The sequence below is a fragment of the Notolepis coatsorum genome (genome assembly GCF_963971535.1).
Source record: "Notolepis coatsorum genome assembly, chromosome: 10".
Classification (NCBI taxonomy): domain Eukaryota; kingdom Metazoa; phylum Chordata; class Actinopteri; order Aulopiformes; family Paralepididae; genus Notolepis; species Notolepis coatsorum.
The window spans coordinates 73,317,430-73,461,608 of NC_140174.1; the positions used below are offsets into that span (position 1 = coordinate 73,317,430).

Genomic DNA, 144,179 nt, shown 5'->3' on the forward strand with positions numbered 1-144,179 from the left:
GACACTGAGAATACATTCATTGAGGTCCATAGATGTTCCTAGATACCAAGAATATGCAAATAGCCCTTGTAGAAGTGGAGCAATATTCCATTTACCTAGGTATACATTTTATGCAGATTTCACCTGGGGTGGAACAGGTTAACATCAGTCCTTTGTTTTTGACATATTGAAACAGTGCCCCGCCCGGCCGACGCCAAGGGTGGGTCGGCCTGGCGAGTGGCTGGTGGGCTGCTAAAGCCTGTACCGCCACGGTATGGAATTGGCAGCGATTAGAACTGTGTTCGAATTGCTGTTTTTTTCTATTAAAAAAATTGTGTCTGGTGGCGGGGCCTTGAGGGCCAGCCGACGTCGACACATCGCGCAAGGTTGTTTAACGTTATTAGCTTTGACCCAGCCGCAAGCTATAACCGCTCAGGGTTCCCCTCTCCGCAGGGGATTTTGGTCTTCTGCTGGAGCGCGGGCGGTATTGTCCTAGGCCTCACACCGCCTCACACCGCGCAGCCAGAAGAAGAGAGAGCACGGCCTCGTCAGCGGCGATGACGAGGCCCTCGACAGGCAGCCATGTTTTCCCCCGCCGGAGGTATCCTGGGCGTTGATTCGACAGGTGTCCACAAGGCCGACAGCCTTGGCGGCCAAGGGATCGGCCATGTTGGATGGGTTCGGCTTGAACAAACAAGCCGTCACCGTCCTGCCGCGAGCAGCCCGCTCTCCGATCACTCCCTTCCCCAACACCAGCGGAAAAAGTGGGCTCTGATTGTTTCCTTTGGCTGCGGGCCGCGTGCCTTCGTTGACACGCGGGCGGCCCCAATTTTCGCTTCTCATGGGGACAGGGGCTGACACCCAGTTGATGGCTGAGCCGGGTCTGTCCGTGAGAATGTTGTGCTGTCAAGCGGCTCCCACACCATAAGCTGTGTTGGTTGAGCCTGGTGTTACGTCTGTCAACTTAAGTGTTGTCAGCAGGGGGGCTCGAAACCTTTTGAGGCACACAGTGCGGGCTTCCCCGGCCTCGCCTTCGCCAGGCCAGGTATCATGTTGGTGCCTCCCACTCCTGAAAAATTGGCAGTGGTCTCGCAGGCACGCGTGATTTGGGGTGGTAGTAATATCACTGCAGGGCTACGGTGTGTAGGAACCCATGGGGTCCTTACACCTTGCATGTCCGGCTGCAGAACATGTCCTCAGCATGTTCTGGAGGGGTGTTCAGTGGGGGGGCTTTTTTCACCTAGGAAGCCCCCCGTATCAAACCGGCCCTTTCTGTCAGGGTCCCCCCTTGGGTGCGATTGCCTCGTGGGTGGTGTCGGGGTCAGATGTCCTGACACGGAACGCTCTGCTCTAACGGTTCCAGGGTTGGCTACGCACAGCGGGGGGACCGGGCCAACTATCTGCAGTTCCTGGCGGACCTGTGCCACATGGCGGCGGGTGCGTTGGGAGTGTCATCACATATGACTACGGCAGTACCATATGTCGAGGTGGATGGAGAGAACGCTGAGGCGGGGACTTGTGTTTACACAACCCCACCCGTTTTCAGGTTTGGTACAGACCCTATTGTCAGGGTCTCCAGCAGTGACAGCTCTGGTCAACAAGATCCAATCTCTGTGGACGAAGCAAGCCATCGTCGTGGCGTTCTCCTCCCGGTGTTCTCTGCCTGAGAAATCGGGAGGGGGGGGTGTCAGACCCAGGCTGGACCTGTCCCATGGGAAGGTTCAGCATTTTTTTGGATCGTCTCCTACCTGTTGAACACTGTCAGGTAGGGATGGGTACCGAATTCGGTACTTTTGAGGTACCGAACCGAAACACGTCGGTACTACCGAGTATCGAATCAAGTGAGAATTTTTTTTTTTTTTTTTTTTTTTTAACTTTTTTCTTTTCATGTCAACGTTCACACGCACAATATATGCTTACCTAGGATTTGACTTGATTCAACAACAAAGCAGTCGGAGCAATGACAAGCCGAAAACTGTCGAAATTGTAGTTATTTGAAGTTTGGATTATTTTTTTTACGACTGGGGTAGGTAAATTAAATTTCTTGAGACTAAAGTACCGAAAAAAGGTACCGTTGGGTACCGGTATCGATTCACAGGTACCGGTAGCGGTACCGGTATCGGTTCAAATGTGAAAGGTACCCATCCCTACTGTCAGGTGGGGGTCTGGTTCTCCTCCATAGACCTGTAGGATGCGTATGCGCATCTCCGATCTTCCATCCTAGGGCTCGCTTCCTTTGCAGGGTTAGCGTATGAGTACCAGAGGCTGCCGTTCGGTTTTCTCTGGCTCCCCGCATCTTCACCAAGTGCGTGGAGGCCGCACTGGGGCCTCTGCGTCGTCAGGGGTTACGGAGTGTTCTGCCCTGACGACGTTCTGGTCCTTCGCGGTCAAGGTGGATCGTCAGGTCTCGTACCAGGCAGGTCTCTACCAGCCTGGGGTTGCTGTAGACTGGATGTAGAGTACTCCTCTTCCCAGTCAACGGTTGGAGGGCTATGGGCATCCCTCTCAGAGCGTGTTGTCAACACGCTCGGGAGGTTCCGTCCTAGGACGGTTACGGCGCTGTCTCACGTCGCGTTTTCACCGACGCCTCCCTCGCTGGTGACGCGTCGGGCCAACGCAGTAGGGGGCAGCTGGCAAACCATGCTGCCCGGTCTGCGCTACGTTCAATGTGTTGGTGTTGAAAGCAGTCCTTCTGGTCCACAAATGGTGTTGATCAGGACGGACGATACGACGTCAGTGTCGTGTATCGACAGACAGGGAGGGCTACGCTCCCCCCGTCTGCACCAGGCGGCGGGCGGCTGGCTATGGGCGTCCTCCATCTGCGCGGCCTGAGGGCTCCCCACATCCCCGGCAGGGAGAATGTAGGTACAGGTGTACTGTCGCGGGGCGGTCCTCATCCTGACGGGTGGGGATTACGTCCGGACATAGCCAGGCAGGTCTGGGACCGATGCCGTGCCGCCTGGGATTCTTCCCCATACATCTGTTAGGTCAGTTGTTGGGACGGGTACGTTGAGGGGTGCAGGTTCTTGATCCTGATGGTGTTACCATCCGGAATGTGCGGGCAGATGACGTATGTTCCAAGTGTGGTGTAAGGCGGGGGGCCGGGACTCAGTCTCCTGCCCCCTGGATGCTGTCCTTAGTTACCTCCAGTCTCTCCTTGATAGACTGTCGGCTTCGACGGTGAGGGGATATGCAGCAGCTATATCCTCCTATCATGAGGGGTTTGAGGGGATGTCTTGTTCAGCCACCCTCTTGTGAAGCGTTTCCTGCTTGGCGCTCGACGCGTTAAGCCGGTGCAACGTTCCTGGGCTCCGACTTGGGATCTTCAACTGGTCCTCGGTCGGTTGTCCTTGGCCCCGTTTGAGCCGCTCGAGCAGGCGCCGTTGGAACAGCTGTCGTTCAAGACCGCGTTCTTGCTGGCCGTCACCTCCGCTGACGCGTGGGTGTGCTTTGTGCTCTCTCGGTACGACCAGAGTGCCTGTCTTTCGTTCCGATTGCGGTGCCACTCTGCGGCCTAATCCTGCCTTCGTGCCTGTAAATATCCGGAGTTCTTCCGCTCCAGGGATATTGTGGTTCAGGCGTTTCATCTGCCTCCTCACGGTGGTGAGTTAGATGCGGGCCTTCACCTGTCATGTCCGGTCCGTGCTTTGGGAATTGCCTCAGCCGTACTCAGGACCTCGGGGTCACCGTTCGGCTTTTTGTCTGTCACAGTGGTTCTCATGCCGGTAAGGCACTATCGAACAACGCCTGTCCCATTGGTTGTGCGAGGGCATTGCCCTCTGCTACACGTTGGCTGGGCAGGATCCCCCTGGGGGCGTCAGGGCGCACTCCACTCGTGGGGTGGCTGCCTCTGCCGCTCTCCTGGGTGGGGCCTCGGTGGAGGACATCTGTGCTGCAGCTTCATGGTCCTCCCCGGGCCCCTTTGTAAGGTTTTACCTCATGGACATGACCGGGGCTTCTGTCTCCCAGGTGGTTCTGGGGTCTGTGGCCTTTCCTGCTTCCCGTCCTTTGGTAGGGTAGCAGGAGTGTGTGGGTATGGGCCACAGTGTGTTGAGTCACAAGTGGTTCCGCCTGTGCGGTGTGTTCAAGGGGTTCTAGTTCCCTCTTGTTCGCATTCAGGTGGAGTTGACAGGGCTCCCCGCACCCCTTGATGTGGGCTTACGGGTCCTCAGGGGGTACATCTGTCGGGTCTCGCGTCCGCTCTAACCCATATCTCATTAGGCTAGAGCGGGACGCGATAGCCATACGATATATAACGATAGGTTATGTATATAACCTAGTTATATTAGTATTGGCTGAGCGTCCCGCTCTACGCGGCCCTGAGTTCCCTTTTGAGGGATCTTTTACTGGAACGAGATTTGGCGAGGAAGAGTGTTTGGTGACCATGACCATGGTCTTATAGGCTACGCCTCCATAGGGGCGGGGCCCGGTCAGGTATGGGTGCATTAAGTTGTTCGTGGTGGTGTACAGTAGGTACTAGGAGATAAGGGGTATCTCATTAGGCTAGAGTGGGACACTCAGCCAATACTAATATAACTAGGTTATATACATAACCTATCGTTATTAGCCAACAGCTGCAAAAACGAATAATGTCAATTATGTTATAAGACATTGATATCAGGAGCTATCTGTGACAAAATGGCATCCAATGTAATCAAAAAGTCAACCAACGAACTAGATTCTTGTACCGGATCTCCTCTCTGGTAAACAAGAATACCATGAAGACTCTGGCAGGAGCACTCATTCAAGGGTACTACGACTATGCTTGCACCGCATGGTACCAAAGCACCTCAAAGGCGCTAAAAACAAGATTACAAACATCACAAAACAAACTGGTCAGACTACTACTTGACCTTACTCTTAGAACCCACCTCACCCCTGCCCACTTTGACTACCTAGGATGGCTTAGAGTAGACGACAGAGTACAGCAACTTGCAATGAGCCTGGTCTACAAGATACACTACACGACTAAGGTACCCATGTACATGTCAAAATACTTCCCAAAGGTCACAAGCTCCACAAATCATGTTAAACCCAGATTCGTCTCAAACAAGGGACTAAACACGTTTCGCAATTACGCCACATCAATGTGGAACGCCCTACCCGAAGCTGTAAAGGAATGTGAATCACTACCCACTTTCAAAACCACTCTCAAAGAGCACCTACGGGAGACTGCAATTCGAAACTGGCTCCTGTAAATGTCCTAACCCAACCCCCTCCAATGTACAGTAAATGTCCTAACCCAATAACACACAAGACCCTCTTCTTGGGACCAAGTAAGGTTTTGTCCCGCTTCATGTCTCGGGGGGACTCTCTCATATTTTGAGCCTTGTCATTTAGCCTTCATCCTATTTTCATACTAGCGCTCGTTTCCCTATGCTTTTTCTTTTGTTGTTCTTAGCTCTATTCTATTTAAAAATGTCTTATGTACCCCAGTTGCTATTGCATCTACATATGTGTTTTATTACACGTACATACATGCCAACTATCCACCTGTTTTATTCTCCACTCATTGATAATCCATAGCAACACTGACTATATTATCACCGACATCCAAGTTGGGGGATCCCCCTTTGAACGGCCCTTCTAAGGTTTCTCTCCTCCACATCGCCTGTGGTGCTTTTTTCCTATTGCTAGGTTTTTAGTGAGTTTTTCCTTATTTTCGCTGGGGTATGTCTGCAAGTGTTGAATTTATTTTGGATTTTATGGTGGTTTTTGTTCTTAATTTATTGTGATGTTTCTTCTTGACTTGTTTAAAGAACACTTGTCCAGCCCATGGGGACATTACCTTGTGATTTCGGGCTTTACAAATACATTTGATTTGATTTGATTTGTACCCCCACGGACCAGTGCTCAGCATGCTGGCTCCCCGACCTAATGCAGCTAGACGGCTGCTCCACCATGGCTGTGAACCGATGGCTTGGTTCCTGAAAGATTGTACCTTGAGAACAGAGGTATCAAATCCTGATGTCATCAGAACCATTCAGAGCACTCGCACTCCATCCACTACCTCTATTTACCCTGAGAAGTGGTTATCATTCCAATCTTAGTGTGAGGCCAGGTCTCTGGACCTTTCACCTTTCTCCAGTTCTATATCATACTAGCTTCCGCTCAGCGTCATCTGCACTAATCTCACTTCGTGCATATGCACTGAATAAAAACTCACAATGTACCTTTACATACCAACATTCGTCTGGCCACACCCCTATCCGCTACCTTCATAAGCAGGTGTGTGGCCCCACACTCGCCTCCTTCTTCACTTTCACCACAAGAAAGTGCCTGTATACCAATCACTTGACAAGGGTATTAAGCTGAAGAAAGTTGAGTTACGTGTTTACATTTTTTCTTGCTTTTTTCTTTCTCTCATACTTTTACAAAGAATAAAGCTAAGTCATAATGTTTACCTCGGAGGGTCGCGCTAGCAACGTTACCCTTCACCAGCGGTTCTTCATTTCCTCCTCTGCCGTACGTCTTGGAGTGGGGTTGACGCCACTGTCGTGGACGGCATCCGCGCCCGGTAGGCGTCCGGTGGGTAGTTTGCCTCTCCAAGGAGCTGGTGCACCAGCGCCGTCTCCTGTGAGATGGCCTGGTTCCTGCTCTGGTTCCTTTGCCGCCGGAGAGTCGTCCGCTGTTGGGCGGCCGGCTCCTCTGGTGGCGGAGGATTTGAGACGCAAACTTTTTGCGTCTGCTCGCTCCCGTCGTAAGATGGTGGCTTGTAGACGCGAACGGCCTGGTTTTGGGGAGTTGCTGGAGCTGGATGAGGATGCGTCTGCTTCTCTGTGGCCGATGGAAACTGAGGACTACATGGTAGAGGCAGACGGGTTCTTGTTTGATGCCCCGGTGGAGACATGTCCGCCTCCCGTCCAGGTTACACTGGCGGGGGGTGATAGGTCTCCTTGGGGTCCCTCGTACGCTGATGTTGGGTTAGAACCTCCGACTCAGCGGCGGGATGCCCTGCTATCAGCCACATCGGAATGTGGCTCTGCGATGTCCAGTAGTCTGCCGCATGTGAGGGACGCGAGCTCGGTGGGGGAAAGTGTGCAGGGGGAACTGCGTGCTTTGTTCCCCGAGCTCATGGCGGCGGCAGCAGTCGCAAACGGCGTGCCGCTGCCGCAGCCACTGCCTGTTCCTGTCCCTGATGATCTCATAGGTCATCTATGGCAACGTCGTCCTGTGAGAGAGACGGGCGTTGTCTGCCCATTTTTCCCCTCGATGGAGGCCTACGTCCGTCAGGGACAGGTGGTCTCCCACATCACGGGCCTCACCCCCGCCTACGTGCGAGTCACGAGGGTGGTGGGTTTGGTAGAAGGTATGAGGGAGGGGGTGCCTCGGCTTGATAGGCCGATGGCAGCTCTCCTTTGTCCTGAGGTGGTGTGGGAGCCTTTACGGAAGCTGGTTCCCCACGGGAAATCGGCGAGGCAGTTGGCTTACTGGAGTGACCAGTCATTCATCTCCGCGACTCAATCTCTGGCTGCCACGTCTAACATCGCGCAGCTGGCGAGATTCATGTCCGGGATAATGACGGGCGGTACGGAGCTGACCGAAGTGCAACGTGATCAGCTCGCCCAGGCGGCAGGAGCCATCCTGCATCTGATCCAGCTGCAGGCCGTCGCCGCTGGGAAAGTACGCGCCCTGGCCACTCTAGCCCAGCGCCACCTTTGGCTGGAGCAGGGGCGTGTGCCGGAGAGGAAGAGGACTTCACTTCTGACGGCACCCCTCTCCGATGTTTGGCTCTTCGGGTCGGCGTTGCAGCTGATGACCTCAACCTGCAGGGAAATGCAGGAGGAGCGTTCCGTGCTCCAGCCTCATTTCCCCCACCCGATGTCGCCGGTGGAGTCAGACGGAAGGCTTGTCGTCGAGGTTCCGCCGCCGAAGCCGCCGCTGCTACCACCGCCACTGCTGGTCCTTCAGCGAAGAAGGCCAGGAGGAGAGAGGGTGCCTCGGCCACTGCAGCCGGCCCATCCACGCTCGGAGGTGACGGTAGGGATCGTCGAGACCAGCCTCCAGTCCATTGCCGTCCCTCCGGGGCTCCCCGGGGTGGCAAACCCTGAGCGGCTCGTGGCAGGCGTCGCTAGTGACTTTTTCCCTCTATTGGTTCCCCCTGTTCCCTTCCCGGTCCAACATATGATTTTTGTCTAAAATAAAAGGTCCCTCCTAGGAGGGACTGTATTTTGTTACAAACTGTGTGTTTATTCACTACATATGATGGGGATACGATGTGTGAACCTTCGCTAGTGTGGGTTTGATAGAAGGGCTAGACTTATAGTCTTGTTGGTCGCTACATTTCATGTTATAGAGCTTAAGCAAGGCCTGCAGCTTACACTCGGTTGAAAAAGGTTTTTTCTGCCTCGACCTGAAGATTAGGTTCTTCACATAAAGGTAGAGGTTAGTTGTGTGCTCTGTTGCTTAAACAGTGATATTGAGCCGCAACACTATTGTGTTGGTCTGCAGTAATGCTTGTGTGTGTAAAGGTACCGCGGTCTTTCAGGCCGCTCTCTCTCTCTATCAAATATTCTGTGTTTTGCAACATAAACACGGGTGTCGGGTTCACACATATAAAACTTTGGCCTTGTTATAACCCCTGTTCACAGACTTGTCTGTGGCTAGCGTGCATTGAGTTAGCTTTGCACTGTTCATTAGCATACTGGCTACTTAAGGTATCATATGGCTATTTGTTGTTGTCGTATTCGAGGGTTGGGCTTGCGAGGGGGTACAGGATAAACCCCTCCTTCCCTCTTCTGATTGGTCAGGTTTTTTTTTTACCCTCTTTTTCATTCGGTCCGGCGAAGCTGTTAGGCAGCTTGGCACGGGGGGGGGGTTTCCCTGACTCCGCACCTATCACGGGCAGTTGAGTCATGGGATTTCCCCCGTCATAGAATACGTCACTGGGCACGTTTCTATTGGACGACGGCTTCCGCAAGTTTTTTTTTTCAGACCCATGTATGGTTCTGTTATTGTCAAGTTGTCGGGGCAGAGCGTAGGAACTTGGTGTTCTGCTACGCTCGATATATGTGTAACTTGAGTCTGTTGGTCACATGGCTCAATGTTACCGTGACTTTTCAATTCATGGCTCACGTGGGAAGTCTCTCTGAGGATTCCCGTCTCCTCCCTGTGGTGAGGGTGGCGGGATGTAAAAATTAAAAATAAATTTACCCTCAGCCGCGTCACGTGGGATTCATGTCAGTCTGTGTTTTCTTTCTTTTTTAAAAAAAAAGAGGAAAGAACATGAAGCACGACGGCTCCTTGTCGTTCTCCCAGGCGACTTGGAGGAACAATGGCTGGTGTCTTGTTAGACTATCCATTGATGTGTTTGGGTCTCGACGCGTACATAGTGCTGGCTCGGGGTGTTTCTGATAAGAATCACGCATGAGGCTGGTACGCCTTGGTTGCTCGTTATTAAAACGGCGTTTTTATAGGGCAACTGGGATGGAGGTTTTCTCTTCCGAGCGCCTGTTACTAGGTCTCGACGAATTCTCGTTCATATCTGGGGGATGTTAACAGAATAGATCAAAACATAGGTAGAGGGGTCTCACGCCCTTGGGGTGGGCCACTGAGCACGGTATGAATGGGACCGTCTGGGTGGCGCCCTCTTTAATGTTTTAGATCGACACGCGTACCTACCCCCTCTCTTGGAGTGGGGATGTCGGCGTGATTAGGGCACGGGACTGGTTCTGGTCACGCTGGTCCAGGTCAGTTAACCCGTTGTCCGCCGGGGACGCAGATCTTCTGTTCTGGTACCCTGAGGGACTTGTGCTTTTTTCAGGGGGAAAAATGCTGGGTCGGCCCGGGTGTCACAGGGTTGGGCATTATGGAGACCCTTTGTTGGGTACATGTTGTACCCTGTGCTATCATAAAGGGGCTGGTTCTCCATTATTTTCGCCCCTCTCTTACGCATGGCGAAGAGGGGGCTGTTGGGGTGGTCTTATGGACCTCCTCTGGCATCCCTGTGTGCTTCCCGGTCCGAAGTTGTGTTTCGTCGACCCGTAGGCCTGGGATAACCCCTTTTTGAAAACTGAAACACTTGTACTGCGGTGTAGCCAGTGTATACCCGCAGGTGTGTTTGAGTTTTTTCTTGAGGGGTTATAGGAACAACCACTGCATATGGTACCTAGAGGGTGGTTGATTCCCTGGTGTGTTGGAGCGGAGTCAACTCCCGGGTTACCCGGTTGAGTGTGCCCCTGCACGTTCATGACGTCTGCCAATCGTGTCAGCCTTCTCTGCCTCGACCCCTCTGGGTTTGGGTTTTTTTGGTGGAGGCTTTGTCATGGTGCGCAACAATGCCAGCATACGCCCCTTCCGCCGGGGTGCTGTTTTCAGTTGACCCCTTTGGCGCCTGTCTCGTCCGCAGTGCTCCAGGCTCGGATCAAGTGCCTGCTGCCTGGATTGAGGGATCGACCTCTTCTGGAGGTCGTCTCCCCGGTGCGCTGCCTGCTCCCGCTGTATGCCAGGGTCAGTGTGCCAGGCGGCGTGCTAGTGGGGGGAAGGGCCCGCTCTTGGATGGGCCCTGTCCGAATACGCTGGCGATGTGGGGGGCGGTGTCACTAGTGACCGCCTGGTGAGGTCTTGATGCTGTGGCGTCGTTGACCTCTCCGGGCCCCCTTTTTCCGGGGGATCCAGTCCCTTCAGTGGGTCTGGGTCTTCCTTCGCGCTCCGCTGCTACGGTCTTGCCAAGGGATTGAGTTTGCTCTTGACCCCATGATTTTGGGGGCTGTAACGAGGTTTGTTCCTTCCGTTCGTTCCCTGGTGGCATGCGGGTTGTGCGTGTGCGTAGTCGTGGGGTCAAGCCACGGTCTGCTCACCCTGTGCGTTGAGTTGCTCGAGTTCCTCTTCGCACGATCGGATCCGTCTCCCTCCCGTCCTCCAATAGGGAGGGTATCCTCCATTAGGGAGGGTCGGGGGCTCGGTCCTCCCCGGTTCTGATGGTTGTGGGGGGCCTCAGTGGGGTACATTTGTCGAGCTTCAAGCTCCCGCTCAGCTCCCGTTGTGCAGATGACGCTGAGCGGAAGCTAGTATGATATAGAACGATAGGTTATGAATATAACCGTAGTTCTATGAATACTAGTGACGCTCAGTGTCTAGACGCCACTGTGGCCTTTGATCTTGCCTTGTGGTGAAAGATTGGGAAGGAGGCGAGTGTGGGGCCACACACCTGCTTATGAAGGTAGCGGATAGGGGTGTGGCCAGACGAATGTTGGTATGTAAAGGTACATTGTGAGTTTTTATTCAGTGCATATGCACGAAGTGAGATTAGTGCAGATGACGCTGAGCGTCACTAGTATTCATAGAATTACGGTTATATTCATAACCTATCGTTTCTGGTAGACAATCTGTCTTTCTCGACTGTGAAAGCCTATAGGGAGGTGTAGTGGTGGTTACGTCATTGTTGTTTCCTGCACGGTTCCACCTCACTTGAAATTGCAATGTATTTCCAATGGACCCATTTCTAAATCGTCTCGTTTAAAACAAATAAAGCATGAACATTGGCATGGTGTACCTTTCTGTGTGTATTCATCCACAATCTATACTGCCCTGTCAAGGCAGACCGCAGTAACTCAAAAAAAGTCAGAATTGAGTTATGAGTGAAATTGAACTTGTCAATAAATGTTTTATCTTGTGACCAAGTTTCAGATGTTAATGTCGCTCAGTTTTGGAGATATGGGGTTTTAAAAACTGCAGTAACTACAAAATCACACTCAAAAACCAGGCAGACCGCAGTAACTTCCAAACAGTGAAAAATGGCTTTAAAGTGTTTTGTCTTGCCATCCAAAATGTGTTATAGCTAGATAGATGATAGTACCCAGATTTAACATGTATTAATGAAGTAATCTTTAGGCATACAAAAATATGACATAATTATTTTAATTAACCCCCAAAAAGCAGATACTGCACTCTGCTGCACAGTTCCCTTAAATAATTATACAGGTAATGTACAGGCAAAGTGCAGTAACTTCAAATACAATGTTGTTTTCCCTCCAGCTTTCATAACTTAACCTAGCCATTTTGAAAATGAAATTTAACACCTGAATATATTGGAATGATGATGATCCAAATAAAATGGCTAGGTTAACCCTTCCCCAGCACTTCTCCATTGCCGCGTCCTCCGTGCGTCGTGGGGCGTCTCTGACTCCGCGGTCGTGGCAGTCGGATACGCCCGGGCAGCGCCCGGTGGTGAGTTTGCCTCTCCGAGGGGCCGCTGAGCCTCCATCTCCCGTGAGATGGCCTGGTTCTGGCCCTGGTTCCCCCACCAGTGGACAGTTGGCCGACAGGCCGACAGCTCCTCTGGTGGCTGGGGATTTGCGACGCAGACTCTTTGCCTCTGCTCACTCTCGTCGTAGGGCGGCGAGCTGCAGGGGCGAACGGCCAGGCTTTGAGGTTGTGCTGGAGCCGGATGAGAGTTCTCTTGCCTCGTCTCCATTTCCGATGGAGACTGAGGATCATATGGAGGGGGCGAGCTGACCCTCTCTTTAAATGTCTGTGTTTTCTCTTTACTTGGTGAAGTACATAAACACGGGTGACGTGTTCGCACATGAGCCTAAAGCCTTGTATATAAAAACCTGTTCGCAAACGAGTTTATCGTCTGTGCTGGCGTGCAGATGGTTGAGCTTATCCTAGTGGATATATGCTTTTTCATGTAGCATGCTAGGTAAACTGGTATCATCGCTGCTTGTTTGTTTTCATCGTATCCGGGGTATGGGGTCACAAGGGGGTGAACTGATAAACCCTGCCCCCCTTTTTTCTGATTGGCCAGTGGGTTGGACCTCCTGTTCTTCGGTCTTCCTGTCACGCTGTTGGGTCAGCGAGTCACAGGGTAGGGAGAGGGGGTGAGTTATTTTCAGGCTCCATGTTGTGGACCGCTGTTATCGTCAAGATTGAGTTATGCGGTGCGTGGAAACTTTGTTTTCTGCTCTGCGCTCTGTTGCATATGTATTGAGCTTTTGGTCACGTAGCTCAATGTTACATATATCTTTTCAATTATTACTCACATGGGAGTTCTCTCTGGGGGTTCCCTGTCTCCTCTCTTTTATACAGAGCAGGGTTGACAGGGGTGTTTTCCCTCAGACGCGTCATATGGGACCCATATCTGTGTCTTTTGGCCAGCTTCCTGCCGCTCGTCCCAGGCGGCTTGGAGGGAACGTTATCTGGGTTCTTGTTAGAATTACCATTGATGTGTTTTGGGTCTCGACGTGTACATAGTGCTGGCCCTGGGTGCTTCTGTGTGGAACCACGCATGGGCTGGTGCGCCTTGGTTGCTCATCATGGAAACGGCGTTTTTTATGGAGCAACTAGGATGGAGATTTGATCTCTTCCGAGCGCCAGTGTACTAGGTTAGTCTCGACGAATTCTCGTTCATCTCTGGGGGGAGATGACGGAATAGATCAGAGCATTGGCGGAGGGGTCTCACGCCCATGGGGTGGGCCACCGGGTGCGGTGCATTCATGTTCTGACCGTCTTGGTGGTGCCCTCTGTGATGTTTTGGATCGACACGCGTACCTACCCCCCTCTTAGGACTGGGGATGGTGGCGTGATTAGGACACGGGACTGGTTCTGGTCGGGCCGGACCAGGTCAGTTAACCCGTTGTCCGCCGGGGCGCAGATCTGCTGTTCTGACTGGTACCCTGAAGGACTTTGTGCTTTTTTGGGGGGAAAATGCCGGGTTGGCCCGGGCGTCGCAGGGTTTAATGTTATGGAGGTGTGTTCGTGGTTATGTCACTGCGTGTTATCCTTCACTGTTGCTTGGTCCATATTGTGTTGTACCTTGCGCTGTGCTAAGGAGCCTGGTCCTTCTCCATTCTTTTTCGCCCCTCTCTTCCCCTGCTTGGCGGGGCTGGGAGGGGGCTGTCGAGGTGGTTCTATTGTACCCTTCTGGCATCCCTGTGTAGGTCACGGTCCACCGGGCCCAGGTCCGGACTTGTTCTCGTCTACCTGTTGGCCTGGGTTAACCCCTTCTTGAAAACTGAAACGCTTGTACTGCTGTATAGCCGGTGTATACGTGCAGTTGTGTTTCGGAGTTTTTTCTTGGGGGGGTTAAGGGAACAACCGCCTCCTAAACTAAACATAGGGAGGTGGTTGGTTCCCTGGTGTGTTGATAGCGGAGTCAACTCTCGGGTTAGGCCGGGCTTGACCCCGTCTGCCTGCGAGTGTGCCCCTGCACTTTTCATGACGTCTGCCAATCATGTCAGCCTTCTCTGCCTCGGCCTCTCTAGGGTGTCGGGTTTTTGTGGAGGCTGCGACATGGTGCACAGCATACCGAACGCCCCTTCCGCCGGGGTGCTGTTCTCAGTAGACCCCTTAGGCGCCTGTCTAGTCCGCAGTGCTCCGGGCACAGGTCGAGTTATGCTTTTGACCTGTTGCCAGGATTGAGGGATCAACCTCTTTGGGGGTTGTCTCCCCGGTGCGCTCCCTGGCCCCACTGTGTTGTGGGGGAGTAGCCTCTGTGGAGTGCTTCAGGGTGGCATGCTGTAGGGGGGAAGGGCCTGCTCTTGGATTGGGCCCTGTCCGATACGCTGGCGATGTGGCGGGTGGTGTCACAAGTGACCGTCTGGTGGGGTCTCGATGCTGCGGCACCGTTGGCCTCGCCAGGCCCCCTTTCCGGGGGGTCCTGACCCTCAGGCTGTTCCTGGGGCTGGGTCCTCCTTCGTGCTCCGCTGCTACGGCCTTGCCACAGGGTTGGGTTCTTGACCTTGACCCTGTGATGTTAGGGACTGTAACAGTTTTTTTTTTCTTCCCGTTCATTCCCTAGTGGCATGTGGGATGCGCGCCTGTGTAGTCGCGGGTTCTTCTGTGTGAGGGTAAGTCCCACGATCTGCTCACCCTGTGCATTTGAGTTGCTAAACCCTCTTCGCACAGTCGGATCTGATTCCCTCCCGTCCCCCTCTAGGGGGGTCCGGGGGCTCGGGTCCTCCCCGGTTCTGATGGTTGTGGCGGGCCTCAGCGGGTACATTTGTCGAGCTTCCGCTCTGCTCAGCTCCTGTGTTCCACTACGAGCAGAGCGTAAGCTATACGAAAATATAACATACGGTTATCCTATAACCATAGTTATATGAGTATAGCGAGCGCTCTGCTCGGACTCACTGAGGATCCCGTTGAAGGAAACTGGTGTTTTTGGGTGTTTTTCAATGTATGTGATGTATAGATTGAGGGGAGATGAGAGCATCAAGGGTCGAAATGTGCAGGCTGACGGTAGTGGAAGCAGGAGAGGTGGTTCAGAGCGAGCAGGGTGATTGTGAGCACCACACTGAGCAGGGCCGAATGTTGACATTCCGATCTGGAACACATCAACAAGCTGATAGCAGCACAGAGCGAGGGAGAGGGGTTCATCCTTAATGCAACAGTAATGAAACGTTTTGAAATGTGTGAAAGGTTATTAGCAGTTGTCATGACAGTGCGTCGCATGACAACCAGAGAAGGGGGGCGGGCCGTCGTTGCTATGATGAAGATCTATAAATCGAACAGTGGTTCCGGGTAGGGGCAGACTAAAATCTGACTGAGACTAAGAGGGAAGAAACCAGAAGAGACTCTCTCCTCTCATAACGGAGAGGGGGGGGGGGGGGGGGGGAATTACACATCATCATTAGCTTCGGCTAACACGAGGATGGTTCAGGCTAACGACCAGGCCTGACCACCATTGGACTGAATAACAGCAGAGACGATAGCAATGAAAATACAATCTGATAACATCTGGGCTGAGGCTTCTGTTTATATCAATAAACAACGCTCTTTCAAGAAAGGTATGCTGTCGAGTATCGAATTCTTATGAAGGTGGAGAATTATTATGGTGGGGGATCGCACTAACAGGGAGAGATAAGGATTGTATCAGCCAGTGTATGAGACGTCAGGATCATTAAAAGTACACAACGCAGATGGGGAGATGATTACACAAGCCAAACAGATGAAGACGTGATACTGGCCGATTGATCAGAATCTAACAGTTGGTGCACGTTTGGACCCGGATATTGCTTGTTTTGAAGTTGCTTGAAAGTAAGAGACTATGTGCAGTGCCGAGGCGTGAAGGGGTAGCCATGGACGCAAGCCAAGCCAGCGAGCGAGCCAAGCAAGGCCAGCGCCATGGACCCAGCGAGCGAGCCGAGCAAGGCCGGAGAGATAAACAGCGCCATGGACCAGAACAACTGACGGTGAAAAGATAAAGGTCTGGAGATGACCGACCGCAGTGGAGACGACCAGGAGACAGACTGGAGGAGGAGGAAGCAGCAGGGGCCAGGCACCGCAGCCTGGTACACAGATCATCCACGACGAGAGAGAGGAGACGCGGCGGTGGAAGAGCAGATGTGGAGAGGACAGCCAGAGACACTGAGCAGTAGCAGACCAGGGGAGACATTTTTGCCTAGGGGACCGCGCCCTGGAACGGGGACCAGCTCAGGAAAGGAGCCGTCGCTGAAGGGGCCCTTGCCCTAGAAGACGGGACTGGCCCAAGATGGGCGGTGTACTGTAAGAGGGAAGGGAGCGCTCTGATTTGACGTGGGGTGTACCTAAGTAGGGGGGCCAAAGGGTTTAGGTGTGTTGTCTGAAAAGTTGCAAATCTGTGTCTTTCTCTGTCTCTCTCTCTCTCTCCTCCCTGACCGTTGTTTATCCTTTCTGGTTTAGGTGTGATGCGTGTAATGGAAAACAATAAGGCAAACAGCAGACGGAGGGGCCCTAATTGTTATGAGTCTATTTTTTTGGTATAATTAATTGAAAAACCAAGTAGTCTGTTGATTCTGAAGGTTGATTAAGAATCAAAGGGGGGAATGAAGGAAACTGGTGTTTTTGGGTGTTTTTCAATGTATGTGATGTATAGATTGGGGGGATATGAGAGCATCTAAAGGGTCGAAGCAGGAGAGGTGGTTCAGAGCGAGCAGGGTGATTGTGAGCACCACACTGAGCAGGGCCGAATGTTGACATTCCGATCTGGAACACATCAACAAGCTGATAGCAGCACAGAGCGAGGGAGAGGGGTTCATCCTTAATGCAACAGTAATGAAATGTTTTGAAATGTGTGAAAGGTTATTAGCAGTTGTCATGACAGCGCGTCGCATGACAACCAGAGAAGGGGGGCGGGCCGTCGTTGCTATGATGAAGATCTATAAATCGAACAGTGGTTCCGGGTAGGGGTAGACTAAAATCTGACTGAGACTAAGAGGGAAGAAACCAGAAGAGACTCTCTCCTCTCATAACGGAGAGGGGGGGGGGGGGGGGAATTACACATCATCATTAGCTTCGGCTAACACGAGGATGGTTCAGGCTAACGACCAGGCCTGACCACCATTGGACTGAATAACAGCAGAGACGATAGCAATGAAAATACAATCTGATAACATCTGGGCTGAGGCTTCTGTTTATATCAATAAACAACGCTCTTTCAAGAAAGGTATGCTGTCAAGTATCGAATTCTTATGAAGGTGGAGAATTATTATGGTGGGGGATCGCACTAACAGGGAGAGATAAGGATTGTATCAGCCAGTGTATGAGACGTCAGGATCATTAAAAGTACACAACGCAGATGGGGAGATGATTACACAAGCCAAACAGATGAAGACGTGATACTGGCCGATTGATCAGAATCTAACAGTTGGTGCGCGTTTCGACCCGGATATTGCTTGTTTTGAAGTTGCTTGAAAGTAAGAGACTATGTGCAGTGCCGAGGCGTGAAGGGGTAGCCATGGACGCAAGCCAAGCCAGCGAGCGAGCCAAGCAAGGCCAGCGCCATGGACCCAGCGAGCGAGCCGAGCAAGGCCGGAGAGATAAACAGCGCCATGGACCAGAACAACTGACGGTGAAAAGATAAAGGTCTGGAGATGACCGACCGCAGTGGAGACGACCAGGAGACAGACTGGAGGAGGAGGAAGCAGCAGGGGCCAGGCACCGCAGCCTGGTACACAGATCATCCACGACGAGAGAGAGGAGACGTGGCGGTGGGAGAGCAGATGTGGAGAGGACAGCCAGAGACACTGAGCAGTAGCAGACCAGGGGAGACATTTTTGCCTAGGGGACCGCGCCCTGGAACGGGGACCAGCTCAGGAAAGGAGCCGTCGCTGAAGGGGCCCTTGCCCTAGAAGACGGGACTGGCCCAAGATGGGCGGTGTACTGTAAGAGGGAAGGGAGCGCTCTGATTTGACGTGGGGTGTACCTAAGTAGGGGGGCCAAAGGGTTTAGGTGTGTTGTCTGAAAAGTTGCAAATCTGTGTCTTTCTCTGTCTCTCTCTCTCTCTCTCTCTCCTCCCTGACCGTTGTTTATCCTTTCTGGTTTAGGTGTGATGCGTGTAATGGAAAACAATAAGGCAAACAGCAGACGGAGGGGCCCTAATTGTTATGAGTCTATTTTTTTGGTATAATTAATTGAAAAACCAAGTAGTCTGTTGATTCTGAAGGTTGATTAAGAATCAAAGGGGGGAATGAAGGAAACTGGTGTTTTTGGGTGTTTTTCAATGTATGTGATGTATATATTGGGGGGATATGAGAGCATCTAAAGGGTCGAAGCAGGAGAGGTGGTTCAGAGCGAGCAGGGTGATTGTGAGCACCACACTGAGCAGGGCCGAATGTTGACATTCCGATCTGGAACACATCAACAAGCTGATAGCAGCACAGAGCGAGGGAGAGGGGTTCATCCTTAATGCAACAGTAATGAAATGTTTTGAAATGTGTGAAAGGTTATTAGCAGTTGTCATGACAGCACGTCGCATGACAACCAGAGAAGGGGGGCGGGCCGTCGTTGCTATGACGAAGATCTATAAATCGAACAGTGGTTCCGGGTAGGGGCAGACTAAAATCTGACTGAGACTAAGAGGGAAGAAACCAGAAGAGACTCTCTCCTCTCATCACGGAGAGGGGGGGGGGGGGGATGACACATCATCATTAGCTTTGGCTAACACGAGGATGGTTCAGGCTAACGACCAGGCCTGACCACCATTGGACTGAATAACAGCAGAGACGATAGCAATGAAAATACAATCTGATAACATCTGGGCTGAGGCTTCTGTTTATATCAATAAACAACGCTCTTTCAAGAAAGGTATGCTGTCGAGTGTCGAATTCTTACGAAGGTGGAGAATTATTATGGTGGCGGATCGCACTAACGGGGAGAGATAAGGATTGTATCAGCCAGTGTATGAGACGTCAGGATCATTAAAAGTACACAACGCAGATGGGGAGATGATTACACAAGCCAAACAGATGAAGACGTGATACTGGCCGATTGATCAGAATCTAACAGTTGGTGCGTGTTTGGACCCGGATATTGCTTGTTTTGAAGTTGCTTGAAAGTAAGAGACTATGTGCAGTGCCGAGGCGTGAAGGGGTAGCCATGGACGCAAGCCAAGCCAGCGAGCGAGCCAAGCAAGGCCAGCGCCATGGACCCAGCGAGCGAGCCGAGCAAGGCCGGAGAGATAAACAGCGCCATGGACCAGAACAACTGACGGTGAAAAGATAAAGGTCTGGAGATGACCGACCGCAGTGGAGACGACCAGGAGACAGACTGGAGGAGGAGGAAGCAGCAGGGGCCAGGCACCGCAGCCTGGTACACAGATCATCCACGACGAGAGAGAGGAGACGCGGCGGTGGGAGAGCAGATGTGGAGAGGACAGCCAGAGACACTGAGCAGTAGCAGACCAGGGGAGACATTTTTGCCTAGGGGACCACGCCCTGGAACGGGGACCAGCTCAGGAAAGGAGCCGTCGCTGAAGGGGCCCTTGCCCTAGAAGACGGGACTGGCCCAAGATGGGCGGTGTACTGTAAGAGGGAAGGGAGCGCTCTGATTTGACGTGGGGTGTACCTAAGTAGGGGGGCCAAAGGGTTTAGGTGTGTTGTCTGAAAAGTTGCAAATCTGTGTCTTTCTCTGTCTCTCTCTCTCTCTCTCCTCCCTGACCGTTGTTTATCCTTTCTGGTTTAGGTGTGATGCGTGTAATGGAAAACAATAAGGCAAACAGCAGACGGAGGGGCCCTAATTGTTATGAGTCTATTTTTTTGGTATAATTAATTGAAAAACCAAGTAGTCTGTTGATTCTGAAGGTTGATTAAGAATCAAAGGGGGGAATGAAGGAAACTGGTGTTTTTGGGTGTTTTTCAATGTATGTGATGTATATATTGGGGGGATATGAGAGCATCTAAAGGGTCGAAGCAGGAGAGGTGGTTCAGAGCGAGCAGGGTGATTGTGAGCACCACACTGAGCAGGGCCGAATGTTGACATTCCGATCTGGAACACATCAACAAGCTGATAGCAGCACAGAGCGAGGGAGAGGGGTTCATCCTTAATGCAACAGTAATGAAATGTTTTGAAATGTGTGAAAGGTTATTAGCAGTTGTCATGACAGCACGTCGCATGACAACCAGAGAAGGGGGGCGGGCCATCGTTGCTATGACGAAGATCTATAAATCGAACAGTGGTTCCGGGTAGGGGCAGACTAAAATCTGACTGAGACTAAGAGGGAAGAAACCAGAAGAGACTCTCTCCTCTCATCACGGAGAGGGGGGGGGGGGGGGATGACACATCATCATTAGCTTTGGCTAACACGAGGATGGTTCAGGCTAACGACCAGGCCTGACCACCATTGGACTGAATAACAGCAGAGACGATAGCAATGAAAATACAATCTGATAACATCTGGGCTGAGGCTTCTGTTTATATCAATAAAAAACGCTCTTTCAAGAAAGGTATGCTGTCGAGTGTCGAATTCTTACGAAGGTGGAGAATTATTATGGTGGCGGATCGCACTAACGGGGAGAGATAAGGATTGTATCAGCCAGTGTATGAGACGTCAGGATCATTAAAAGTACACAACGCAGATGGGGAGATGATTACACAAGCCAAACAGATGAAGACGTGATACTGGCCGATTGATCAGAATCTAACACCGTGGTCTTCGCCTTCTGTGGTGAAAGACTTGGGAAGGAGCTGTTAGTATGGCCACGTCCCCAATTATGTAGAGGAGCGGATGTGGGTGTGGCCAGGTGGATGGGTGTGTACATGTGGAGAAATTGTATTCAGAATTAGATTGAAAGGGATAGGGTTCCACTACAAGCAGAGCGCTCACTATACTCATATAACTATGGTTATAGGATAACCGCATGTTAAATAAATACTGGCAAAGCGTCTTGCTTTTACTCCCTGTTGTCCCTAGTTTCTTTTTTACGTGAAAAAAATCTTTGGGAGAGTGATTAGCAGCAACCACACCTGCTTATATGCAAATGAATAAAATGATTTCAGAGAGCGCCAATAGATGAAGCAAGGCACTTTGGACTGCATTTATATATTGCTTTTATCCACCCACCCCCTCATAATGTACAGTCTCCTCCCCACCGTATGTATATATTCTCTCCCCACTGTATGTATATTTCTCTCCCACCCACCCACCCCCTCCTAATGTACAGTAATAAATAATAATAATTCATTTTATTTGTATAGCGGTTCTCAATGACCCTGAAGACGCTGACAGTAGTTAGGAACATAGTAAAAACAAATAAACAAAAACAAAGAAACAAAACAGAAGGAACATGAGACCATGGGGGGAACAGGGGAAACCAGCATGAGATAACACAAAAAGACAGAGCGACAGGAGACAGACATCAATCGGTTGGAGGGGGGGGGGGTTATGGGTGGGGGGGGTTGAAGGCAAGGGAGAACAGGTGGGTTTGAGGCGAGCTTTGAAGGTGGAGAGTGTAGGGGAGTCTCTGATGGATTGAGGGAGGGAGTTCCAGAGTCGGGGTGCAGTGCGAGAAAAGGCCCGATCACCAACGTTTTTGAGTTTGGATGTCGGGACAGTGAGGGAGGCAGTGGAGGACGACCGGAGGGAACGGGTGGGGCGGTAGGGAAGAAGGAGATCAGTCAGGTAGGGGGGGGGGCCAGGCTGTGGAGGGCTTTGAAGGTGAGGAGTAGTGTTTTGAAGTTTATGCAGTGTTTTATCGGGAGCCAGTGGAGAGAGTGGAGGACAGGAGTCAGGGTTCGAAATTAACGGGGGCTTGGGGCATAATGCCCTTGAAAATGGACAAAATGCCCTCGAAAATCAGTTAAGGGGGGCACAAAATGCCCCCGACAGTTTACTAATTATATATATATATTTATCCGGTAATGGCGCGTCTGTGTATCGTACGGTTCAGATGACGCGCAAATAAAAAAAAATCATTTGGCGGAGGTGAGCACTGGCTGCTGCAGCAGCAGCAGCACTGCAGCTGAGCCAGGTGCTAGTCAGTTTGTGTACAAATGGCAAGCACAATCTAAATCAATCTTCATTACGACTTTAAAAACATAGCCATTAACATTACATAGGCATACACAGCTACTAGCTAGCAGAGGAGGAAATGGGAGTCTGAGAGGCGGGGTGTTTAAAGACAATGATAGGCGTTTATTCCACATCCAAGAAGGCTAACATACAACTGTGTTTTACTAACTCCAACCGGGACTATTGCCGCTTTCCCACTGCATGCCATCACCTCCTAACGTTACCGGAGCCATAGATATATATCTATGACCGGAGCTACCGGAGCTGATAATAACATTGCCTGAGCTGAAGGTGCGTGACACTAAAATGTCCGTGGGGACCCGGCGCCAACCCATAGATAGTTCCAACTCACCGAATTACGTAATCCACCACAGTTGCACTCAATATTTAAATAATGTTAGTCTAAATAAATGTAGACAGATACATAATAATTTCAAGCAGAACACGAATCTTTCCATTAAGAACTGACAATCAGGGAATTTAAACATGGTTGATATTGTTTTTTTGTGTTTATATTAAAGAAAGGAAATTCTAGTGCTGGCTGAGCATATTGTTTGTTTGCACTAAGTTAATACTACAAATGTAGCCTATATTTTTCAGTCAGTTCGGTCTTTGTGTGCCAAACATTATTTAAGGCTGTAAACACTGTAACACTGTAAACTTTTTTATTTTTTTTTAATAAATGAGAAGCATGTTTAGATTTGAGTGTTACATTTTTTTTTATAAAAATTTACGTATATCGAACCGAACTGAAAACTGTGACCCCAAAACCGTGATACGAACCGAACCATCCATTTTGTGAACCGTCCCACCCCTACCGTTTATCATAAAAATTCAGTGCCCCCGAAATACAAAAAAAAGCCCCCGAAAATCAATTAAGGGGGGCAAAAAAAGCCCTTGAATTTTTTTTTTAATTTCTAACCCTGACAGGAGTGATGTGTTCACGGGACTGAGGAACAAATTACCTGCCGTCATCAGGGGCGCCTGCTCTGTCGAAGCTTTTAAATCCCTGCTTAAGACTCATCTTTTCTCTCTCTCCTTCAACCTACCCTGATCTCACCTGGTCGGGGACTGACCTTTAGATTAATGTCTAGTTTAGTTAGGGTACAGGGTACTACATGGTACTACAGGGTACTACATGGTACTACATGGCACTACAGGGTACTACATGGTACTACATGGCACTACATGGTACTACATGGCACTACAGGGTACTACATGGTACTACAGGGCACTACAGGGTACTACAGGGTACTACAGGGTACTACATGGCACTACATGGCACTACAGGGTATTACATGGCACTACAGGGTACTACATGGTACTACATGGCACTACAGGGTACTACAGGGTACTACATGGCACTACAGGGTACTACATGGTACTACATGGCACTACAGGGTACTACATGTCTGCTCTTTTGCAGCACCACAAACATGGGAACTCTCTAACTCCTCCCCCCCCTTCCCCCCTTATTGTTATGTTTTCTTCTTGACTTGTTTAAAGAAGACCTGTACGGCCCATGGGGACATTAACGTGTGTTGTCGGGCCTTATAAATACATTTGATTTGATTTGATTTGATTTGCGGAGGTGAAAGTATGATTTTTTTCTTTTTGGGGACAGGGGTGACAGCGGCGAGTTAGGGGGAGGGGACGTGGCCTAGGGATAGTGACTGGATGAAGAGGGCGGTGAGGTGGGGGATGAGAGCAGGGAGGCAGGCCTTGGTGAGAGTAGTGGGGAGGGGGTCAAGGGAGCAGGTAGTGGTTTTGGAGGTGGTCATGAGGTCCAAGTTAAGTTCAAGTTTCAAGTTTCTTTAATAGTTGTCATACAGAAGTACAGAATACTTTCATACAAAATGCTTCTTACTGTTACGCTCCAGAGACTGTGCTAGACAAGATAGTATCAAATAACATAGTATAGCATGTAATTTTAGAAGAAGAAAATGAGGTCACAGTGTTCGGTATAGACATATGTACAATGTTCTGAGTTACCATATAATATACAATACTATGCAGTGTACTAATGTACAGTACTATATAGTGCAAAGCAGAAATGGGATGAGGTACAATTTAGGTACAATTTACAGTAAGGTGTACGAGTTGTAGTGCAATCCTTCATCAATAAATATAAAGTGTGGGGAGTGGGTGCTACAGTGTGTTTGTTTAAAGTGGGTGTGTGCTATAAAGTGTGTGGAGTGGGTGCTACAGTGTGTTTGTTTAAAGTGAGTGTGTGCGTGTGGATGTGTGTGCTATGTGCGTTTGGTGGTTGTTGTTGTGTAGTGTTCATTCATTGTTCGTTTAGCAGCCTGATGGCCTGGGGATAGAAGCTTCTTCTGAGTCTTTCTGTGCTCGCCTTGAGACGCCGGTATCGCTTGCCTGACCGCAGCAGTTCAAAGAGGCAGTTGTTCGGGTGACTGGAGTCTTTAATGATTCTCTTCGCCTTGCCCTTGCAACGCTTGTTGTAAATGTTCTGGAGGGTGGGAGTCTGCTTCGGTCTTGTGCAGTGCTATTCCCAAACCAGGAGGTGATGTTGCCGGTCAAGATGCTCTCTATTGTACATGAGTAGAAGTTCTTAAGGATCTTCTGACTGACTTGGAACTTCCTTAGGCGCCTGAGGAAGTAGAGGCGTTGTCGTGCCTTCTTCACAACACTGTCAATGTGTGTGGTCCATGTCAAATCCTCGGATATGTAGGCTCCGAGGTACTTAAAGCTGTTGACTCTCTCAACCGGTGCCCCGTCGATGCTGAGGGGGCTGTAGTCCTTGACCCCCGACCTCCTGAAGTCCACAATCATCTCCTTTGTTTTGCTGACGTTCAGGGAGAGGCTGTTTTCCTGGCACCATCCCGCCAGGACCTTGACCTCTTCCAGGTAGGCCCTCTCGTCGTTGGCAGAGATCAGGCCCACCACCACTGTGTCGTCAGCAAATTTGATGATTGTATTGCTACTCCGCTGAGCCACACAGTCGTGTGTGTACAGGGAGTAGAGGAGGGGACTCAGAACACAGCCCTGGGGGGCCCCTATGTTGAGGGTGATGGATGAGGAGGTGCAGTTGCCTGCTCTCACCACCTGGGGTCTGCCAGTCAGGAAGTCCAAGACCCACTGGCAGAGGTCATAGTTCAAGCCCAGGTCCCTGAGCTTGGCTATGAGTATGGAGGGGACTATGGTATTGAATGCCGAGCTGTAGTCGATGAATAGCATTCTCACATAGTTCCCCTGCCTCTTGTCCAGGTGTGATGCTGCTGTGTGCAGCACATGGGCTATGGCGTCCTCCGTGGACCTGTTGGGGCGGTATGCAAATTGCAGGGGGTCCATGTTGATGGGGAGGGAGGAGCAGATGTAGCCCTTTACTAGCTTCTCAAAGCACTTCATGGCTATGGAGGTGAGAGCTACAGGGCGGTAGTCGTTGAGGCAAGCAGGCTTGGATTTTTTGGGTACAGGGATAATAGTGGACTTCTTCAGGCAGGTGGGGATGACAGCCTGTTCTAAGGACAGGTTAAATATGTCAGTGAATACTGGGGCCAGTTGGTCGGCACAGACTTTTAGGACGCGGCCGGGGATGCCGTCCGGACCTGCTGCCTTCCTGATATTCACTTTTTTAAAGGTCCGCCTCACCTCATGCTCTGTTACCCTGAACACTGCGCCTCCATCAGCAGCCGACCCCCCCCCCCCCCCCCATTGCCGTGGCTTGTGAGCTGGTGTTGTTATTACCAGCATCAAACCTCGCATAGAAGGTATTGAGGTCATTTGCTAAGGAGATGTCACTGTTCAGTTTGAGGGAGGCGCCTTTGTAGTCTGTCATCGTTTTGAGCCCCTGCCACATAGCTCTAGAGTCAGCTTGTTCAAACTGGAGTTCAATTTTATCCCTGTAGCGCCGTTTGGCCTCTGACACTGTCCTCCTTACGTTGTATCGCGCCACCTTGTGGTCATTCATGTTGCCTGCCACTAGGCCGTCGTTGTATGCTTTGGTGCGCTCTCTCAGAGCTTCACGGACGGATTTGTCTACCCAGGGTTTTTGATTTGGGTAAACTCTCATTTTGGTAGTGGGGATTGTTTCTTCCACCATAGTACAAACATAGTCCAGCACTGTTTCCATGTAGACATTAATGTTATCTGTGTCGCGGAACACATTCCAGTCTGTGCAGTCAAACGCAGACCGGAGCGTCTCCTCTGACGTCAAATCCCATTTCTGCACCTCTCGCGAGACTACAGGAGTACTTTTGATTCTCTGTTTGTACATTGGTGAAAGAAAGATTGACGCGTGATCTGATTTACCAAAGCCACTATCAGAATGAGCCTTGTAGCCACCTTTAAATTGCGTGTAACAGTGATCTAGGATGTCCATGATGTCCATGATGTCCATGATGAAGGAGGAGTCGACTGGGGTGAAAGCAGTAAAAGGGGTGGGAGGGATGGAGTCAGGTGGGGGGAAAATGATAGTGGGGGGGGCGAGGGTGGGGGAGTTGGCGATGCGGGCAGTCAGTGAGCTGTTGATTTGAGATATTTTGTTGTTGAAGGAGAGGAGAAATGAGTTGCAGAGGTCAGGGGAGGAGAGTGAGTTATTGTCCGGGGGTTGTAGGAGTTTCTTGACAGTGGAGAAGAGGGTCCGGGGGTTGCGGTTGCTGCTGTTGATGATGGTGGAGTAGTGGGCAGATTTGGCAGCTTGAAGTGCATCATGGTAGGAGGAGACGTGCTGTTTGTGGAGGTCAGCGTGGATGGTGAGATGTTTTTTTTTATAGAGGCGTTCAAGTTGACGGCCGGTCTGCTTCATAGAGCGGAGTTCCGGAGTGTACCAGGGGGAGGAGGTGGTGAATGAGACAGTGATGGTTTTCACGGGTGCCAGTGAGTCAAGGGAGTCAGAGAGAGTGGAGTTGAGCAGGAGGGCATAGTCGTTGGGGTTAGAGGGGGCAGAGTCAGGGTGAAAGGCAGAGGATATGGACGGACAGTGTGAGAGGGTCAATGGATTTTATCTTACGGAAAGAGATGGTGCATTTATTGGAGTGGTGGGGTGGGGGAAGGGGAGCAGAGAAAAGGATGCAGTAGTGGTCAGAGAGTGGGAATGGGATAGGGTGAGGATTGGATATGGGTAGGGAGACAGAGCAAACAAGGTCGAGTGTGTGGCCTTTGTTGTGGGTGGGAAAGTTGATGTGCTGTACAGTCTCCTCCCCATCATATGTATATACTCTCTGTCAGGATCTATGGGTAACAGTACTGTATATTTGCATATCGTATATGTCACAAATGTAACAATACTATATACCTGTATGTCATGTATGTCCCTATGCCATAAACGTCATGATGTCATATATGTTGTGTATGTCATAAATGTCACTATGAATTGAAAATGGGGGACCCTGATGTAAACAAGACAAACATCTTTCTCTGGTCTGCATCGCCTTAACAATTGTATGTATTGACCCGTACTGTAGTGTACCCATTCTGCAATCTGTTAAATAAAGTTTTCATTCATTCATTCAGAGAGAGCGAGAGAGCCCCCTCCCCCTCATCCGCATGCGCAGTAGTGCAGCGCACAGTACAGGCCCCTCCTATGTATGGGGTGCGTGATTACCAAAGGTAGCCGCATTTCTGGCAGACACTCTCTGATTGGCCGACGTCAGTTTCTACACTGGTTAAGCTTAGGCACTCTTCGAAGTTGGTTAAGGTTAGAGTTTGTCTTAGAGCGTGACGGCAAGTTCTTTCGACGGTTAAGCTTAGGCACTCTTTCGAAGTTGGTTAAGGTTAGAGTTTGTCTTAGAGCTGTGGTGTTCCACAAGGAAGCATACTAGGTCCGCTACAAGGAAAGAAGATATTACCTACCTGGGTTCCATCCTAGAGGCAAATCTTTCCTGTGACAAAATGGCATCCAATGTAATAAAAAAAGTCAACCAACGAACACGATTCTTGTACCGGATCTCCTCACTGGTAAACAAGAATACCCTGAAGACTCTGGCAGGAGCACTCATTCAAGGGTACTACGACTATGCATGCACCTCATGGTACCAAAGCACCTCAAAGGCGCTAAAAACAAAATTACAAACATCTCAAAACAAACTGGTCAGACTACTGCTTGACCTTACTCCTAGAACCCACCTCACCCCTGCCCACTTTGACAACCTAGGATGGCTTAGAGTAGACGACAGAGTACAGCAACTTGCAATGGGCCTGGTCTACAAGATACACTACACGACCAAGGTACCCATGTACATGTCAAAATACTTCCCAAAGGTCAGTGAATACCACGATCACAACACCAGAGGGAGCTCCACAAATCATGTTAAACAACCCAGATTCGGCTAAAACAAGGGACTAAACACGTTTCGCAATTATGCCACATCAATGTGGAACGCCCTACCCAAAGCTGTAAAGGAATGTGAATCACTACCCACTTTCAAAAACACTCTCAAAAAACACCTACGGGAGACTGCAATTCTAAACTGGCCCCTGTAAATGTCCTAACACAACCCCCCCCCCCCCCCCCCAATGTACAGTAAATGACCAAGTATGGTCTTGTCAATATTCCAATGTACAGTTTTGCTTGTTCAGTTGTACAGTGTCCCCCACCCACTCCTCCTACCCAACCCCCCCCCCCCAAACCTCCTCCAATGTACAGTTTCTATGTCAAATGTATATACTCTCTTTTCTGGACTCTTTTCGTATCACAAACAGTACTGTATTTGCAAATATGGTATGTCATAAATGTATAGATGTAGCAGTACTGTCTATCTGTATGTCATGTATGTCGTTATGATGAATTGAAAATGGGGGACCCTGATGTAAACAAGACGAAAGTCTTTCTCTGGTCTGCATCCCCTTAACAATTGTATGTATTGAGCTGTACTGTACTGTACCCATTCTGCAATCTGTTAATACAATTTTCAATCAATCAATCAATCAATCAAGAGCATGGCGATAGAACGCCAGGTAGTTTGCAGGCTGTTTGACGTGGAAATGGGCAAAGACACAGCTCGTCACGCTATTGGGCACACATGTCACATGACCAGAAACGTCTGCCAGAAATGCGGCTACCTTTGGTAATCACGCGTATAGATATATATCTATGGTATAGACCACTACACTTCGCCTCTACTGATGACGTACCTGTTGGTGACCTGTAGGGAGGGTGTCGGATGTGTCGAGAGCGAACTGAAGTGAAACGCGGCTTGATGCCAGGGAAAGTATGGCTTGTTCATGTGAGAGGATTGATTTCGAGAGGTGCGCCAAGTGGCGGCGTCTGCCTCCGTCGGAACTGTGCAGCGAAGACGTGTGTGAGGGTAGTAGTCAGTGGTGGGAGGCGACCAGTGTAGTTGTGAAGGATCGGGAACAGCAAAAACCTCGCAATTGGTGGCCCCGGCCTGCGGACGGCTGCCCAGGGTATTGGGAGGATCGTGATGGTAGTAAATGGAGTGAGTTGGGCGAGGTCGACAGCGATAGGGATGAGAAGGGTCATGACGAAGGGGAGGGGACGGGTGGTGGCAGTATGGAGTGTAGTGGGGAGGAGTGTGGGGGAGAAGGGTGGACGAAGGTGGAGAAGAAGAGTAGGGTAAGTGAGGGGAAGGGGGGTAAGAGGAAGAAAGAGAGGGGAGATAGCTTGAGTGGGTCAGAGGATGAGGGTGGAGGAAAGGGTTTTGGAGGGTTGAATGTAGTGGTGCGTTTTGAGGGAGGAAATGGAGTTGGGGATATAGAGCCGAACCAGCTGTCGAAGCTCATTAAAGCGCAGTTAGGTGAGGTAAGGTACGGGAAGGTGTTGGGGGATGGGAACTTGTTTATAGCGTGTGTAAGTGTAGTGCAGGTAGAGAGGGCAAGGGAAATGAAGAGCGTTGGGAAAGTGGAGGTCTGTGAAGTAGGGATAGTAGGGGAGAAAAGGGATAGTGGGTGCAAGGGGGTGATTGGGGGAATTCCAATTAAGGTTAGTATGGATCAGCTGTTAGGGGATTTGAGGAGTGACGAACGCAATGGGAAAGTTAAGAGTGTAGAGAGGATGAAGAGAGGGGCAGAGAAGGAGGAGACAGGGACCATAGTTATTCAGTTTGAGGGTGAGGTTAGTCCGAGAGTGGTGTTTTTAGGGTATTTGGCATATAGGGTTAGGGAGTTTGTGCCAAATCCGTTGAGGTGTTATAGGTGCCAGGAGTTTGGACATGTAGCTAAGTGGTGTAGGAAGGGACAGAGATGTGGTAGGTGTAGTGGGGAGCATAAGTATGGGAAGTGTGAGCTGGGAGTGGAGCCAAAGTGTTGTAGTTGTGGTGGGAAGCATAGTGTAGCGTATTGGGGTTGTGAGGCGATGAAGGTAGAGGTAATGGTCCAGCAGGTGCGAAGGGAAGGTAGAATTTCATATGCGGAGGCAGCTAGGAAGGTAGGACAGGGACAGCAAGACAAGGGACAGGGGATTAGGGAAGGGCAGTTGGCAGTAAGGATAGTGCAGGAGGATCAGGGAAAGCAAGGTAGGGGGCAGGGTTTTGGGATAGGGCATCTGTCGGTAGAGGGAGTTCAGGCGGAGAAAGAGAGGGTGTTTAGGGAGAAGTTAGGTATGGTGGCCTTTGTGGCGGGAGTAGTGAATACGACGGCGGCGGTTGGTAGTAGGACAGAGAGGACTAGGTTGATAGTTTTAGCAGCAGTGGGACACTTGGGTATGGAGGGGTTGACAGTGGAGGATGTTTTGACGGAGTTAAACAGGGTGGCTGATCAGGTAGCGTTAGGGAAGGGGGGTGTGAGTGAGCGAGTAGGACAGAGTCAGGCCACGGGGGGCGAAGCATGTGTCACAGAGGGGGAGTCAGTCAGGAGGAAGCAGTGTTAGCTGCACGTCATTGGACAATGTGGGGGAGGAAGGATTCCAGTAGGTGGCGGTAGAGTAGAAGGAGAAGAGAACTTGTGAGCTGATAAATCTGTTAGGCAGCAATACGCCGAAAGGTGTCCAGTCTGCCGGAAAGTACACGAAGAAGAAGAAGAACCACTACACTTCCGCGTTACATTGAAATCGGGGAGGAGATTGCGGGGGGAGCATATGAATGAATGTGGATCAGAGCCGTGATGTAAGTGGTTGCCGATACGGCTGTGGGGGTGCTAGAGACATGATCGAATAGTCGTTTATGCGCCTCAGTCTCCTGAACACGGCGTGACCCATTCCTAATAGATCAGAACTAAATCAAATCGGCAGAGAAAAAGCCCATTTTAAAGCTATTCTCCATGCACATGCGCAGATTGCCCATGGAGTCTGGACGACGCGAGATGACGCACGAATGAATGTGGACTGTTCCATCAGAGGGCGGAGCTTCGGTGGCCAGTGTGAGTGGCTACAGACCGCTGCACTTAAATATAAACATTAGTCTACCTGGAGACTCAATGAGGTAATTGTAGATGTCGCCATAAGACGCGTCTGGCCATTTAGTGGGATCATTTTTTCATTATCCTGTTCGGCTGAATGGACACTGGCCACCGAAGCTCCCCCCTCTCATAGAACAGTCCACATTCATTCGTGCGTCATCTCGCGACTCGCGTCGTGCCTTAAGAGAAAGAGTCTGGTGGTCAATGTCAGATTGCTAAAATGTTGTGTCTTACTAATAATAACTAATTCCTTGGTCAATAGAAGTCTCTGTGATACTTTCTGAATATGATTTGGGAACATCAAATGGGCAGGGTTATAATAGAAGAAAGACAGTGTAAACAATATAATTAACTCTGAATATAATAATGAGGAAAAAGAAACAGGATACACAACAAGGTGCATGAGATGAGGTTATATGTAGAACATGGTACAGTTACAGTAAGTGGGGAGTGCGTCATGGTACAGTTACAGTAAGTGGGGAGTGTAAACACTAAACAGTGATTCAAACCCCCTCAATGTACAGTTTCTGACAGCTGGGCTGTGTTGAACTTGTCACGTGAAATAACGTTATGTGAATAAACCGCGAAATAACATGAATGTGTGGGAAGTTGAAGGAAGAGGCGATACAATAATGCGCGTGACAGGTCCTTCAGTGACTTCCTACTTTATTCATTCACAGAATCAACCCTGTACACACATACCACTCCCCTATATCTCCTCCCCTGTGATGCTTCAACTCTGGCGTGAGAGACTCCCTTAATGTGACACCACACAGGCCCCCCCCGAACACCCAGAGTAGACATACCCTGCAACCCCAACCCATACAAAAAAAAAACCCAAACCCCAAACCCCTCGTAGGAGGCCTGACTACCCGACCATAACGACTGCGCTTAACAGTCAGGGGGGAAGGGCACGAGCCGGCGGCCGTCCGCGCCGGCGGCGAGGCTGGACTGGGGGAGAGTCCGGGGCTGCTGCCGGGATAGAGGCAGACACAGGCCACAAACTTGCGGCAGGAGTGGGGTTGGGAGGACGGCCACGCCGTCGGGGCTAAGCCAGCTCCACCGGCCCGTCCGGGGCCACGTGAGCAGGCTTCAAACGGTCCACCGATATCCGCTCCTGAAGCCTCCCTCTGTCCACCATAAAGCTCTTGGGTCCCGCTTTCAGGACCCGGAAGGGCCCATCGTACGGAGCCTGGAGTGGAGATCGGTGGGCATCGCGGCGGATGAACACATACAGGGCTGACATCAAGTCCTTGGGGATGTAGGACAGGGGAAAACAGTGATGTGCGGGCACGGGAGCGAAAGTGCTGGCGGCGTCTCGGATGGCCAAGCGATGAGTTGCAGCTGACCAGGGGGCTGTGGCACCTGGGAGGAACTCCCCAGGGACTCTCAGCGGCTGACCCAACATGAGCTCAGCCGAAGATGACTGCAGATCCTCCTTTGGGGCCGAGCGCAGGCCTAGCATGACCCACGGCAAATGGTCGATCCAATTACTGTCCGTAAGAGCCGCCCGGAGAGCAGCCTTCATAGTGCGGTGGAAACGCTCACAGAGACCATTTGCCTGCGGGTTGTATGCCACGGTGCGGTGGAGTTTCACCCCCAAACTCTCCGCCACGGCGCTCCACAACTCTGAAGTGAACTGGGGCCCTCTGTCCGAAGTTAGATCCGCAGGGGTACCGAAACGGGCCACCCAGGTGGAGATGAACGCCCGAGCGATGTCCGCCGATGTAGTGGATGACAGGGGCACAGCCTCCGGCCACCTGGTGATCCTGTCCACCATGGTCAGTAGGTGAGTGAACCCCTGGGAGGGGGGCAGCGGGTCCACCAGGTCCACGTTAACGTGATCAAAACGTCTCTCCGGGATGAGAAATGGCCCCAGCGGAGTCTTAGTGTGCCGATGCACCTTGGCGCGCTGGCACGCTACACAAGAGGCAGCCCACCCCTTGACGTCCTTCCTGAGGCCCGGCCAAACGAACCTAGCCCCCACCAGCTTAACTGATGCCTTCACCCCCGGGTGCGACAAAGCATGTATAGCATCGTAAATGCGGCGGCGCCAGCCCGCGGGGACCATCGGGCAAGGTCGGCCTGTGGAGACATCGCAGAGGAGCGTGGCCTTACTGTCCTGGAACACCACATCCTCCAGTCTCAGACCTGTCGTGGCCGTCCTGAATGCCTGGATGTCCATGTCCGTGCACTGGTCAACTGCCATGGCTGCGTAGTCCACACCCAGGTGCACAGTGTTGACCCGCACTCTGGAGAGGCAGTCAGCCACCAGTTGTCCTTGCCCGCCACATGTTGCAGGTCCGTGGTGAATTCCGAAATGGCGGACAGTTGGCGCTGCTGCCGTGCCGACCATGGTTCCGTGGTCATAGCCATGGCAAAGGTCAGAGGCTTGTGGTCCACGAAGGCGGTGAACTCCCGGCCCTCCAACAGGAACCTAAAATGACGCGTGGCGAGGAAAAGGGCCAGCAGCTCCCTGTCAAACGTGCTGTATTTCCTCTCGTTGTCCCGCAGTGTCCTGCTGAAAAAGGCCAGAGGCTGCCAGGCGCCAGCCACCCACTGATCACACACCGCCCCCACAGCATAGTCCGAGGCATCGGTTGTGAGGGCTATTGGAGCGGCCGGGTATGGGTCTGCCAGCATAGTAGCGTTAGCAAGAGCAGCCTTAGCACTATCAAATGCCTGGACCCTCTCAGGGGACCAGTCCACCTCCTGATTGTCCTTCTTGCCCCTTAGTGCCTCGTACAGGGGGTGCATCAAGAGAGCCGCTCCTGGCATGAATCGGTTATAAAAATGTACCATACCGAGGAACTCCTGTAGGGGCTTGATGGTGCGAGGACGTGGGAAGGCAGTGATCGCCTCCACCTTGGTGGGCAGAGGCAAGGCTCCCTGTGAAGAGATGTGATGGCCCAGGAAGTCTATGTCTGGCCGGCCGAACTGACACTTGGCTGGGTTCACAATCAGCCCATGTTCATTCAGCCGCTGAAACAGCTGTCGGAGGTGCAAACAATGCTCTTCAGCAGATGTGCTGGCCATCAGGATGTCGTCTAAATACACAAACAAAAATGACAACCCTTGCAGCACAGAGTCCATTAACCGCTGGAAGGTCTGCGCTGCCCCCTTGAGTCCGAAAGGCATCCTTAAAAACTCGAAAAGTCCAAACGGGGTAATAACGGCGGTCTTGGGCACGTCTCTGGGATGGACTGGCACCTGGTGGTAGCCCCGCACCAAATCCACCTTGGAGAAAATCGTGGTCCCGGCCAGGTGAACAGAAAAGTCCTGGCTGTGCGGAACAGGGTAGCGGTCATGATCCGTGGCACTATTGAGGCGCCGGAAATCTCCACACGGGCGCCACTTCCCATCAGCTTTCGGAACCATATGCAAAGGCGAGGCCCACGGGCTGTCGGAGCGCCGCACAATGTCAAACTCCCCTTTAGCGATGGCCAGTTCAGCGGCGTCAAGGCGGCGTGCGCACGCGATAACTGGCGGACCGGCCGTGGGGATATAATGCTCCACCCCATGTTTTGCGACCATAGCAGAAAACGTGGGCACAGTCAGAGCGGGGAAATCAGCGAGAAGCCGCTGGTACACGTCCCCTGTGGCGAGGATGTTGGCGAGGGCGAGCCCCCCCCCCAGAGTGCACGTTTCGCAATTATGCCACAACAATGTGGAATGCCCTACCCAAAGCTGTAAAGGAATGTAAATCACTACCCACCTTCAAAAACACTCTCAAAGAACACCTACGGGAGACTGCAATTCAAAACTGGCCCCTACAAATGTCCTAACCCAGTTGTACAATAAAGACCAAGCATGGCTTTGTCAGTATTCCAATGTACAGCCCCACCCAACCCCACCCCACCCCACCTACCCAACCTCCTCCAATGTACAGTTTCTATGTCAAATGTATGTCAGTATTCCAATGTACAGTGTCCCCCCCCCCCTACCCAACCCCCCCCACCTCCAATGTACAGCCCCACCCCACCCCACCTACCCAACCTCCCCAATGCACAGTTTCTATGTCAAATGAATACACTCTTCTTCTGGATTTTTTTAGTATCACAAACAGTACTGTATTTGAAAATCTGGTATGTCATAAATGTATAGATGTAGCAGTACTGTCTATCTGTATGTCATGTGTGTCATATGATGAATTGAAAATGGGGGACCCTGATGGAAACAAGACGAAAGTCTTTCTCAGGTCTGCATCCTCTTAACAATTGTATGTATTGAGCTGTACTGTACTGTACCCATTCTGCAATCTGTTAATAAACTTTTCAATCAATCAATCAATCAATCAGTCACGTGGTACGGCGCGCGAATCTTTCAACGTCAGCATATACGTCATCAACACGAGACTCGATACACTCCACATAATTTTCCTGATTACTCGACACACGCTTTGTGTTTACTGAGCTCTCTTTGTGGCAGAACTCGACTGGACCAAGACTTTCTACTAAAACATCTGGATCAAAACGTCGTTCTTGTGGAAACAGAGATCAGACTGTGGACACCACAACATCTGTAAGTACAAATATGTTTACATTGTTTTCCTCTATTGCTCCTTCCTCGCAGCAGCGCCACTCAAAAGGAGTCTTGACGTTGTACAATCCCAGCTTCATTGTAAAAAATGCTAAATGTTTTGTTTTAATTTGTAGTACTTTACAATCTCCATGGTCAACTAACTGCTAGCATCTTCAGCGACGTAAGTTAATTCTCTTCACCATAGAATATTACATTTCTCCTGTAAATGTCCTAACCCAACCCCCCCTGCAGTGTAGCAAAACCCCGTTTGTGTGGGCGAACAGTGCAACTGCGCACATACAATCACGGTTACATAAAACCCAGCGTACGTGTGGACACTGGACAGGGCATTAGAAGAAGAAGAAGAAGAAGAAGTTGTTGTAGCCAATTTAATGATTTTTTGCCGTTACGTTATTGTATGAAGGCACCGTGTCACCATGAAAGTGTTGACCAATTAGCTGGCAGTGGGCACAGGAGGCAGGGCTCAGATGTGCTCAGGCGCGCTCAGGCGCAGCCTATATGTATGTGTTGACAGGTGTGCAGCGGGAGGGAATTGGGTAATTATTACAGGGAAGCCACACTGTCTTTTTACCGTGAGCGTTTGTTTTGTTTTCAGTTATATTGAGTAACTTTTTGGGTTTATTTTGTAGCAATTATCCTGTGTTTAAATTCCAGTTTAAACAGAGTTTACAGTATGCTTATATTTGTCCACACTGCAAGTACAAATAAAAACTCAACTTACTCAAGGAGAAGACATCATATTATTATCAACAAGCACCACGCGTTGGAAAGAGCTTCACCCAGTATTCCCTCACTGGCATCTCATCTTGTTAGGTTGCCCTTACATAAGTCTTTATTTGTCATGCAGATTAACACACATGCGAGATGGGCGACACACAGGTACACACACATGCATTGGGTCGCAGATGAAATGTCTCTGCACTTGACCCATCCCGTCGGCCTCTTCTTTAAAGGCAGCGCAACAGTCCTTCCGCGTTTCTCTGATTGGCCGCGACGCCCCACGTGACAACGCCGCCGCGCGTCTGCCGCGGCATTATGCAGCCGTAATCCCCCCTCTTTTAACATCGATGGTTAGCTCAACTCGCTCGCCGCCTTGCTGTGGAACCTGCGGTGCGTTGGTGACAAGTTCGAATCCCTTCAATTTTTTATTTTATTTATTTTTTAACATGCATTCTTTCGCCGGTTAAGTTTAGGCATTGTTTCGGAGTTGGTTAAGGTTAGGGTTAAGTTTAGGCATTGTTTCGGAGTTGGTTAAGTTTAGGCATTGTTTCGGAGTTGGTTAAGGTTAGGGTTAAGTTTAGGCATTGTTTCGGAGTTGGTTAGGGTTAAGTTTAGGCATTGTTTCGGAGTTGGTTAAGGTTAGTTTGTCGCAGAGCATGGCAATAGAATGCAGCCTATTTACGCACTGCCGCTCTCTCGCGCGGCGGCGTTGTCACGTGGGGCGTCGCGGCCAATCAGAGAAACGCGGAAGGACTCTTGCGCTGCCTTTTAAAGTAGAGGCATCCCGTCGTCCTTCCCCCCCAAGGGCAGCCGGGAGTCGTGAACACTTAAGGTAACCTACTTGGGGGAGCTCCAGTAGCTCACCACGTACCGCGAGTGCTATTTCAGCGCCGTGGACAACCGTGCTCGTCACGGATCTGGGGCTGAGCGCGTTCGAATCCCGGACGGCAGCCGTGCCTTTCCCAGAGTGTCTTCCCCCCCATCTGAACCCTTTCAGCCTGCTTCTGTCGGTCGAACTTGACCAAGTATGAATGCGATGAAAAAGCGATAAACACTAAAAGAACCAGCTGACTGGTCAAAGTTAAAAAAAAAAAAAAGGGTAACCTACTTGCGTTCAGCGTCCCACGTGACCACGCCTAGCACGCCCCCGCGGCAGAGCGCTCTCCTTCGCGAATACGCTCGTTCAGAACGCAAGCCGCCTCTTTAATGTGTCACATCCCAAAAATCAAATGTCGTTTCTTTACTTTGGTTTTGTCGTCTATAGTTGTTATTGCCATAAGAAACACCATTCAGAGAAGGGGAGAATAAATTGATTTAGTCAAAAGGCTCCCAGGTGGAAAGATTTCACAAGAATAATTATGATTAAAAATAAATAAATATATATATATATTAAAAAAAAGTGTTTAACAAGGTGCTAGTATAGGGATATTTGGTCACAGTGCTGTTATAGTCAACCAATTGGAGCCATGTTGATTATTCCTTCCATAGGAAAATATATTTTAATGTATTTGTATTTTATTTCGTTTTAGTTTTTTTTGTTATTACAAATGTGTGTGTTTATGGTTGAAAATGTTAGAGATAAATAAAGATCAAATCAAATCTAACTGAATAAGTTATCCCTCTTCTAACTAGAAAGAAAAACGTAGTTTAGCTTTAAACTATATAATGTCATTGCGTCCAGAGATTCCACCTTTGATAACTAAAGTAATGACACTTGACTAGTAATTAAACATGTCCCTTAGATCGCGCTGTCCTCCTGGTCGATATTGATAACTGCTGCTAAAATAAAATAAGGTCCGGTCACAGGCCCGCTCAACAGCGCCCCCCACCCAACGGCTGAATTGCCAATGGCTGAATTGGAGTATTGCACTGTGCAGGCACAGCGGCCCCGCTCTGCGGCTCTGCAGCTGCATGCTATTCGCAAATCCAGCATCCAGCTCCCGCTGCCCAGCCGTCGTTATCAGAACACTACACACGTATCATAATGTTTACAGCAAACTGTAGTTGATCACCAGGTATGTTTTATTAACGTAGAATAATTCATATACCGTAATTCCTCTAATAGTAACCGGTATTCAATTAAAAACCGGGTCTCTATTAATGACCGGGTGCGCTGTTGAGCTAAGTAATTATAAGCCGGCCTCCTAATACAAGCCGGGTATATTTAGTTATTGTTGTTATATGCTGGCCTGGCTGTGCAGTAAATACCATATAATGGTATGGTGTTAATGTTTACCAAGAGAGTAAGCCTACCTCAGAATTGTATAAAACAAAGTTATTATTATTATACCAGTATTGTGATTGCACTATTTTACTTTATTTTACTTTTTTTGACCACCTGTAATTGCACTGTTTACTACCGTATTTCATACAGTACTTGGTTTCAATAAATGAACCCAGTACATTTTACTGGGTTCAAACTGACACAAAATGTTGATTTATTCATTATGATCCGTTTGAAAATTTGAAATATAGGCCTCTCTCTTATACATGCCTCCTCCTAATACAAGCCTGGTATCCGCTACAGTTGAAACAAATACAAGCCGGGGTTACTATTAGAGGAATTACGGTATATATATATATATATATATATATATGCGCGCACTGACAGTCGGCTAATTGACATTTCCTGTGAAAAAAATTAAATCCTCTCCTTCCCGTTTGCGTCCCAAAAAAGATTTCTGTTCGTCCCAAATCAATATTTGATCGTCCCCGGGACGACGGGACATCGTTAGTCTCGAGCCCTGCATGGGGGCACACCTGTCCGTTGGCTCGGTTACCACCTCTATGATGCCGTTCTCCTCCATGCGGCGAAGCTCCTCCCTGACCTTGGGCATGAGTGGTATTGGGACTCTGCGTGCTGTGTGCACCGCGTATGGAATGGCGTCGTCCTTGACCGTTGACTTCCGGTTAAGCTGCAATATGTAGCGCACGCAATTGGTTATAGCTCCGCTCCCGTTATCGTTAATTTCGTTTAAAAACCTTATTTGGACAATACCAAAAGAGACTAGACCACATCGTATGTATTGATAAGACCTTCTACTAACTATATCAAAAGACAACATGGTTAGGGGTGGGGAAAAGACGGGAAAGAAACAAGATACGGCAAAGCCAACGGCGCAGATTGAAACTCGGTCAAAGACAATGACAGGCGACGCTGTGGCAGATCCGTTGGTGAGCCCCGGCGCGGGGAATATAGAGGAGAATACACAGGGACCAAGGACAACTGGCCCCGAGATGGAGACAACAGATGACAACATAGCAGGAACATCAGAAAAAAGTACCGTGAAGGAAAAAGCAGGCGATTTTGAGAAGATAATAGCACAATCATCCATCGGATCCCTCACTGCTCCAACAACATCAACTGACACAAGCAGTTCAGTTGCACAGCCCGACTTCAACTCTCTGACTACCCTGATAAAAGAACAGATGATCGCTTTCAAAGCACACGTAGAAGAACAGTTGGTCGCACACGCTGAACACATCGATACTAAATTCGAAGAGGTTATGAGAGCAGTCACTTTGCTGTCCGTGCGAATCACGACAGTGGAGATTTCGGTGACAGAAAACACAAAAGCAGTCAAGGCGAACGAAGGTATCATGACAGCGATGGGAGAAGAGATGGAAAAAGTTAAAGATGAATACCGGAGGGAAATAAAATTGCTTAAAAACGAAGTGATGGAGAGGCAACTAGAAACCCATCGTTACCACAGGCGGAATAACATCCGCATTGTGGGGCTTGATGAATCAGTGAACTGCGATGACATCAACTTTCCAAACGTGTTATCAACGATTTTGAATAACTCCGATCCAAACAAAGTGCCAGAAGTGGAACAAGTTTACAGAATTGGTTCCCAGGGGCAAAATATCAACGGGCCGAGAGTCATCGTTGTCACTCTACGGAAAACTACAACAAGGGATGAAATCATCAAATATGCTCGCAACCAACGTGGGATGCTGAAGTATGGTGATAAACCAATATTTATCTACGAAGATTTGAGCAGAGAGGCCATCATCCGACGTCAACCATACAAAGTTGTGATGCAAAAGCTGTACACAGCCGGCCACAAGCCAAGGCTAGCATATCCGGCGCTGTTATCATTCTTGGACAATAACGGCCGCAGGTTAGGTCCATTTACACCCTTTTATGCTGAGGATTTCCTGATTCAAAAGGCAGCAAATAACCCAAAGCATGACGGAAATGTCGGAACCAGTTAAGCCTCTCCCTAAATATATACCAGTGTAGGAATGACTTTATTGTGTTCATCAATGAGGTCATTCCACCAGTGTTGGAATAACATTGCTGTGTTCATCAAGTAGCAAACGATATGCAAGTCGTCTATAACAATGTTTACTGTGTATAATACGATTCATAATACATTATAATTTCAGTCTCTGGTCTCTGAGGGGTCAAATAAATATCAATACAAAAAGATCTATCTGGAATATTCTGGGTTTATCGCTCAAATGCCCTGGGTCTCTTAGATCATTCTGGAATGTAAAATAGTCTAGGCACTAGTATGTTCTACAACCTTCTAGAATATAAGGCACCATGACAACGAAGTAAAGTAGTCTAGGCACTAGTATGTTCTACAACCTTCTAGAATATAAGGCACCATGACAACGAAGCATACAACTCTAACAATAACATTCGGTGTGCATACACATAGCATATATAAATTAAATGAAGTGCAATCAGCCCTTAATAATACTTTAAAATTATCCACACATAAACGTATGGGCACAGCAAGGTTATTCTAACAATTTAAGTAATCACTCCATTAAAGGCACATTGAAGCGCTAAAAGGCGCTGCTTTTCTATCTTATCTAATCAGTTAAATCGGTTCTAGTGGCTTCTCCACGTTGATAATTATTTATCTCTTATTCCTTATCTATATCTTTCCATTGATTTTTATTTTATTAAATGTTTTCTTCTCATCACCCTATATTTTTTAAACATAATTTAACTTACATTGTTCTTTTCCAATGTTCTTCACATTAAGGTGTCAATATTACTATATATTTTTTAAATATATTGTAACTTACATTATTCTTTTCCAATGTTCTTCACATTAAGTGTCAATACTGATCTACAATCTTTTCCTTTTTTTTCCCCTCACACGTTGGTGGAGGGTTCAAAGGAATATGTCGATAAAGGTTTATTCTCTTTTTATTTTATTTTTTATTTTTATCTTTAGGTTAATTATCACAATACTTCATTACAGTAAGGGAAGGTGCAAGACCAAAAGCGACATTCTATTGCAATAGAATGGAAATGTTAGATCCTATGGCAATGAGCATAGGAAAATTAGGATTACAATGCTCAGGTTGGGCAATCCGGTGGACCATGGGAGAAAGTCAATCGCGGAGGATGTGTTCTTGGAACACAGGCATGTTCGACTTTCTGGGAGAGGGGAAAATAGGGGATTTTTATTTGTATATATATATGTTTTTAAGCTCAGCTCTCAACGGGACCTCATTAATTGGATGTGCATCTATTGTAGCTTCATACTCCAGAAACATTACCAAAAACTACACGAAAACATGCATAGACTATGGCTAGTTTGAATATAATGGTATGGAACACCGGTGGGATAAACAAACAACACAAGCGCAAAAGCGTGCTTACACTGATGAAAAAAGAACATGTGGACGTGGCACTATTAAGCGAAACGCACATTTTAGAGGGAGACATAAATACGTTAGCGGATAACATATACCATAATATTGGTCACTCTTCTTTTGCTACGAGAACTAGAGGGGTAGCCATAGTCGTCAGACGCAAATTAAATATCGAATTGAAAGGGGTATGGTCGGATGCTGAGGGGCGCATAACTATAGCTAGGATTATACACAATAACAGGAAAATTGCATTGGCAGCGGTATATGCCCCGAATTTGTACGAAGTGGGTTTCTTCACTTCACTAACAGGAGAAATGTTAAACCATCCCGAGTACTCATACATAATAGGTGCGGATTTTAATGCCATTTGGAACCCAAGGATGGACAAAACTTACCTTTCCTTCTCCAGCGAACAAAAGAATTCATCTAAAGCATTAAAAGATTGGTCGAAATCAACAGGAGTAACTGATTTATGGCGTTCACTTAACCCCATGACCCGCAAGTACTCCTGTCGTTCGGCGAGACACAACACACTATCCAGAATTGATTACGTCTTTGCATCCCCGAGAATATTTGATAAATACGAAGTGGAAATGACACCCAATGCGCTATCAGATCACTGCTACTTAATCCTGAAAGCAACATTTGGTACATTATCTACCCGGGCCCCAAGATGGCGTTTTAATTCGATGCTGCTTAACAACAAGGAATTCATTACACAAATTAAAGAAGCTCTCACAGTATTCCTACAAGTTAATACTAACTCGGTGCAAGATCCCAGAATATTATGGATGTCGGTAAAGAGTATGATCAAAGATTTCTCGGATAGATTTACCTCCATATTGCGCAAAAATCAAAACACAAAACTGTCTGAAAAGGAAACGCTTTACTCAACGCTTTTTAATTCTTTAAAATACAACAACTCTACTAGACTAGATAACCAAGTTAACATTCTAAAGACCGAGATCAAAGCAATGTACAGACAAAAATCGGAATTGCAAATACGCAGCACTAGACAACAGCAGTACTTCCAAGGTTCTAAACCTAGTCACCTATTAGCCATGCGACTAAGAATTAATGCAAAATTTGCAGATATAACTGCCATTAGGAAACAACAAGCTCTAGTAACAGAACCCAAAATAATAAACGATACATTCAAAGAATTCTACTCCGATTTATATAACTCAGAAACGACCTTTGATCAGGACAAATTAGACACATATCTTAATCAAATTACTCTCCCTAAACTTACAGATGAAGACGCTAAACAGTTAGAAGTACCGATCACATTAGAAGAACTCAAGAAGGCCATATCCGGAATGAAAAACGGCAAAGCTCCGGGAATTGACGGTATCCCATCAGAAATGTACATTTCTTGCTGGGACATATTTGGACCCTTATTACTAAATATGCTCTTATACTCAGTCAAAGAGGGAAGCTTCATCGAACACCAAAATACCGCACTCATTTCAGTTCTTCACAAAAAAGACAAAGACCCCACTGAATGCGGTAGTTACCGTCCTTTAAGCCTCCTCGGAACCGATGTCAAACTGTACTCTAAGATATTAGCCATCAGATTGCAAAAGCATATGACGTCTTTAGTTCATACGGACCAAACAGGCTTCATAAAAGGTCGCCTGATCAATGATAACATAAGGCGAATACTGCACGTACTAGATACAGACAAAGAGGACATCACACCTAAGGCGATACTATCCCTGGATGCTATGAAAGCATTTGACAGGTTGGAATGGTCGTTTCTATGGGCAGTATTGGAAAGGATGGGGTTAGGAAAAGGTTTCATTGATATGATTAAAGTACTATACAAGGACCCATCGGCCATGATTACAACAGGCACAATCATCTCCAAAATCTTTCCGGTATCACGCTCTGCCAGACAGGGTTGCCCTCTTAGTCCCGGACTATTCAATTTATCATTAGAGCCTTTAGCACAATATATAAGACAATCCCAATCCATAGAACCAATCGTAATCAAGGGCACACAACAAAAAATTAGTTTATATGCGGACGACGTAATATTGTTCATGCAAAACCCCAACACCACATTGCCTCATCTGCTCAAGTTGATTGAGAACTTTGGTGATCTATCGGGATTTAAGATAAATTGGCCGAAGTCGGCTTTCCTTCCACTTAACACCCCTGCAAAAAAAGGTATAACCCTCCCAGGTGCGATACCGATGGTAAAACATTTCAGATGCTTGGGAGTGGAAATATTCCCCACCATAAGACAAACGGTGAAGCACAATTACACAAAAATACAGAACAAAATCAAGGACGACCTGGACAGGTGGGCAAAACTTAAAAACTCAGTACAGGCAAGGGTATCAATAGTTAAGATGGATGTATTACCAAGAATCAATTTCTTCAGCTCAATGCTTCCGTTACCTCCTCCAGAGGGCTACTGGAAAAGATTACAAACCTCCACATACAAATTTATTTGGAATAACAAACCGCCTCGCATAAAAAGATCCACCGCACAGAGAAGTAAAGCAGACGGTGGCATGGCAGTCCCAGATTTTTTACAATATTTTAATGCCTTCACATTAAGACCATTGAAGAAGATATGGTTTGACCCCGAGGCTTTGGTATCTTGGAGAGAATTAGAAGAAAACATAGTAGCCCCACAGAGATTGAAAGACATAGCATACACTAAACTTTCAATCAAGCATTGTGAGCGAGAATTTGGCCCAATAATAACCCATGCAATCAGGACATGGCGGGAAACTCAAAGGAAATTTCCTAACAATCAAGTATGGCATAATCACACTCCCATATTCAATAACAATGCTCTCTTAATGGGAAAACGACCTATAAGATTCCCTGTATGGGAAGAAAGAGGCATACACTCATTAGGGGATATTTTTAATAACAAGGGCCTCTGTAGTTATGTCGAAATATGCATAAAGTTTAACCTCACCGAGTCCACATGGCTTTTTTACATACAGTTAAAACTTTGTATGAGATCTCACGGTGTTCCATTACACATACCAATTGAACACCACAGATACCACAAATTTTTCTATGACAGAAATACATTGGGAGGTTTTGTATCAGGTTTTTATTCACAATTACTAACGTCCTCGTACGAAACCCTTCAACTAGACAATGTCTGGAGGAGGGATATACCAGACCTGGAAAATGACTTTGATTGGCAAGGAGCCTGGGCAAATGTCCGACTTACATCAAGGAACCCGGATCATCAACAAATCAATCTGAACTATATTCACAGGACATACTTGACTCCTATAAGGCTGTGCAAAATGGGGCTTATACAAAACTCCAAATGCTCCCAATGTACAAATGGGGACGAAGGAACATTTATGCACATGTATTGGGACTGCCCACCAGTTAAGGCATTCTGGGAAGATGTGTCCCAACAATTATCAATACTCGTATTTTGGAATATACCTGTACACCCCGCGGTATTGCTATTGAATGATGTTTTTGAGTTTGCAGTGAACCCACAACTAAAAAGATTGGTTTTATCGGGTATCACAGTAGCTAAAAAACTGATTGCATCACGTTGGTTTCAACCGGAAAAAATGTGCCGGAAAGTGTGGTTTCTTACATATCTTGATGTGATATATCAAGAAATATCAACAGCAAGAATTCTAGGGCTCAATGAATCCAAAATGTTAATGTGGTTAGAAGTGGTGGAGAGAATAAAAGCTAGCCTATAATGGTGATGTCTGGTTAGGAGTGAGGGATAATAGAGGTACTATCCAAGAGGGGGTCCGGGAGGGGGGGATTTGAGCTGGAGCATATGTGTGTAGGGTTTTAGAAAATAGGTATTCGGGGTATATTATATACTAACATTTATATAATTGTAACTTTGCTGGATATACACGGTATACGGTTAAAATGTTATTATTGACTATTTTTGTTTTATCCTGTTTCTGTACTTGCATATATTTTAACCACCTTTACTGAAAGTTTCATTATACATTGTGTGTTGAGTACTGACTTTTAATAAGTTTTGTTTTGCAATAATAAAAAAAATTAAAAAAAAAAAAAGGAATGGCGTCGTCCTTGAGCCTAATCCTTACCGGCTCTGTCTTTAGTGTGCCATGGTCTCCAAAGGCACCGTGGACCTCCTCGATCCGTTTCACGAGGCCCATCTCTGCTGCTGTGGACCGGCTGAGTAAGTTATTGACAGACTTCCCTCTGATGACAAACACTGGGAATGAGTATGATTTGTCCTTGTATGCAGTGCTGACTTGAAATTGTCCTTGACAATCTAATTTACCCCCTGGGCTGCTCAGTGATACGCTGGTCTGGCTTAGTTCCCTCTCTGGGATAAGCACATTAAAAGTCTCCTCGCACATAACACTAGCATCTGCCCCAGTATCGATCTTGAACTGCACTGGTGTTGCACCAATGAGGAGCTGCACTGTCCACTGCTCATTACCAGTGTTTGCATTCACTGATCCCAAGAAGTATTCACTCTGTTCATCTGTCTCTGTTACTTCACTCACCGCTTTGGATTTGCACTGACCATGCCAGTGCCCAGTCCTGTTGCATTTATTGCAAGTTGAATTTCGTGCGGGGCACCACTCTGGATCCCTGTGCGCCATTTTCCCACAACGGCCGCCAGGGGAGGAAACTAACTTTTTGGCTTACCAGCCAACTGGCGAGTATCTGATTTTTTTTTACCAGCCAAACAGATTTTTTACCAGACAAAAAAAATCGCTAATTGTGATAATTACTTCTTTGTATGTCAAGCCGCGTCAATGTTGTGTATGCATCTGGGTAGGCACACTGTGCCTTTAAGACAGCACGGTGGTCTTACGACAGTGCTGTGACGTACCGTCAAGTGTTGTGGTAACGTCAGTTGGGTTGGTGTGCTGTTGTCTGGTTGAGCTTAGCTAGCCCCTTTCGTGACTGCGATGTGCAAGCCAGGGGCTTTTGAGCATGAAATAAAATGTCTAACCTTACGTCGTAGTCCGGTGCTTTTTCGGAAACATTATAGTCATAACAGATACACCTAGCTGGCTGCTTTGAGCACACGGGGCTAACGTTAGCTAGCAAGCAGCTATATAACGCTAACTAGAAGCTAACCACTGTATACAGTTCCAGTAGACAACATTACACCTCTGATTTAAATGTGTCCTTAGTAACTTATACTCAATGGTTGTACTAGGGTTGGATGCAGTTCCCCGTTGGTCAGTCTGTCTGTTTTCCATATTCTGCTGTGTTTAACGTTATCTGTTTGCGAGTGCTCCTGATGGCTAGCCTAGTAGTACCGCGGGACTTTTATTATTATATGTCCGCGGGTTGGCCAGTACTGCGCAAACGTTTATTAAACATTATATGTCCGCGGGTGGTCTTGTGCAGTGCTCTCGTGGCACTGTCAACTAAAGCGAACACTCAGAAGACGCGCACCGTTTGCCAGTGCAGTGATTGCAGAATGTTTTATTTTTTTGTACACTCGCCAAACGTAAAAAATACTCTCATTTGGCGAGTAAATTGGCCTAATTTCCTCCCCTGACGGCCGCACTTCCCTCCGTGTTCCGCGCCTTTTCCTCCTCCCTTGGCATAGCTCCTCCCTTGCCATCTGGGGTTTTCTCTCCGCGCTCCCCGTACCTCTTGTATGGCCGCGGCGGCTCCCGTAGTCTCCCCCTGTGCACTGACTTGCATGTTAACCGTCTCTGACTGGCGTACAGACTGTATAGTTTGCGCTAAGGTGAGGTCTGACATCATTTGCAATTTACGAGACTGTTCTTTATCCTGAATCCCCACTACGATCCGGTCTCGGATGTTTTCATCCCTACACTGACCAAACTCAGTGTTCTGATAGATCGTAGAGAGCTCTGATAAATGTCTCTGCCAGCTCTCCCGCCCGCTGCACTCTCTGATGAAACACAGCACGCTCATGAATCACGTTTAGGGAAAAAATAGCCATCAAAATTCTCCAACACTATCTTGTAGTTGTTCGCGTGTGCCTCCTCAGTAAACGTGAACGATTTGAAAATATTTTCAGCTTCACTCCCCATTGCGTATATCAACGCAGAAACCTGTACATCACCAGGCTTCTTGGTGAGCTCCATAGCCGTTCGATATCTCTCAAACCGCCTCCTCCAGTCTGTCCACTCCGTTGGTTTATCGAAAGAAAAACTTTCTGGTGGGTTAAACTTCGCCATGATTCACTCTCTTAGTAGACGAAAATACCCCACTTCTGACACCATGTAATAAACACGGAATGTCCAGTCGGGTATCTTTGTTGAGGTAATACTTCATATAACGTTGTTGAGCATATACACAAGCGAGCCACATGCAGTCAGTACGTAAGTCGGTCTAGTGTCGTAAAACCCCGTGTTACCATGGTGACGTACGGCAGGTTACCGTAATGACTAATACTCTGACAATCGCCTTTTACTGGAATATTCCAGAACGTTGATATTTGTCTGCCTATTATCGTTTTCAAATAAACGCTAGATGATCAATAGTATACGTGCACGCACGCACGTTCGAGGCGCGCGCTGATAATAGCTGCTTTCATTTCCTTGTGGATTTTACAGTGAAACCGCTGGAGCACATATCACAAAACAGCTTATATCTTCATGAAAACGAGTCTGATTATCCTAACACTGATAACATAGATTCCTTACCTGACATCAGATGGTATCCAACTGGTATATTCCAATTCCTGATCACCATTCGAAAAAATCGATAAGTGTATAGATCTAACAGTAGAACTCATGATCCGCGGGGCTCAGAGCCCCCTGAATGAACTCTGGTGCATGGGTGAGAAGTGAAATGTGGACTGGAATATTTTTTTTCCCCATCCATTTTCATTGAGTCCATTCCACAGCAGAAATATTCCTATTATGGGATGTAGAAATATGCGATCCATCTCCAGGTTGTATAATAGTATATACGTCCAAATCATGTTGTTTATCGAGTTATTGGTAACGGATTGCTATCCATTGTGTCGCGCTCGAGTCCTGGGACTATTAGCGAGTGATCGGACCGAATTGGAATGAGCACCACCTTCCATTTCCTGTTTCCGGTCTGGGCGATCCGCCGATCGGCCACCAGATGGCGCTCTTGAACCGTTGGAGAGTTGAGAGGGGATCAACAGTAGATCTCAAGTCTCCGGGGGAGAAATATGATTGCGATCACAGATTTTTGAAATATTGATATCAAAGACGTGGTACGGCGTCTTTGGCAGAATGAGCATGGCAGGGAATGACGTGGTAAGGCGTTTTTGGCGACCATAGTGTTATGTGTGTACTGTACATGCAGAGTTAAGTGTACTGTACTGTACAATACAGAGTTAAGTGGGTACTGTACATACAGAGTGTAGTGTACAATACAGAGTTAACTCTGTATGTACAGTACACACTTAACGCTGTATGTACAGTACACTCTGTATGTACAGTACACTTAACTCTGTATGTACAGTACACACTTAACTCTGTATTGTACAGTACAGTACACTTAACTCTGTATGTACAGTACACACTTAACTCTGTATGTACAGTACACTCTGTATGTACAGTACACTCTTACTGATTAACTAGAAACTGTACATTGTAACGCAACGTTATATAATGTTATTTAGGCTCCTCATTCGCTTCCATTCATTTTGGGGACCATGTTTAAATATCGGAGATGAACGTTATTTCGATTGATATGAATAGCTAGTTTCGTTTATATAGAGATGATAAATTAATTAAACGTTGTAAAAAAAAAAAAAATTGAAGTGATTCGAACTTGTCACCGACTGGCCAGCCGCTCCACAGCAAGCTGACTAACGAGTTGAGCTATCCGTCGATATTAAAACTGAGTGACGAATGTATAATTTACACTTGTGCCAATTGCCTACTTATTATTAAGATAGGTATTGCGCGAGCGTTGCTTGATTAACCTGCGTGGTTATTATGTAGGGGGGATTACGAATGCATAATGCCGCGGCAACCTATTAATATTACCTATGCGACCTACAGTATGTGACCGCTTAAAGATGGCGGCTTGCGTTCTGAACGAGCGTATTCGCGAAGGAGAGCGCTCTGCCGCGGGGCGTGTGCTAGGCGTGGTCACGTGGGCGTTGTGGCCAATCAGAGAAACGCGGAACAAAACGCTGAACGCAAGTAGGTTACCTTAAGTGTTCACGCAGCCGGGAGCAGACATGGGCTGCGCCCGGGGACCAATCCAACTGCTCCTGTCTGTCTTCATCAGGGACGTGACAGTGTTAGCGATCTCCTCTTCATTTTTTTCCATTGGGTTCATCTTATTGGGAGGGGAAACCCTTGCAAGCACAGGGGGAGAACATGCAAACTCCACACAGAAAGGCCCGGGAGATACCCAACCTGGATACCTGGCAAAGCGGGAATCGAACCCAGGCCCTTCTAGCTTCAATAGTGTTAACCACCGTGCTTTAGTGACCGGTCGGTCGGTTCAACCACGTTCATCCAGGTGTATGTGAGGACAGGGTTCGAAATTAACACGGGCTTGGGGCAAAATGCCCGTGAAAAAGGACAAAATGCCCCAGACAGTTTACTAATTATATATATATATTCTGTTGAAGTCCGACATATTTAAATATCTCCGGTCATAATGTCCTGTGAGAATGATTCCCTCGTGACCTGTGTTTTGCGATGCGGCAGCTTTGTGCTGGATTAGCGAGAGGCGTGCAGCTGCAGAGCCGCAGAGCTGACAGTTGTGCCCGCACAGTGCAATACTCAAATTCAGCCATTGGCAATTCAGCTGTTGGGTGGGTGGCGCTGCTGAGCGGTCCCCAGACCGGACCTGAGAGCGCCGCTGGCTCTGCGGCTCTGCAGTTGCATACTATTGGTATGTTCGTTGGGAGGCGGAGATATAATGGTCATCACGCAACGTTTATATTTCACGATAATGTTGCCGTCTCTCTCTGCCAAATTTCTCAGTTCTTCGCTTGATATAATTAATACAAATGTCCAATATAACGGAATTCGTTAGCTCATAAAAATGTGATTATAACAGACTGCTGTTAATGTCGGGCCGACTGCTCACAGACATGATTTCAAGTCCGAAGCAGCATGGAGTCTCGAGGGACTTATTTTATTTGGAATATATTAATGACTGTATATTAGGGATGGGTACCTTCACATTTGAACCGGTACCTGTGAATCAATACCGGTACCCAACGGTACCTTTTTTCGGTACTTTAGTCTCAAGAAATTTTATTTACCTAGGCCTAACAAAATTAATAGTTGGTTTCAGGTTGGTTGTCAGTTTGGCCATGGGTAGGTAGGGAATTTATTTAATTTTTTTATTTTATTCTTTCCCACGGCGACTATGGATAGGGAATTTCTTTATTTAATTAAAATGTTCACAACAACATGGATGCATGCACTCTGCCAGCATGTTTAATATCCATAATACTAAATGTTTGACTAAGATTTCTATGAAACTTTATTCTTAAAAAAAGAAGAAAAAAAATCTGATTTTTTTTTTTTTATATATATTTTTTTTTAAAAACTCATAAAATATATTGGGTCGCACCTAAATCGGCAGGGTCGGTCGGCAACCTGAAACCAACTATTAATTTTGTTAGGCCCTACATCAGTCGTGAAAAAAAAAATCCAAACTTCAAATAACTACAATTTCGACAGTTTTCGGCTTGCCATTGCTCCGTCTGCTTTGTTGAATCAAGTCAAATCCTAGGTAAGCATATATTGTGCGTGTGAACGTTGACATATAAAAAAAAAAGGCAAAAAAGAAGAAAAAAAACGTTGGTATCTCACTTGATTCGATACTCGGTAGTACCGACGTGTTTCGGTTCGGTACCTCAAAAGTACAGAATTCGGTACCCATCCCTACTGTATATACGCAAAAGTAGCCTAGTTTTAAGTTAAAATATTATAAATCTACATGCCTTGAGGATGTCATTCTTTATATAGCCTGCCTATCAATTGTTTTTAAGCTCAATAAACTGACCGGAATTTCTCACATTTGTCGGGAGATTGAAATCTTCCAGGACACGGAGACCGGCCCCAGTATTTTCTAAGGGAAACCCTGATGGAGACATTAACATTACGTTTTGTTTCATTTATGTGAATAGTTTATTTCCAAGTGAACCAAACTTCTCCTCCATTGCAAACACCGCAACGCTCCCAGCTGTGACACAATGTCACCCGTGCACACTGACAGCTATATGCGTTCTCGGCTTCCCTCATGTTAACACTTTGGTTGCCTAAGGTTAAATTAATGATATACCATAGATTGCCAGCGCTATTTGTCTATGGAGAAAGTCCCCTTCTTTGCAGGGCTATAACTTTTTAAATTCTATTGCTACATTGCCATTATTAGGGCCCATTCAAAGTCCTATATGTATTGTTCATTGTGTAGCAACGTTAAACTTTTTCATTCACATATTCATAGTAAAGTATGGTCTAATGTATAAGTATGTTTTCATCTCTTTCTGCAGCTTTCTCCAGAACGTGATATATAGCCCCAAATGCATTATATTGATGATGAAATACAGTTTGATGGCAATCAGCGCGATATAAAAAATTCCAACTAGACGTACTTCTAGAAGTTACTACACGTCATCTGATGTTGACCGGATGGGCGAGGGGGCGTTTATAATTCCGTGGGCAGCGTTATACCAATCATCTAATGTGGGTCAAATGTTGATAATATCAGTTATTATCGAAGACGGTAACGTTACACGCTGAAACTCACCCCAGTCTCCGCGCGCCGTTGGGCGATCATCGTCGAGTAGAAATTTTATCATTATGGGATATATTATTACCCGGTCCATCTCCAGCTTGTATAATGGTATATACGTCCAAATCATGTTGTTTATCGAGTTATTGGCAATCGATCGCTATGTAGAGTGACGAGCTAGAGTGCCGGAACCTATCCCGAGTGGCCGGAAGTACTACGGACATCTAGCACAACCTCTACTGCGCTTCCTGTTAAGCGCTTGCGCCGATCGGCCACCAGATGGCGCTCCTGAACCGCCAGAGAGCTCAGTGGGTCCTGCTGGTGAATCTCAGGCCAGCGGAGGGACATTATGAATCCGATCGCAGATTTTTGAAATATTGATATAAAGACGACGTACAGCGTCCCCCGGCAACTTTAGCATGGCCAGCAAAGACGTCTAAAGACGCCCCCTGGCAGTCAAAGTGTTAAGGGGGGCCGGGGGGGACAAAAAGCCCCAGACAGTTTACTAATGATATATATATATGGAGACATTATTAATGTCATTAACATTACATTATCAAACATAGTATAAAAATTAATATTACTATTTATTTAACTGACGAGTAAAAGACGTGATTTATTAAATCTGTTTTGATCAGACGCCGATGTCAACGTCACTCTCCCCACCCTCTCACATTAGCAGGTGAGCAGCTCACCAGCATTTGATGGCATTTTGAAGACAGACAGATGGAGCGTTTTTTATCAAACTATAAAAACACAAAGGAAAAAGAGTGAGAAGCAGATTCCCCAGGTCCTCAAATAAAAAATGTAAAGCGGAGTATGATGGAGTCGTGGGGATTAGATTAATTGAGTTGTATTTTTTAAATGATAAGGATGTTTAATAACCGTTTATCATAAAAATTCAGTGCCCCCGAAATACAAAAAAAGCCCCCGAAAATCTATTAAGGGGGGCAAAAAAAGCCATTGATTTTTTTTTTTTAATTTCTAACCCTGTGTGAGGAGCAGCACAGCCTCTAGGGGGCAGAGCTTCAAGAGTCTTTATTGGGGGTTTCCAGATGCAAAGAGCCTCTGTATGACTGGCAATGTCACTTACTCACTCATTCAGTAGGCTGGACAAGATATGCCTCCTAAAGTGTCTAAACGGAAGTACAGGCTACAGGCTTTCCGGTTTCGACAAAACAATTATAGAAACGTGTGAAGTGCACAATATTTCCTAGTTTAAGCCACTGCAACTTTTTTTTTCTGAAGAATTTACTACATGACCGGGACGTTCTAGCTTGTTTGCTGACAGGATTCGGGAAACGTTTGGTCCGTTCGGAAGCAGCTTCCAGGGGAAGTACATATACCGGAAATTCTACCCCATAGACACTTTCGGCAGTAGTTCTTTACCAGGATTTATCTCACGGAGATAAAAATGGGAACGAGGTTACTCATTCAGTAACTTGAGGGTTCGAGTTATCACCTGAGAGCTATGGGGGCCCCCTGAATTTTTTATTTTTTTTTTTGAATTGTGGCCGTTTTCGATTTAGAGGAATATCTCATTAGGATTAGAGTCTAATACTGATGAAACTGGCCCCCGTAAATGTCCAAACCCCCCCCCCCCCCCCTCCCACCCACCCCCTCCTAATGTACAGTTTCCTCCCCCTCGTATGTATATATTTTCTGTTAGGATCTCTGTTTAACAGTACTGTATATTTGCATATCTTGTATGTCACAAATGTAACAGTACTGTATATCTGTATGTCATGTATGTCATAAATGTCATGATATATATCTGTATGTTGTGTATGTCATTATGAATTGAAAATGGGGGACCCTGATGTAAACAAGACTAAAGTCTTTCTCTGGTCTGCATCCCCTTAACAATTGTGTGTATTGAGCCGTACTGTATTGTGCCCATTCTGCAATCTGTTACAGTTTTCAATCAATCACATCACACAACAGTCATTAGACTATTGTGTGATGTCATTATTCAGTCTCATTCTTAACCATCAATATTTGTTCATTTTCTTACTCACCTCTGATATAATGCCATATTTACTTATTTGCATCTGATAAAATACAACAATTTAATTTGAATAATTAGACCACATTTATGAACTTGAATGAACGTTTATTTGTCTCTGCACTTATCAAAAACTAACAAAAAAATCGAATGGAAAATAAATAGTTGTATGGCACTTAACAGCAGCATTTACCTCCTTGGCAAATAACCAGCTGTATTTAGTTTTCCATTAGGTACACTGACTCGGTCCCCAGCATTGTGGTGGTTGAGCAGCAGCCAGGTCTAGTGGAGACTCGGGTCTGGCAGTGGCTAACACTACTAGCAGTGTCAACTTCAGTAGTGCTGCTAGCTGCTGCGCTAACAGCATTAGTCTTTGGCCTTTTTATAAATACGAAGCTGTCCAGCCTTGTACAGCCTTGTGGCGGGTTTTAAAGCCTTTTTTTCGGCGGCATGTTTACTGTTTACTTTTTACTTGAGTCGCAGTTGCAGGACATGAGGACCAGGAACATCACGTTAAGCTTGCTGCTTCTTCTTCACCAAATGGGTTGGAGTAGCATTAGACACCCTCATGGGCGACACATAGAGGCTTGGAGGTGAAACGCAGCCTATTCCAATAATTTACATTCGGTTATTTTAAAAACTGAAAAGAAAAATATGATCTATTAACAATTTATTTACCGTAGGTAACATAAATAATACTAATTCGTACATTGAAAAAAATATATATGTATATATTTTTTTGAGACTATGGGTGCTCAGACTCTATCTATGGGGGCTGAGCCCCCATCGGCCCCCACATAATTCAAACACTGACTGAGACGGTTCCAATCTCACACCTATACGGTTAGCCACTCTGTCCCTAGAGGAGGTGGCTCACAGGAAATACGCTTCACATCTATGACACTGTGTCCTTGTTTTTTTTTACAAGGCAAATAAATGTATTGATATAATGAAGTTCCGATCTATTTATAACTGAGTCAGGCTATGTTAAATGTTGTTACTGTGCTCAACATGTGTTTTTTCTCTCTCCCCAATGAAGTCATTGCCCCGGCTGGGCAAACACGGCCATGACTCCCCTGACTCCCACAACTCTCCCCTGGATGTGGTGGACAGCTGCTGCCCCTCCCTCCAGGTAACCTTACCTGGAGTCATGATCCAGGAGGCCACGCAGGTGACGACTTGAGATGGACTGGCTTTAAAAAGTGCCGCTTTCCCAACTCACGCACCACTGCGACAGCTCAGGGAGTTGCATCCTCGGGAACACTCGGACCTAAACTACTGCATGTAGTGTTACTTTTTATACCTTCAATAAAGCAGAGGCCTGGACTGTCAACATGAGCGAGCTGAGGAAACGCGTAGAGAGCGTGTCTCCTCTGAGTGAGAACGTCCAGACTGAGACCGTCCAGACTGAGCAGCAACAAGGGGGTCTCCACGCCCGCCCAATGTCCAGTTTCCTTGCCCTCGTATGTATATATTTTCTGTTAGGATCTCTGTTTAACAGTACTGTATATTTGCATATCTTGACTTGTATGTCACAAATGTAACAGTACTGTATACCTGTATGTCATGTATGTCATGAATGCCATGATATATATCATGTATGTTGTGTATGTCATTATGAATTGAAAATGTGGGACCCTGATGTAAACAAGACGAAAGTCTTTCTCTGGTCTGCATCCCCTTAACACTTTCCGTGCCAGCAGGGGGTGCCCGAAATAGGCGCTTGAGTGCCAACGCTGTAGTCAATGGAGGGCGATCATATTTGCGAACGCATAAACTATATCTTAAATTATGTGTCTAATACGCCTGTCGCTTATCAATGACTTGTTTGCAGTCAACATTGTCGAAACGGATTGTTTTTTTAATCGGTTCATTTCCGTTTATACCATTTTGAAAAACGCTCGTTTTTTGAAACTTTCAGGAAAAAAAAAGTGTGCAGGAATCGCGCTTTACTGGAATACACAAAACACGTTGTAATTTTTCGGCCTATTTATGAATCGTTTTCAAATAAATGCTAGATTATCGATAGTATATGTATATGTGTACTTATGCACGCTATAGAAGCGGGCTGAAAATCTATTATCTTATTTCTTGATCAGCACACACACACTCACAGCCACACACACACATATGGGACACGCTGATATATAGGTGAAAATAGCTCTGATTATCCCAAGACTGGTCAAATAGATTCCTTACCTCAGATCAGATGTTCTCCAAAAAGATTATTCCAATTCCTGATCGCCATTCCAAATATCGATCGCGTTTATTGATTCAACGCTGGGTGGTCGAAAGACATATTCCACACTGTTCTGATGGTGGGCAATGAATGGGATCGGCTCGGATTACATGCCTGACAAGTAAAATGTGGAATCCGGACTATTTTTTTTCCCATCCATTTCATTCAGTCCAATCCAATGGGGTGCAATACCATCCGGAGAGACTATAGGGGGCGGTATTTTCCCTGTTCGAGCTCAGACAGATCCCCACTGGTAACGTGAGGCTAGATTGATGAAAAATGAATGGAAATCGATAATAAAAAAAATAACGATTTAAAAACGAGATTTCTCGTCAGTTGGCACTCAACGCATGGCATGAGCTAACGAGATTTCTCGTGGCTGGCACTCAAAGTGTTAACAAGTCTGTGTATTGAGCCGTACTGTATTGTACCCATCTGTTAATAAAGTTTTCAATCAATCTTCTCCCTGCCCCCCTTGGACAGCCTGGACCCCCCCTCCTATCAACATATCAACGATATGTAAGGATAAGGATAAGGAGAAGGAAGTGTGGAGTGTGTCTCCCCTGCCTGCACACTGAGAACTGCCACACCTGTTCAGCCTGTCTGAACCGCAAGATTGGTAAACAGAAATGCAAGCTACGCAAATGTGACCAGCTGAAGAAGAGGAGCGACCAGGAGGTGAGTGAGGTGTAAACATGAATGGGAATAGTATAATATGTGAATAAAGGAAGGCAATGCCACAAAACAACAGTTTTTCAGTTTTCAAAAATATCGATGACCTCGTTTTGATGTAGTGAATCCTGAAATCCAGACTCCAGAAACCTGAAATATCAGTTTCAGCACAGACTTGCTATTTCCATAACTGACCCAAGGCCCAACTAAATTAGATTGTATTGTATTATATATTGCCCAAGATCCCAATCTGAGTTATTTAATATTGAGTATCTGCCGATACTGAGTACCGATCCAATATCTGTATTTTCCTAGATAATACAGCTGCACGCCTCAAGTATATTAACCCTTTCACTGCCACACTACCAAAGGGTTAACACTTTCACTGCGACAATACAGAAGGTTAACCCTTTCACTGCCACACGACAAAGGGTTAACCCTTTCACAACCACACTACAGACGGTTAACCGTGTGGTAGTGAAAGGTTAACCTTCTGTAGTGTGGTAGTGAAAGGGTTAAAGTCAGTAAAACCAATCCAATGTAGGTAAAACACACCCTGTCAGGCTGCCTATAAGGTTTTGCCTGCCCTAGTCCATGAATCAAACACGCCTACCCTTTACTATGTGTCACTTCAGTTGTACCTCTGTATAACTATGAGATTCCACACTTGGATTTTGATCATTTTCCACAACATGGTTTGGATGTAGTTGAACTACTTTTTCAGTAGCTTTAGGTTGACAAGCTGCAGTTTTTGTTGATTTAGTGGTTTTGCTTTTTAGATATTGGATTCAGAAAATTTTAGTATTTATTAGCATCTTGCTAAAATGTTAGCGGATGTCAGTCAGGTTCATGAAGCATGAATATTAGATTCAAATTAGGGGTGGACGGTATAAACGGTATACGGTATAAACGGTATTAATTTGCTCTACGGTATGGATTTTGACTATACCGTTTAACCGGTAGAGCAGCTCTAAAATAGCAATGACGTTATGTAACCACAGCGCGACTATTTCAATCGCATTTGCCCCTAAAAATAGATAGAATTAGTCATAGATAATAGATATGTGCAAACTGGAAAAAGTTATTTAGGAGGCTTCGCGCAGTGGGCGTGTCAACACGCAATTGTCATTTCATAATAAACACATATCACCGCGGCGCACAGCAAGTTTCAATTTCAGTTCCTGGCATTTTTAACCAGTGGAGAAAGGTAAGATATTTCCCTATCGTTTTTCTTATATGAATTATTCTACGTTAATAAAACATACCTGGTGATCAACTACAGTTTGCTGTAAACATTACGATATGTGTGTAGTGTTATGATAACGACGGCAGCAGCGGGAGCCGGGAGGAAGGCGTGCAGCAGTGGATTTGCGAATAGCATGCAGCTGCAGAGCCGCAGAGCCAGTGGCTCTTTCAGGTCTGGTCACAGGCCCGTCAAACAGCGCCCCCCCACCCTTTGCGCCGTTCTGACCCCCATCGTCTCTAAGCATTTTGTGTGTCAATTTGTTGACACATGTGTCAATTTGTTGACACAATTGTCAATTCTTAAAGCTGAGGATGAGTGGCACCTTTGTCTCAATTCTTATTCAATTAGCTCTGCGGCTCTGCAGCTACATATGCTTCTAGCGAAATCCAGCCCCGCTGTTTGCAATGGGAGCAGGAGTCTCGACTCTGGACTTATTTTATTTGGAATATAATGACTTTATACGCAAAAGTAGCCTAGTTTTAAGTTAAAATATTATAAATCTACATGCCTTGAGGATGTCATTCTTTATATAGCCTGCCTATCAGGCAAAAAAAATTATTCTAACAGAAACACTGATACCGTGATATATACCGTTACCGTCTATGCTTCAAATTATACCGTGATATAAATTTTAGACCATACCGTCCACCCCTAATTCAAATGTATTGTCATTATACAGCACAAATACAGTACAATGAAAATAAATGTGGCATCAACCAGAGTGCAAATGTAACAGTAAAGTACAATAGCAATATACAATACAGGTGATGCAACTGCATATAAAATATAAAAATTAGTACTACTGAGTAATAGTGCTAATGTGATGTATGTTATGTACAGCATAATAATAGTATTATGTACAGCGATACAGGTATAAAGACACTATGGTAGTAAGTCATACTGGCCAGCAGCGTAACTCGTAAGAGTAGGTAAGGGATATGTATAGATATAGATATAGTATCTACAGATAATGTAAAAAGTATTATATGCAGTAAGTATACAGAGGTATATACAGACGGATGTGGATAAATATATATATATATTTATACGGTATATACAGCATTATTGTACATGCTATCATACAGAGGTATATGGGTTATATGCAGGTGTATAAGTAGTTATATAGAAATTATTAAATGCAGGTATATTCAGACAGATATGGATATTTATATGCAATAAATATATAAATGTATATATGTGGTATATACAGCATTATTGTATGTTATACAGAGTTATATAGGTAGACTACCGGTAGTATGAGGTGGGTAGTTATGATTATTATGATTTCTATGATTTGTAAGGCAGTTGTAGACGGTGAAAGCAGTAGGCAGGTATAAATTGAGTATAGGCAACAGAGTTCAAAGTTTGTACAGTGTGGGGGGGGGGGACATGCTCAACCTCCATCCCGTTGATATAGCCAACTAGCCAACACTAGTCTTCCTGAAGTCCACAATGAGCTCCTTGGTTTTCTTGGTGTTGAGGGCCAGGTTGTTGTCTGGACACCACACCGCCAGGTGCTGGACCACCTTCCTATAGGCAGGGTTGTACAGTGCGATATATATGTTGCACGTGTGACACTGACGTCAGTCTGTGCGATGAAAGGATTGACTTCAATAGCACTGGTGCGATGGCCCGCGATGGCCCGCTATCCACTTGGTACTTGTAGTCTTGTGCGATTAAATACAATGTCCCTTCTGCGTAAGACTCCATATATCAAACACCAAATCCCATAATCCCTAGCGAACAATATCCCCGCGAGTTGCGAGCTCAATGTGACTCATATCCAATACTATCCACCTGCAGAACCACGTCTCCAGCAGGCTGAGGACAGCCGCAGGCTGAGGATACCGCAGGCTGAGGACGCTCGCTTCCATTGGCTGATTTGGGTCACGTGACCGTCCCACCCAATGGCTGAATTGGAGTGTTGCACTGCGGGCATTGGCTGATTTGGGTCACGTTGCACTGCGGGATTGATTGATTGATTGATTGAAAACTTTATTAACAGATTGCAGAATGGGTACACGTGACCGCCACAGGCCCTGATTGATTGATTGAAAACTTTATTAACAGATTGTAGAATGGGTACAGTGACCGATTGATTGTTTGATTGATTGAAAACTTTATTAACAGATTGCAGAATGGGTACAGTGACGTCACAGGCCCGGATTGATTGATTGATTGATTGATTGATTGATAGATAACTTTATTAACAGATTGTAGAATGGGTACAGTGACCGATTGATTGATTGATTGAAAACTTTATTAACAGATTGCAGAATGGGTACAGTGACGTCACAGGCCCGGATTGATTGATTGATTGATTGAAAACTTTATTAACAGATTGCAGAATGCAGTACAGCGCAATACACACAATTGTTAAGGGGATGTCATATATGTTATGATGAATTGAAAATGGGGGACCCTGATGTAAACAAGACGAAAGTCTTTCTCTGGTCTGTGTATTGTTGAGCTGTACTGTACTGTACCCATTCTGCAATCTGTTAATAAACTTTTCAATCAATCAATCAATGGGTACAGTACAGTACAGCTCAATACACAATTGTTAAGGGGATGCAGCCCAGAGAAATACTTTCGTCTTGTTTACAGGGTCCCCCATTTTCAATTCATTCATCAGTCTTTCTCAGGTCTGCATCCTCTTAACAATTGTATGTATTGAGCTGTACTGTACTGTACCCATTCTGCAATCTGTTAATAAACTTTTCAATCAATCAATCAATCAATCTTGTACGAGGTGTTGCACCGCCACTCGGGACAATAAAACGGACCGGTCGCGAAGTCACTCCAGAAACGTGCAGAAACGATGCTTGCACTTCAACGTGATCGGGTCCCGATATGCATAACTACACAAAGGACAAGCCGCAGGGGTGTCCAAAGATGCCCCCATTTTGTCTACGTCTGTTCAGTGTTTATTATTATTATTTTTTGGTTCCTTTCCGCCGCTCCAAATCACGTGACCCAAATCAGCCAATGCCCGCAGTGCAACACTCCAATTCAGCCATTGGGTGGGACAGTCACGTGACCCAAATCAGCCAATGGAAGCGAGCGTCCTCAGCCTGCGGTATCCTCAGCCTGCGGCTGTCCTCAGCCTGCTGGAGACGTGGTTCTGCAGGTGGAAGCATCTCCTCATATCCGCTCGGCTCAGCTCACAACACGGCAGGACTCGTCTCAGCAGCAGTAGCGTTTGGAACGCGGACATTGAAACAGAACTAGTGGATAGTGTTGTCGCGACCCAAAACAAATCCCTGCTGTTTTATTCGGCAACGGGTCAAATGCATATAACATGCTTTGCAATCCTCGCGTCATAAAGTCCGAAATGAACGTTACATTAGCATGAGCTAACAACAAGCTGTTCATAGCCATATAGAGAGAACAGCAGACGGGCAGAGTGAGGAGGAGAGGGCAGACATTCTCCCTTCTCTGTGTGTGTGTGCGTTTGGAAAGATCAGATGAAGTCAGACGAGTATATTATATTGATAGTAAATGTACTGAGGGTGGACAGATAATGTTGATATTTAAACATAAAAAATACAATACAAAATAAATGTATTCATGATCATGCAACATAAAACGGTTGCGTGTTGTGAGTTCCAAAACATTTAACTTAAAGTTTAAAGCTCAATATATCAAAACGTGGCACTTTACAGTGAACAGGAGGTCTATGTGTATTAAAAACAATAGGTTGTTTTTCCTTTAAAAGTCTGGAAGAGGTCAAAAATAAAAATGTCAAATGATATTTCCGTTGCCTTTTTTGAGTTGATCTAAATGTTACTGATTGTGTTAAATGGGCTTATGTTATGATATTGTCTCATATCGATTGCAGGCACCTGCATCGTATCATATCGTGGCATATATCAGCAAATATCGTATTGTTGTCCAAAGAATCTATATCGTATCGTGATGAAACTTGTGATTCCCACCCCTAGTAGAGTCCATACACCCAACACCAAATCCCATAATTCCTTACACGTAACGTGTCTGGCTGTGTGACGTCAACTTGTCAGCATGAAAATGACAGCCAAACATGGCACTGCAACTAAATAACACAAATACAATAGACACATTTGTGACTGTTACAAATATAACACGTTTTATACTTGTGCTACAAGATTTTGGCCTGTGCTACAAAACCATCAACCTCTGTAGCACCAGTGCTATGTGCAAAAAAAGTTAACGTACAGCCCTGCTATAGGCCGTCTCATCGTTGTTTTTGATGAGGCCCACCACCGCTGTGGTGTCTGCAAACTTGATAATGGTGTTGGTGCCATGTATAGGAGTGCAGTGAGTGAACAGGGAGTAGAGAAGGCCACACAGTCTTGCCAGGGTGAGGGTGGAAGAGGTGAGATTTTCTATCTATCCTAACAAACTGGGGTCTGTTAGTTAGGAAGTCAAGTATTCAGTTGCAGACGACGACAAGGGGTTAATGTGGAGGTCCTTGGTTTCCACAAGGTCACCAAGTTTGGAGATTAGTTTGGAGGGGATGATGGTGTTGAATGCTGAGCTGAAGTCGATGAAGGGCATTCACACATGGGTGTTGCTCTCATCCAGGTGGGAGAGGGTGGAATGTCGCGCTGAGGAGATGGCATCCTCCATGCTCCTATTCTCATGGTAGGCGAATTGGTGTCTGTCCAGTGAAAGGCCAGATTTGAGGTGAACCAGGACCAGCCTCTCAAAGCATTCATGATGATGGGGGTGAATGCAACAGGGCGGAAGTCATTTCCTGGACAACTGCCTGGGCTAGTGATAGTTTGAAGATGTCTGTTAGGAGGACCTTGGTCAGGTGCTCGGTGCAGTTTCCGAGCACACGGCCAGGGATGCCATCAGGGCCAGTTGCCTTACGTGCATTAGTTTACTGACATCATCTAGCAAGCTGAGCATGAGAATTTAATGTTACCATATGGTATGGTATGGTTTGGTTTATTTCTTAATCCCCGAAGGGAAACATGGTTTGCCACCAGAGCGAATACAAATATACAAACATGAAAGAAACAGTTACATGATACAATACAGGATACACAACACAATAGGAGAGCCTCTCAACACAGTGCTTTCGGTGTTCCTTAATTTTTTTTTACCGCAGCAGGAACAAAGGACCTTCTCAATTGCTCAGTAGAGCATTGAGGCATCAACAATCTATCACTAAATGAGCTTTGCAGAGCATAGAAAATACTTAACAGTGGGTGGCCTTCAAAAGATAAAATGGTGATCAGTTTAGTTCTGGTTCGCTTGGCTATGATCTCCAGGGAATCAAATATCTCAACAACTAAAACACGGGTGCAAGTGCTTTTTGCATGGATTGAAATGACCCCCGTTTGTGACTAAGCATGTGACGCATAACAACACTACCACTCAATAACGCAGCAAACTAAAGCTGCACAGCCGCTCTCACTGTCCTGCTTACTACAACTACAACCCCCCACTCCCACATACACACACACACACACGTGGCTCCCGTGACTTCAAAGAAGGGGATTTCCCACGCCATACGAGAGGCTTTTAGAGAGACACCACAAACGCTGTGTCACTGCCTGGCTGCCTCTCCTCACCACGCTGCAGCCCCGCTTACCCGCTCGCTCTCTCTCTCCCTCCCCTTCTCTCCCCCTATCTCTCTATCTCTCTCTCCCCCCCTCTCTCTGTCTCTCTCTCCCCCTTGCCCTCTCTCTCTCTATCTCTCCCTCTCCCTGGAAGTCAGACGATTCAGCTCGTTCAAGGGAGAGGAGTGCCCCCTACAGCCTGTTTGTGAGCACAGCAACGAGTGGAGTCTCCTCGCTCTACACGCTTGAGACAAACTCCTAATAACAACACTCCTCTCCTCTCCTCCCTATCTCTTTCCATCTCCAAGATCATCTTCTACGAAGGCCGCAACTTCCAGGGCCGCAACTGGGAGTGCAACAGTGACTGCATGGACACCTACAAATACTTCAACTGCTGCAACTCCATCCGCGTGACCGGCGGGCACTGGGTGGCCTATGAGAAGCCCAACTACATGGGTTACCAGTACATCCTGAACCAGGGCGAGTACCCAGAGTACCAGCGCTGGATGGGCTTCAACAATTGTGTCGGCTCCTGCCAGATGTTCCTCCCCGTAAGTCAATCAAACGTGACGGGCGGATGGAAGGCTGCTTAACACCCCACCACCGCACCCTTCGCCTTGTACATCAGACGCTTGCTTTTTGAAATCAATATCAATCACCGGCTCTTTTGATGTCATTCATAGATACAGAGGCGGGTCAAAGCATATAAGTCTCTGTTGAGAAATCCACAAGGAGACCCAGTCATTCTTTAAAAAGAATATGATACCCCCCCAATTCATTCTCTTTCTCTGAGTCACCTTAAGTGTTTTTGGCAGTTTAGGACCGGAAAGAAATCTAATTACCGTATAAGCCAATTTCATTTCAGAAGCCAATTTCATTTCAGATGCCAATTGAATTTCTTTGCAGCCAAAGAACTAGTTTTAGTTTTTAATTTAGAAAATACAGATCAAAGGCAAGCTGACTACCAACCCAAATAAATTTAACGGACCTACAAGCCAGACCTAATAAGCTAACCAGCATTTGGGTGGTGACTGGTTAATGTCAACTTGAAGTCCAACCCCTACAGTATGTTAACCATGTTCCAACGTTCTCTCTCTCTATCTCTCTCTCTCTCTCTCTCTGCCTTTCTAGAATTAGGTTTTTCTATTTAGTGTAGGGATGCACCGAAATTTCGGCTACCGGAAGTTTTCGGCCGAAAATGGCAAAAAATTGCCTTTCGGCCGAAAGAGTTTTCACCGAAAATATAATACCGAAACAGTCGCACGTCTACTGTGCCGAGTCAAGAGAGCACATTCAACTGGGGACTAGAAAGGTGCGCTCAGTAGAGCACAGATGTCCACCGCGGCAGCCAGAGAAAAGATGGAATTAATGTGCTGTATGCATTCAGAAGTGCTGAATAAATGTTTTATGGACCCATAATGGTGATTATTTATTATTTAAGTTAAGTTTTGCCATAATCATATATTTTTCCATAATCATAATGTTCCACAACATTGGTAAAAAAATCTATTCTATGAATCATTTTCGGCATTCGGTTTTCGGCCAACTGTTTTCTATTTTCGGTATCGGTTTCGGCCAATAATTTCCCATTCGGTGCATCCCTAATTTAGTGGTATCTCAAAGTTGGGTCTTTGGCAGTTTTTTTTAGACAGCTTTTTTTTCTTCTTTTAATAGAAAAAGATGAACGTATCCAGGCAACAACACCTTTTTTTTGTATACTTTATTGTGTCAATGAAGTCACTCTACATTTAGGTGTAGTATATGTACATACATACATACACATAAATGCACATATGTACTTTTTTTTTCTTTTTTCCCCCCAAACAAAAACATAAGTGCATACATAAACAAACGAGTGAGTACCAGTATAGATGTTACTGATCCTAGACTAGTATACCTATCCATCCATATATACATCCTATATCCATACCTACCCGTACCCACATAAACATACAGTACATATCAAATAAAAATGTATAAATGTAAAATAATTAATTATAATAATAGTTAAAAAATAAATAAAGGGGCGCCCTCGTGGTGCATACCATAGTGCCTCGCGCACCTACGCGGCCGACCCGGGTTCGATCCCAGCTCCCGTCGTTATTTGTCGCATGTCCTCCCCACCTCTCCTCCCGTTCGCCCTGTCCTCTGTCGGTCCTGCGTGACCAATAAAGCTGTAAAAATGCTAAAATAAAAATAAATAAATAAAAAGGCAACGACACTTGAAGTGGGATTGCAGTTCAAAGTGCTTTACATCAGTAAGAAATAAGACAAGCGGCAAGAGCAAAGCATAAAGTGGAATAAAATGATGCAGATATATGAATCAAAATCATATCGGATATTTTGGAAATAATACACCCCGTGCGTGCGTGTCCCGTGAAGCCCGGTCCAGTTATTGCAGGCAGCCCTGACACAAATCAGCTATACCACATACCGGAGGCATTGTTTCGGGAAGCAGAGCTGGAGGAGAGCCATATATAGAGGTTCCATCCCCCGACCACCTTCCCTCTCTTTCTTTCATGGTTCTGCACGCGCACACCCACTCACACACACACACACACACTTGTTGTGATTGTTGCATAGTATAGTTAGTAACAGCAAGTATAGCATAGGGACATAGAATAAAAACTGCACATTGTATAGGAGTGTACATAGGATCCAGTGCCTTTAAGCTCAGTAGAGCATTGAGGCATCAATAACCTATCACTGAATGAGCTTCGCAGAGCATCAAAAATAATGAACAGTGGGTGGCCTTCAAAGGATAAAAAGGTGTTCAGTTTAGTTCTAGTTCGCTTGGCAATAATAATCTCCAAGGAATCAGGAGGGAGGCCAATCACTGAGCCAGCCATTTTAATGATTTTATTTATACAGTTTTTGTCACTGACCGTGATGCTTCCCCTCCAGCAGAGAACATCATTAAACAGGACACTAGCAAGGATACCTTGATAGAAGACATGAAGAAGTGACCTGCTGGGGCCGGGTAGCGCAGCGGACTAAGCGTCTGTCTACCACCGCAGAGACACTGGTATCGAATCCAGCTGTCAGCGGTGCCTCCGGCTTGGCCGGTCGTCATACTGACACAATTGGCCCAAGGGGTGCTTGAGCACCTGCCTCTTTGAGCCTCATAAAAAAAAGTGCCCTTTTTGATAAAAAATTTAGGGAAAAAAAACGTTTTATTTTTATTGTCGTTACGCATAATAGACTGCCCTTCCAACTGAAAAATGTCAGGATAGAATCAAAATATTAGGTAAAGAAAGAGAGATGCCCCATATTCCATTGCAGTTTGCACGGCCTCCTCAGCGTGCCTCTTCGTGGACCTATATTTTATGCATAGCGTGGGTGGTGGTGATGATGATGATGATAGAAACCGCTGTGGTGCATACAGTTGAATGCTGGTATTACACTCACTGAGGGACACGAAGAAGTCAAGTCCGATGGGATTTGGGAATCTAAAATACAAATCGGGATTGGAATAAAAAATGCATTTATATTAAACAATACAGAATATACAGCACTTCTTGGGGTCTGTAGGGTAAGCACTTATTCCCTCCCCCCTGAACATTTATCGATGTATGGGCCTTTTAAGTCAGTGATAAAAGTGTCTTTCAAGGATAAGTGAGCTCCTGCACTGATTATCATAGTTCAATATTCAATATTTGATCACCAAAACCCCCCAAAAAGCATAAAAAGGGGGCCCCCCCGCCACGCACACAGGTATAGTGCCCTTTTCAGCCTTTGAGCACCTGCCCCTCTAAAGTCCTGTGCACGTCCCTGATTGGCGGTGTCAGCGGGAGGGAAGCCGATGGGTGGTATTCTGGTCGTTGTAAACAGCGACTCCTACAGGTCGGTCAGGGCGCCTGCACAGCGAGGAAGGGATCTGGGTGAGGTAGTGTGCCCTCCCACGCGTTACACTCACCCAATGAGAATCCTCGCTGCCAGGTGAAAAGAGGCTGCTTGCTGTCTCCTATGTATCGGAGGAAGCATGTGATAGACTTCAGGGCTCCCTAGACCGGCAAGTAGGGGGCAAATGTGCACAACGACCAGGAAGGGGAGGGGGGAATTGGCATAACGACTAAATTGGGATGGGAGGAAAATACAAGAAAAATAGGAGGAGAAAAAGTGGATAAAAAGAAAAGAAGTGACCTGATGATGTCGAAGGATCTAAGCTTCCTCAAATGAAAAAGCAGAGACTGGGCTTTTTTGAACACAGAATCTGTGTTCTGCTTCCAGTCCAGCTTACTGTCCAGTTGAACGCTAAGATATTTATAGGACTGGACTATTTCAACCTCATGCCCCCTAATGATGACAGGAGAGACATTCACCTTCTTCCTACTGAAGTTGATGACCAGTATAGAGCACAAAGAGGAAGGGAGCCAAAACTGTTCCCTGGGGGGCTCCAGTTTTTGTCCAGACAAAGAACTGGAGAAAAGGCCAAATGCCATATCTCCTAACCTTGGTCGTTGCACGGGCGCCTGACCAATGGACCAGACGGAGCAGCTGCACCCCCACAATTGAATTTGGGGGAGCAAACGTGTGCTTTTGCACCCCCACTTTTTGATCATGTGAAAAATGATATGTCCCTCCCCAATATATAAAGTGTAAACATAACTACGTAATTTCAATCAAATTAATAATACGCAATGACTCTTAATAGCGAGTTTTTAAGTTTCCAAAGATTGTGCCCCCCCTGCCCCCCACATTTTAATGGTTTGATCCAGTGCCTCCCACGGCCCCTCACTCCCCCAGCAGTCGGTGCGCATGCAATGCCGAGCTTTCAAACCATCACGTATCTCTGTCCGAAACCCTCGTGCAACTGTGAGTAGCTTTGAAATGTCTCTGTGATACTTGTATAACGAGCGGTTCGGCCAGAACCAGTCCTTCATGGTCAACATAGGACGGTTGGTTTGCTATTGAGGAGCAAGTGACTGTGGATTCACTCGGTGCATCACAGTCACGGAAGGGGCTAGCTACCTGGTAGATCGAAGCCCATGAGAGTTTGAGTTGATTAGGATCCCCATTAGCTGTTGCATGACAACAACCAGTCTCCCTGGGGTCCACACAAAACATAAAACATTACATTCAACAAGACTTTTACAGAACAGTTGATAAAAAAAACTTATTTCCGAAGTCCATTTTCCTTCAAGCATTGACTTTCATATTTTCCATCAAATACCACTTATTTTCTGATTTTCATTTCATTGGAAAGAAAATAATGATAATAAAATAAGAATAAAGTACTTATATCTGCATTTACAGATGCCAGCCTTCAATTCATTATGAATTGAAAATGGGGGACCCTGATGTAAACAAGACGAAAGTCTTTCTCTGGTCTGCATCCCCTTAACAATTGTGTGCATTGAGCCGTACTGTATTGTACCCATTCTGCAATCTGTTAACCCTTTAATCGCCAAGGACGACTTTAGACGTCATTCCTCGCCATGCGTAATCTGCCAATGACGTCTTACAGCGTCTTTGAGATCAATATTTCAAAAATCTGTCATGGCAATCATATTTCACCCAGGCCTAACAAAATTAATAGTTGGTTTCAGGTTGGTTGTCAGTTTGGCCATGGGTAGGTAGGGAATTTATTTTATTTTTTTATTTTATTCTTTCCCACGGCGACTATGGATAGGGAATTTATTTATTTAATTAAAATGTTCACAACAACATGGATGCATGTACTCTGCCAGCATGTTTAATATCCATAATACTAAATGTTTGACTAAGATTTCTATGAAACTTTATTCTAAATATTTTTTTTTTTTTTCTTTTTTTATATAATTTTTTTTAAAAACTCATAAAATATATTGGGTCGCACCTAAATCGGCAGGGTCGGTCGGCAACCTGAAACCAACTATTAATTTTGTTAGGCCCCACGGAGACTTGAAACTTGCTGTTGATCTCCTCTCAACTCTCCAACGGTTCAAGACCGCCATCTGGTGGCCGATCGGCGAATCGCCAAAACCGGAAGTGACGCGCCGGAAGTGGTGCTCACCCATATTTCGTCCGGCCACTCGCTATCGCTAGCGGGACTCCAGCTTGATACACTGGATAGCGATCCGTTGCCAATAACTCTATAAACAACATGATTTGGACGTATATAGTATTATACAACCTGGAAATGGATCGCATATATCAACATCCCATAATAGCGAACTTTCTACTCCACGCTGATCGCCCAACGCTACGAGGAAGCTGCGGTGAGTTTCAGCGTGTTTGATTATTATTAAACATACACACTGCTCCGATCAACATATCACCCATACTAAATAAATGATTTAACGTCGGCCACTGACTTATAACCCCCCCCCCCCCCCTCCGGTCACCAGCAGATGATGAGGCATGACGTGTAGGACCTTGTACAATTGAAATTTATCTGACGTCAATCGGTATCAAACTACATTTGATGATCTAATATATGTATTTAGGGCTATAACTCACGTTCTGCAGAATGCTGCAGAAAATGATAAAAATATATTTATACTTTAGACCGTATTTTAGTATGAATATGTGAATGAAAAAGTAGAACGTTGCTACATCCTAAACGATAGATACTTGACGTTGAATGGGCCATAGTAATGTCAATTTAGCAATACAATTTAAAAAGTTATAGCCCTGCAAAGAAGGGGAACATCTCCATAGACAAATAGAGCTGGCAGAGGACGGTATAAGGATGGATATAAGCGTGGCAGAGAAAGGGTTAATAACATTTTTAATCAATTAATAACGGATTGCAGAATGGGTACAGCGTACAGTACAGTACGCTCAATACACATGATTGTTAACACATTAACTGCCACGCTTATATCCATCAATGTATGATCACTGCCACCAGTCTAAGCCTATGGAGATGTTTACCTTCTTTGCAGGGCTATAACTTTTTCAATTGTATTGCTAAATTGACATTACTATGGCCCATTCAACATCGATTATCTATCGTTCAGGATGTAGGAACGTTTTACTTTTTCATTCATAGATTCATACGAAAATACAGTCTAGAATATAAATATGTTTTTATCATTTTCTGCAGTAATTCCTAGAACGCTAGTTATAGGCATAAACGCATATATAGATTATCAACTGCAGTTTGTTGGTGATACACGCTATATTAAAAATTTCAACTGTACATGATCCTAAACGTTATGACTTATCATGCGCGGATGAACGGGGGGGGTCGTTTATAATTCCGTGATCGTCAGTAAATGCTTTATGTAGTATGGGTGATATATTGATCAGAGCAGTTTGCATGAATAATAATAAACAAACGCGCTGAAAATGACGTCAGCGTCCTCTTACCGTTCGCCGATGAGACGAGGAAAAAGATCCCACTTATTTGACGCCGATCTCCTAGATCCATTTCCGGTTTGTATAATCATAATAAACGCCCAAATCATATCGATTATTGTGTTATGGCAGCGATCGCTACACACAGACGTGTGTCTAGAGAGTCCTGCAACAATATGTGAGTGCCGGACGCATATCCCCGGTGCACCGAGATCGACTTGATCCATTTCCGGTTGTAACTCGCCGATCATCCACCAGGCGGCAGTATTGAAGCGTTGCAGAGTTGTGCAGGCTCCCACTGTATCAGACCAGGCTCCGTGAGGGCATTCTGAATACCATGGCGAAAAAATTAAATATGATCTCAATAACGTTGTATGCCGTGGAATGGCAGAATTAGCATGAACTTGAATCACGTTGTACAATGTTTTTGGGGCAGGATGTGTTAAGGGGATGCAGACCAGAGAAAGACTTTCGTCTTGTTTACATCAGGGTCCCCCATTTTCAATTCATAATGAATTGTAAGTAAGGGTGCAATTAGCACCGTGCAATCCATTCTTTGTGGATCCCGCCCTTAGACTAGTTGAAAAATGTTCATAATAAAGAGGTTAAATGCTAATAGAAATGTTTCATAATGATGTTCAGTGTATTCATAAGTGTATTGCTCTCCTTAATGTAGACTGATATGGTGACTGTGCAGACTCAGGAAGGAGAGAAAGAGACACAAGAGTTACAGGTAATGGAAATATCAGACCGTCAGCTTAAAGTGTAGGATAACATAACAAATTAAGACACAAATACTTGGATCATATATCCCCCCCTCTCTCCCTTTCTTTACATAGTAGCATAAAGATTGTGTATTCAAACCAGTTCAGTGTATTCATAAGTGTATTGCTCTCCTTAATGTAGAATGATATGGTGACTGTGCAGACTCATGGAGGAGGCAGAGAAGGAGAGAAAGAGACACAAGAGTTACAGGTAATGGAAATATATATTTTTTTCTCTTTCTTATTAAAAACTTGGCCCATTTGAAAGGAGATTGATTTAATAAAAATAAAAGAGCGAAAAATCAATATACAGTATATTAATATATTATTATTATAGTAATTGGCTATCATACTGCAATATAAACTGAGTTTTATAGTGAAAAGAGCAGCTTTATTGGTCAAGATTGAAGGCTCTATATTGCAGGAAATTGCACGTACAGGTGTTCATTAAATTAAAAAAAATCTGCCGTGGAGGGGTTTGTGCCGGACCCCCTCCAAATCCACCCCTTGGCTGTCACTTAATAATCTTGCACCCCCACTTTCAACTATAACTATGCGGTAGGGGTGGACGGTATAAACGGTATACGGTATAAACGGTATTAATTTGCTCTACGGTATGGATTTTGACTATACCGTGTAACCGGTACAGCAGCTCTAAAATAGCAATGACGTCATGTAACCACAGCGCGACTATTTCAATCGCATTTGCCCCTAAAAATAGATAGAATTAGTCATAGATAATAGATATGTGCAAACTGGAAAAAGTTATTTAGGAGGCTTCGCGCAGTGGGCGTGTCAACACGCAATTGTCATTTCATAATAAACACATATCACTGCGGCGCACAGCAAGTTTCAATTTCAGTTCCTGGCATTTTTAACCAGTGGAGAAAGGTAAGATATTTCCCTATCGTTTTTCTTATATGAATTATTCTACGTTAATAAAACATACCTGGTGATCAACTACAGTTTGCTGTAAACATTACGATATGTGTGTAGTGTTATGATAACGACGGCAGCAGCGGGAGCCGGGAGGACGGCTGCAGCAGTGGATTTGCGAATAGCATGCAGCTGCAGAGCCGCAGAGCCAGGGGCTCTTTCAGGTCTGGTCACAGGCCCGTCAAACAGCGCCCCCCCATCACCATTTGTGTGTCAATTTGTTGACACATGTGTCAATTTGTTGACACATGTGTCAATTTGTTGACACAATTGTCAATTCTTAAAGCTGAGGATGAGTGGCACCTTTGTCTCAATTCTTATTCAATTAAATTCGCTCTGCGGCTCTGCAGCTACATATGATTCTAGCAAAATCCAGCCCCGCTGTTTGCAATGGGAGCAGTAGTCTCGACTCGGGACTTATTTTATTTGGAATATAATGACTTTATACGCAAAAGTAGCCTAGTTTTAAGTTAAAATATTATAAATCTACATGCCTTGAGGATGTCATTCTTTATATAGCCTGCCTATCAGGCAAAAAAAATTATTCTAACAGAAACACTGATACCGTGATATATACCGTTACCGTCTATGCTTCAAATTATACCGTGATATAAATTTTAGACCATACCGTCCACCCCTACTATGCGGCCATGGCCATAAGAACACTGTCAGACTGTGGACTAAAATATGTCCCTTTAAGCCAATGACGGTTATGTTGATGCAAAGATGGATGCATATAGACCTGTTCGCCGATGACGTCATGACAAATATGCGCGCGCAGACCCGAGGCAGAACGGAACGTAATCCTGGTCGGAACAACGGGGCAGACTACAATATATCTGCATTTGTTAGCCATGCTAGCGATCTAAACAATCAATCCATGCCAAAGCTAGATATGTAAAAGGTAAAAGACTCACTCTCAGCCATGCTGATTTGGCAAAATGACATCCAGCCGTTTTTGTTTGAAACTACTTTTAGTCCGGGGAGTGCCGTGTTTTCTCCATAGAGCCCTGTTGTACTTCTTTTGACGCAGCAGCTCGGGCAGGTCCGGGGTAACTTAGTCACGTGACTCAGTTGGTATTGCTGATTGGCTTGAACACGGTATGTTTGTAAACAGCGAACAGGTCTATTAGCTCATAAACTTGTTGGATGAACATCATGATCTCTATGAAACTTGATGACTGTCAAAACATAATGTTTAAAAATGTCATTGACTCTGTATAATCTGTAACGCCATCAAACAGTGACCTAGCAGCAAAAGAGCCCCGCTTGATATTGTTCTTTGTTTACTTTTTTGTTTCTGTCTGACGTGTGGGTTGGAGTTTAGTAACTTATTACACAGTGCATTTCTCCAGACCTTGCTTGGTAGAGCCTGAGGTCTGGCCAGCAGTAGCAACTACTCCGCTATACCCACTGAAATCCAATCCACACTTCAAACTAAAACTGTAAACAAAGCGCAGTACCATGTTTGACAACATTGCAGATTCTACCTTTAACTCATTCTGCGCCAAAAACGAGTATACTCGTTATTGCCGTCCAACCATGGAACTCCAACAACGAGTAAACTCGTTTTTATGATCGTTATTTCTTTTATTCGCTATATCCATTCATAATTCATGGCTGCAGCCTCTGCAGACCCTTCAGACCCTGTCTGAGCTGGCAGACAGTCAACACCGCCCTCTACTGCCTTGCGGAGCTATTACACTTCATTGGATACGGTCTGGTGTGTTTTCTGAGCCGATCTGAGCCGTGGGGGCAGGGTTTAAATACTCAGGCGAGGCAGGCCTTTACAACGATGGCATGGAATACTAACCCCGCCCGCCCGTTCATGTGTAACACTCTGTAATGTCGGGGACGGGATCGCTGTGGATAACTGGAATGGCGATCAGATAATTGGATAATTTTTTTGCATTACATCAGAGACGAGGTAAGAACACTATATATAAAATCTTGCGTTGATCTGATATTTCTTTCTCCTGCGATCAAAGCTATCTGTGTGGACCGTGTTGTGCTTTCTACCGTTGACTGCTGTGTGTGGGGGGGGGGGGGGGGGGGGGCATTTCATGTATGCACGAGGAGATATAATAATGATAATCTAGCGTTGATTTCAGGATGATTAGATAATCAGGCGAAAAATTACAACGTGATAAGTGTATTCCACTAAAACGCTATTATCGCGTCTTTTCCTGGGATTACTAAGAATCACAAACTACTCATTCAAAACGGAAATGTACGGATGAAAAAACAATCAGTTTTGTGCATGTTGACTAGGGATGGGAATCGAAAACCGGTTCCCATTGGGAACCGGTTCCTAATTGGCCGATGCCTGGAACCGTGTGGCTCCTGTGACTTTCGATTCCCTTATCGCTGCCTACAGTTGCGCAATAACGTTACGTTAGCATGTAGCCATGGCAGACTCTATTTGATTCCTTAAGGGCTCGAAATTGCCTGGGTTTTGGTAATATGCTCCCGAAATGCTCCCGCTGTTTGGCTACTTCTATGTGCAGTGAAAACTACTTGAATGCTTTAGAACCCAGCCATTGATTTAGATCAGGGTGAGCTAAAATTAGCCGCGGAGCTAACGTGAGCTAACGCTATTTAATCAAGCTCACAAAGAGAGATAAACAGCTGACAGCGGATAGTACAGGTACAAATACAATAAAACAGCAGGTGGGGGCTGTTGTGTAAACCTTGTACTCTTTAGTTCACATATAATGAGAGACGTGGGTGCTTGTTTACATGTCTGTAAGCCAGGAAGTACAGTGGTGCAACATACAAATGTGTCCGTGTAGCAACACAAGCCAATACATAAAGGACAGGGGCCCGGGGAGGGAGCTCTCTCTCTCTCTCTCTCTCTGTGTGTGTGTGTGTGTGTGTGTGTGTGAGAGAGAGTGTGAGTGAGAGACAGAAGTCAGAGGAATAACAACCTGTTATTCAATAGATTAAATTAGTTTAAGAATAAAAAAATAAATACATTTTAAGAGAATCTCAAATACATTATTTTATTTAAGTGTAGGCTATAGTTAATGTTTAATTTTTTACAGTTTTTGTATTTTTCTGACATGGGGGCTCAACAATAAATGACAATCAGAAATGTCAAGTTGCATGTTGTTATTCTAACCAGCTTAGACCCCGACGCTCTGCATCTTCTGGCCGCCTCAGACCTACTCCTATCCGAGCTCCGGGAGGGTCATCAAAGAGAAGTCGCCTATTCTCAGTCCTTGCCCCACAATGGTGGAATGAACTACCCACCCCAGTTAGGACAGCCGAATCACGTCCAATCTTTCGCCGTCGACTAAAGACGCACTTCTTCAACCATTATCTGAATAAAAAAAAATATATCTAACCCTAACTAACCGTACTGTCATGCACTTGTCCTAATAAACTAACCTACACTGTAGCACTCAACACTTTGATGAACATTGTTGCTCAGCTGATAGAGTTGTGCCCTTCCTGATGGCTTGTCGTACAGAACTTGTAAGTCGCTTTGGATAAAAGCGTCAGCTAAATGACTAAATGTAGTTCTGTTGCATTTCCAATTTATTTATTTAAATTATAAATTGATCAGGTATCGATAAGGGAATCGATAAAGAATCGAATCGATAAGCAGAATCGATAATGGAATCGTATCGATAAAATCCTATCAATTCCCATCCCTAATGTTGACTGGAAGCAATTAGACCCATAGCTATAATATAAGATATATTTTAAGCACTCGCAAATTTGGCATTCTAAAACTATATCCATTGAATAAAGACATGGCGCTGAAGGGGGATCAGCGCCCCCTGCTGCTGGCGGTCAATGTGTTAAACACTGCAATGGAGATTAAACACAAATTGCCATTTAGCCTTGGAAGTAGCCTCTAATTATCTTTGCTGTCTCCCCCAGAAGCCTTTGGAGACCCCCCTGGATCTCCCTTTCCGCTGTTACCCTGCCTCAAATTTAGAACTCAGCCCAGGGGCTGCCCTACCACCTCCTCCCTCTGAGAACCCTCTGCCCAACCCACAAGTCCCTGTCACGAGGAAGAGAGGCTGGCCGAAGGGCAAGAGACGCAAGCACCTGCTGCCCTTGAACCACAGTGGGCCAGGAAGGAGCCATGGCAGCAGGACCAACCAGCCCAACCCACAAGTCACTGTCACGAGGAAGAGAGGCTGGCCGAAGGGCAGGAGACGCAAGCCCCTGCTGCCCTTGAACCACAGTGGTCCAGGAAGGAGCCATGGCAGCGGGACCAACCAGCCCAACCCACAAGTCCCTGTCACGAGGAAGAGAGGCTGGCCGTACTACAATCACCTGGGCTCTGGACCTACTGTAGCCTCCATAAGAGAACTGATGGAGACTAGGTGAGACTCAGTGTTAAAGGGGAGATGTTGCATAGCGATATAAACAGTCATAGCATCAAATTAGTATTTAGATAAACCACAGAAAAAAATCACGTTATAAAAATAAGCCGTTTCTAAGAAAAAACTGTTATGTCCCTTCGTGTAGAATTGATCAACCAGTGCGCCGCCATGTTTGTTCACGTTAAATGCTGACGTCACGGAGATGGTACTGGCAGTAGTATACTGTAGGTCTAACAGGCATTCTCAAAGTCCGGTCTAAATGATCTAATCTAATCTTAGAAAATAAAGTAAAGTGAATAGTATTGGGTGTTAAGTATAACAGTATCTAAGTTAATTTACTTCTGACCATTATAGTCAAAGTATTTTCCTATGAACTGAAACTTATAAGATGTTCTCAGTGTTCAGTTACTAGCCAACAGCTGCAAAAACGAATGGTGTCAATTATGTTATAAGACATTGATATCAGGAGCTATCTGTAGCTACTGCTAGCCGGCTAGATAACGTTAGACAACGCCTTGTGTATTAAACTAAAGTGAAGGCGTGCAGCAGCCAATTCTCCACTTGCACAACGTGAAGTAGGCATTTCCGTTAGGTCTTCCGGGTTGAAAATGGTTCTTCCGGTCCCATCCCACCCATTGTTTTTAGCAACTTTTCTCCTGTTATTTAAACAACTTTGTCGTCACAGAGAGGTAATGAAACGTTTGTATTATATTATAGAATGTATTTAATAAGCAAACATTTGTCAGCAGGGTTTTTGGGCTGTATTTCATGTAAAAACGTTTACTGTTAGTTTACTTGCTCACGCTAATTAAGGCTAATGCTGGCTAACAGAAGCTAGCGCAAGAAACGACGCCACAAAGTATCGTTTATAGTGCATTTCTTGCCACCTTATAGCATTTGTACATTTGTATGACAGTCTATAATGCTCCTGTGAGGTTTTTCCGGACGTTTTGGTAATGATTTTCACTATAAAAACATATTTATAAAAGACAGGAAGTTGATGAACTGGCCCGATTAGCTTTGAGCTAACGATCTTTGCAGACGCATACTTGATGTATTCATTCCATTCTAAACGTAACGTTAGTTTACAAAACATTACCCGTCTATATAACGTTGAGGAACAAATTATAAAGTGTGTGAGTGTGTATTGTTGTACATAATCACATCAGCTCTGGAAACTAGAGTGATTAATTTGGTTTGAGAAAGAAGTGCAGCTAACTATTTAGCTAATGTCTGCAACTGCAATGCATTTTCTGCTTTGCAGTCCAATTTTCACAAACGCACACTCACACACTTTATAATTTGTTCCTCAACGTTATATAGGCAGGTAATGTTTTGTAAACTAACGTTACTAGACGACAATGTTGTTTAAATAACAGGAGAAAAGTTGCTAAAAACAATGTATTTGGATGGGACCGGAAGAGCCATTTTCAACCCGGAAATGCCTACTTCACGTTGTGCAAGTGGTCAATAGCCTTGCAGCTGGAGGCTACTCGCAGCAGCAGCAGCAGCTGTGTGCGAGAGAGAGAAGAGAATTGGAAATAAAGCATTATCGGAATTCACCAATCTCATATTTATACTGAATATTGGCCCATACCGATCGCTGGCCGATCGATCGGGGCATCCCTATTCACGACACTCCATATTTACCTAGCTATCTAACCAGCAGTGTAAACCGGGAGCCAGCCCAAACCATCACTGTGACGTCACCATCAAAATGGTGCCACCCATGGCCAAAACGGGGAAATTACATTTGAGTTTTCAGACATATAAGCAGGATTTCACATTTGATTATAGGACCGTCTTACCCAAGGTACACAACAAACAAACTAGTCTCATATTGTTCAACGCTTCATCTCCCCTTTAAGGCCATGGGTAGGTAGGGAATTCTTTATTTTTTTATTTTTTCACAGCGACTATGGATAGGGAATTTCTTTATTTAATTAAAATGTTCACGACAACATAGATACATGTACTCTGCCAGCATGTTTAATATCCATAATACTAAAGGTTTGACTAAGATTTTTATGAAACTTTATTGTAAAAATGTTTTTTTATTTATTTATTTTAAGAGTTTAAAAGAAAATTCAAAACGTGTAAAATTACATTTAAAAAAAATAATTTAAATAAATTGGGTTGCACCTAAATCGGCAGGGTCGGTCGGCAACCGGAACCAAACTATTTATTTTTATAAGCCTGATCTCTGTTTTCAGAAGCATGTTTTGATCCAGATGTCTTAGTAGAAAGTGTACAGCCACTGAGAGCAGACTATTCAGTCTTTATGGCTCATATGGGTGGTCCTTGACTTGTGTGTCTCCGTTTTTCAACAAGGGAATACATGGCGGCTTCTGACAACATTTCCCCCCAAACTTTCCACCCAGGATTCTTCTGAATATGGCCACCCCTCACCTCTCACACCTCGGTTTAAGAAAACTGTCCATCTGTTTGGTGGACTGCATGAAACCATCACAGTTGGACCAGGAGAAGAGTCGTATGGACTGCATGGAAACAAGTATGGAAATGATTACTTTATTCTGACTTTAGTAAATGTTTACTTTAACACTTTCCGTGCCAGCCGTGCCAGTCCTAGATACCCTGTTGAGTGCCAACGCTCTATTCAATGACGGAGCGCTCACATTTGTGAACGCATAAACTATATCTTAAATTATGGGTATGTGTCTAATACGACGTCACTTATCAATGACTTGTTAACTTTCAGGGTGAAAAAATATTGTGCAGGAATCGCGCTTCACTGTAATACACAAAACACGGTGTAATTTTTCGGCCTATTTATGAATTGTTTTCAAATAAACGCTAGATTACCGGTAGTAGATGTGTACTTATGCACGCTATAGAAGCGGGCTGAAAAATCGATTATCTTTTTTCCTGATCAGCACGCACACACTCGCAGCCACACACACACATATGGGACACGTTGATAGGTGAAAACAGCTCTGATTATCCCAAGACTAGTAAAATAGATTCCTTAGCTCAGATCAGATGTTCTCCAAAAAGATTATTCCAATTCTTGATCGCCATTCCAAATATCGATCGTGTTTATTGATCCAACGCTGGGTGGTCGAAAGACATATTCCACGCTGTTCTGATGGTGGGCGATGACTGCAATAGGCTCGGATTACATGCCTGACAAGTAAAATGTGGAATCCGGACTATTTTTTTCCCCATCCATTTCATTCAGTCCAATCCAATGGGGTGCAATACCATCCGGAGAGACGATAGGGGGCGGTATTTTCCCTGTTCGAGCTCAGACATATCCCCACTGGTAACGTGAGGCTAGATTGATGAAAAATGATAATAAAAGAAATAATGATTAAAAACGAGATTTCTCGTCGGTTGGCACTTAACACTTTGGTTGCCTTGGGTTAAATTCATGATATACCATAGGTTGCCGGCTCTATTTGTCTATGGAGAAGTACCCCTTCTTTGCATGGCTATAACTTTTTAAATTCTATTGCTACATTGCCATTATTAGGGCCCATTCAAAGTCCTATATGTATTGTTCATTGTGTAGCAACGTTAAACTTTTTCATTCACATATTCATAGTAAAGTATGGTCTAATGTATAAGTGTTTTCATCTCTTTCTGCAGCTTTCTCCAGAACGTGATCTATAGCCCCAAATGCATTATATTGATGATGCAATACAGTTTTATGGCAATCAGCGCGATATAAAAAATTCCAACTAGACGTACTTCTAGAAGTTACTACACGTCATCTGATGTTGACCGGATGGGCTAGGGGGCGTTTATAATTCCGTGGGCAGCGTTATACCAATCATCTAATGTGGGTCAAATGTTGATAATAGCAGTTAGTATCGAAGACGGTAACGTTACACGCTAAAACTCACCCCAGTCTCCGCGCGCCGTTGGGCGATCATCGTAGAGTAGAAATCTTATCATTATGGGATGTAGATTTACCCGGTCCATCTCCAGCTTGTATAATGGTATATACGTCCAAATCATGTTGTTTATTGAGTTATTGGCAATCGATCACTGTGTATTGTGTGACGAGCTAGAATGCCGGGACCTATAGCGAGTGCCCGGAAGTAATACGGACGTCCAGCACAACCTCTATGCCACTTCCTGTTTAAGCGATTGCGCCGATCGGCCACCAGATGGCGCTCCTGAACCGCCAGAGAGCTCAGTGGGTCCTCCTGGTGGATCTCAGGCCAGCGGAGGGGACATATGAATCCGATCGCAGATTTTTGAAATATTGATATAAGGACGCTGTAAAGCGTCCTCCGGCAACTTGAGCATGGCCGGCAATGACGTCTAAACACGTTTCATGGCAGCCAAAGTGTTAACGGTTGGCATGAACGAATGAGAATTCTCGTCACTGGCACTCAAAGTGTTGATGTTGACCCGTTTAATGTTGAAACATTATGCACTATTTCCCCTGAAAAGATTATTCAGCAGCGGTGCCGGAATCCATATTTGTGCGTGCGCACGTGCCGCCACAATCCATATTAGTGCACGCTGCCGGAGAAATAACTTAAAACGACCTTTATTCGAGATGGGTTATTCATGTTCATGGAGTCATGTGCGTGTGAATTTGCTAGGATGTTTTGGGTGTGTCCGCGGCGCTGACACTAGAAGGAATATGATATAGGCTATACATGGGTCCGTCAGCGAGGAGATTTAGCCATTTGAGAATAGGCTATTATGGCCAAACGAGGGCCTATAGCCTATAAATATTGTTAAATGTTCAGATTCAGACAACTTTATTGGTCCCCGTGGGGCAATTCATATTTGCAGCTTCACCACAAGCAACAAAGACAGACAGACAAACAAACAACAAAACATCTCAACGACCGCACGGAAAATAAAAAGAGAAACACTCCATGTGATACAATCCAGCAATAAAAGTAAAAGTAAAAACAGACAACCAAGTGCAAAAGGCTACTTAAAATGACTACTGTCTGTGTTTAAAAGTCTGATAGCCGAGGGGACAAAAGATTTGGCGTAGCGGTTGGTCCTACTTGGTGGGACGTCATAACGGCGGCCAGAAGGCAACGGTGAAAACCGCTGAGACAGAGCATGGAGAGGTTGATTTGTGATGCTCGTCCCCTTCTTGACCACCTGGTCCGTCCAGAGAGAACATAGGTCTCTCTGTTTTACTCCAATTATTTTGGAGCACACTTTCACAATATACTGTAGGCTGTTCCTATCTTTAATAGACAGGCCACTGAACCAGCAGATAAAAGAAAAGGTTAGGAGGCTTTCAATAAAAGAACTATAAAAAGTGCTCAGGATCTTCGCACTAACATTAAAAGAGTTCAGCTTTCTTAGCAGACCTTTTTTAATAATAGACTCTGTATTTAGGTTGAACTTCAGTTTACAATCAAACACAGTTCCCAGGTATTTGTACGATTCAACAGTCTGGACGTCCTCATCGTGAATTACACTAGCTACACTGGCTTGATGATCGGGGTTGTGTCTGAAGTCAATTATCATGTCCTTAGTCTTAGAGACATTGAGGTCCAAGTAATTCTCATCACACCAATTCACAAAGTCGTGAAGTACAGGTCCATGATCAGTTTCGGAGCGCTGCAGTAGGGATACCAGGACAGTGTCATCTGAAAACTTAACCAGATGCCTTTGGTCATGAAGCGATCTGCAGCTGTCCGTGTACATAATAAATAAAAGGGGAGACAAAACGCAACCTTGGGGGGAGCCAGTGTTGGAAATCGACATGTTGGACATCTGCCCATTGACAAAGACCTGCTGGACCCTCTCAGTGAGGAAATTTTAAATCAGCATGAGAAGCTGGTGTGGGAGACTAAAATGAGAGTCAAGCCTCTCAATTAAAATGTGGGGCTGCATTTTATTAAAAGCAGAGGAGAAATCTGCAAATAAAAGTCTAGCATGAGCTCCAGGTGTTTCCAGGTGTTTATACACAATGTCCAAGATGAAGAGCATAGCATCCTCCACCCCTTTACCTGGCTGATATGCGAATTGAAGGGGATCTAATTTACCCTCAATAAAAGACATAGTAGTGTTTTTTTAAAAACTTCTCAAAAACCTTCATTGCTAATGAGGTAAGCGCCACTGGTCTAAAGTCCTTCAATTCTTTTGAATCTTTTGACTTAGGGATGGGTATGATGGTTGACGTCTTCCATAATGTGGGGATCTGACCTAGATCTACACACATCTGGAAGAGTCTGGAAAACACCCAACCAAGCTGATCAGCACAGTGGTGCAGGGTGCGCCCGCATAACGAGTCTGGGCCAGCAGCTTTTCTTGGTTTAACCTTTTTAAATGATGCTGTGACCCAATCTTGGGAAATAACCATTTCATTTTGGGGTTCCAGGGACTCCATGCATGCAGAGATATTCTCTAAAAAGTCAGAACTTTCGTGGCGGCTACGTGGCGTAGTGGGCAAGGCGCTCGCCACGAAATCTGGAGACGCTGGGCTTGCCTGTTCGAGCCCAGCGCTCCACATTTGCTTTCAGTTTAGCTGGTCGTTCATACTAATACACATTGGCCGTATTAGGGGGTGGGAAACTGATGGGTGGGGATCGGGCGTTGTGGACAGCGACTCCTACAGGTCGGTTGGTGCGCCTGCGCAGTAGAATCAGGAAGTGTCGGGGGCAGCGTGAGCCTCCCACGCGTTACTCCTCGCCACTGAGAGATCGAGCTGCGCAGGTGAAAAGATGCGACTGCTGTTACCTCAAGTACCGGAGGGGACTTGTGCTATGTATGACTTAGTCCACATTGCAGCCGGCTTGTGGGAGGCAAGAAACAGCGTTCGTGACAGGGGAGGGTTGAATTGGATGATACGAAATTGGGATGGGAGAAAATATAGAAAATGGGAGAAAAAGTGGATAAAAAAAAAAGGGTCAGAACTTTCAAAGCGGGAGAAGAAGGAATTAAAAGTGTTTGGCAAGTCAGTGCTATTTACTCCTCTAATAGTAGTGGATTTATTCCTCCCAGTATTAGTATTTGTATTTATGGAAGCCATGTTCTTTATACCTTGCCATGCGGCTCTGAGGTCTCCACTGCTATATTGAGCTTCTATCTTGTCCTTATACATTTGTTTGGCTTTCTTAATAGCAATACAAACTTCTCTAGAAGCAGCCTTTTTCTCTAGGGCATTACCCGTACAATAGGCCAGTTTCTTTTTATTGATAACTGCTTTTAACTCCTTGGTTATCCAAGGTTTATTATTTGGATAAATAACAACCACTTTACTCGGGATAATGGAATCTACACAAAATGTGATGTACGAGGAGATAGTGTCACAAAGTTCATTAATGTTATCGCCGCATGCGGCAAAGAAACAGTTTTCATAAGCGTAAAGATACAAGGACAACAGTTTTTTTTTTTTCTTGATCTTTTTCCCCCTCCATTTTCCTCCGATTTTCTCCCATCCCAATGTTAGTCGTATGCCAATTCCCAGTCCCTTCCTGGTCGCTGCGCACTTACCCCCCACAGTCAGATCATCTGGGAGAGTGGAGGCTACCACGTGCTTCCTCCGACACACGTCCAGCCAATCACCGCTTCTTTTCACCTGGCAGCGCGGATTCTCATCGAGAGGGCGTAGCGTGTGGGAGGACCACACTATCCCCCTCAAGTCCTATCCGCGCTTAGCAGGCGCCCCGACCGAACTGTAGGACGCGCTGTTTACAACGACCCGGACCCACCCCGCCAGCTTCTCCCACCCTCTAATACAGCCAATTGTATTAGTGCAGACGGCCAGCCAAGCTGGTGACAACCCCGGAGCTGTGAGCTGGATTCGAACAGGCGAATCCAGCTCACAGCTCCGGGGTTGGTGACTAACGCAATCTCCGCTCGGCCACCTAACCGCCCTACAAGGACAACAGTTATATTAACGATCAAGTTAGTTTACTGTATGCAGGCTTCGCGGGGCTCCGTGTGACGTGTCTGTGCCATGCGTTATGCGCAAATTACTGTTGCATGTAGGCTATGCTATTATATAATTTATATAGGCTACCTACCGACATCAAAATAGATTGTATGCCTCTACAAATCATATTAAACCATGCAGGTAGAAAATTTACGGAAAATCCGTCGCGATTTGGAATCAAATTGACTGAGAACTTTAATCCCTGGGTATTAATCGAACTTTAAAAGAACGAAACGAAAAAAGGCAGTCAGATTCCAGCATGGTTATTAATGACACAAACGGCAAACGGTGGTTAACGGTCTTTATTAGTGTTTGCGCTGCCCAGGCAGCAATGGTCTTTAGGAAGTTAATAGATATATCCGACATCACCGTGTACACGTCTGTTAGCCTGTCGCGTATTTCTCCCATAACACGTGTTCGCTCGGCTTAGTCCACTTTTCCACATTTCATGCGGGTGTTTCATTACCGTATATGGTATTGGTTAATTACGGGCGGTTCTATATGCAAATACTTAAAATTGTGCACGAGCGAGGAGCGTAGAACAAGTGGCATTTATCAACACGGAGTACTTGCAGGTGTGCGTAGGACCTGTGTACGCACGTGTGATAAATCCCAATTTTTCTGTGCGTACACACATTCTAAATTCTAGTTTTCCTTGTCTGGCAGGACAAGCGTTTATAACACATGGATTCAGGAGAATCAAGCACTCCCGGTTCATGTTCTTTGGTGGATTATGTTGGCAACACGATCGACATCAATACTTGGAATGGCGATCAGATAATTGGAATATTCTTTTTGGAGTACATCCTAGTCAAGGTAAGGGCTATATGGTATCAATCTTGCCTTGATCCAAGAATCCCTTCCCCGCGATCCGAACGTATGCGTGTGTGTGTAACGTATTCCGTTGGTGATGATCGAAGCATAGAAAAACCCTTTCATGCATTCATGATGAAACATAATACCGATAATATAGTGTTGATTTCAGATTGATTGTTGATACAGGCGAGAAACGCCAAGTTTTTTAGTGAAATGCACTAAACGCTGCATATCGTCGTTTTCTGGGATTAGACAGGATTACCCTAAAACTATACTCATATTCACCACGGTATAAAACGGGAATGTATGGATAAATTGTTTATTTAGATAGATAGATATTCGATGTCAAATGGGCAATAGTAATATATCCATAGCTATGATATTTAATATAGTTTGAGCCCTGCAAACACCGCCATGTATTTCTATTCTTTAAAGCGGTGGCCTTCTTACCACAAACGGCGACCTCTGGCGCTGATTGATTTAATGACCACCCAGCCAGGCTGGTGGAATTTGTTTTCAGTGCATAACATTGCATTGTTCCAACATAGAACATATAACATCACTTAAAATACATACATACTATATGCAGTTAAATACATAGATACAGAATTACAAAGACCACAATATCACAGTTTATGTCCAGAGGTAGTGGGTTGCTACAGGGAGTTCAATGGCAGTGGGGAAGAAACGTTTTTTAAAGTGGGATGTTTTGGTGGTCCGGGATCTGTAGTGCCTCCCGGAGGGCAGCAGCTGAAAGACATGGTGTGAGGGGTCAGAGATAATTTGTCTTGCTCTTCTTATTGTACTTTGGCGGTGGAGTGATTCGAGTGATGGGAGGGCGGTGTGGATTATTTTGGAGGATTTGATTATTCTTTGCAGTTTGTTTTTGGAGTGAATGTCCAGACTGCTGTACCAAACTTATGGAGAAGGTGAGGATGCTTTGTATGATGGCCTGGTAAAAACGGAGCAGGAGATGTTTTCTGATATTCTATTTTTTTTTTCACCTGCAAAATCAACTCTCTTTGTTAACTACAACAAGCAATGCCGTTTGTTATTTAAGATGAGGTCGTACTCGGCAAGACAGATCTGTGTTCATTGTGCTGCTTTTATAAAGCCTCAAATGACTGCTTACAATATTTCATGAAAGCAAAGTGTTTCGTTTGTCTAAGATTTAAAAATGTTTAAACTTTACAGCACTGACAATTCTCTATAGTATTTTTTATAGTGTCCCGACCCATATAAAAACATGTGTTAATAAAAAATTAAGTCGAATTCTGTCTGTTGGCTGTGTAACGGAGAGCAGCCGCCCAGGCAACCGACTCATTATTAATTTAATTAATTAATCTAATCCAATCCACTTTATTTATAGAGCACATTTAAAAACAACAAAGTTGACAAAAGTGCTGTATAAGTCCCACAACATTAAAAAAAAATATATATATACATATATATTTATTTTTTAATCTCGAAGCTTCGAATTAAAATCGAATCTCGGCCCCGAAGCTTTGAATGCCAAAAAGAAATTCGAATGTCAGCCCTAGTGAAAGGACGCAGTCTTGGGGTGCTCCTGTGCTGAGATATAGAGGGTTGGATGTGATGTTGTTGATTTTGACCTTCTGTTGTCTGTTAGAGAGGAAGCTGTGGATCCAGTGACAGATGCAGGGGTCAATGTTCATGTCCAGTAGTTTATTGATGAGTTTGGCTGGGTTGATTTAGTTGAATGCGGAACTTCTTTTTGTAGTTTGTAATGTCCTGAAGTTTTTTCCAGATGGTACTTATCTGTTGTTTTAAAAAATATATATATTGTTTTCTTAAAACAAGATTAAATTGACCAAAATCAGGAAGAAAAAAAATTAAATAAGCTAAATTATCTGCCAGTGGGATAAGATAATTCTACTCAATATTGGACTTATTGTACCAAATACAAGATATTTTCACTTGATAAGATTACATTTTTCGCAGTGTAGTTGTAATCAGGGTAAATGTCAAGATTAATGACATGCCTCAACACTTTTTTTACACAATTTGTATTGAACATAGATATAGATGATTTAATAGATAATATAAATAGAAAACATAGACATAGATACATAGAACATATTAACTATCTAACACAGTGCACATTCGTTTGACAATGCTCAATTTAGAAAATGTTGCCTCACAAGGTCTGGACAAAGGTTTTTCAGAGCAAGTTAGCTATATTCTTATTGTTATCAAACAAAGTCTCACAAGCTTGCGGCTCGCGAAAACTTTTCTCTATGAACCTTCCTGGTACAGTATTAGTGTTGTCACGATACTGGAATTTCAACTTCGATACGATACCTTGAAAAGTATCGATACTTCGATACCATTTCGATACCAAAAAAATAAATAAAAAAAAATAATATATATACATTTTTTTTTAAACAAATTTAGCTTTTGTTGCTGGTTGATTCTCCTCAGCTTCTCTCTGGTACTATAAGAGAAGATAAATATAACACTTTTAAAACCCTTTGTTTATCTTTAGATCAGAGAGAGAGAGAGAGAAAGAGAGAGTGGCTGCTGGAGATTTGAGGTCTACTGAGCGCACCTTTCTAGTTATGACCCGAAAACAAGGGTAGAGAGAGAGAGAGAGAGAGAGGGAGATTTCTCCGGAGCTATGCTCGGAGCATTTATTAACGTTACATTTTCAACAACATTGCTGCTAATTGGACACTTCATGGAGGCGGGGTAACGTTGTGTTGAGTTCATGCGTGTACTAGTGTAGGATGGGCTCCGCTCGACCTAACGTTGGAAACGGGGTAGTTGTGTCGAGTTCATGCGTGTACTGGTGTAGTGTGGGTGGGCTCGGCTTGACGTTACTCCGTTTCCATTAAGTAATTATAAATGTGGCCAGCTAGCTAGCATAAGCTAATGGAGGAACGACAGCTAACGTTAGCTAATAATAGCTTTGTTTACAAACTGAGGGCTCCCGGCTGTGAGGGGGAGGAGGCTGCAGCACTGGCAGCTTGTGTCTGTTGCCGGTCTCTGAGGAGGAGGAGGAGGCGGAAGGGCAAGCGTGCTCTGGCAGCGCGTCTGTCTGTCAACAACTTGCGGGAGCAAGCCAGCTGGTATCGGTACTGCAGAAAGTATCGATACTTCGGGAAATGAGTATCGAAACCATTTTAAATATTCAGTATCGATATGTATCGATATTTTTGACAACACTATACAGTATGTGATGAATTGTCACTGATACCATAATCAATCACACCATGTTGCGAGATATTGACACCATGATGTTAGATTTCGATCAATCAGCCAGTATCACCTCTTCATCTGTTGGCTTGTGTCACTTATCACCTCTGTATCCGTTGACTCTGCGTTGTGTTTTATCTCTCCGACGTTTTCTCATACTGGCTGTATAATCTTTGTCATCCCCCTTTAATGCAATCCGTAAGCATAAGAATTTGACACTAGGCCGCGTAGTACCTTTCTTGGAAAACGTTGTTTATTACATAAACAAAAGCCTCAGATGTTACCCATTTCGTATTGTCCTTGAAAAAGTCTTTGATTGAACACTAAATTCATTATTCTATAGTCTTCTGCTGTTTAGTCCAATGGTGGCTAAGGCCTCGTCGTTATCCACAACCCTTCTCCCGTTAGCCGAAGCTAATGATGATGTGTCATCTCCCCTCCCCCACCGGCGAGGGTGAGAGAGATGAACGTCTCTGATCCACGTCCGCTCGTGTCAGCTTCGTGTCTAGATCTCACCCATACGCGGAAGAACACTCACATTATAATAATCATCATCATCATTATCATCCATGACAGGACCGCCCCTCTTCTGGTTGTCATGTGATGCGCTGTCATGAGAACTGCTTTCAACCTTTAACACATTAAACTGCCGTTTCTAATGATGGCAAACTCTCTCTCTGACTGTTCCTGCACTGTTCTCTGTCCTTATCAGTTGTTATGTGCTGATGGAATGCAGACGCCCTGCTCGCTGCTACGACATTGACTGCTCCCCGCTCTGTTTTCACCCAGCTGATAACGGCCCTCTGCCCGGTTTGGCTGGAGACAGACATACATGCTGAAAATGATGATAATGGTATTATCCTCTTAAAACTCATCTCTATATCGGTTATACACCAAATGCAAATCATCGATTTCCTTCAATGATAAGATCTATTGTAGACACACAAAGCATGTTTGTTAAATCAGAAGGTCCTTTGGACATTATTGTTACAGAATTGACCAATAGTGATATGCTCCCATTTGAGATTATGGTACTTCACAATTGCCTAACGTTTAATAATGTATCGACCAGCTAGACCAGCCTTGCTGCTTGAACAAGAATACTACTTCCGGGTGAATTATCTTTCAAAATAAAAGGGACCACATCTTTAATTTTAAAAGATATATTTCGAATGAAAACCTTTTATACATGAAACGGTGAATGAGGCATTACAATAAACAATGTTTATCCTACTAACCTTACTGTAATGTATTGGTTGGTTTATTTGGCTAATGTTGGCTAAGGTTTGACAGTTTTGACAAGTTTCATTCCACCGGATGCTCTCATGTTGTTACAGTGGGTGTCTCTCTACCACACTATCTCTCACTCACCTCCAGGCTCCAGCCCAAGTCTCTCTTTTAGTTGCACAAGTTTTGACAATCCAACCAGATCATGCAAACAAGTATTTGTTGTACTACACTTAAAATGTGTAAAAATGAATTATCATCAATACAATCCACAGGAGAAATCATGTTTAGTTTTTGCGCAATTTGAACAATAGCCTAGACCAGTGGTTCTCAAACTATGGGTCGCGACCCAAAGCGGGTCACAGGTAGGTTACAGTGGGGTCGCGCATTGGCAACTAAATTCGACGAGCCCAACTCGGATCGAGTTTTCCACCTGGCAGCTGTGTATATTTGCCATGTGTCGCCCATTCATCAACGGAGGCCACACAGTATTCCAATACACATCTCACTACATCCTGCGCAGGTATAATCGCGGAGCACAAAGTGCCGCGAGCGTGCGTGACGGCACATATGAGGGCTGCCGAACATTTAGGATTACACATCTCACTACATCCTGCACATCAAAGATGTAGTTATGATACTGCATACTTATAAAAAAAAAATAAAGATGTTTTTTTTACAAACCGCTTGAATCATAGCCACGTTAATAATGCTTGTAATAAACCAAACCGTTTGTAAATCCATCAATATTTCAGCGAGTTATGAGTATTTTTGTCTGTGCAGCTCACTCACACTCACTCAAGGCTGCCCCTGGCAAGATGGCGGCGGTTCAGTGACGTCGCTCTCCATTGGCCGGCAGCACGGGCAAGCTATCTAGTGTTCTATATATATCTATGCACGTAGCTACCTTTAGTTCCAATTTGGTCTTCCTGTCAACTTGATTTCAGCGGGACAGAATGGCAGAACTCATTATACGGCTCTGCTACTACTGTTACAGCAATTGTTGGTACTTATTAATACAATGTGCATTGATCACTGTTGCGATATATCATTTACATATCTGCTACTTTAATATTTACATTATATCACTAGGCAATGACGGCAATTTCGAACGTTAAATGCTAGCTGTGCTAGCTGACTTATTTTACATTAGCCATATCACCAGTTGTTACACAATCAAGCATCATTGTATTAATCAGCCCACATTATATGTGGGCTATTTATATTCAATATATATAATAGCATTTCAGGGGAGTGGCAGAGAGGCATCCTAATGCTATCTATAAGACATTCATACATGCACATGTGAAAATGCAGTGAATATCATATCTCAAGCTGTTTACTCTGCATTTCTTAGCATTTACATTTCATACTGTAACCATTGATACTACTCAATTAAGCCAAGAAAGAAGTTTGGTCAACAGTAGAAAAAATACAAGGCAAGCAATTGCATTCCACACATTTTTTTATTATTATAGGCCTATAATATGTCCAGGTAGAGGGTCCAGTCTTCCACTCCTGTTGTTGGTAGTGCTATTCGGGCCTTGCTGCTTACCATGGTCGGCTGTGCAGCATTCGGGTGCACCAATCGGTCAGAGAAAGGGATCCATATGTATGGGTTCCCAAAGGACACAGACGGGAGAAGAAAATGGTTGGCCAAAGTCAGCAGAAGCAACCTGACCATCACACGAAATATTTCAGAATAAGGGAAAATATGTTTAATATGCCCTTGTGCCATGAGATAAAATGTCGCTCAACACAAAATTGTATTAGATTAGATTAAAATACATTGTCATTATACAGCACAAGTACAGTACAACGGAAATAAGTTTGGCATCTAACCGGAGTGCAAATATAGCAGTAAAGTGCAATAGCAATATTCAATGTACAGGTGATTAGACTGGATACAAAATATATAAAGAGTACTACTGAGTAATAATTATAACCAGATGTACAGTATGTACAGTGTTATAGTATTATTATCTACAGTGATACAGGTTTAAAGACACTATGGTAGTAAGTCATACTGGCCAGCAGTGTAACTAGTAAGAGTACGTAAGGGATATGTACAGATATAGATATAGTAACTACAGGTATGAAAAAAGGATTATATGCAGGTATATACCGACAAATGTGTATAAATATATATACGGTAAATATAAATATATGTATACGGTATTTACAGCATTATTGATATCATACAGAGTTGTATGGGTTATATGCAGGTGTAGTAGTAATATGGTAGGCATATTCACCTTATCAGTCTTCTAGTTGAACCTGGAATGATGCGACAAATAAACCTCTTGATTCTTGGTTGTAATCAGATGTACTAATACGATCGAAACTAGTGTTGCTCACTTTACCAACGTCAGTATGGTTTTGAATTGATTGATTGAACACTTTATTAACAGATTGCAGAATGGGTACAGTACAGCTCAATACATACAATTGTTAAGGGGATGCAGACCATAGAAAGACTTTCGTCTTGTTTACATCAGGGTCCCCCATTTTCAATTCATCAGGACATATGACACACACGACATACAGATATACAGTACTGCCACATCTATACATTTATGACATACCAGATTTGCAAATACAGTACTGTTTGTGATACAAAGTGTCCAGAAAAAGAGTGTATATACATTTAACGTTACATATACATGGTAACGTTATCTAACTGCATTTAGAATCTAACAAGCTATTAACTTATGATAAACATAAACTAAAGATTGCTACATAAAATACCACTATTGACTACATCCATGAGTGGTCTGCTAATGCGTTAAAATGTAAAAAAAATGCAGTAAGTAAAGTAAAGTAAACTTACCAGCGAGTGCCGCTCGGCAACAATGAAATGAATGGCGATGAGCTGAAAGCTTGAACTACGGACCCCCCCCTGAGGCGCTTTACTTCCGCATTCCACGATAACAACCAAGTGGGTGGGAGTGTCGGAACTCTTAATTATACGGCTCTGACCAGAGTATAGTCGGGTTTTCATCGTTATTTCTTTTATTCAATATTTGTATTCATTTCTCTCACACGGACCTCGGGGTTACCATAGGGAATCACTCTGAGATAGCTAGAGTGCAATACCGGCTGCATCCAGCTAGGTGTCAGTATCGCCCACCCTTCTAAACCTTTTTTTCACACATTGTTACATTTAATTCACTCCGGGCGCAGTTTTCTTGGTCAGGCGAGTCCAGCGGTTCACTCGATCACATTGAAACGTGTCCAATGCCCCAGATGCATGTGTTGGGGTGGATTATGTTGGCGACACGATGGACACCAATACTGGAAATCGCGATCAGACAATTGGAATATTCTTTTTGGGGTATGTCCTAGTGAAGGTAAGGGCTATATGACATCAATCTCCGGTTTACAATACATTATGCAGCTTGCTGCTTCTTCTTCACCAAATGGGTTGGAGTAGTGTTAGACACACTCATGGGCGACGCATAGCGGCTTGGAGGTGAAATGCAGCCTATTCCACAACATTAATTACTCTGTTCTTTTAAAAACTGAAAAGAAAAATATAATCTATTAACAATTTATTTAGGTAACATAAATAATACTAATTTGTACATTGAAAAAATATATATTAAAGAATTTTATTTATATTTTGAGAGACCCCCACAGGTGCTGTTGACTATCGGGGCTCAGACCCACATAATTCGAACACTGCCTGGTAGCAATATTGGCTATAGGATCTGTCTATCCCCATATATTGGTTCAACATGTTACTTTCCTGGTATGAGTGTAGTGTGAATTGTCCCATTGTTAATTTCAACAGATCACATTTAAATAATTGTATACCCTTCTTTCTAGACTCCCTTGCCTTACTGCAGTTTATCTGTAAAGAGGAGGTTCCCCCTCAGCAGCAGGAGAGGAGCCCCAGTCTGGGCCAGGAGGACCCACAGCCCCTACAGATTAAAGAGGAACAGGAGGAACTATTGGCCAGTCAGGAGGGAGAGCAGCTTCAAGGTCTGGAGGAGGCTGATATCATAAAGTTGACATACACTCCTGTCCCTTTGAAGAGTGAACATGATGAAGAGAAACCTCAGTCCTCATGGTTTAACCAAAACCAGGACCCAGAGTCGCAACAGATTAAAGAGGAACAAAAGGAACTATTTCGAGATCTTCTAGAGGCTTATTGCTACAAGACGACCTTACATCCTGTGAAATATGAAAATGATGGTGATAATACTCTGTCCTCATGGTTTAACCAAACCCAGGACCCAGAATCACAACAGATTAAAGAGGAACAAAATGAACTATTTCAAGATCTAGAGGCTGATGGCTCCAAGACAACCTTACATCCTGTGAATTATGAACATGATTATGTGAATACTCTGTCCTCACAGCTCAGCCAAACCCAGGACTCGGAGCTCCTAAAGATGAAAGATGAACTACATCAAGGGCTGTATGATGATGATAGTTCTGGAACTGAGACTGAAAACGGTGATGATGAGAGTTCTGAGACGGATGACAGCGATAACTGGAATGAGAGTGGAGGACCAAGTTTGATAACTCTGAAACCAAAGAAGACAAAGAAAATAGAAAGTTTGGCCAACAGCAGGCCTGTGTTCATCAAGAAGGGAGATACACATGAGAACTCATACTGGAGAGAAACTATTTAGTTGTTCAGTTTGTGGAAAGGTTTTTGGTCAGAAAGGAGATCTGAATAGAGTTCTCAAACTATGGGCCACGACCCAAATTGGGGTCGCAGGTAGGTGCATTGGCAAGTGAAATATTTTTGTTTTGTTTTTGAATAATATTCTCTTAAATTTTTTTTTGTAACATTCTGGCAATATATCATGGCTAAATATTCCTCGTTTTATAACTGTGTATTGATAACATAGTGCTGAAATTACATTTTCTAATAAATATGCATGATCAAGTTCAACAACGTGTGCTTTTATTTTGATATTCCTTAATTCCACGTTGAAATTACATGATGTGGGGTCCCCAAAAAAACTCCTAAATAAAATGGGGCCATGGTATGAAAAGGTTTGAGAACCCCTGTAATAGACACATCAGAACTCATACTGGAGAGAAACCATTTAGTTCAGGGAGGGGCAACTGGCGGCCCTCACCGACGCTCCATGCGGCCCCAGGCCAATATTGAAAAAATATTTATAATAATTATAATATTTATTTTTTTTTCATTCGACTAAGAGGTTGGCAGTCGACTATGGCTCCTTTCGATCGATGAGTCGATTAATAGGGGTCAGCCCTAGTGTGGACATATTCAACGCTGTTGAAAGTGCCGTGCAGCAATATGGGGGGTTTGATAAACTGTCCGCTGTTGTTACCGATGGAGCACCCGCAATTAGGGATGTCCCGATCACTTTTTTTTGCTCCCGTCCGATCCCGATCATGTGATTTTGAGTATTTACCGATACCGATTTTCCGCGATCCAAAAAAAAATCCTGATTTAAATAAATTTGCCGCTCCCGATCTTCGGAAAATCACGTGATCGGGGCCGATCATGTGATCGGATCGGGACATCCCTACCCGCAATGAAAGGAAAACACACAGGATTCGCCGGGCTTCTAAGGCAGAGTGGCGTTGAGTGTCCAATGCTGCACTGCATTATACATCAGGTAAGTTCGCTAACATAATTTTCATCTATTGTGGGTCACTAATAATCAGGGGTGCAGTGGTCATGCCACACGGTACCACGCCGTCCCAGCACTTTTCTGAGCAGAAGTACGCGCACGGATGTGCACGCAAAAATGAAACGTTATTTCATCTGATGCAGATCGCATGCACAAACATTGAAGTTGACATTCCTTCTATTGTGTGCCAACAGGAGAGACCACAAGTGTCTCATTAAAGACAGAACCATTATTGACCCACTATGGGGGAGGGTGAATGTCATGCCGGTTTGATAAAGGGTCAATGGGAGGCATGTAGAATTGCACAAAAAGGTATTCATTATTCTGATGAGTATTGCACTTGGCTACTTGTTTACTTTTGTAGTGTTCAGATAACACTGAAATGCATGTTATGGATATGAAGCTCTCAGGAATGTTTTGTTTAGTAGCAGGATACAAGTTTATACATTTAACTAAATCATTTATTATTGCACTTTTGATTTAACACATGTGTTTGATGTCCATGCTAATTCTGCCAAACCACGCTGTACGACGTTATTGAGATCACATTTCATATTTTCACCATGGCATTCATAATTCCACCACCCAGCCTCTGCTGATACAGTGGGAGCCTGCACAACAGTGCAACGCTTCAATACAGCCGCCTGGTGGATGATCGGGCTAGTTACAACCGGAAATGGATCTGGTGATCTCGGTGCATCTGGGAAATCCGTCCGGCAGTCACATATCGTTGCAGGACTCTAGACACACATCCGTGTATATGGATCGCTGCCATAACTCAATAATCTATATGATTTGGGCGTTTATTGCGCCATACAAACCGGAAATGGATCTAGTCGATCGACGTCAAATAAGTGGGATATTTTTCTCCAGTCTCATCGGCGAACGTTAAGAGGACAGTAACGTTACTTTCAGCCTGATTGTTTATTCTTTTCAATGCAAACCTCTCTGATCAATATATCACCCATACTACATAAAGCATTTACTGACTATCACGGAATTATAAACGACCCCCCCCCCCCCCCCCCCCCTTTCATCCGCGCATGATGAATCAACGTATACGATCATGTACCGTTGAATTTTTTACTATAGCGTGTATCGGCAATAAACGGCAGTTGATAATCTATATATGCGTTTATGCCTATAACTCACGTTCTATGAATTACTGCAGAAAACGATAAAAACATACTTATATTCTAGAAGCTATTTTTGGAAGAATCCATGAATGAAAAAGTATAACGTTCCTACATCCTGAACGATAGATAATCGATGTTGAATGGGCCATAGTAATGTCAATTTAGCAATGCAATTAAAAAAGTTATAGCCCTGCAAAGAAGGTGAACATCTCCATAGGCTTAGACTGGTGGCAGTGATCATACATTGATGGATAGAAGCGTGGCAGTCAATGTGTTAATGTTGTAGTGAAATGCAGCAGGAATGCTGCTTTGTGTTTGTTGAGCAGTGGGCTTTAAGTTCATACATTTATTTTAATAGAAGCCTTAATTATGTCATTTTTGTATATATTTGGGTTACACAGCAATACTTTGAAATTAAGCATTAATAAATGCGTTTGAAATGGAATAAAAACAAAGTTACAACAAATTATAATAGTTTATATGCCTTATTTATCACATCTGTGACTATTATGGGCTATTTGAGTGATGGGGTATTACTGGCGGGACTGCCGATAAACAATGCGGCCCCCCAGATTGAGTGTGGAAATTTAGTGGCTCTCACCATATACAAAGTTGCCCACCCCTGATTATTTGTTCAGTTTGTGGGGAAAGATTCAGTCTTAAAGCATCTGTATAGCCACAGGAGAACTCATACTGGAGAGACACCATTTAGTTGTTCAGTTTGTGGGAAAGGATTCATGATGTCACATCTTAAGAAACACAATAACTCATACTGGAGAGAAACTATTTAGTTGTTCAGTTTGTGGAAAGGTTTTCATTAAGAAAGGAAATCTGAATAGACACATCAGAAGAACTCATACTGGAGATGAACATTTTTGTTGTTCAGTTTGTGGAAGGGTTTTCATTAAGAAAGGAAATCTGAATCGCCACATGATAACTCATACTGGAGAGAAACCATTTAGTTGTTCAGTTTAAGTGGAGAGTAGACTTGAAAAGAAGGAGAACAGTATACACAATAGGAACCCCATGTACTTTTACTAAGCCGTATACTCCATAGGAACCCCATGTACTTTTTTTTGGAAGACACAGAATGATTATGAGTTGGCTATCACTGGAGCCAGACCCTCTTTGCTGGTATCTGGAGCTTCAAATGGGATTTGGAAGATGTATTAAACCAGTGGTTCTCAACCAGGAGTCTGTGGATGAATGCTATAATCTAATCTTGTGTATTTTGCTTTTAAAGCTGCAGAAGGAGAGATCAAATATGCTGTATGGAAGCTACTAAGGGCAACTATGTGTTTTATATGAACCACCCTCCTGTTGACCAGAGGGTTTCAACCACTCTGTCATGCACAAAGGATCATTGATTACATTAGATTAGATGTATTGTCATTGTACAATTAAATTAAGTTCAGTGTTATTGTACATTATTGTTATAAAGTGTTATGGATATGGGTATAATTAATGTAGGTATGACTACAGTGTTAGACAATCGCAGGCAGTGGATAAGTATGGATTGAGTATAGACAAGAGTTCATATGGTATAGAACCCTGAAGAAGTCACGTTTGTTTTGAAATGTTAGTGATTATTTTGCCCGCTATTAAATATTTTTCTAAAGGAATACCTTCCTTTTTGACTATATGGTCCTTATCGGAGTAACACCGGTCCTCATCTGAACCGGTTTAGAGCATGAACTCTAAAGTTCATACGATATATAGGTTGAGTATAGGTAACAGAATTCAGAGTTCTAGCGCTCGTCACCAACGCGAGAGAGAGGAGAGGCCGCCCGCAGCGGAAGTGCAGACATCCAGATTGTAATAAATGACAATAACAATCCGCTGATTGTGCTAACATCAAAATTACAAACATCTCAAAACAAACTGGTCAGACTACTGCTTGACCTTACTCCTAGAACCCACCTCACCCCTGCCCACTTTGACAACCTAGGATGGCTTAGAGTAGACGACAGAGTACAGCAACTTGCAATGGGCCTGGTCTACAAGATACACTACACGACCAAGGTACCCATGTACATGACAAAATACTTCCCAAAGGTCAGTGAATACCACGATCACAACACCAGAGGGAGCTCCACAAATCATGTTAAACCCAGATTCGGCTCAAACAAGGGACTAAACACGTTTCGCAATTATGCCACATCAATGTGGAACGCCCTACCCAAAGCTGTAAAGGAATGTGAATCACTACCCACTTTCAAAAACACTCTCAAAAAACACCTAAGGGAGACTGCAACTCGAAACTGGCCCCTGTAAATGTCCGAACACAACCCCCTCCAATGTACAGTAAATTACCAAGTATGGTCTTGTCAATAATCCAATGTACAGTTTTGTTTGTACAGTTGTACAGTGTCCCCCACCCACCCCTCCTACCCAACCCCCCCCCCCCCCACTCCTACCCACCCCCCCCCACCCACTCCTACCCAACCCCCCCACCCACCCAACCACCTCCAATGTACAGTCCCCCCCCACCCCCACCTACCCAATCCAATGTACAGTTTCTACGTCAAATGTATATACTATTTTTTTTTTTCTGGACTCTTTTTGTATCACAAACAGTACTGTAATTGCAAATCTGGTATGTCATAAATGTATAGATGTAGCAGTACTGTCTATCTGTATGTCATGTTACGATGAATTGAAAATGGGGGACCCTGATGTAAACAAGACGAAAGTCTTTCTCTGGTCTGCATCCCCTTAACAATTGTATGTATTGAGCTGTACTGTACTGTACCCATTCTGCAATATGTTAATAAAGTTTTCAATCAATTCAATCAACAACAATGCCACCGAAGAAAGTTCCCACAACTGTTGAGATGGACGAGATAAAAAAAATCTCTCGACTTTCTTACGGGGGAAATTTCTGCTGTCAGGATGCAACAGAATAATATCCTGGAGTTAGTGGAGGAAGTCAAAGCCTTGAGGCTGGAGAACGTGGAGAAGGAGAGAAGGATTGTCTACCTAGAAAGCAGAGTGGCGGATCTGGAGCAATACACTCTAATGAACAACATCATTGTGACCGGTGTTCCTACTCCCTGCCACGATATGAGTGCCCCCACGTGACCGTTCCCGTGAACGCGCATTCTCCGCTGCTGCTGTGGCGTCAGTCACTGTCTAAGACAGTCATATTATATTAATACATAGTGTTACAAAGGATCAGATTAAACCGAATATATATATTTATTGATTGATATATATTGCATAGTATTTGTATATCGTTTGATATCCCTTGTATATTCCTTGTACATATACACGGAATATCCCTTTAGCCTAGTACAGACCATAATATTTCATTCTCCTATTGGACAGCGGTCCACAGGCGCCAGGGCCATGCCTCCAGAGTCAGGTTCAAAGCCACCGTCAAGACATGTCTGTACATGCCCGGCCTTGCCCAAGAATACGAGACAGAAATGAGGTTGGCACTAGATTGTTCGCCGTGCATATAAATATGGCGCAGGTGAATACAGAAGTAGAGTTACCAATAAGTTGAAGCCTCACCCACGATACAACGTGCAGTGAAGTATGGCCTGTTTGGCCCCAAATAGAGCATTGAGACCGCGTGCGAATTAATAACTGAAGTGTCAGAGTTTGGCGCTATACCGTCGAGTGCGACATATTTCTATTAAGTCAGTAATAGTCTATTTGTGTATAGTGTATTGTGCGGCTAAAGTTCTACAGTGACCAGCATCACCAACGCTTCCTCGTACCAGCTAGAGTGCTTATCCAGGCTGGGCTGCTTTCATGGCGCTTTCACCCGAGGAGACCTAGACGAGGATCGTGTGGACATGTACACTGGATTAATCTACCCGACGACTGCATAGCCATTTACGGCTGGATTATATTTGTTTTGGTCCTGTGATTTATGGAGCGGAGAATCGCCGACGCCTACACGTGTGTGGGATTTACCCTGTGAGGAGCCACGTCGAGTCTGCGCCTCAGAGAGCCTGAGGCAGGCTAGCTTTCTTCACTGTGGAGCTACAGTCTACGGAGAACAGCTGTATTCGTCTGTGGATCAAGAGACTATTGCACCGTCTCCTGTACTTGGAGTCTCCTTAGTCATCGTTGACCAGACTCTCTACTACCGACAGATCCTCTACCCCTGCTGGCTTACAACCGGGGGGACCCTTCAGTATCTCCCGCTATATATATTACCAGTGCACCATAGATATAATTCCCTAAGATTCAGGTCGTATAATTACCTCCTGCGTAACCAGAGAATGGACATTCATTATTGATTTGCCTACGCACATTCCTTTGCCTTACAAGTGCATTCAAAGTATAATAGAGAAGTATATTATGTACCTTTTGCTGCAATAAATACTTAATTATAACTTTGTGTGGAACCGATTTATTGTGGGAAGTGTTCATCATATTTATATATCATGTACTGTATGGCCAGTAATTAAAGTACATAAAGCGGTAGTGGTTTAATGATACCATACTTATCAATACAGTCAGGGAATTGTACCCCTCAGTTACACATAGTATGTACAGTTTCATATTAATGAGTTCGCAGATATGGGGCGTCAGTCACTGTCTGAGTAGTCCGTTTCATATGAATGTGCTTATAGATGCAGCCTTAGGGGTAGTGCTGTAGGCTTAGAATCAACAATTAGTTGCAATGAAACAGAGTATATAAGGAGCTATCTGTACTGTAAAGTGCAAACAATGTGCAAGAACAATCTACACAAGCTATGGGCTATATACGGATACTGTATACTCTGTTTGTCTGTCAAAGCAAGACACGTTGCTTCCGCGCCTCAACACACACACACACGGCTGGACAATTTCTCATCGATTCTCTTATTTTTGTGGAAATAATTGTAAATAAACTAAGTGTTCTGTTTATACGTTCCATATCTTTGTGAGTGCTTTTCCCCCCCACGCAATGCAGATATATTGTTTAACTTGTGCCTCCTCATTCATGCATATTTACAGAAAAGGTTATTACATTAATATATTAATATTTCATTATTACATTCCTACGGTAGGTATTTCTACTCCCAAACGTGAACAGTACACTGCTCACATATTTAAGTAGTGCATTCTTAGGTGGTACTTGAAATACACTTTGCTATTCAATTTACTGTGTCGAGATTAGATTAGATTCAAATGTATTGTCATCACGCAGCAGAAGTACAGTACAACGCAAAGGTGTTTGGTAACAGTAAAGTGCAATAGTGATATACAACGTACAGGTGATTAACTTCCTTGGTATAAAATATATAAATGAGTACTACTGAGTAATCAGATGTATGTACAGTGTTATAGTATTATTGTGTATGTCATACTGGCCAGCAGCGTAACTAGTAAGAGTAGTTCCATTAGGGTTTCAGACACACACGGCGGGGTTTGAAAGCTCGGCGTTGCTAATAAACATTTTAAATAATTTTTATAAACTGGTCAACACTGCTCAAAACTGCTGTATTTCCGTATTTGGCTGCCTGGTGCGCCTGCGCTGTGAACAACGCCGGAAATAATGCAGTGTTGACCAGTTTATAAAAATTATTTAAAATGTTTATTAGCAACGCCGAGCTTTCAAACCCTGCAGTGTGTGTCTGAAACCCTAATTGAAACATGGGTACCTTTGAAATTTATATCTGATATATTTCGGACCCATCCCGAGCTTTTAAGCAGTGCTTGGTGGTCCAAATTTATGGGGGTAGATTTCTATCAAAAATAAACAAACTCAAAAGTAGAATCCACAATCATAAAAACGATCCACAGACACACCTCAGAATCCACAATCGTAAAAACGATCCACACACACCTCAATTTGTGTTGCACAAATCATAAAAACACGCTTGGTTGCACGCACGCTAACGACGCTACGTGCATGCGCTCTCCGAGGCGTGTGCGCGCGCTCCCGCGCATGCGCATACATGTTCCCTCGCATAAGGAGAGCCCCTTTCGTGATTGCGATACGCGTGCAAGCCAGGGGCTTTTGAATACGCAGTCACTCGCAGCTCCCTAGTAGCCAGGCTAATTTGTATGGGGGTAGATTTCTATCAAAAATAAACAAACGCAAAAGTAGAATCCACAATCGTAAAAACGATCCACACACACACACCTCAGAATCCACAATCGTAAAAACTATCCACACACACACACCTCAATTTGTGTTTCACAAATCATAAAAACACGCTTGATTTGCTTAGATTTACGTACGGAATTCTAAAAACAGCTTGATCTGATTAGATTTACGTACGGAATTCTAAGGACACGCTTGATCAACTTGGAGTTACGTACGGAATTTTGAGACAAATATTTCGCTGTTTTCCCCGTGGGGATTCGTGTGTGACGCTTCTTCTTCTTAGAGGTCTATCAAAAATAAACAAACGCAGAAGTAGAATCCACAATCGTAAAAACGATCCACACACACACACCTCTCAATCTGTGTTTCATAAATCATAAAACACGCTTGATTTGCTTAGATTTACGTACGGAATTCTAAGGACACGCTTGATCTGCTTGGAGTTACGGACAGAATTTTGAGACAAATATTTCACTGTTTTCTCCGTGGGGATTCGTGTCTGAAGCTTCTTCTTCGGCGCTACCGAACACGGCCCGAGGTGTCTTTGGCTCATGAGCGCTACCAGTGGCCAAAATCGCACATTATCTTTAGCCGTAGGCATCAACATTTCATTATGAAAATGAATGCTCAAAGTAAATATATATAGTACCATTTTGAAGATAACAACTAGGGCTTTCAAATGATATAAAATATCTGTATGATTATCATGATTATTATTATTAATATCTTTCATATTTGATACAGAAATTATTACAAAAATCTTGTCCGGCCACCACATTTCAACAAACGACTGCATTTTCAACCACTTTACTGACAAGCTAGCAGGAAACTTAGAGGGTATGGGATATAGACAATTATGTGGGCAATATAGAACAGCTGACCGATTAGAAATATAATTTATCATTCAAAAGTTATGATAATTATAGTGATAGTAATAAAACAATTCCGTCTGAAAATTAACTTGAATGGGTTTATGATGAATATCTGTTTGTGGGTATGCTCAAAGTAATTATTATTCATATCTTTCATATTTGCTACAGAAATGATTACAAAAATCTTGTCCGGCCACCACATTTCAACAAACAACTGCATTCTGAATTAATTTAGCCTTGTAGTTTTCTAATCCCATTGTTTATTTGTTATATTTGTATTGATTAAACATAAGTCAGTTACTGTACATGACACTGTACATGAACTGGTCGGACAACAGAGGCCCTCTACAGGAAGGGACAGAGCAGGCTGTTCTTCCTGAGGAGACTCAGGTCCTTTAATGTTTGCAATAGACTCCTGCAGTCATTCTACCAGTCTGTAGTGGCCAGCGTCCTCTTCTATGCTGTGGCATGCTACATCAAATTATTATACTTATCTATACTATCTGTTATTGTCTAGCACACTATCAGGATCAAAACAAAAGGAAACATTTCATGCAAGGTATTCTGTATTTCTGTATGACAAATAATAAACGAACTTGAACTTTTCTGTGTTTTATTAAATAATGATTTTCAGGGCGCCAGGGTGGTGCACCATGTAACTGTGCTGCAGTGCAACGTGGCCGTCCTGACCTTTGCTGAATTTCTTCCCCCATATCTCTCTCCCATCCTTCCTCTCTGCCGGACTTGTCCAATAAACAAATGAAAAAGACATATTAAAGAATTTTAAAAAGAATGATTTTCAGTTTTGAGAAATGGTCAAACTTATCCAAATATGTTATTTTTAGGGAAAACTGCAGCTACAACAGATAGCACTTTAGTGATAATTTTCTGTAATCATATTAAAACTATATATATAATTATTTTTTTGAGAAATCTCAAGGCACCCCTGGCAGCTCTCTGAGGCACCCTAGTGTGCCGCGGCACCCCTGTTGAGAACCGCTGCTCTAGGAGAGTGGGGCCGGTTTGATTGTCTGACTCGGCTTCCCTGTTAACACTATGGTCGCCAAAAACGCCTTACCACGTCATTCCCCGCCATGCTCATTCTGCCAAAGACGCTGTACCACGTCTTTGAGATCAATATTTCAAAAATCTGTGATCGCAGTCATATTTCTCCCCCGGAGACTTGAGATCTACTGTTGATCCCCTCTCAACTCTCCAACGGTTCAAGAGCTCCATCTGGTGGCCGATCGGCGGATCGCTCAAACCGGAAACCGGAAATGGAAGCTGGTGCTCATTCCAATTCGGTCCGATCACTCGCTAATAGTCCCGGGACTCAAGCTAGACACAATGGATAGCAATCCGTTACCAATAACTCGATAAACAACATGATTTGGACGTATATACTATTATACAACCTGGAGATGGATCGCATATTTCTACATCCCATAATAGGAATATTTCTGCTCCACGCTCATCGCCCAACGGCCTGAGGAAGCTACAGTTAGTTTCAGCGGGTTTTTTTTAACGTGTTCGATATAAACTGCTCTGATGATCATATCACCCACACTAGATGAATCATCTAACGTTGGCCACGGAATTATAACCGACCCCCCCCCCCCATCCGGTCAACATCAGATGATAAGTAGTAACTTCTAGAAGCACGTCCATTTGACATTTTTTATCTTGCGCCGATTGCTATCAAACTGTATACAATTGTCGTATATTTATCTAAATAAAACCTGTAAATTAAACAATAGAAATTATGCACATATATGAAATAGCAAAGAACTAGGTTATTTTCTCTTAGAAAAATAGAGACTCACAGCCATGCCAAATCACCTGTTAGGTTAACCATACATTTGAGTCAACAAGAAGGCTGTTAACTGGCCTCAGTTGAAATGGATCAAAATGACCCATATAAGCATTACAGGAAGGATTAAAATCATCTAGCGGTTGATGGAAAAAGCCACAGGAGAACTCAGTCAAAAAGCTAACAGTGCACCCCTTCAGCCTTCACTTAGCAGTTATAGGAAAGGCCCAGAGTGCCATAAAGATAAAAAAACAGACCAAATGGCAAACAGATGAAACCTCTTTCCCCACACAACAAAGTGGGATGGAGGGCCCAATACTTAACTTTAAGTCAGGCCTGAAGGCCAGCACTAGAGTTCTGTTTACTGTAGCTAAGCAGTCCAAACAGGCCATTATTTCAATCGGTATGAGGGTCGCATTCAGGGACACTTGGGTAGATCATTCTAAGAGAAGACTAGTTCCTGTCCCCTCTTTAAGGTCACCTTGTAACGCTGTTTCGCAAGACCCAAATGACTCACTTAGAGGGGAGACCTACTAGCCAATAGAAAAGCAGGCTCTCTGGGGTGACGGCACTGGATGGGGCAAGGGTGGGGGGGATTCTCTCTTCTCTATAAAACCTACAGGTTGAATGATGGAGAAAAAAACCAGAGACGCAGAGAGACAGAGACACGGAGATACCGACACGCAGAGAGAACGGAGAAGCAGAGACGGAGAATCCACCCCACCACAGTTCGAGAATAAGAGACGCCACTAAGAAGCCCTCCGGGAAAAGCTGATTAGAGATAGAAAATAATTGATGCTGTGAACCAGATAATTTAAGCTGTTGGATATTCCAATAAAACAACAGTCAGACTGTTTACACCTGCCGCGCTGTCTCCGCCTCCACGTGATTTCCAAAGGACCACATTTGAATGAACTGTTACTTAAACGGGAAATACAACGAGCAGAGTAAGCTATTCCACTATACATTAGAGAACGAGCATATAGCTATAACATAGAATCATTGAGAAGATACATTAATCTGGCGCCGTGACTGCCGGTCTGTACATCCGAACGGAACCCAGGACAAGGACACAACAGAACTTCAAAAACTCTCAGAGCAGAGCAACGACGCCTGACTACACCATCCTCGAGCAACAACAACCAGCAGAGGCCAAACGGTGAGTTGAAGATGTGTCTGTGTTGTCGGGGTTTGTTTGGGCAGATTTCGAACAGGGGTAGGGAATGGTTGCATTGGCGCGATCGAGTTGAACGATTGAGCGCACAGCCGTATCGGCACTAATGAAATTAAGGGGATTGGCGCGATCGGGTTGGACAATAATATAGTTCAGGTCGCGCACTGCTGAGGGGCTAGAGGATTGCGCCAGGTTAGGCGACAGAGACTCTTGTTTAGAATCGTAGGTTCAAATGCAATGACAATAACTGGAGACGTCTGGTTTGTACGTTGCTAAAGACAAATCGACGTCGTACGAATCCGTTTAATTCTTACGGAACAAGAGATCTGGAGCGCGTAAGGTAGTCCTCTTAAACCTCGGAAAAATTAGCACTTGTGCACTGGGGGGTTATAAAGAACTGCGCTTATGTTCGAACTAAAAAAACTGCACTTAGAAGCGATGAGGCATTATATAAGGACTTTGGTATGTAACAATGTATATATGTTGTTTAGATGAAATAGGATGACACATGCATGGTATCATAGCTATGATCAAACGTACGTCATCATAACGCTAAACGTCGCGGATTACTATATTGTTGCAGTATACGGAATAGAGCCGTTTTATACCCGGGAAGCTACTGCTATACAAAGCAGGGCTAATACATGCTAAGCTACGTTGCAAGCTAACGGGGAATGCTGGGGGTTATTAATGTTTAGTACGACTGTTGTGTTGAGATGACGGAACTTATAGCTTCATCCATGGTGGCTGAAAAAGGCTACCAAATGATGCTACATGATGTGCAAGGTTGACCAGTGCTAAGAATGATTATGTTGCTGAATGGAAGTATGAGTGTAACTGTGCGGATGAGAGAGAATGTGTGTGAATGAGTCTGCTAGAGGTTATGACTTATGAAGTGGATGCCAGTATTTTTTGTATCATTATGATAACTCTAGGGACGGAAACCGGGGACACCATACCACTGTCCGCGAAAACGACGTGCATACCGTATGGACGCTGCGTTGCGATATCGAATGAATTGAGTGAATGGCGAGTGAGATGGTACCAAAGGGATGTGTGACGTTCTTTGAAATTTTTGTATCAGTGGTAATAAGGTCGTGGTTTAATGTGGTAAAGATCAAAGAAAGCAGGGTTCTTCTTCTGCTACAATGATTTAATGGCAGATCGCGGCCACCACTGATGACGTCACTAGGGTGCGTCTGCTTGGTGGGGGCCTAGAGGGGGTGCGTTAGATTTGAAATACGGGGCCGGCCGGGGCTGATACTGTAGGATTTATAAACGAATGCTTAATAAAGTTAAAATTATGTTATAAAATATGACTGGGTTGTGCAAAACGTCGCGATGTGTTGTGCCGCTCAAATCAACAGGATAATGGGCCGTGTAGGAAACGCTATTGTAAGGGGCTAGGCTAAGCTAACTAGCCGTGCTAGGCTGATCGAGCGATAGCAACATTGAGCTAAGCTAATGGGGCTAACAGTATTAAGCTAATCGTGTTAGCAGTGGACAGCTAACTATGCTAAAAATGCTAAGCTAACTATGCTAACATGCTAAAGCTACCTGTGCTAACAATGTTGCATGCTGGGAGTCTCGGGGAATATCGCGTGATGCTGTTTTGGCTGACAGCGAGACCTCGTGAGTGTAAACGTGACGTAAGCCTGTGGCGACGTCTCGCGGGAAGCCATCCTTAATGGCGGACTACGATTCGGTACAGGGAATTCTGGGAATTGGGGTTCATGTTGTGTGAGCACGTCGGCTGACGTCATGGGAAAAGTGGCTGCGTGATGACGAGTACTGTGGGGCAATGAGGTTGATGTGCGAATAGAGACAGCAGGGGGCGGTGTTGTCTTTGAAATGGATACACCTCTGCTGTTGCTTGGCCCTCTCTCCCTAGGTTGCCCCCCTTCCTTCCTCCATCCCTCCCTCCCTCCCCCTCTCTCTCTCTCTCTCTCTCTCTCTCTCTCCCTCTCTCTCCCTCCCTCCCTCCCTCCCTCCCTCCCTCCCTCCCTCCCTCTCTCTCTCTCTCTCTCCCTCCCTCCTTCTCCTCTCCTCTCCTCTCTCTCTCTCCCTCCCTCACCTCCTTTTCTTCCTCCATCCCTCCCTCCCTTTTCCACTCCCTCCCTCCTTTTTTCCCCTTTTATGGCTAAAATGGTACAGTATATGAGAGGATACTAGAAGTTTCATCAGGGCCCCCCCCCTCCCCACTGTAGCCTTCCCTAGGCTAGGGTGTGCCCCCTCCTGCACTATTATAATGGGTGCCATCCTGCACTATTATAATGGGTGCCATCCTGCACTATTATAATGGGTGCCATCCTGCATTATCATAGTGTGTGCCCCCTTCCCCTCCCCCCTTCCATCCATCCTGCACTATCATAGTGGGTCCATTCCATCCTTCCATTTATTATATGGTGTGAGCTCCCTATGGTACAGCTCCTTCCCTGGAATGCTTCCTTTCTCCCTTCATAGTTTCTATGGTGTGTGCCCCCCCCCCCCCCGCCCCACTGTAGAGATGAGATATCATCTCCCTCTATACCATAGTGTGTGCCCCCCCATGCAGATATAGTACTCTTTTCCCTCCCTCCCTCCCTCCCTCCCTCCCTCCCTCCCTCCCTCCCTCCCTCCCTCCCTCCCTCCCTCCCTCCCTCCCTCCCACTCCCTCCCTCCCTCCCTCCCTCCCTCCCTCCCTCCCTCCCTCCCTCCCTCCCTCCCTCCCTCCCTCTCCCTCCCTCCCTCCCTCCCTCCCTGCCACCCTCTCTCCCTCCCTCTCTCCCTCCCTCCCTCTCTCCCGTTCCTGTGTGCGTATGAGTCACGTGTCTGTTCTAATGTTTGCGAACAATGCACCTTTAGATGTAGTTGTGATGCGCTCTGCTCACGAGGACAAGTTTGTAACATGAGACGCACAGGAGGTCTTGTTTCGCATTTAATTTAACCAGATGTGTGGAGGCTTATTTCCTGATACGGGTTCGAAGATAACTTCACAGTTATTGGCGATTTGTTTCCTTATATCGCTTCCTCCAGGGTTCCAACTTGTGTTGGCAGACAACCCTGCTCAAATACGGAGCGTCAGCGCTCTCGCTGGGCTAGAAGGGTGCACTCAGTAGAGCACAGATGACCGCCAGGACGGCAGCCACACATGATAGTGATAATAATGGATTGGATTTGTGATGTGCTTTTTGTTCGATGGGATCCCAGAGTGCTACGCTACAGGTTTGAAACAGTTATAGGGAAGAAATAGAACATGGTTAATTAGAAACATAGGATAAACGGAGGATTTAGAAAAATGAGGGCGATGAAGTTAAAATGGGAGGCTGACAGTCGAAGGCCTTTTTGAACAGGTGGGGTTTCGGCCTGCCTTCTCCCTCCCCCGTCCCCCCCCTCCTCCCTTCGTCTTGCCGTCTCTCTTTTTCTTTCCCTCTCTCCCCCTCTCCCTCCCTCCCTCCCTCTCTCCCTGCATCCCTCCCTCCCCCATTCCCTTCTCCCTCCCTCCGTCCCTTGGGGTATAGTGGTGGCTTTTAGGAACTCCATGCAAAGACCATTAGTTGTGTTAAGCTGTGGGTTAACTGGACCAGGCTGTACGGTGAAGTCTGCTGGTTGATTCTGGGAATGGAAAGAAAATAAATAAATCTCCCTTCATAGCATCCCCCCCTCCTTCCCTCTCTGTGCCCCCCCCCCCTCCCGTCATAGCTCCCCCCCTCCCTTCATCTGTCTGTGCCCCCCCTCCCTTCATCTGTCCTCCCTCTCTCCCTCCCTGTCTTCCTCCCGCTCTCTCTCCCTCCCTCCCTCCCGGTATCTCCCCTTCCCTCTGTCTATCCCTCTCTCCCAGATGGACTCTGTTGATTGATTGGTTGATTGAAAACTTTATTAGAATGGGTGCAATACAGTACGGCTCGATGCACACGATTGTTAAGGGGATGCAGACCAGAGAAAGGCTTTCGTCTTGTTTACATCAGGGTCCCCCATTTTCGGTTCATCAGGACATACATGGCATGCAGTTAGTTAGAGTATTCGAGTTAGGTTGCCCTTATGGTGGGCTTGAGGCAGTGGTTGTATTTAGAATAGTGTTTACTTTACGGAAGGATAGGGTAATATTCATGGTCGTTTGGGAACTCCTCTTCCGTATGTATGTCTCTCCCCCCCTGTGTCTCTCCTTCTCTCCCTCCCTTCATTTCTCCACGTGCGCCCCCCCTCGATGCCTTGCCTTCAAATGGATTGTGGGTACGTTACGGACCGTTTCTGGTTGGGGTCCCTCCAACCCCCAGACTGGCCCTCTTGAGTGTGGCGTGTGTGTTTGGGCTGGGGGCAAGGAGTTTGAGCATTTGTTATAGGGGAGATGGGTTTTACATTAGGTTGGTTTTGGTTAGAGACGGTTGTGGCGTGTTTTTTGTTTTTCATTTTAGGGAAGGTGCCAGTCCCCTAGTTTCCCCCTTCGGTTGGGGTCCTTGGAAGCAGGGTTGGCTTTGCGTCTTGTTGTGTGTTATTGGTTCGGTGGTTGTTTTAAACTACGTAGCTGTTATGTATGTGAAATAGGTGCCGGTACAGGTGATGGTTGGACGAGTTGTGGTATTCCTTGGAAGGGGGCTTGGGGTGTTTTCGTTCAGGTTCGAAACTGAGGGAAGATGCTTTGGGCTGTGAAATGACGAGTCTCTGTGGATTCAGGGATCATGGGAAATGTTGCGGTGGGTATAGTACTGGGGTTCATGAATTTAATAACGTGGACAACTGGGCTATGTAACGGTCAGGGGTTTAGTGATCTAAGTTGCTAAAGATAAATTTTTTCCCGTGATAGTGGTTGGATGCAGTGACGCCACCAAAAGTTTTTTTTGGTGGTGTGAGGGGGTATGTGTGGAAAAATAATGTAGAATGGTGTTGTATGAAGAATGTGATGAAGGCGTGAGATGTAAATGTGGTGAGAAATGTAGGAGGAAGTATAGTTTTTGATTTTCATAGTAGAAAGCAAGTAGGGAAGTTAATATTACATTTATACATAGTTAATACGCGGAGCAGTCATTTAAAGTATAAATTATGACAATTTCAACAAAGCAAAAAGAAATTGGAACAGATGGCTAACCAAGTTTACCATTTGTTAGAATTGATAGGTTGTGTGGAACTTAATGATTATGTTCCCCAGAGAACCAAAGGTGAAAGGAACACACAAAGGATTGGAACCTCCAGTTTCCGGTTGGACAAACGGACAAAAACAAGTAAAGCCGTATCGTTATATTCAAGTAGATCACACCGAATCTCTCTAGAAGAATTAGTATAGGAATGCCCGACATTTCCAATGCATAAATATTGAGGAAATGACAAGGGAAATGCCACTGTATTAAGTGTTATGTTTTTGCTTTCTTTTTGCACAGGCTCGGCGAGGACTGGGGCTCTGACGATTTCAATACCAATTGGGGAAATGGCTATATGAGCCTTGGTATAGTATGAATGATAAGAAAATTGTCAATCCCTGTCTGCACCGGTATAAATCTGATAGTGTGGGTGAATTTTTACTCAAGTAGCGAAAAATAGGTTTGGACACAGAGAAACTTGTTCTTCCAAACGGTGATTGCAGGTGTGTTTGGAAGTGGTGAGAATGTCGGGTACATAGGAAGTTCACCTTAGTGGAACATTGATAGGAACAACTGAAGGTTTAGAAGCAATAACAATAGCAAAAGTAGACAATCTGTCTATGTCAAAGACTGGAAATATCACAATAGAAGTGAAGAAGCCATGGCCAAAGAGATTTAGGCCTTTACAAAACCTTGTATTTAAGTATAAAAAAGGAGGCTGTTATAGATTGAGAAACAAAAATAAAAAACAGAAAAAGAGAGCACGAAGAGCGATGAAAAGAAGTAATGCCGACAATAGCAATAGGCTGACAACCTTTGCAGACACTCCCGTAGAAAGATTGATATCTGAAGTTAATCTGATTGAGTGGGATGTGATGGAATTTCCTCAGGTGACCAGTATAACAGAGGGACTGGAAATAATGACTTTGATTCCAATACAGGAGGTCTTACAGGAGAGAGAACCAGAGACAACGGTTTTACTCCAACCAGAACCGAGCCACACTGGGGTGTCCATTGCAGGCGACTGCAGTTTAACCAAGGGACAGAGAAAGAGACTGAGAAGAGCGGCGTTGTTACAGCCGTCCCACGAAGTCCACTCTGGCCATACGGCTGAAACAGGGACCGATAGCAGGTATGGAAATGTACACAAACAGTTTCCACAGCCCAGTCCAGTCGTCCCTCGAGACCAAAGCCAGGATGAGAGGCGTGGGCCAGTGACGAGGAGCCAGACAGCGGGGGCCAGGGTGGAGGTAGAGAGGATGACGTGCCTCTCTCCAGAAAGACAAAGAGCATTCACGGAAGCGTCCGAAAGACATGAGACAGTCCGTAGAAAACTGGTGGAGAAGCAGCTGGCGGTTGACCAAGTCACACGCGAGAGGGAGGTGCTAGAACAAGAGCTGGCGAAACAGACTGTGATCATGAGTGATGTAATTTTGGAAATCATGTTTCGTACTGCAGAACAAGGACTCAGTGAACAAGAGAAGTCACCTGCCCTGTTACCTGAACAGGAAGCGGAGCAGCGAGGGAATAATGACAGCCGCAGGGGGGGTGAGTTTCCAGGCCCCTCCCAACAACAAAAGGCCCAAGGTGCGGCGGCTGGGAAGAACAGGTATGTCCCTCTCTCATCCAGACAACAGAACTGGCAGCCCCAAGGAGGGAATGGACGACAAAGAGGGGGACCGCTTGGATGGCCGGCATCAACTGAGTGCTGGAAATGTGGAGAAATCGGCCATCTCGCTCGATCATGTGGCAAAGGGTGGCGGGCTCAGCAAGAGTCCAATAGAAAGCAAGCGTCCATCAGAAAACAGAGTTGCTGGACATGTGGAAAGTTGGGACATTTTCAGAAGGGGTGTAAAGAGGGTGTGTCTGCAAAGGCCATAGGTTGAATAAGAACGAAGCAGGAATGCACAAGCGAAGCTAATAGTGCTCGGGAAAATAGAGTTATTAATAAGTTAAAATGGGAAAAAGGACTGATTGGAATAAAAATAGAATAAAAAAATATATAGAAGCGTTGGTACATTAGGTCATGAGTGGAAGCGACTAAGATGGATGTGCAACTAACAGGGAGAGATGAAATGACTGACAGATGCATGAGCCAATCGTACTAACAGTTAATTAATAGACCAATCATGGGTTTTCCTTTTTGCTACAGTGTGTCTGATCAACTCTTGCTGTGGCAGTGAGGAAAACGTAAGGGAGAAGGGTATGGTGGACGATTTTTGGTATCTCCCACCTGTGCAGCCTGGCCCGGCTGCACAGATTGGAGAGAGAGAGAAAAATGGTCACCGCAATGGCTCTTGTGGTCATGTGAACTCTGAACCAGACGGTGTCAGAGAAGGGTTAAACAGTTGATATTAGACATAATATTAAACAGAGTTAATAACAAAGGACTATTTTAGTAGTGATTATACATACTTGATCCAAGGGGGGTCAAGGAGACGTAAAAAAAAAAAAAAAATTTAATTTAATTTCTTTACTTAATTTCTTTTAAATTTTTATTTCTTAGTGATTATGCAGGGGTATTTATGCCTCTAGCTGATAGTTTAATTCTGTTGATGGGTGTGTTGCATGAAGGCACTCACGAATTTTTGTTTATGTTTGTTTGCAATTTTCTTTGTTTTTGTTTGACACTTTTTTTTTAGGAACTGACTGGCTGGGAGGGATCTCTCGCCGGTCAGGGATAGCAGGTGGTAGTGACACAGCGGGACTGGTAGGAATGTCTAATATAATGGGCTGGACACTAAGGGTGGACGGGAGCTGGTTCGTGATTTAGTTTTCCGCTCATTGGAAGTCCAGGAGTAGATTCTGGGGAGTTGTGTCACTTTTTTGGGTTTGGTGAGTGTTGGGCGAACGTGTTTCTCTGTTTATAGGTAAGCTCTGTAGGTTTTGGTCGCCATTGGCCAAATAGTTTACAAGTAGGGTGCAGACGTGTGAAATTGATAATTGGCTTATGGGAGACTCTGCACCGGCTTGTTGAAGGCTGGCAGAGTGTGTGGGATGTGTGTTTAAAGGGACTGTGGTTTGTTACCATGCACATAGGTTCTGTTGGTGGTTGGCCTCGTCTAGAGCTGGCTGTCCGGACCGAGGAGGCTGTCTGGAAACAAGGTATTGATAGTGTAATAAATGGTTATTCCACTTTCAAGGGTGGAGTGGTGATTGTGTTGAACTTGAGGTATTTGATCTAGTAAGATAGTACAGCACAAAAATGAATGAGACAAAGGTGATTTGATTGAATATTAACAATTGAAACTGTGGAATATATAGATAACGAATTTGGAAAAAGAGTGTTGTCAAATACAGAACAGTAAAGATGTATCTGTGCGGAAAAGAGAACTTCCAATCCATTGTGTGTTTGTAAATAACAATCCAAAATGCAAAAAAGGACAGAGGGAAAATCGTTTCCTTCTGTGGAAAATCGGAGCAGTACCAAAAACTGCATACAACAAAGAAGAGGCTGTGGTTAGCACAAAATACAACAAGAAGAAAACAGTCAAAACGAGGTAGCCGTAAAGACCTCAGGAGGTTTAAACAGGGATAACTGACAGGGATGAAAGCGAAGAATAATTGAGGCCTCAGTGGTATTTTCAAGGAGAAGAGATGATTTATGTTTGCTTGTTTGAATCTCCCTCGATGTTTAGAGTGTTAATCTTTTGGGTAGGATGTATTAATCTTTTCTTGCAGAGTCAATTACACAAAACAGACACATTGAAGCTAAGTAAACATGGATAAAATAGTCTAAACAAAAAAGCTGTTATTGAAAGAGTGTTTCCTTGTAAAAACAGGAACAGCTTTCTTAGTCTAGAGTCATAGTAATAACTGATATTGTGTGTGACTGGGGAAGAAGCCAACGGAAAGAGTGAATGATGATTTTGTAACTGTACAGACGGAAATGGGTTTGGTAGTTCGATTTGTGTAAATTTTGGATTTTTTGAATTTTTTGAAAATATTTGCAAAAATGATAATTATGGTTTAACATGTTTAATTTAGAACATATTGGTGCTATATAGTGGGTTATGAAACCCACTAAGGGTGGATTGTCGTATATTTATCTAAATAAAACCTGTAAATTAAACAATAGAAATTATGCACATATATGAAATAGCAAAGAACTAGGTTATTTTCTCTTAGAAAAATAGAGACTCACAGCCATGCCAAATCACCTGTTAGGTTAACCATACATTTGAGTCAACAAGAAGGCTGTTAACTGGCCTCAGTTGAAATGGATCAAAATAACCCATATAAGCATTACAGGAAGGATTAAAATCATCTAGCGGTTGATGGAAAAAGCCACAGGAGAACTCAGTCAAAAAGCTAACAGTGCACCCCTTCAGCCTTCACTTAGCAGTTATAGGAAAGGCCCAGAGTGCCATAAAGATAAAAAAAACAGACCAAATGGCAAACAGATGAAACCTCTTTCCCCACACAACAAAGTGGGATGGAGGGCCCAATACTTAACTTTAAGTCAGGCCTGAAGGCCAGCACTAGAGTTCTGTTTACTGTAGCTAAGCAGTCCAAACAGGCCATTATTTCAATCGGTATGAGGGTCGCATTCAGGGACACTTGGGTAGATCATTCTAAGAGAAGACTAGTTCCTGTCCCCTCTTTAAGGTCACCTTGTAACGCTGTTTCGCAAGACCCAAATGACTCACTTAGAGGGGAGACCTACTAGCCAATAGAAAAGCAGGCTCTCTGGGGTGACGGCACTGGATGGGGCAAGGGTGGGGGGGATTCTCTCTTCTCTATAAAACCTACAGGTTGAATGATGGAGAAAAAAACCAGAGACGCAGAGAGACAGAGACACGGAGACACCGACACGCAGAGAGAACGGAGAAGCAGAGACGGAGAATCCACCCCACCACAGTTCGAGAATAAGAGACGCCACTAAGAAGCCCTCCGGGAAAAGCTGATTAGAGATAGAAAATAATTGATGCTGTGAACCAGATCATTTAAGCTGTTGGATATTCCAATAAAACAACAGTCAGACTGTTTACACCTGCCGCGCTGTCTCCGCCTCCACGTGATTTCCAAAGGACCACATTTGAATGAACTGTTACTTAAACGGGAAATACAACGAGCAGAGTAAGCTATTCCACTATACATTAGAGAACGAGCATATAGCTATAACATAGAATCATTGAGAAGATACATTACAATCATCAATATAATGCATTTAGGGCTATAAATCACGTTCTGGAGAAAGCTGCAGAAAACGATAAAAACATACTTATACTTTAGACCGTATTTTAGTATGAATATGTGAATGAAAAAGTATAACGTTGCTACACCCTGAACAATAGATACTTGATGTTGAATGGGCCATAGTAATGTCAATTTAGCAATACAATTTAAAAAGTTATAGCCCTGCAAAGAAGGGGAACTTCTCCATAGACAAATAGAGCTGGCGTGGGATGGTTTATTCTGAATTTAAGCCTGGTGACCAAAGTGTTAACTGACAAGTGTGACACGTTATGATGTAAGCGCAAACATCACGTTTTAAACGGGGCCAAAATCAGTGTCTCAGTGCACGGGCATACGTTAGTCTATTGCAAACATTAGGGGACCTGAGTCTCCTCAGGAAGAACAGCCTGCTCTGTCCCTTCCTGTAGAGGGCCTCTGTTGTCCGACCAGTCCAGTTTATTGTTCAGGTGTACCCCAAGGAACTTATAGACTCCACCACCTCCACCTCATCCTAAAACCCTATACTCTTGCCAATCTAAAGGCAGAGAGGAGGATGAGAAGGAAGCTGGCTGCTATCCTGGAGAATCCCTCCCACCCCCTCTATGACAAGCTAGTCAAGATGAGAAGCCCCCCCCCCCCCACACTCAACTAACCGCCTCGGCCGGTCCTTCATACCAGCAGCCATCAGACTCCACAACAGTGGGCAGGGACTGCTGCCAGACCTCCAACTAGGAACCTATAGCACCTTATGTGAATACTGTATACTTTATCAGATCATATAGCATTTAGCATTTATAGATGATATATTAGATTAGATTTATACCAAAACAACAATAAAAACATCAAAAAACACTTTACAATTATACTGTATGTATTTCTTAGATAATACAGCTGCAGTGTTCATCAACTCCTCTGGGATAAATGGGGACACTGCTCCATAAGCAATAAGTTAAAGCTAATTACCTTAGCATATTTGACATGTACAGTGTCATGTACAGTAACTGACTTATGTTTAATCAATACAAATATAACAAATAAACAATGGGATTAGAAAACTACAAGGCTAAATTAATTCAGAATGCAGTTGTTTGTTGAAATGTGGTGGCCGGACAAGATTTTTGTAATCATTTCTGTAGCAAATATGAAAGATATGAATAATATATTACTTTGAGCATACCCACAAACAGATATTCATCATAAACTCATTCAAGTAAATTTTCAGACGGAATTGTTTTATTACTATCACTATAATTATCATAACTTTTGAACGATAAATTATATTTCTAATCGGTCAGCTGTTCTATATTACCCACATAATTGTCTATATCCCATACCCGCTTAAGTTTCCTGCTAGCTTGTCAGTAAAGTGGTTGAAATGTGGTGGCGAAGAAGAAGAAGCTTCAGACACGAATCCCCGCGGGGAAAACAGTGAAATATTTGTCTCAAAATTCTGTCCGTAACTCCAAGCAGATTAAGCGTGTCCTTAGAATTCCGTACGTAAATCTAAGCAAATCAAGCGTGTTTTTATGATTTATGAAACACAGATTGAGAGGTGTGTGTGTGTGGATCGTTTTTACGATTGTGGATTCTACTTCTGCGTTTGTTTATTTTTGATAGACCTCTAAGAAGAAGAAGCGTCACACACGAATCCCCACGGGGAAAACAGCTAAATATTTGTCTCAAAATTCCGTACGTAACTCCAAGTTGATCAAGCGTGGCCTTAGAATTCCGTACGTAAATCTAATCAGATCAAGCTGTTTTTAGAATTTCGTATGTAAATCTAAGCAAATCAAGCGTGTTTTTATGATTTGTGAAACACAAATTGAGAGGTGTGTGTGGATCGTTTTTACGATTGTGGATTCTGAGGTGTGTGTGTGTGTGGATAATTTTTACGATTGTGGATTCTACTTTTGCGTTTGTTTATTTTTGATAGAAATCTACCCCCATACAAATTAGCCTGGCTACTAGGGAGCTGCGAGTGACTGCGTATTCAAAAGCCCCTGGCTTGCACATCGCAGTCACGAAAGGGGCTATCCTTATGAGAGGGAACATTTATGCGCATGCGCGGGAGCGCGCGCACACGCTTCGGAGCGCGTGTGCACGTAGCGTCGTTAGCGTGCGTGCAACCAGTGTTGATATGAGCATTGCAACACTGGCGACAGGGTAGTATATTCTTGTGTTGCATATATAGAACGCTGGTTATATAGAACTGGTTACCCCCACCCACCCAACCTCCTCCAATGTACAGTTTCTATGTCAAATGTATATACTCTCTTTTCTGGACTCTTTGTATCACAAACAGTACTGTATTTGCAAATCTGGTATGTCATAAATGTATAGACGTAGCAGTACTGTATCTGTATGTCGTGTGTGTGACGTCATATGTTATGATGAATTGAAAATGGGGGACCCTGATGTAAACAAGACGAAAGTCTTTCTCTGGTCTGCATCCCTGTCATGTACAAAGGTCTGATGACCACACAAAATAGTAACTGGAGCCGGCTGCACATGAACAAAAAACAGCCTCTCTCAGTAAATGCTTTCAAAACAGTCCCGGGCAGGTAGGTAATAAACACAAGGCGTTGTTCCAAAATAGTAAATTATATTTATTATGCAGGGTAGGGATTGAAACCTCCACTGATATTTGAATAGGTAACAAAGGGAAAAAACAACCCACAAACAATTAACAAACAGGGAGAAGGGTAATGGGAGAACACACAAGGTAAGGATAATACAAGTAAACTAAATAAGCGCCCACAGGCACTAACCAACCAGCCAGAGGTTGGTACTGGGAAACCCCCAGCAAAAGGTATCAAAGGTACAAGTCCACACTCAGTGGAACTAGGCCTAAAGCCAACAAGAGAATACTCACAATAGTTGAGAAGTGGCACATAGGCCAACAATATATATATATATTAAGACACAGTACTTGGTCCACACAAAGTGGTAAATAAGCACAATAATAATCCCACACAAACAGTGGAAAACAATGGCAACCCCACTCCACTCTGGTCACTGGCAATTGACAGAATGAGGCGCCCAGACGTGTGTGTGCTGTCAGGTATTTGTCCACCCGTCCCTCTCCAGGTGATTGCCATCAGCTGTCATTCATTAGGCAATCAGCACTCTTCAGTGTAGGGACGGGCGGCACCTGACAGGAAGAGAAAAAAGAGACAGCATTAGCTCTCATGCTCACACACACACACATCACATACAAAACACAACACATTAAATATACTAACCTGATGTTCAGATGGTGTCATAAATACAGTAATAATGGTAATGACCAACCCACGTACCCATGTACGTCACACCTCCCCCCATAAGAGCGAACCTGTAGGGTTAGCAAAACATTATTACTTATTACCCAACATCCGATTAGTACCACATACCAGGGAGAACAGAAAATCATCTCATCGCGATTAACAGGACAGCAACAGGGAAACAAAAATCAGCACATGTCCCTGGCACCATCACAGCGCCCATCTCCTTTCAAAATGGCGTCACAAAAATAACATGATCAGGATCCAAAATGGTGTCAGTCAAATTAGAACTTTGGTAATGGCCGGAACACTAATTCCCCCTCCTCACACAAAGGTCTGTTTCCAACTAGCAGTAGCACTGGCCACTGCCGAAAAACAGCTTGATAGGGAGGAATCATTGTGCTGAGCAGTGATCAATGCTTGACGTCTCAGTGGCAATGGTACGTCAGCAAACTTGGGAATTACCAGCTTCCCCTGAACGCTACTTACAGCAACCTTTTCCATCTTTCCAATAGATGGCCCCCCCCTGTCCTCAGCGAGAGCCTCGCCACAGACAGAGTCACTCAACGTCAAAGCTTGAGTTCGCTTCCTCTCCTGTGCCTTGGTGACAACACAAGTAGAAAAAACATTGGGGTGATTATTAAGCAATTCATCACAACACAAGTCAGTCAATGGAGTGTTTTCAACCTCCACTCCTTTTGGTTCCTGGACTGACCCTTTTCTCTCCTGTCGCTTCCTCAGCGTATGACAACTTTTTACCATATGGCCCATCTTTTTACAATAATTACACACCACCGGTCTCTTAGACGGCGGTGAGCGTGGCTGGAATGCTGACTCACGAGGAGTGAATGAGCCACCACATACATTAGGACGTACAGAAACACGTTTGTGTGACCATTCAAACTCATCTGCCGAAATCGCAGCCTGTCGGAGTGTTGACACCCCCTGCCCATGTAAATAGAGCACAGCTTGGACTGGCAGGGTGGCTTTGAACTGCTCCATAAGTACCAATTCACTCAATGATGCAAAGTCTTTTACCTCACACGCAGAACACCACCGATCAAAATTAAGTTTCTCCTCCTGGGAGAAATCAACATGGGTTTGGGAAGGAGACTTACGGCGGTTGCGAAAATGCTGCCTGTATGCTTCTGGTACCAGTTCGTACACACGCAAGACAGCGCATTTCACTCGCTCATAGTTTAAGCCGTCATCCAATGACAACGCGGCATATGCTTCTTGTGCCTTCCCCGTGAGCCTGCATTGCAACATAACTGCCCACATGCCCACTGGCCAACACAGAGCCTGCGCGATGCGTTCAAATGCAGAAAAGAACACCTCCACTCTAGACTCATGAAAGGGGGGAACAAAGGACATATGCTGGCTAATATCAAAGGGTGCCTGGGGGTCAGAAAGTACTGGAGAGGAAATGGTGCTACGTTTAGCGTCACCACACTCCAACTCCAGTTTCCTCATCGCCAATTGAAATTCCCATCAGCCACCTCCTTTCTCTCCAGCCTGTCTCTCTCCTCCTTTCTCTCCAGCCTGCCTCTCTCTCTGTCTCTCTCCTCCTTGTCTCTCACCTCCTTCCTCTCTTCCCAGTCTCTCTCCTCCTTTCTCTCTTCTCTATCCTCCCTGCGCAAAGCCGCCCTCTCCTCCAGACAGGCTAAACGCAGCTCAGCGCTCAACTCACCAGCAGAAGTAGTAGAACCATGGTCAGAACCTAGTGCAGAGTCAACACTTTCAGGATCCGACACACCAACATCCTGATCACAAACCTCCATAGCTCTACTCATGAAAAATCTATACTCTGCACTCTGCACACAGTTTATGAACGAAAGTATACTGCCGTAGCAACACACAATACTACTCACAATACTACAACAAATCAGACCTCAATAAGCCCTACAAAAATAGCCACTCACCTATAGTACTCAATAATGTCCCTGTGCAATACTCAACAGCCACATTATGCAGTATGACAACCTGACCAATTCGATTTAATATCCACATCTAACATTCATGAAAACAATAAATGTTGGTTCTAACCACCTAACTAGGATCACCTGGGTAACACTAACTACCCCGTCTAAACTACTTCCCTAGCGGAATGAGGACTACACATATCTTCAGTCGCTTACCGATTTCATTGCGCACTCCTCCGGAATAGACGACGCGTGCCCCCCTCCCCCTAACCAAGCAGGTGATCCACCCTTTACCTATGTGGAAAAAAATAGAATGGTTAATAGCATAACTTACAATGGTTTACAACAGTCAAGTGTGCAGCACGGAAATATAATAATATAACTTACGAAAATGAAAAAAACGCAACCTACCTGACACGCTCCAATCGACAAGTCCACATGTCACATAACAACAAGGAACTATACAATTGTGCAAACTAACGAGCCCCCATGTCATGTACAAAGGTCTGATGACCACACAAAATAGTAACTGGAGCCGGCTGCACATGAACAAAAAACAGCCTCTCTCAGTAAATGCTTTCAAAACAGTCCCGGGCAGGTAGGTAATAAACACAAGGCGTTGTTCCAAAATAGTAAATTATATTTATTATGCAGGGTAGGGATTGAAACCTCCACTGATATTTGAATAGGTAACAAAGGGAAAAAACAACCCACAAACAATTAACAAACAGGGAGAAGGGTAATGGGAGAACACACAAGGTAAGGATAATACAAGTAAACTAAATAAGCGCCCACAGGCACTAACCAACCAGCCAGAGGTTGGTACTGGGAAACCCCCAGCAAAAGGTATCAAAGGTACAAGTCCACACTCAGTGGAACTAGGCCTAAAGCCAACAAGAGAATACTCACAATAGTTGAGAAGTGGCACATAGGCCAACAATATATATATATATTAAGACACAGTACTTGGTCCACACAAAGTGGTAAATAAGCACAATAATAATCCCACACAAACAGTGGAAAACAATGGCAACCCCACTCCACTCTGGTCACTGGCAATTGACAGAATGAGGCACCCAGACGTGTGTGTGCTGTCAGGTATTTGTCCACCTGTCCCTCTCGAGGTGATTGCCATCAGCTGTCATTCATTAGGCAATCAGCACTCTTCAGTGTAGGGACGGGCGGCACCTGACAGGAAGAGAAAAAAGAGACAGCATTAGCTCTCATGCTCACACACACACACATCACATACAAAACACAACACATTAAATATACTAACCTGATGTTCAGATGGTGTCATAAATACAGTAATAATGGTAATGACCAACCCACGTACCCACATACGTCACAATCCCCTTAACAATTGTATGTATTGAGCTGTACTGTACTGTACCCATTCTGCAATCTGTTAATAAAGTTTTCAATCAATCAATTCAATCAATCAATGGTTCTTGTATTGTTCAATCTTTAAATATCAGGTGATTTTTATACGAAGATATGTGATAAGAATTCCCCTTATTATGGGTTTCTTTGGCTTGAGTGATGAGAATGGAGATCATGTCCATCGCTGCTGTCTTGATGGAAATATTACCTGCAAGCAATATGACCCTGAGCAACTCGATTGTTTCAATACTGAAAACACCCTTTCACTATTGCACCTCAACATTAGAAGCCTCTGTAAACACCATACTGACCTTGTATCATTACTTTCTATTTCCGGCTGTAAATCTGATATAATTGGTTGCAGTGAAACTTGGCTAAATGACTGATATTCTCAATCTTGATGGCTATAATTTCTTCCACAAAAATAGAATTGGGAAAATAGGTGGAGGAGTGTGTCTTTACGTGAATACCAGACTTCAAGCAAATGTTTGCGACAATGTTGACTTTGATGACTGCTCTGATTCTCTCTTCATTGATATAAATGGAAAAAACGTCACCGTTGGAGTAATATATCGCCCCCCAGACTCAAACTTGGATGTCTTTAGGAACAAGTTGGAGGAAACCCTTCATTCATTAAACATAAAAAACAACTGTATTTTAATGGGAGATTTTAACATAGACATCTCCAAGGATGATTCTATAAAAAATGATTTCATTAATACACTGCATTCTTCCTCCTCCTTCACAACTATAAACATCTACACTAGAATAACACACATATCCAAGTCTATCATTGACAACATCATCACCAACATCCAAAACACCAAACTGGAGTCAGGAGTGATCCTAACTGACATAACTGATCACTTTCCTGTCATGTTGTCCCTAAATCTAGCCAGTGAACTAGCACCCCCTCCTTGTAAAACAACAATTAAAGTAATAAATGACAGGACCCTGCAGCAACTATATGGAAGCCTGGAGACCAAAGGGTGGAATATGATGCCTGTGTGATCCCGATACTGCATATGATAGTCTGATATTGGAAATAACTGACTCCATTCACACAACCATTCCTGAGAAGACTGTCATGAGCAGTAAAAATGACCAGAACCCCTGGCTTACAAAGGGCATCTTAACATCCATTAAACACAAAAATAAACTCTACAAACATTATCTTAAGAAGTCTAGTATAAATAATAGAAATAAATACAATATATAGAAATAAGCTCACTCATTTAATAAGGAAAAGCAAATGTGATCATTATACTGATCAGGTAATTGCATCTCAGGGTGATTCAAAAAGGACATGGTCAGTTCTAAATAATGTACTGAATAGGGACAAAAAAAACATCAGTGCTCCCTGACCCTGCAAATATGTCTCAGCAGGATCTCTGATAAATTCAATACCTACTTAGCATCCATTTAGGGTGACCAGGTCAAAATGGTTCAGTCGCAGGACAGCAGCACTGCTTTTGCGGGACAATGTGGGACACATAGGTGAGGGGAAAAAAGGAAGAAAAATAGTATTTAAATTTTCTTTTTATTATTATTGCTAATTAAAATTAAATAAATGTATTTATTATTTAAATGCCTTTATTTCATATTCGACGCAGACGGTAGGCTATATATAGCACATTTTGTTATCTTTATTTAATCACACTTTCATCATTAAGCAGGTAACTATCAATCTTGGTATCCAAGCTGATAAAATCACTCCATTAATAGAAAGAGCAGGAGCTAAGTCTTTTCAGCCATCTTTTCCTGAGCATTATTGGCAGTGAAGTGTAGAAGAGAGGAGACTGAATGCGATGGTTGATCTTTACAATATTATAATGTTTTTATTGTGAATAGCGGATCACTCAGTTGCTCATATAACAAAAAGGGTGAGACCCAAAGTCTCCACAAACCCTATATAACATAAAGAAAAGGTGAGACAGCACAGTCTCGTATGTGTCTGGTGAACCCACAAAATGTTTTAAACAATGCAGTTAAGCATGTATAAAAATACTTAACATACCTATGTTAACTTAACTGTTAACTCAATTACAACCAATATAGACAGCAGATTAATTATCTACAAACTGATTTGAATGGTGGTGTGGATAACACGACTTGACACGATCATGTCCCAGAACAAAACCAGAAAGATGAGTGAGGACAGCAGACATGGGTCTGGTGGATCAGATCGAGAAGAGCCAGGCGCAGCTTCTCAGTGATGGAAGCTGCAGGAAGTCAACGCAGAGCTTGAGGTCAATCAGGATGTACTGCAGGGGGACCAGTGACACCGTAGCCAGGGAGCACCGCTAGGGGATTAGCACAGAGGAGAGGTGGGGGTTACAAATACGCTGTGGCACCTTACCTCCCCGTACCCAGCTGAGGGACCGAGCTACTCGCCAGCCACGCTCTCCTACCACCAGGTCAGTGTGTCTTCCACCAGCACAGGGCAGTCCAGGCGACCCATCCTTGGATTAACATCTGTCCAGACCATGATCTCAGACTCTGGGGCCACCAGAACAGGGGCCTGTCGCCGCAGTCTAGCCGTGCCACTGGCCACGTCGGCTGGGGGGGTGCTTTGTACCTGCTGGCAAAGAGTAAACGCCTTTTCCCACACCCTCCGGGCCGCTGGAGGAACAGTGGATTTGAAAGCTTCCTGCCCCGGGTGTCTCCTCTGAAATAGGCCCTCCCAGCATTCTGATATAACATTCATGCCCAACAGCCCATACTCAGTGCTAATACAGTCATCGTTTACAATCACCACCCCTCGACCCAGTACCTCAATGCCGCCGATGGTTAAATCCAGAACCACGTAGCCCACAAACGGAATCTGTAGTCCATTGGCAGCTTGCAGGGTCAGCCATGGTAGTCCTCCGGCTCCCTGGAGCCCCTCGCCACCGAAATGGCGCTGAAAGAACGATTGGCCAAACAGAGTCACCTGTGAACCCGTGTCCAGCACACAGGGTATCTTCTTGCCCCGAATCAGGTCCTCCACTTCTGGACAGCGCCCCACCACTGTCTGTCTCTGCAGGGCCTCCATCATACCTCCTAGACCAGTCACTTGCCCTGCAGTGACCGGGACCGCTGAAAATCCGGGGGAGGCGCCGTCCTATGCATGCAGTACCTCTCGATATGGCCTGCCTCCCCGCAGTTCCTGCAGATGGGACGGCCCTGCTCATCCCACTGGTAGTTACGAGGCTCCCGGTTGTCAGGGCGCTGGCGTGGCCTGGCAGAAGGTCTAGCTGGAGGGCCTGGCTGTCCCCACCTCTGCGCTGGCTCGGGTCCACGTCCAGAGCTCTGCATCTGGCTCCGTATTTCCTCTGCGAGGGTGCTCCCCAGCAGTGCTACCTGGTCACGTAGTTCTTTCTGCAGTTCCATACGTAGTGAGTCTTTAAGCTGTTGTAGGCCGCTCGGGGGTAATGCTTCCATGCCGGTAGGTGGGATAGCTGGGGAAGCTCGGGTCTGGCAAGCCGCCACCACCACTTCAGTGGAAGCTCGTTCTTCTCGCTCGATGGAGCTCGCTTCCTGCCGAACCTCCTCAAAGGTTGTCTCTGGGTTCCATCTCAGGTGGTGTAAGAGCTCGAGCTTAATGGAGCCTTCCCGCAGACCCTTAGCAAACTGTGCCCTCAGCCTCTTGTTTTCCTCTCCTGCACTAGCGGGGTCACTAATTCACCACGCATGGTGAATTCCTATATCCCTTCCTTCTCTCAGCCTGCCTACAGTTGAAAAACCCCTCTTGAAGGGTATCAGAAGACCTATGATCCCCGTACTTCAGGGTTAATGCCTTGATTACTTCCTGGAGGGAAGATTTAATAGCTTCTGGGAGGAGCATGGCTTCTCTATGTGCGGGGCCATCAAGGGAGCTAAACAGGAAGTCTATTCCTTGTTGGGGTGGTAAAGTTTGTGCTCGCAAAAAGGCCTCCACCTGGGCTAGCCGCTGACTAAATTTAGTGGTCCCCTTTTCTCCACTAAACTTAGGAACCCAATGCGACCCCAAGTACCAGGGCATCATGACTGCTTGCACCCCAGTTTCTCTAGCATTCTCATCGGCCATGTTTGCTGTGGACTATGGGGAAATCCTACCCACTACGCCAAAAGATGTCACCAGACCCCAATGGGAAGCATCCAGATCTATGATTAAGGTGTGCAAACGCACGGATGCACTTCCCAAAGGGCTCAGCTGACCTACCATATATGAATTTCCCGAAGACCACAAACGGACACAGGAGAATGTTCAAGAAACAATAAGAAATACTTTATTACATATAATATATATAGCATACAAGTTCATAAATCTAATTAAATAACTACTAACTAAACTAATCTAAAAGACCAGTGCCTGTAGGCCTAGGGTGATTAAAAAGAGGAAGCGCTTCTCTGCACTGTAGGCCAACCCCAAGCTGCTGTTCCCACCCACACTATCTGTTCTGCCCCTAAAACACTGCACACGTGGGAAATGGTGCCTATATCGCACCCAGGTCTGGAAACGGTCACAAACTAATCCAGAATCACACTAGCCTGAGAATATAAATACCACACCTCTGGTCTCAGGGAGTCACAGCACATAATTACTTAATATTAAGAACAATACACACTGGTGGCACACAATAAAGATAAGCGGGCATGTTAGGGTAGTGGGTATGGGACACTATGAGGTTTGGGTCTAGGGCCAGAATGCTCCTCTCACACCCTAGCCTAGGTTGGGGCAGTGGAAGCGCCAGTCATAGTTATAGACGATACAACAAAAAAGGATATAACGCGGCGCGTGGGTGGGGAGGGTATCTACCCCCCTCCCTCTCTCCCACGGCCCGGGCTGAAAAGCGTTCTGACTGGGACCGGAGAATAGGGTACTTCTTAGTGCAGAGCAGACCAGGGTAATGCAGTAGTGTCCTCCTGGCTGCAAGGAAATAGCACAGTTAATTACACACGTTGAGCTCCCACGTTCATTTGTTAATCAATAGGTGCCCCTTTTTGCTGCTCTCCAACGAGCGGGCCTGTGCAAATAGCAGCGTTTCAGCACACGGTGCTCTCAATTCTCTTCAGTTGTAATGACAGTTTGTATTCAAAATTTCTTATAGCACAGTTCACATAATCCATCCACTTATAGCTCGGGAAACAGTACATTCATCCGGCGCAGATATTCCGATACTTTGTGTTTAGTTACTCACGGTGTAACTGAGGGGTACAATTCCCTGACTGTATTGAATAAGTATGGTATCATTAAACCACTACTGAGTTATGTACATTACTACTGGCCATACAGTACACATGTATATGAGATGAACACCTCCACAATAACACGGCTTCACAACAAATACTGTTTAGAAGAATATTTATTAGCAGCATGAAGATTATCTTACATTACTTTACTTATCAAGATTGAGAGTTGCGCTTGTAAGGCGAAGAATGTGCATGAATAGGTCAAGAGCGTAAGTCCATGAGAATATTACGTAGGAGATAATTAATACCACCTGTATCATAAGAATTATATATGGTACACTAGTAGGGCAGCTGGAGATACTAATAGGGTCCCTCCGGTTGTAGGCCAGCAGGGGAGAGGATTTGTCGGTAGCGAAAGTCTGGGTCAACGAGGAATAAGGAGAATCCAGGTACAGGAGACAGTGCAATAATCCCTTGATCCGCAGACGAACAACAGCTATTCTCCGGTATGCAGTGCCGCATGGAGGAAAGCTAGCCAGCCTCAGGGGTCCTAGAGGCGGGCTCGACGTTGCTCCTCACAGGGTAAATCCCACACAGTTGTGGGTGTAGACGATTCTCCGCTCCATCAGCTACAGGACCAAAGCAAATATAATCCAGCCGAAAAGGGCTCTGTAGTCGTCGGTGTAGGTTATCCAGTGTACATATCCACACGGTTCTCGTCTAGGGCTCCTCGGATGATGGCACCAGGTTAAGCCGCCCAGCCTGGATAAGCATGCTAGCTCGGTACGAGGAAGCGTTGGTAATGCTGGTCACTGTAGAACGGTAGCCGCACGATACACTATACATAATAGACTATTACTTAAATAATAGAATAGGTCGAACTCGACGATACAGCGTTAAACTCTGACACTTCAGCTATCAATTCGCACGCGGTCTCAAGGCTCTATTTCGGGGCAAAACGGGCCCACTTCACAGCACTTTGTATCGTGGTGTGAGGCTTCAACTTATTGGTTAACATACTGCTGTATTCACCTGTGCCGTATTTATACGTTAGGTGAACAATCTAGTACCAGCCTTATTTCTGTCTCGTATTCTTGCGCAGAGCCGGTCATGTCCAGGCATGTCTTTGGCGGTGACTTTGAACTAGACATTGGGGGTATCGCTGTCCAATAGGAGAACGAAATATTATGGTCTGTACTAGGTAAAGGGATATTCCGTGTATATGTACAAAGAATATACAAGGGATATCAGACGATATACACATACTATACAATATATCTCAAGTAATAAATATATATATTCGGTTTAATCTGATCCTTCGTAACACACGGCATGTAGCGTGGCTACAATGTATCTCTCTTGGTTTCGGCTCCATTCGTTCCCCAGAGAGAAGGTGAACACAGCAGGCTGGAGCAGTAAGTGTTTTCACTGGAAAAAGGCACAAGAGAAAGGTAGCGTATCCTCGTATCTCTGCAGTTCCGCGTTCCTGGTGTCGTCCTTGCGACTCTGTTCTGTCTACTGCCCAAACGAATTCTCCTTTCAACAGCGCCCGGCCTTCCTGGCACCGCCCCTCCACGCCAGCCAGCCAATCCATCTCCTGCCCGCTCCAGCGGCACACCCCGGCTGCGTAAGAAAGAGGGACCTCATGTGTAGACTACACGACTGAAAATAGATTATCCCCCCCTGGTGGCCCCGCACTTGCCTGCTGTCACTGGCCCCAGCACATATCACCATCCCCACAGGACGGCTCCACACGCTCTCACCGGGACTCGATGGACCTCATCTAAGCAGGGAAGAAGGGACAGCATGGCGCAGTACTGCGATAGGAGATTCCAATACACATAATAGTCGGATATGCACTTGCCTGTTAAAACGGCCAGGTAAGCATCTAGGTCCTCATCAGGACCATCACTGGGCATGTCCTCCTCTCAGGGTCCCGCAGGTACATCAGCACACATACATACATACAGACACACACACACCCCACCCGTGACATGTACATAATGGATTCACCTGTTCTGCGTCAAAGGACTTCAAAGGACCCTCAGCATCGACGGGGCACCGGTTGAGAGAGTGAACAATTTTTAAGTACCTTGGAGCCCACATATCCAAGGACTTGACATGGACCACACACATTGACAGTGTTGTGAAGAAGGCACGACAACGCCTCTACTTCCTCAGGCGCCTAAGGAAGTTCCAAGTCAGTCAGAAGATCCTTAAGAACTTCTACTCATGTACAATAGAGAGCATCCTGACTGGCAATATCACCTCCTGGTTTGGGAATAGCACCGCACAAGACCGAAGCAGACTACAGAGAGTGGCACGTTCAGCCGAACGCACAATTGGAGGGGGGCTTCCCACTCTCCAAGACATTTACAACAAGCGGTGCAGGGGTAAGGCTAAGAGAATTATTAAGGACTCCAGCCACCCAAACAACTGCCTCTTTGAACTGCTGCGGTCAGGCAAGCGATACCAGAGTCTCATGGCAAGCACAGAAAGACTCAGAAGAAGCTTCTATCCCCAGGCCATCAGGTTGCTCAACGAACAATAACACTATGCAACAACCATCAAATGCACTCACAACACACACAACACACACATCCATACGCACACACTCACTTTAAACAAACAACACACTGCAGCACCCACTCTCCACACTTTAGAACACCTAGACACACTTTATATTTATTGGTAAAGGATTTGCACTACAACCCATACCTCAGTACACCTTACTGTAAATTGTACCTCATCCCATTTCTTCTTTGCACTATATAGTATTGTATTAGTATATTGCATAGTATATTGTATATTGTACAGTAACTCAGTTATTCTATTCTGCATCGAACATTGTACATATGTATATACTGAACACTGTCTACGTACGTGACTTCTATTTTTACTTCTATTTTTACATGCTATACTATTTTATTTTATTTTATACTTATCTTTTGTCTAGCACAGTCTCTGGAGCGTAACAGAAAGAAGCATTTTGTATAAAAGTATTCTGTACTTCTGTATGACAACTATTAAAGAAACTTGAAACTTGAAACACTTGAGCGAGTGTGCGGTCTCTGACTGGAACAAGTAAAGCAGAGGTACGCATTTTCAGTGTTCCGACACTTTAGTTTGAATTGTAATTATGAGTTATGGTTTAGTTTTGTTGCTGCAATTTTCATGTGTGTAATAATAATAATTTTGTCCTGTGTCAAACAGCAAAAGTACCGTTGTGTAATTAGTATGGTTCTGTTACCAATTGGCAGGTGGAGTTCACCCACAGCAGACTGTAGCTCACGCCATATTGTTTGTGATGTGTTTGATTGATAACAGGTATGAATCGTTGTTTTGTATTTCAGTTTAATTTTGATTTAATTGATAATTGCACACCTTCCTATTATTTCATATGTTTTATTCTGATTTAAATGTATATGTTTGTATTTGTAGTACACGACACTGAGTAAGTGTACATTGTGTTTGCTGTTCACGTGCGTTTCGCGCTTCTTTTCACTTTCTCTGATTGGAACAAGTAAAGCAGAGGTGGAGTTCACCCGCAGCAGACGGTAGCTCACGCCATATTGTTTGTGATGTGTTTGATAACCAGTGATGCCACAGATTACTTGTAAAAGTAATCCGATTACTGATTACTGATTACTCCTTTAAAAAGTAATCCAAGTTACTTTACTGATTACTTGATTATCAGAGTAACTTAGTTACTTTGAAAGTAACTAGGTTACGAAGTCGTCGTCGTTCCCCCAACAGTTTTTTTTAAACGCTTTATTGAAAGTGCATAAATTGTTTTTAACTTGTTTCTCTGCACATAACGTAAATTGTTAAACTAGTGCTTCAGCTTCTGTACCATCAAGTATGGTAAAGCAACAGTCTATGATGCTCACAGCATTAGAGCAGCCAGCCAGTGGTTTTACAAAACCAGTGTATCCATTCACATCTAACAAATGCAGGCTGAACTATTCAATTATATCAACTGTAACTATTAAATTGTTTTTATAAATGTCTCTCTATAAACATACAAGCAGTCTCTCTTTAACATGTAAATTAACTGTAAATCTGGCAAATAAGAGCTTTTCTCTCTCTCTCTCTCTCTCTCTCTCTCTCTCTCTCTCTCTCTCACCCCTCTCTCTCTCTCTCTCTCTCACCCCTCTCTCTCTCTCTCTCTCTCTCACCCCATGCCTCTTTCTCTCCAACCCCACCCAGACAGCCTACATCTCTAATATAATAATAATAATAATAATAATAATAATAATAATAATAATAATAATAATAATAATAATAATAATAATAATAATAATAATAATAATAATAATAATAATAATAATAATAATAATTATTATTATTATTATTATAATATAATCCCTTCTCTCCCTCTCTGTGTGTATGTGTGTGTGTGTGTGCGCGTGTGTGCGTGTGCTTGTGCTTGTGTGTGTGTGTGTGTGTGTGTGTGTGTGTCTCTCTCCCCTCTCTCTGTCACTCGTGTTCTCCCATCTGGAGAACTGTGGGAGAGCATTAGAGCAGCCAGCCAGTGGTTTTACAAAACCAGTGTATCCATTCACATCTAACAAATGCAGGCTGAACTATTCAATTATATCAACTGTAACTATTAAATTGTTTTTATAAATGTCTCTCTAGTCTTCTTGCGGTTTCACTTCGTTTAGACAAGCGTTTTGGGGTGGAATTCTCAGACGAATGCAACGGAGCCCTGCTGTCAGACGATTGGCGCATATGTCACATGACGTGCTGTGAAGACCCGCCCTACTCTGCCTCTGATTCGCAGACTGTGGATGGGGAATGTGATTGGGCCAAAGCAGAGTCACTCACAGACAGAGAGTCCAGTCACGCCGCGAGGACACATTCTTGTGTAACCCTTTCACTGCCACACCACGTCACTCCCAAATAAGAAAAACAGCTCAAAAATGTATTTTTGACTGTCGAAAACGAAATAAAATACTGCATTCCGCCTGCATTATGAATTTATGATGAGATAGTAACGAAATAGTAATGCACAGCCACTTGGACAAGTAACTGCAATCAGATTACTGGCTTTTAAAGATTAACGCGTTAGATTACTATTTTCGGGGGAAAGTAATCAGATTACAATAACGCGTTACTTAGTAACGCGTTACCGGCATCACTGTTGATAACAGATCGCAGAATAAATTGGAGGTAAACTGGCCATCCTGTTGTCGGCGTGTTCTTCCAAAACCTTAAAGACACAACGCAGAGCGGATCACGCTGGCGTGACGACCCGGAACAACTGGTTAGCAGAAGCCGACCACCATTGTTGCTGAAGAGACGTCAGCAGGGAGCGAAATTAACTTTTTGACTCACCGGCCAGTGGCGGGTAGATGGGAAGAGTCTACCCGCCAAGCATATTTCTTACCTGCCAACATTTTTTTTATTAAAAAAATATATATATATATTTTATATAAAAAAATTTTTTTAAATAAAATATATATTATATAATCATACTTGTAGTTGTATTATCTGCGAGACATCGCCACCACGCAATAAGTCAAAATGCTTGCTATCTGCAAACAGCTCCACTGTCTGTGTGTATACTTGAGTAGCCTCCATCTCCAGCAAGGATTCTCCGGCCCTGCAGCTAGACCCTATATTCAGCTAGACCCTACATTCAGCATGCAAGGATTCTCCGGCGATGCAGCTGGACCCCATTTTTTAACGTTACGGTTATTTTGTCAAATCACATTCAACATGCCCTCAGCTAGAATACGCATTCAATCAATGTTATAAGACATTGATATCAGGAGCTATCTGTAGCTACTGCTAGCCCGGTAGATAACGTTAAGACAATTTAGTTTACTGGGACAGATCGATCTAAGTGAGCTAGCTAACGCGAGCTAGCTAACGAGGGAACGGAGGTATTATGCAGCTCATGGAGGTCCGATCTAGACTAGAGCAGACTGCTACCATTCTGAGAGCTTAACGTTAGCACTAGAGCTGCGGGCGAGCTGCTACCATTCTGAGAGCTTAACGTTAGCACTAGATGCTGCGGGCGAGCTGCTACCATTCTGAGAGCTTAACGTTAGCAGTGGCACTAGAGCTGCGGGCCGCTCTGTGTTGATACGAGCAGAAGCCAATAGTATCCCGCTGCAGGGCTGGCCCGGCTGGGTGGATATGACTCGTTGCCAAGTTTTTTTTTTAAATAAGAATATCATACGAACCGAATGCTGCTAACTGCCGGAGCCATCGATATTATGACTCTAGCTGCGCTTGGGCCGGAAATGAGACCCGCACAGATTTTCAAAATAAGAGTATCGTTATGAACTACACGTCCACACGCCACACGGCGGGCAGGGCTCTCAGTGGCCAAAGGTAAAAACTGAGCGTCCCTGGCGGGCGGCGGGCTTTAATTTCGCCCCCTGGACGTCAGCATTCGCTGCCTGGTCATAAGGATGCTGCATTCGCTGCCTGGTCATGAGGATGCTGGAAAGTGCTGAATCCTTTGAAAAATAATAACATTGGTCTATGGTTTCTTTCATCAATCTTATTGATTTAGTGTGTTTTACCTAAAATAAGTATGCTGTAAAAGTACCATTTTGATGGAGACCTTGAATATGGAGGGGATCTTGCCTCCTGGTACTGGTAGTTTGACTGTTGGGAGAGGGAGAGGGGTTCTAATGTACACACCTGTCATGCAGTCTACTCCGGGGAGTCAAGTGTTCTCAAGTCCCCCTAGTCGTGGAGGGATAGTATGGCTGGGCCTTCTGATAGTAACACCCCACCTCTGATTTTCACCCCTGTTGTCCCCTCACCCTGTGATATGAACAACACTAGTGTTGAAACATCCCCCAGCCATCTGGCCAATTTGATCAAGTCCATTGGGTCAGAAATAGGGGAATCCATTAGAATGACTTTAATGCAGAACACAACCTCTGGGTCTTCACCTGTTTTAGTTTCTCAAAACCCCCAACAGGTTTTCCAACCTGCCCAATGTGGTACTACTGTGATTGATGCATCCAAAATCAATCTTGTGTTACATTCAGATGCAAATGCCCCACCCTATTTTAGAGGGGACAGCTCAGATAAGTTCTCTGAGGAACTCATGAGGACGTATATCAGAAAGAAAAAAACATGTACTGGCGCTGAACAGGTTGAGGTTATGAACAAACTAATGGGGAGGGCCTGGGATGTCACCAAAGTTTGGATGCGCAGCAACTCAACTGTCAGTGAGGTGGGTGTTATTTTTAGCATTCTGAGGCAACATTTTGGTGATATTATTCACTCAGATCTTCCATTAGTTGACTTTTATGCAGTCAAATCATATGCAAGTGAGAATCCCCTTGACTATTGGATTAGGCTTACAAAGCTGCAGAAGCCACTGAGCAGTGTCTTATTAGCAAGGGAGAGCCCAAGACTGACCTGAGTCGGCATTTAGTTCTTATGTTCATCCATAACTGCCCTGATAAGGAGTTGGCTCTAGTGTTCAAAAGTAAGCCATCTCGTGAGTGGACAGCATGTGAGGTGCAGGAACATTTAGATGAATATTTGAGAGAGCACAGAGCGAGTCGAGGTCGGTTGACACAGAATGTTGTAGCCATTGAGTCATCACAGGAGAGAGTGGTTGTCAACAACACGCCAAGCGTGTCATCTATCGCTGCATGTAGCCCAGAGTCAGAGCAGCTGTCGTCTGTATCTGAGAATAACACAATGGATAGGGTTCTGAGATTGTTAGAGATGGCTTTAGGCACCAACACTCAGTCTGTACAGCATGGCCCCCATAAGCAATTCCCCAAACATTCTCAAGAATGTCAGGTTTGTGGCAGCTTGGAGCACAACACTAGGGCACACTGCAAGCTGTGCTTCAAGTGTCTCTGTTCAGGGCATATCGGTATCTACTGTGGGCAGACCACTCATAGACAGTCTCCTGGTCAGAGGCAGGCTGGTCCTTCTCGGGAAAACTAGACGGCCCCCATTCGAAGGAGAACAATGTGGGCCTCTATGGTTTTCCCTCCAATTGTGATGATGATATTCAGTCTGTGTATACGTCTGTTTGTGAAGCAGCACCCAAAGACAAAACAGGGATTTTTCAGAATGTGACAAGAACATCCAAGAGTGACCGTTTGTTTTTTACCACTGTATTAGCAGGAGACAAGGTTGAGTTACAGGGGATGTTGGATAGTGGGTCCATGGCTACTTCTCTGCGTGCAGATGTGGTTCCTCGGCTGAGGGAGGCAGGAGTAGTAAGGGGTGACTTGATATCTACTACCAATGTTGTTCTTGTAGGTTGTGGTGGGAAACAGACTAGTCCTGTGGGGACGTGCAGTGGTGCAGTCGTAATATGGGCCAAGGCCAAACGACACATGCTCCCGCGCACGCGCATACATGTCTCTCTCCTCTTTCATGAGGCGGAGCTGGGGACGAGACGGGCGGTCTTTTGTCACATAACACACGCCCAACACTCCACACACACGCACACACACACACACACGCACACACAGTCTAGGTGATAAGTGCCGGCCGGGGTATACGGCGCGACGAGTAATTTTTGTGTCGTCGCGCCGTATACCCCGGCCGGCACTTAGACTTTGCATAATAATAGGATGTGCGCACTTCTGCCTCAGTGACGTAGCCTAAATGCCGTTTAACCGCGTTTGACCACCACTGCATGCCTGGGGACGTGTGAGCTGAAACTTAAGCTCTATGGTTTTGAATACATAGTACCAGTCCTGATAGTTGAGGGCCAGGTTGATGAGCTCATTATAGGCACAAACGTGATGAAGCCTTTAATCAGACAGTTCAAGTCCAATGAGGCCTACTGGCGCATATTGGGAAAAGCTGAGTCACCATGTCAGGATGAAAACAGTCAGTTTATCAGGTTCATGGCCAACCTTGAGAGATGGAGGGGGGAGGAAATCCCTGACGAAGTGGGAACAGTCAAGCTGAAACAGGCAGTGACACTTGAACCTATGAGTGAGCATGTAGTGTGGGGCTGTCTCCCACCCAAGACAAAACTTTCTATGGGTAGTACTGTTATTGTCGAGCCCAGCGCCTCTCGCTGTGTGCACCGTAACATACTAGTAGGCAGAGTAGTTACACCTCTCTGGGCGGGTGGGTGGCTTCCTGTTAAGATTATAAACCTGAATGGCGGCTGGGTGGCACAGTGGGCAAGGCGCTCGCCACTAACGCAGGATATACTGGTATCGAGCCCAGCTCTCTGCGTTGCTACCGGCTTGGCCGGCCGTTCATACTAACACAATTGGCAGTGTTAGAGGGTGGGAAAGCCGATGGGTGGGGATTGGACGTTGTGGACAGCGACTCCTACAGGTCGGTTGGGTGACGCCTGTACAGCAGAAACAGGAAGTATCAGGAGCAGCGTGAGCCTCCCACGCGTTACTCCTCGCCAGTGTTGGGCAAGTTACTTTTAAAAAGTAACTAGTGTCACATAGCAATGTCACAAGACAATATATAATATAAGCTGGAGCGGGCTGTATGTGAAAACCAGCCCGTCCAGTAGTGCTTTAAGCAAGGTCCCGAGCAGGTAATAAAGTGAACACAAGACGTTGATCCAAATAGTAAATTATATTTATTATTCAGGGTAGGGCTTTAAACCTCCACTGATATTTAAAGGCAACAAAGGGAAAAAACAACCCACAAACATGTAAACAATTAGGGAAAAGGGTAATTGGAAAACAGACAAAGTGAGGTATAAGAGAACTAAATCAAAAGGTACCAAAGGTACAGTTCCACTCTCAGTGGAACTAGGCCTAAAGCCAACAAGAGAATACTTGCTCCAAGGAATGAGTAGCGCAGAGGCCAACAATATCTACGTACATGTACTAGTACTTTAATCCACACGAAGCAGTAGACAAGCACAGTATCAATTCCACCACAGTGGCAAGCAATGGCAACCTCACGAAACTCTGATCAGTGGCAACTGACAGAGTGAGGCGCCCCGATGTGTGTCATCTCCACTCTATTAACCACCCATCTCCACTGCCTGTTCCAAGGTGCACCAATCAGATGCAACCAATCCAATCAGGGAGATGAGTGGCATCTGTGAATAGAAACAGGAAATTAGGAGATGACACAACACCACACATAACAGACAACACAAATAATATATTACCCTGATGTTACATGGTGTTAAAATATATGGCAATAATGATAATGAACAACCCACGTACGTGACACCTCCCCCCATAGAAGCGAACCTACCGGGTGAACAAAACATTATAACCATACAACCAACATCAGAGCAGTACCCCCAGACCTACCCTCTGGACAAGGCATCGGCCACAACATTGTCCACCCCCTTTTTGTGACGGATGACAATGTTGTAGCCCTGCACCAACAGGGCCCAACGCATCAACCGCTGGTTATGGTTATACATGTGCGCCAAGAACACCAGGGGATTGTGGTCCGTGTGGACCAACATTGGGATAGCGCTGGAGCCCACGTACACCTCGAAGTTCTGGAGAGCGAGGAGCATCGCCAGCGTCTCCTTCTCGATGGTCGAGTAGTTCAACTGATGCAGCTTGAACTTCACCGAGAAGTAGCAAACCGGATGATGCACCTCGCCCTCTCCCGCCTGCAACAGCACAGCTCCAGCCCCAGCAGCACTCGCGTCGACCTCCAGCTGAAAGGGTAACGCAAAGTCAGGGGCTGCCAGAACAGGAGCACTGCAGAGGAGAGATTTAGCAGCCTCGAAGGCGAACTGACACTCCTCGGACCACACGAAAGGTACTATAGGACTACACAAAGAAGTGAGGGAAGCCACCACCACAGAAAAATTCTTACAAAAACACCGGTAATACCCTGCCATCCCCAGGAAACGCTGTAGCTCGCGTCTCGTGGAAGGAGCCGGATACGCCAGGATCGCTGTCACCTTAGCGTCCACCGGGCGAACCTGTCCGTGACCCACCTGCTTCCCCAAGTACGTCACCGTGGCTTTCCCAAACTCACACTTGCCGAGGTTCAGAGTTAACGAAGCCTCCGCCAAGCGTGCAAAAACCACCCGCAATTTGTCAATGTGCTCCCCCCAAGTGTCCGAGTACACCACCACATCGTCCAAATAGACGTTACACTTAGACACTCCCCCCAACACCATGTGCATCAACCGTTGGAACGTGGCCCGTGCGTTCCTCATTCCGAAGGCCATGACGGTGTACTGCAAAAAACAGTCTGGTGTAACGAACGCCGAAATATCAGATGCTCGCTCCGTCAGGGGAACCTGCCAGTACCCCTTCAAGAGATCGAGCTTCGTAATAAATACAGCGGGACCAATACTGTCAATGCAGTCATCCATTCTGGGCAACGGGAACGAGTCAGGCACCGTCACCGCGTTCACCTTCCTGTAATCGGTGCAGAACCGGGGAGACCCTTAGGAGCTAAAAGGCAAGGAGAGCTCCAGGGACTACGGCTATCCTTAGCCATCCCATGTTCCAACAGATACTCAGCCTCCTTCCTCATTACCTCCCTCTTCGCCACCGGACACCGATACGCGTGTTGTTTAATGGGGGTCGCACCACCCACATCAATATCGTGCTCCAGGACAGTCGTTCTGGAAGGCACATCAGACAACAACACAGGGTAGGATAACAACAGTTGACGTACATCATCACTCTGTGACTCAGGCAGATACAACAGATGGGCAGTGACCTCACTCATGAACTCTGAGTTAGTCAAACGCCCCGTCTGCTGACCCTCGGACAACGCCTTCAAATCGTCGTCCGGCAGGGGATTAACACACGTTAACAAAACAGCTGGCACAGCTCCTGGGCTGCCAGACTGCACCTCCTGCTCACTCTCACCAGCACAGGTGAGATACTTCTTCAACATGTTAATGTGACACAACCGTGTCTTCCTGCGCCTCTCGGGCGTACATATAACATAATTGGTGTCTGATACTTTCCTCTCCACCTTATAGGGCCCTGCAAACTGGGCAGAGAGAGCTGACCCAGGCATGGGCAGCAAAACCAGCACTTCATCGCCAGCCTTAAACTGCCGCCCCACCGCCTTCTTGTCAAACCTCACCTTCATCTCCCCCTGGGCAGAGGCGAGGGCCTCCCTAGCCAGCGAGGACGCACAGCGGAGACGCTCCTTGCACCGGGAGACAAAATCAAACACAGTCGATTTAGGAGAAGAACCAGACAACATCTTCTCTTTGAGCAGTTCAATGGACCACGCACACTGTGACCAAACACTAACTCTGCTGGGCTAAACCCAAGTGACTCCTGTTTAGCATCCCGAATAGCAAACAGTACAAATGGCACACCCTCGTCCCAACCACAACCCGTATCAACACAGTACTTCTTCAGCATCACCTTCAGCGTCTGGTGCCAGCGCTCTAGCGCCCCCTGCGATTCAGGATGGTACGCGCTTGACACCGTGTGACTGATACCCAAAGCCTGTAATGATTGATTAAAGGTCTTAGACATGAAATTCGAGCCTTGATCACTTTGCACGGTTTTTGGTAACCCGTAAGTCGAAAAAAACCTGTTTAATGCCTTGGTAATTGCTGGGGCAGTAATCTTCCTCAGAGGTATCGCCTCTGGGAAACGGGTGGCAAGACACATAATAGTCAACATGTATTGGTGACCTGCCTTTGTCTTAGGCAGGGGGCCAACACAGTCAATGATCACATGTTCAAAAGGTTCCCCTATCGCCGGAATGGGGTGCAGGGGAGCTAAAGGAACCCCCTGATTTGGCTTACCCACAATTTGACATGTACTACAAGTACCACAAAATTTCACCACATCGGCCTTCAGACCGGGCCAAAAGAAATTTTGCAGTATTCTGTCATAAGTCTTTGAAATACCCAAATGACCAGACCAAATATGTTCATGAGCTAACATCAAAACGTGAAGTCTACACTCCACTGGTAATACAACCTGGTGCACTACATTCCATGCATCCCCACACTCTAAGCCTGTCACACCTGGCCTAGCTACCCAAGTTCGCATCAACACCCCTTCCTCCATTAAGAAGGTGTGTTTCCTACTATCAGTAGTGCTGGCTACTGCCGCAAAACAACTTGTTAGGGAGGAATCATTTTTCTGAGCGTCTATCAACGCTTGACACGTTAGACGCAACAGCACGTCGGAAAACTTGGGATTTACCAGTTTCCCCTGAACGCTACTCACACCCCTTTTCATCTCGTCACTAGACGGCCACCTGTCCTCAGCGAGCGCCTCGCCACAGATGGAGTCACGCAGCGTCACCGCCTGCCCTCGTCTCGCCTGAGCTCTAGTCACAGCACAGATAGGAAAAACATTTGGGTGACTCTTAATCAACGCATCGCACAAAAACTCAGACACTGGGGCATCCACCATCTCTAGAAATGGAATTACCTTCCCCCCAGCTATATCATTCCCCATGATAAAATCAATTCCGGCTACCGGAAAAGATGAACGAACCGCCACGGAAAAACAACCTGTGACAAGCTCTGATCTCACATGTATCATATGCAACGGAGCGGGTGTGAAGCCCATTTCTATCCCGCGCACAATAGCACTTGAGTTACAAGACGACTCCTCATTTAACGGCAATACATCCGCCAGAATAAAGGACTGTGAACCACCTGTATCACGAAGGATCCTCACCTCGCGTTGGTCACAGACTTTACCTGACATTGACACAAAACCAGAAAATATAAAAGGTTCGAAACAACTGTCTGGTTTCTCCTGCTCTGGGCGTGAGACAGTGCTAATCAACCCCACCCCCTTTGGTTTCTGAGCTGGCCTTTTAGTATCCTGCCGATCGCGCACAAATGCATAACAGTCCGCCACCAAATGACCTGGCTTCTTACAATAATTACAATGTCTCTTTTCAGACGGAGGCGAGCGTGGCCGATACGCACGCTCGCCATTTCCCCGAAATGGTAATTCCCGAGAGGGAAACGCACCGTTCTTAACACACACAGTATCGTTACGCACCGAAGCATGTTTGTGCGTCACCGCCAATTAATCCGCCAAAACAGCAGCGTCTTGGAGAGTAGACACTTTCTGTTCATTCAGATACAGTTCGGTTCGTTCGGGCATACAGAGTTTAAATTGTTCCATGAGTACTAACTCGCTCATGGCTGCAAGATCCTGCACCTTACTCGCCGCGCACCATCGTTCAAAAAGATTCCTCTGTTCACGGGAGAAATCTGTATTTGTCTGAGAAGGGGATTTCCTGAGCGAGCGAAAATGCTGTCTATATGCTTCGGGAACCAACTCATACACACGCAAAACAGCATTCTTCACCCGCTCATAACTTTGACTGTCTGCCATAGTTAATGACGCTACCGCTGCACTGGCTTTGCCAGTGAGCCTGGTCTGAAGTAAAATCACCCACATATCCTCC

At 45.1% G+C, this 144,179-nt stretch overlaps 1 protein-coding gene across 2 annotated transcripts; it reads left to right on the forward strand.

Moving 5' to 3' along the window:
• The first annotated feature begins 35,886 nt into the window (after nt 1-35,886).
• Nucleotides 35,887-96,138, forward strand: LOC311236020 (uncharacterized protein). Of its 2 annotated transcripts, none has more exons than XM_084323600.1 (9): nt 35,887-36,022; nt 56,104-56,527; nt 57,787-57,981; nt 65,082-65,324; nt 72,734-72,790; nt 72,964-73,032; nt 77,646-78,097; nt 80,479-80,609; nt 95,070-96,138. In XM_084323600.1, exons 2-9 carry the CDS (start codon nt 56,399-56,401, stop codon nt 95,879-95,881), a joined length of 2,088 nt encoding a protein of 695 aa, XP_084179726.1. In that variant the 5' UTR covers nt 35,887-36,022; nt 56,104-56,398; the 3' UTR covers nt 95,882-96,138. The 2 variants fall into 2 exon arrangements, with proteins under 2 accessions (XP_084179726.1, XP_084179727.1); XM_084323601.1 differs by having other exon boundaries at nt 77,649-78,097.
• The last annotated feature ends 48,041 nt before the right edge of the window (nt 96,139-144,179 follow it).

What these genes read in the sequence shown, in the direction of transcription:
- LOC311236020 (XM_084323600.1), top strand. Translation starts at nt 56,399, where the DNA reads ATGAGCGAGCTGAGGAAACGCGTAGAGAGCGTGTCTCCTCTGAGTGAG. An exon ending in AGAAGAGGAGCGACCAGGAG is followed by an intron (nt 57,982 to 65,081) that starts GTGAGTGAGGTG and finishes TCCATCTCCAAG; the next exon opens with ATCATCTTCTACGAAGGCCG. An exon ending in CCTGCCAGATGTTCCTCCCC is followed by an intron (nt 65,325 to 72,733) that starts GTAAGTCAATCA and finishes TCCTTAATGTAG; the next exon opens with ACTGATATGGTGACTGTGCA.